Source organism: Schistocerca piceifrons, chromosome 4 (genome assembly GCF_021461385.2).
Source record: "Schistocerca piceifrons isolate TAMUIC-IGC-003096 chromosome 4, iqSchPice1.1, whole genome shotgun sequence".
Lineage (NCBI taxonomy): Eukaryota > Metazoa > Arthropoda > Insecta > Orthoptera > Acrididae > Schistocerca > Schistocerca piceifrons.
This window is the reverse complement of record NC_060141.1, coordinates 224,700,742-224,844,920: the sequence shown is the minus strand read 5'-3', so window position 1 is coordinate 224,844,920 and position 144,179 is coordinate 224,700,742.

Below are 144,179 nucleotides of genomic sequence, written 5' to 3'. Positions count from 1 at the left end.
CAACTGAGAACGTATGGAGCGTTATGGGCAAGGCCCTCCAACCAGCTCCAGACTTTGACGATCAAACGCACCGATTGAATGGAATTTGGCACCATATCCCACAGGAGGATATCAATAGCTCTGTCAATCAATGCTAAGCCGAATAACTGCTTGCTTAAGGACCCAACTGGATCGACGTGTCATTGACTTGATCAATTTGTGAAGCTCTTTCTGCTGAACACATCATCCAGTTTTTCTGAAACTACAATCATTGTTTGTGTCGACATGTAGATCAGATCTACGGATTTCAGTCCCATTCGGATAATTTAATGATTATGCATCGCTTTTTTAAAATGTAACATTCCATCGTAATTTCAAAATTTGACGGTGGAAATGGCAACCAAACTACTATTCACGATGGTGTGTGGAATCTGTGAAACTGGCGACTTACTATCAGGCTTTCGGCATAATTTCGCCCAACAATTTCGAATGTAGCAACGGCAGATAGGTGCTAAAACTATCTCACAGTCAGCTTAACAGCTCATGTATCCACACTGAAGACAAGAACGATATACGAAAGAATGGAAAAGTAATATGAGGATTGGTTAGATGTCGATCAGTTTGGCTTTAGGAAAGATAAAGGCACCAGAGACACAGTTCTGATTTTGAACTTGATAATGGAAGCAAGACTGAGGAAAAATCAAGATATAATCACAGGATTTGTCGAGCTAGATAAAGTTTTCGACAGTGTGAAATAGTGGAAGATTTTCTTAGATTCTGAAAAAAAGGAACAAGCTACAGGGAAAGACCGGTGACATACAGTATGTAAGTAAACTAAGAGGGAACAGTAAGACTGGTTGAACAAGAACGAATTGTTCAGATTAAAAATGGTGTAAGACAGGAGCGCAGTTTTTCGCTCCTACTTTCCAGTATAAGCGGTGACGGAAATAAAAGAATTGTTTAAAACAGGGATTAAAACTCAGGGTGAAAGGATACCAGTGATAGGTTTCGCTGATGACATTCCTACACTAGGTGAAAGTGAAGAAGAATTGCTGAATTTGTTGAACCGAATAAACAGCCTATTGAGTACAGGATATTGATTAAGAGTAATCCTGAAATAGAAGGAATGCGAATAGCGAGAAAGTTAACATGAAAAGGGGCGGTCCTGAAGAAGACGAAGTTAATGAGTTCTGCTACCTCGGAAGCTAAATAATCCATGACGGAAGAAGCAAGGAGGACATAAGAAGCAGATTAGCACAGACAAAGAGGGCATTTCTGGCAAAGAGAAGTTTACTGCTGCCAAATATATACATTAACTTGAGTAAGACATTTCTGAGAGTGTACATTAGGGCACAACATTGCATGAGTCATGGACAGTGAGAAAACCGGAACAGAACAGAAGAGAAATTCTGAAGATTTTGTGCTACAAAAGACTGTTGAAAATCTGGTAAGGAATGGGGAGATTCTCAACAGAACTGGTGAAGAAAGTAGCTAACAAACAGAAGGGACAGAACACAAGACATGTGTTAAGGCCTCCCCATGATACTAGAGGGAACTGTAGAAGGTAAAAACTATAGGGGAAACTGTACTCCACACGCCCAACAAATAACTGAGGAGGTATGGTGGAAGAACTATCCTGAGATGAAATGGTTGAACAGCACCAGAGGAATTCGTGGCAGACCACATTAAACGAGCCAAAAGGCTGATAACTCAAAAAACAAGCAGGAAATAATTTTAATGCTGATGTATATTAATACGTTTCAATATTCAGTTCAGACATACGGTACACTTTAGAAATGAATTTATATAATATATGAAATAAACAACTCAATCCTTAAGGTAGAAGGTAAATCCCATCGTCATTGACAATTACACAATACCAAAATAAAGCTGCTAACTAAAACTGTCATATTAATACACTGATTGACAGAAAGAATGAACCACCCAGAAGATATGGCCGATGTCAACGTAACTTCATACACGTACACACCATCGGTGAATATATAAGTGATGAAAAATTCAATTCCTTGATAATGGTAGAACAGCCACCTCAATGCATCATTGTCGTTCGTTTTCCATGTTGTTACCTGGGCTGGTAGGGTATACAGGGTGGTCCATTGATCGTGACCAGGCCAAATATCTCACAAAATAAGCGTCAAACAAAAAAGCTACAAGGAACGAAACTTGTCTAGCTTGAAGGGGGAAACTAGATGGCGCTATGGTTGGCCCTATAGATGGCGCTGCCATAGGTCAAACGGATATCAAGTGATTTTTTTTCAACTAGGAACCCCCATTTTTTATTACATATTCGTGTAGTACGTAAAGAAATATGAATGTTTTAGTTGGACCACTTTTTTCACTTTGTGATAGATGGCGCTGTAATAGTCACAAACGTATACGTACGTGGTATCACGTAATATTCCACCAGTGCGGACGGTATTTGCTTCGTGATACATTCATTACCCGTGTTAAAATGGCCCGTTTACCAATTGCGGAAAAGGTCGATATCGTGTTGATGTGTGGCTATTGTGATCAAAATCACCAACGGACGTGTGCTGTGTAGGCTGCTCGGTATCCTGCACGACATCATCCAAGTGTCCGGAACGTTCGCCCGATAGTTACGTCATTTAAGGACACAGGAAATGTTCAGCCACATGTGAAACGTCAACCATGACCTGCAACAAATGATGCCCAAGCAGGTGTTTTAGCTGCTGTCGCGGCTAATCCGCACATCTGTTGCAGACAAATTGCGCCAGAATCGGGAATCTCAGAAACGTCGATGTTGAGAATGCTACATCAACATCGATTGCACCCGTACCATATTTCTATGCACCAGGAATTGCGTGGCGACGACTTTGAAAGTCGTGTACAGTTCTGCCACTGGGCACAAGAGAAATTACGGGACGATGACAGATATTCTGCACGCGTTCTATTTAGCGACGAAGAGTTATTCACCAACAGCGGTAACCTAAACAGGCATAATATGCACTATTGGGCAACGGAAAATCCACGATGGCTGCGACAAGTGGAACATCAGCGACCTTGGCGGGTTAATGTATGGTGTGGCATTATGGGAGGAAGGATAATTGGCCCCCATTTTATCGATGACAATCTAAATGGTGTAATGTATGCTGATTTCCTATGTAATGTTCTACCAATGTTACTACAGGCTGTTTCACTGCATGGCGGAATGGCGATGTACTTCCAACATGATGGATGTTCGACACATAGCTCACGTGCGGTTGAAGCGGTATTGAATAGCATATTTCATGACAGGTGGATTGGTCGTCGAAGCACCATACCACGTCCTGCACGCTCACCGGATCTGACGTCTCCGGATTTCTTTCTGTGGGGAAAGTTGAAGGATATTTGCCATCGTGATCCACCGACAACGCCTGACAACATGCGTCAGCACATTGTCAATGCATGTTTGAACATTACGGAAGGCGAACTATTCGCTGTTGAGAGGAGTGTCGTTACGCCTATTGCCAAATGCATTGAGGTTGACGGACATCATTTCGAGCATTTATTGCATTAATGTGGTATTTACAGGTAGTCACGCTGTAACAGCATGCGTTCTCAGAAATGATAAGTTCACAATGGTACATGTATCACATTGGAATAACCGAAATAATATGTTCTGTATTTTAATTTAAAAAACCTACTTGTTACCAACTGTTCGTCTAAAATTGTGAGTCATATGTTTGTGACTATTACAGCGCCATTTATCACAAAGCAAAAAAAGTGGTCCAACTAAAACAATCATATTTCTTTACGTGCTACACGAATATGTAATAAAAATGGGGGTTCCTAGTTAAAAAAAGATCACTTGATATCCGATTGACCTATGGCAGCGCCATCTAGCGGGCAAACCATAGCGCCACCTGGTTTTTCCCTTCAAGCTAGACAAGTTTCGTTCTTTGTAGTTTTATCGTTTGATGCTTATTTCGTGAGGTATTTGGCCCGGTCACTATCAATGGACCAACCTGTGTAAGAGATGTGAAAAGGGTGAGATGCTGAATGAGCGCTTTGAAGGGCTCGGAGATGCTAGCCGTGTCAGACAGCGTCATCAGCACGAGCTGAGTGACAGTACCTGAAGGGGGCTCATTCAGAGGAGCCTTTTCGCCAACTGTTCGAATAGTCTCATGTCCAGCTTTGAGGAGCATTCAGTAGTCGTAGTGACCAGAGTTTGGACTGCATACGAAACCGAGGACAGGAATACCCGTCGTCCAGTTTTCGGTTGACCACGTCTGACCCGCACATAGGAGTATCGGCGTGTTGTTGACTTTCGTACAACTTTCATATCTGAATCTAGAAACCGAGAACAAGTAATGGATTCCCTGCAACATATTGTGTCATCCCACATTGCTGTTCAGAGATCAGAAACGATCCGACTACGAAATAATGATCATGTTGACGGCTGTGTCTTCACCTTTTTTATGTGGTGGTGGAGCCACATGTTTCTGCTACTCACCTTGTTCCTCTGTATTGTGTTCGTAGTAGTGGACCTAATACGTTTTGGTCATAAGAGGCTAAGGAAGTCATTTGGGTTGGCAAGTAGCTGCAGTCCTGTATCACTGGTTGAAAAGAAGAAACGGAAACCTGTGAATTTTGTGGCGGTGTTCGTGCGACAAACACTTGGCTGTAGAAATGGCTTACGAAGTCACCGCCACACTTTTAATAGCGGGCCGACCGGTCCGCTGGAACAGTAAACAGAAAGATGGAACCCCAAACACTCTGATTAAATAAAAGTCGGTACTTATCTTTATTGATGAAGATACAGAAACACAATAGTGAACTCGGTGTCTACAGAAATCTGTCTAGTTCGAGTCGGAGCGGCTAGGTCAGCGTCGGCTGACGACAAACAACAACTCTGCTGCGATGAACACACAACTGACTAGCAAGTACACAATTCGGTGGCGAGTATACAACTGAGCGGCGAATCCAGAACTGTCCTAGCGCTCGCGACTCCAGCGCTTAAGAAGCCAGAAGCCAGCGGTGGCGCGCGCAGACTTGCGGCGATTTGCAGTATCGCTGGCGCTGCTTATACGGACGGCGTCCGGACTTTGATGCTGCCAACCTTTTGGCAGCGGGCTCGGTTGGCATTACTGCCTAGGATATAACAGTGAACATGTCGGAAATTTGTAAAATTCGTTGGAGTTCCGCGGAAGCGCTTGGGGATGACGTCGGGTGGCATGTTTCCCCAACGTACAGAATTATCTTTCTTGCTAAAAGGGGAAAGGGGAGAGGGTGAGAGATTCAGACAATAATTTATTCATTTTTCTCCTGAGGTAGACGTTAATGACGTTGTTTACGTTTGTGTAAAGTAGTATTTTAATGAATTCGTACAAGGTTTTAAATTTTGATTTTTGCTCTGAACCTAAATTTTGAGGTATGTAAATCAAGTAGCTTTGATTTTGTGCTATTGATGCATTTCATTTCTTTTATTATGCGCAGAGTGTTTGAAATAGATGCGCACAAACTGAAGGAACTGATAAAGTCGAAATAAAACCACTTTAGAATAGGAACTTATGCTCCTGGAAATAATCCTGTGCAACTTAAAGTTTTGGAGTATCAGGAACAACAAGACCACACTCCTGCTGAAAGTTCAGCAAAGATGATGTGCCATTTCTTTATATATCGACGTTAATGATGTGATCCCATAAATTAGTGGGTTACTCCTATTGCCATTCTTGAATATTGGTGTGGCCTGTGAAACTTTCCAGTTTATGGGTACTGATTTTTCGTCGAGCGAGCGGTTGTATATGATTGTTAAGTATGGATCTATAGCATCGGCAGACTTTGAAAGGAGCATAATTGGTATGGAAGACTTGCTTTTATTAATTAAGTGATCTAAGTTGCTCACTACTCCGAGGATATCTACTCATGTGAGCAGTTCTTCGACTTCTTTGGTGAAGGAATTTCAGAAGGTTTGGTTTAGTAACTCTGCTTAAGCAGCGCTGTCATCGATAGCATTTATATTGCTATCGTGCAGAGAAGGCATTGCTAGTGTCTTGCCGCTAGCATACTTAACATATGAGCAGACTCTATTAGGATTTTTTGCTAGGTTTCGAGGCAAAGTTTCGTTGTGGAAACTATTATAACCATCTCGCGTTGAAGTCCACGCTAAATTTCGAGCTGCTGTATGAGATCGCTAATCTTGCAGCATTTCGGTGATGCCTGGTACACTTTGTAGAGTGCGCCACAATTTTCTATGAAGACGTTACCCAGTGCTGAAAGTGGTGGTTGCCCTTTTGAACACCTTCTGTAATGTAGAACATAGCTGAGTGGACAGTACATTATCTTTTCCGAACTTAAAGACATGTGTGTATTGCTTGTCCGAGTTGTTTTATAATCCAGTGTTGTTGTATTTCGACTGTTCTATATGCTCCCTGAGTTTGTATCCAGCCCTTTGAATCACACCGTGTAGAAAATTGAGACAGGAGCTGTATTTCACTGGATAGACCAGCCTGAAGCATGAATTTAGTTTTAAAACCTTTTCTTAACTATTTACTTTATTTACTAGCGATTCATCAAGAACATTAACACATTTAATCACACTATGTGAGCGTGAAAGTAGTTGCCAATGGTAACTGAAGAAACAATTAAAAAAATTTTTTTTCATAAATGGAAATTTTATTCCTAAAAGCCTTTTTTCTCGAAACAGATTTAAAATTATAATCAGAAAGCAAGCTGTAAATATCAAGTTACAATTTATTCAGAGGCAGAAATAATTTTTTTTTATTTATAGTATGAGCCTTCGAGCTGAGAACCTTGCCGCTCCCTTTTAACACGGCCGCAGTCACGACCGCTCACAACAACCTCTCAAAGACTACACTGGTGCAAATCTGCAACACACCAGATTACTTTAAAGTAAGAATTTTAACAGCTCACGCAAACACATAAACTATGCACCCTGTAAGAGGGATGGAAATGGTACAAATCACTCACGTTAAAAATTATTTGCCACCGAAAGTGTAACTTGTTTTTAAAAGAACTATTGCGGTGGATGGATGGCAAATTTATATACTAAAATGACTATTTAAATAAAATCCATGATATGCAGATTTACATCAAATGTACCAACATGCTCTAGATTACACATACACCACCTCGCAAGATGATAGGCAAGATAAAAACATATTTCAGAAATTCGGCCTTTACACCTTAAGCAACAAATTCGTTAACACCGAATCCGACAAACATGACAGAGGCAGCTATTAACGTATGGCAGACCGACAGAGAGACACTAACTGCCTAACAAATGCGGACGGGAGACAGACGAGCTAGCTGGGGACGAGAGACTGACCAAGAAAACAAGTAGAATTTAACAAGCAAATAAAACAACAAATGGTTCAAATGGCTCTGAGCACTATGGGACTTAACATCTATGGTCATCAGTCCCCTTGAACTTAGAACTACTTAAACCTAACTAACCTAAAGACAGCACACAACACCCAGCCATCACGAGGCAGAGAAAATCCCTGACCCCGCCGGGAATCGAACCCGGGAACCCGGGCGTGGGAAGCGAGAACGCTACCGCACGACCACGAGATGCGGGCAATTAAACAACATGTCACTATTCACTTAACTTCTAATAAACTGCTATGTCTGGCGAAGACCTGGTGCAGCACCCCCAAAACGCACTACCTAACCGCCCGCTGCCAGCCGCTTCAACGGACGCAGGAAGGCGTGCCGATCTCCCGTCTCACGGCGTCGCAGCTCGCACCGGCCAGACCGATGTCGTGGGTTGGCTCCCGTTGCTCTCGTGTCGGCCGCGAAGCAACTACCCCTCGCTATACGGCGCGGCCTACTGGACTGACGTGGCGATCTCACATGCGCCGACGCTCAAGACGGACAAGTCATCTTGTATTCCAGTGCGCGACCGACCAACCGATCGATCCAACCGCCAATGCCCATTGCCTGAACAAAGTCGAGCACACTGGCGGCCTAACACATACTAGCACTCCGGACGCCAGACACTGACTGCCACACACTGACCCGGCTGACCAATTCACCCAACTCGCCGAGACTGACAGACTGACCCCCAGAGTCACTTCGACTGACTGACTTAGATTTTTTTTTCTTTATTGTATTTCAATTCCCCATTGGGACGGGCTGGCAGCAGCATATGCGCTGCTCTTCAGCCGAAAGACATAGAACAAACAATAGAAGACATTGAAAAATATACAAAGGAGAGAATATGGTGAACATAGATATAAAAAAGGGGGAACAACATGGAAGGCAATAGACAAAAAAAGGGGCGACTGTAAAATGGAGATAAAAAACTGTTTAAAAGTAGCACACACAAAAAGCCACACACTGCGACAATTAAAAGAACACAAGGCACAGTATGACAGTATAACAAACACTGACAGCGAACCTCAAGGCAGTACACAATTAAAATCACACCTCTTGACACACGGGAGAAACAGCACTAAACACAACACTGACGTGGCACACTGACGATGATCAAAACGGAGGATCAGCCAGGCGCAAGGAGATAAGCGAGACTGGAAGAAGGGAGGGAGGGAGGGAGGGGAAGAGAGGGGGGAGATAAACGGGGGCGCGCTGAAGAGGGCCAGCTAGGGAGGGTGTGGGAAGGAAAGAGGCAAGCATGGGGTGCAGGGTCTCAGGGGGGTGGGGGGAGGAGGAAAATCCGCTCTGGGAGAAGGAGGGGAGAGGAAAAAGGGGGCCCTGGGGAGGGGGGGGGACAAGGCCAGGTTATAGTTGGAATGAAGGGTAGATGTCACGGCGAAGTTCGTCATCTGGGAGGGGGAGGCGCTGGAAATTGCCCTGATGGAGGGTGTGGAGGTGGAGAGAGGGAGGGATACAGCGATAGAAGCGTGGCAACGGGTGGGGGGTAGAGAGGAAGGAGGAAACCAGAGAGTGGGGGGGATCAAGCCTGTGGACAATGTAAAGGATGCGGAGATGTTGGAGGAACAGGAGGAGGTGGGGGAAGGGGATCAGTTCATACAGGAGCCATGTGGGGGAAGGAAGGCGGATACGTAAGGCAAGGCGGAGCGCATGGTGTTCAAGGATTTGGAGGGCCTTGTAAAAGCGGTTGGGGCAGAGATCCAGGCAACGCTGGCATAACAGGGGATAGGACAGATGAGGGATTTGTAGGTGTGGAGGATGGTAGAAGGATGCAATCCCCATGTCCGGCAAGACAGGAGTTTCAGAAGGTGGACACGGGAATGGGCTTTCTGCTGGATGGTCTGGAGATGAGTGGTCCAGGTGAGGTGTCGGTCGAGGGTGAAGCCAAGATATCTCAGGGTGGGGGTGAGCTGGATGGGATGACCATAGAGGGTGAGGTAGAAATCATGGTGACGAAAGGAATAAGTGGTGCGGCGTATGATGATCGCCTGGGTTTTGGACGGGTTGAGATGGAGGAACCACTGGTTACACCAAGTGGTGAACTGGTTAAGGTGGGTTTGGAGGGTATGTTAGGACCATTGAAGGGTAGGATAGAGAGCCAGGAAAGTGGTGTCATCAGCATACTGGAGAAGGTGGACTGGTGGGGGTGGCTTGGGCATATCAGCCATATACAAGAGATAAAGGAGAGGGGAGAGGACAGAACCCTGGGGGACACCAGGCGTGGGATAAAAGATACGGGAATTGGTGTTGTGGAGGGTGACATAGGAAGGACGGTGCGAGAGGAAGGAAGTGACCAGATGGACAAAATTGATAGGCAGGGCGTAGGTTTGGAGTTTAAAGAGGAGACTGGGATGCCATACACGGTCATAGGCATTTTGGAGGTCAAGGGAAACAAAAATGGCGGAGCAACGCGAGTTGAGCTGGAGGGACAGAAGGTGAACAAGGTTTAGGAGTTGGTCTTCAGCAGAGAAGGAGGGTCGGAAGCCACACTGGGTAAGGGGGGGCGGGGGGGGGGGGGAGGTGGTGTTGAGTAAGATGCTGATGGATACGGTGGGAGAGGATGGATTCAAGGACCTTACTGAAGACGGAGGTGAGGCAGATGGGACGATATGAAGAGGTGGCAGAAGGGGGTTTATTGGGTTTGAGGAATAAGAGGACGCGGGAGGTCTTCCACAGGTCAGGGTAGAGGCCAGTAGGGAGGATGACATTATAGAGATGGGCGAGGACAATCAGGAAGGAATAGGGGCTTTCTCAAAGGTGGCGGTAGGTGACACAGTCGTGACCAGGGGCCGTGTTGCGTTTGGACTGGAGGATAAGTTTAATGTCTTATGCTGTGATGGGAGTGTTTATGTCAGAGGGGTACTGGAGACTAGGAGCAAGTGGAGTGACCAAAGTATCAGCACGTTCCAAGACAGTGGGGAAAAGAGAATAATCAAAGTGGGGATCATCTGAGATGGAGAAGGCCTCGGAAAGGTGGGAAGCGAAGTGGTTGGCCTTACTGAGGTTGTCAGGAAGGGGGCGATCGTTATGGAGAAGGGGGTAGTGGGGAGTGGAATGGGAACCAGTAAGGCGATGGAAGGCGGACCAGTACTCGGAGGAGTTGATAGGGAGGGTGGCGTTTGTAGTGCTACAACGATGAAAATTAATATTACGACAATGTAAACTCTTATTTTCATGATTTAAAGAAGTATTCATCATATTAAAAATGTAATTATTATTTTATTATTTTCATTTTTGTGCTCAGTGTATCAAAGACTTTCTAGTGCACGGAATAAATTAGCATTGTTTGTACTATATATGATTGTTAAGGGTTAAGCATGTAATAATTCGATGTAAAAGGAAAAGTTCCTTTATCGATGTGAAGGTATAAAGGCTGTTAAAAGGAGAGAGAGAGAAGGTAAATACAAGTTATTCAAAACAAATATCTCTAAAGTGTAACGTCTTGTGATTTCCTGTAACTAAAAATTGCAAGGTCTAATCCGAGCCTGTCCTGAATAACAGCGAAGAACATTTATGTTATCATATATTTTCTTCGTTTGATCACGGTTCTGATTTGCATGTTTATTTTTGTTACGCAACGTGTTATGAATATTTTCATTATATGCGCAAAAGTGCACACAGCTTTAATCGAACCTGCATCTTTCGGAAACGATAACTTTTAATCAGTACAATTATGCGAATACTGTATAAATCGCAACCGTGATCGCAAAAGTGTTTCCTGGACCAAATAATTCCTATAAAATGTGTATTCTCCAAAGCGAGCAGCATTGCATTATCGCTGACTCGCAACAATCGAAAGAGAAAAAACAGTGCTTAAATAAAATTGCCACCTTTTAATAATTGTTATTATCCAATTAAATAAATAAATAGCAATTCAGTGGCTATCCAATCAATAAACAGAGAGGGCAATTCACGTTGAGTCGTGTGCAGGTCTGGAGCCAGTCTTGGCGTTTCGTTGCTGTAATAAGGTTCTGTACGTGTCACTGTATTTGCCGGTGGCGTTGGAGTGTATCCCTGTCACGAGAGTGCAGGAAGGAGCGATAGAGGCGGCGGGATTCACGGAGGAGGAGAACAGCCCGCGGAGGGAGAGTGGGATGGTGTGGGTGGATGGCTTTAGTAGGAGCATGGGCCTCCACAGCGTCTGTAATTACTGTCTCAAGGAAGGACGAGGTGTGGATGATGTCGTCAGGATGGCGATAGGTAAGAGGGTGGCTTTCGACCTGGGTGGAGATATAGTCCCAGTAGGCATCCCAGTTGGCACGGATATAGTCATGGACGACCTTGGGAGGGGGTGCAGGGTGCGAAGCCGGGGGGGGGGGGGGGGGGCGTGGCGAGCAGGTGTTATGGTGAGAAGGACGGGGAGGTGATCGCTACCTGTGGGGTCAAGGACGGCGACGGTGATACGCCCAAGGAGGTTTGTGGAGGCAATGACAACATCGGGGGTGGTGTCACTTTCAGGTCGGGTGTGCTGGGGAAGGGGAACAAGGTCACCTTGGATTGTGGAGAGGAACTGATGCCACCGCCAAAGGGCGGCAGGAGTGCGACTATAGATGTTGAGGTCGGCAGCAATCACATAGGTGGTGAAGGTGCGGTCAATGTGCGAGATGAAGTCATAAGGAAGAGGAGCAGACATAAATGGTCGCACAGGTAATGGTGAGGGAGGGGAAGAAGACGCTGAGGATAAGGTGTTCAGTGGAGTGATTGAGGAGAGGTTTTGGCTGGACGGGGATATGCTTAAGGTGGCCAATCGCGACTCCACCCTGCACACGAGGACCAGGAGCGTCAGTGAGGTGGAGAATATAGGGAGAGGTGCAGATAGAATGGTGGGGCTGGAGAAAGGTTTCATTCAAGTGGAATGTGTCGACCTGGTGGTGGGAGAGGGTGTGCATGAGGAGGTATTTGTTGGAGTGGAAGAAGCGAATGTTCTCGAAGAAGATGTGATACTCATGCCACGCCATGGTGGGAAGGAGGGGGAAAGAGAGGGAAGGGAAAAGGCCTAAACTAGGGTGTCGAGGCGGGTGAAGGTGAAGTGGTCTTGGTTGTGGGACTAAGTGGCGAAGGTGTTCAGGTGGAAAATGGAGCGAGCGGCAAGGGAGATTTGATGGAAGGTGTGGGGGCGCTGAAAAGGATGAATGTTTTGGAGTACAACGGTAAGGAACTGGATGATGTCGTCAGCTGTGCGGGTTGGACGGAGGGAATTGTTGGGATGGACAGGGGGATCAACAGGACAAACAAGGACTGTAAGCTGAGGGGTGGCTGGAGGGTATTTAGTTTTACACTTCTGAGAGTTGGTGGGATGGGGGCCATTGCAGGTGTTACAGGAAGGAGGAGCAGCGAGTTTGGGGCAGATCTTAAGAAATTGGGAGGCCTTGCAATGGGGACAGGTGGGGGGGGGGATTTACAGTTGGGAGTCAGGTGGTCATTGTACATCAGGCACCGCTGGCAACGGTAGGATTGAGGAGGGGATTTAGAGGATTCAACAGGGTGGTGACGGTGGTATATCAGGGCACCCTGGGTGAGGAGATGGTCAATGGAGGGGGCGGACTCGGAGAAGACCCGCATGAGGTAGGTGGGACCAGAGGCATTGTGGATACGGTGGGCAGAGCAGATTTCCAAGTCCGGGTGGGAGTTCAGTTCTGCCAGCACTTCATCCTCTGTGATCACCAGGCTGAGTTTGCTGATCACAGCGGTGTAGGTGGGGGGGGGGGCGACGGGGAGGCTGGGATTGACGAGGAGTGGAAGTGGAAAGGAAGGGTATCAGAGAGGCGTGGGTGCCAAACATGACTCGTGGGAGTTTATGAAGGAGGTCCGTGTGAAAGGATGGAGACGGGGACTTGATAAGGACTGAGTCCCTGAGAGGAATGAGTTGGGAGATGGGAGCACCAGGTAAGTACTTTCGTATCTCCTCGGTGAGAGTACGAGCACCTAGGAACTTAGGATTGGGAGTTGACAGGACAAAGGTGTGGAGGGTGGGGGCCGGGGTACGGGTGGCTGGAGGAGGGGTGGTGTCCATGGAGATGACAGGAGGAGCAGGAGGTGGTGTTGACTTTTTGTGGGAAGTGGCGGGAGCAGAGTCGGTAATGACGCGCTTTTGGGGTTTTTTGGGGACTGGAGGCTGGGAGGAGGGGAGAGGGACGGGGAGGAGAGGGAGGTGGCAGGTGGCAGATGTCTGTGGCGTAGTGGCGGTGGCGGGAGAAGCAGCCAGTTCAGTGTTGGCGACGGTGGCTCGGCACTCCGCGATGCGTGCGGGAGATGCAGGTGACGAAGCGACGAGGTGGGTGAGAGAGGGGAAGCCGACCACCTGAGGGGTGGCAGCAGAGGCGGCAACAGAGGTGTACATGAGGGCAGGGGTAGTAGTGGGAGCTGTTGAGGGTGTGGAGGCTGGAGGAAGGGTGTAGAGGTGTGGGTATACAGCAGGGGAGGAGATAGTGGGATGGGTAAGTGGGGGAAGGGGAGGGGAGGTGTAAGGAGCGAGGCCAGGGGCGGCACTCCAGGAAGTATCTGTCGGAGAGGGGGAAGGGGAGGTGTAGATGACAGTGGAGGTCGGAGTACTCATGGCAGACGGACAGACGGACGGGCAGCAGGCGGCGGCGGTGGCGGCGGCGGCAGCGATGGACGGCGACGAACAGACGGACAGACGGACGGACAGCAAGCAGCGGCGGCGGTGACGACGATGGACGGCGAGCAGGCAGGCGGACGGACGAACAGCTACAGCAGCAAGCGGCGAGCGGGCAGACAGACAGACTGACAGACAGGCACAATTTTCGAAGATGGAGATTCCACCCTAAGAGTAGCCCAGGCTTTGCAGTCTGACGCTTTCGAAGGAGGGGTCCAACCCTCTAGGCTGATTTAGACTCATAGCGCCCCTTGAATGCACGTGAACAGGCAAGTTTTCCCCTTCCCCAACAGAGGGAGATAACAACCCTGCGATTGCCACAGCGGCCCCACCGCCAGAAACGGCGGGCGACTGCTTCACAGTACGCGCAGCGGCGCGCTCTTCAAAACTGCATTTTTTTTTTACCACGGCCCACAGCCAATATAATAATAACAATAATAATAATAATAATAATAGGGCATTCAGCGAACGAATGAAAGAGTACTGTAAGAGCAGGAAGAACAAGTAGTCATAAAAGCTTCACCTGGTCTGATAAAGGCCTGTAACGTGGGTAATAATAATAATAATAACAAAACAATAATTAGAAGAAGTTTTGAAAATATTTCATTTTTATGTATAGGGTGTTTCATAGTTCCTATTACAAGCTTCTAGTGGTTGTAGAGGGGACTTAGAATTCGAAGAGGGACCAATACTTGAAATCGTACGGCTTCCATGCAAAACTAATTTGAAGAACGAATCACTTTAAGTTCTTCTGCTTCATGGTACGCACACAGGGGAGACAATGAGCTCTGACCTTGACATGTGAAATACTTCAAGTATCTTCGTTGGATTCTCTTATCCTTGGCGGTGAATGTCTTGTTCAAAGTCGAGAGCTCGGCGCGTACGTGGACCACCTGAGTCAGCCTTCCTAGCTACGAACATAACAGCCTCTTGCAGTCAGACGATAGCAGTATGTGATGTCATAATTACAATAGGGACTGAGAAAGCTGCACTCTTCTCAGTTTGTGTGTGTACCGTGAAGCGGAAGATTTGAAAGTGATTCGACCTGCAAACTAATTTTATATCCAAACGGTACATTTCTGGTTAAGAGTTCCTTACTAGACTTTATCTATAAAACCCCGTATACAACGTTTATAAGCCTTTATCACGAATTGTTTGCCCAGTTGATTACTTTTATTTATTTATTGGCGCACGTGCATTACTGAAGACAAAATGCCTTTCGAAATACATTTATCTTTAGTACACAGTGTTCTCCATTCCCTAATTTATTCGTTATTTTCTATAAAATTTGAGTGTTTTTTCATTTCCATGGTGTGGGACTAACGGATTGTGTTCATAAAAAGCAAACCACGACAGGAGCATACCACCAAAATCTCGTGCCGAAGATACTGGAGACTGTCACGATGAAACACACGTAGGTTTGTTTTCGCTCCGTGACAGCATCTCAGCTCATTCTGCACAGGACAGTCACAGATGCTGCTCCTTAGGAATATCAAATTTTGACCGTTCTGACAGCCACCCAGTGACTTCTTCCACTTTCTTCGGATGAAGAAACCTTTGTGTCGAGCATTTCCAGAATCAAGACAAAGTGATTTCGATGTAGGATGTTTCCTGAACAACCAAAACGCACTTTTATACAACCAAAACACACTTTTATTTCCAAGGTATCCCAAGTCATCCATCTATGCAAAAAATTTGTCTGACTGCATGATGAAGCTGTAAATCATAACTAAAACCATCACCAAATTTCATGTCGGCAGCTTAATTTCTTCGAACTGATAATTTGTAGTTTATGACTGCCCTTATATAATGTGCTAAGATACATTCAAAGATCAGTAATTCAGACTGAATGAAGTGAGTCCTAGTCCGAACAATTGAAATCTGAATTATAGGAACGACTTTTTAAAATAATTTTTGAACTTATATTTGGGATTATAGCCAACAGCGTAAATCGAGACTAAACAGAAACTAGATGAACTGTAATATTAAGTGAAATGCTGTGTAGTATAGCTGAAAAGCAACTAATGTTACATTAAACAAGTCTTGTCTATACACTATCCCATATGTACATTTTTTTTCTCAAAAATGAATGTCTGCACAATATAGGAACTTTTTTTCGATTTTTACTGTGTAGTGTTAGAGTATTAGTCAGTTATTTCCTGCTGTTTTTTGGATCTACAATGACATGGTCCATAGCAGCCAGAGATTTTTGATGACATGACAGTAATTTACAATATCTTTTGAAAATAGGTTAGAGAAGGAACTTACAGCGGGGACTTTTTTATGCACTGTCCGTTTACTATTATTTTATTAATTGTATTTCTTCTTTTGCTGTAAAGTAATACTTTTGGTAATTATGATTAATGTTAATAAAGTTGATAAATATGTCCAATGCTAAATTTCTGTCTTATAAAACAGTCTTTAATTTGTTATAATACGTAACATCTTCCCTTACGCTGTCAGCACATAGGCCCTACTTTTCTGCTGGAGACATTTGGCCGATTAAAGAATCTCAGTAGTTATCTAGTAGTAGCGTTGCTACATGCTCGGCTTAATGTATCTTTGTACTTTTCCCACTGCATCCCACAGCTCGACTCCTGTTACAGGAACTCCGATGGAGTTTTGGTGCAGTAGTTCGTTTCTGTTTACCGGTCAGCTCGTCTTGCTTTACTGCAAAGTACGATGTTTAATTACAGTTCGTCTTAATTCCGGAAAAAATCATTTAACAGCGCCAAACTCTGTCATAACAACCTGGGCAGAAGAACTGGCTGAGATTTTATCAAGCACTCCCATTTTACATTCCAAACGACACGATTTAAATTTACTTCCTGAGCTCATCTTGGTTACTGCACTTTAATACACTGTAGAGCACTTTAATGCACTTTAAAGTGATCACAAAGATTGGATTTAAGAGAACTCGTCATATGGCCTTCAGGAGGTGACCAACGATTTTACGCACACTGTGTTACCTGTAAATTGGATGATGCTAGAGGGGATGGGGGGGGGGGGGAGTGTCGGGGGTGGAGGGGGGTGGATTAACAAGCTGAGCGGAAGAATTAAGTTCAGTCCCCACAACAGACCTCCTAATGGTGAGAAGCCATGCGACGAACACACCCCACCTCCGTCTCGCAGTATAGGCAACTTAAACTCTGATTCATGCTTTTGCGGAAGCGGAATTCATGTACAGATATAAAGATGCTTAAATGTTGTTCGCAATCGAAATTGAAACCGTTTATGTATTGACGTGTTTAATGACTATCCTAACTGTAACAATTACGCTTACTTATCACCAGAAAAAGAAAGAGTACGAGACAGAGTGAAGTGCTACACAGTAGTATAGCAAGCAGCAATGGCTACCTCTCACGATACTATTTGCTAGCTAACTCAGTCTACCGACTGCTTCCGATATAGGAATGGGAGTTGATCGACTAACTTCACGTCAACAAACTTTACGTTACTCATATTTGGTCATGGCTGAATGGGAAGGGAGGGGAAGCGTTCAATATTTTATAATTCGTGATGTTAGCACGAATGATGTCCAATACGGTACAGTAAGGCGACGTTGCACTTCACCCGTGAAAATTATCGCAAAGTCCGAACTAGTGTGGGTTTATTGTAGTTTGCTTTTCGTCTCATGCTTGACATTGTCTAACGAATTGCTTGCAAAGATCACCTTTGTTCGGTTACTGTAAATAAATGGAGACTACGAGTACTTTCCTGAAAACGTGCTGGTGCTGTTAACATATATAAAAGTGGCTCGTTGTATTTCCTAATGTAAAAAGATCTCGTTCAGAATTAAATTACAGTACTGTTTCGGATGCATGGTGCTAAAACTTTTGTATTTACGCCTTTTTGACAAGCTGTACCTAGTTCTAAGTTCCATTCTTATTTCGCCCACTCGTTTCAAGATAGTTACTTGGCAATCATGCAAAGCAAAATACAACAACCCTTGAGCTTACTAAGTACCGTCCAACCAGTTTCCTATTCAGTCAGGACTGAGGCGGAATTACAGTTACTATTGTCAAACTCATTTAATTTACTATAGTGGCAAACACAACGTAATATCGTTGCTTTTCACCTGGACCACTAACACAGCGTCAGCTCGTGAGGGGAGAGTGATTGTTTGATGGATCGTTCTAGTAGGGAGATACGAAACGTGCGTGAAGCAGAATTATTAGTGAAAGTGGTAAATTTAGTAAACTGCAATGTATGCCTGCGGATCCTGCGTCGATAGGAATTCGGCGAAGTGGTTTCGTGAGGTATATGTAACATTCTGCACGCTTCACGAACCCTGTTCATTTCCAGTCAGCCGTCCCGCGAACGGTTTCGCGACACGTAGTAATGAATTTTGCTAGTGCGAAATGCCGTGGAATTAATACGTTTAATGGCCACAACACTTTAGAAATATATTCAGTCAGCTCAAAACGTAGTAACACCAGCCAACAGCGATGTTGCTACATAGTTTGAATGAAATAACTTTGCCATATAACTTTGTGGGGGAATGCAGTGGATGGAGGGGAAGGAGCGGAACAATGTTACCGGCGTGTAGCCAGTTATAAATAACAAGCCTCTGTACGTCGCTGCAAAACCAAACGGGCAACACGGAAAAGCGAGTATGTGGCGCTTGAGAAAGAATTGCCATTTACTGGGGGCTGGCCACTACTACACCACTCGCTCAAATTTCCATGACAATTTTGTTTCAGTTGACGTACAGATTTGTTACATCTGGACACAGTGGGGGAAGCAGCTTTCCAAACATTCACAGTGCAGCGAGAGCGGTGGATCACGTTCGATAGTCTATACCTGAACTTGGGAGTGTGATTCAGTAAGGTGAACGGTGTTGTACACAGCTAAGTGAGAGCGAACAGTCATGAAGAGAAACAACTGCAAAGTGAGACGTCATATGTCAGTCATCGGTTACGCAAATTGTTGCTCATTGAAACTGCAACTCAATGAAGACGATACTAACCGAAGGTCAATGCCATCTACATTCTGAAACTTCCTGGCAGATTAAAACTATCTGACGGACCGAGATTCGAACTCGGAACTTTTGCATTATGTGGGCAAGTGCTCTGCCGAATCTTCCCGAATTCATCGTCACCATATGTCTATGAAAGTCGTGGGATCCCGAATTACGCAAGCCGAAAGATCAGGAATGTTAAACTTGGAATCTCAACGGGTCATGTGTTTACCATGCTCGAACTCCGACACGATCTGGTAGACGGTTTTCCTTCTCACTCGAGGAATAACGCTGTTTTCTCATATGTATCAGACTTTCAGAAGTGATATACAAATTGGAAAGCTACTGCCTAGTCTTTCCTTATATACAGAATGTAGATGGTTCCAGAACGAAATTTTCAGTCTGAAGCGGAGTATGCACTGATATGAAACTTCCTGGCAGATTAGAACTGTGTGCTGGACCGAGAATCGAATTTGGGACCTTTGTCTTCCGCGGGAAAATGCTCTACCGACTGAGCTACCGAAGCACCAATTTGAACCCGTCCTCACAGCCTTCCTTCTGCCAATACCTCGTCTCCTACCTTCCAATCTTCACAGAAGCCTCCTGCGAAACTAGCAAGAGTAGCAAGTTGCACTCAAATAAAATAATATAGTGCCAAACATCTAACAAGTCTGGAATGTGCTCAATAAAAAAGTATATCAACCTCATATCTTTAACCTACACCGTGGCACGATGTCGATTATCAGGGTAGTAAGTGACGTCAGGATGGATCATTTAGGTGGTCTCTACGGACTGAAGGGTCTGTCGCAGCAACAGTGCCAACATGTGACGTTTTAAGAGCCAACAGTCGATAGCCGCATCACAAACGAAACAATCCATGTCTGTGTCGACAGCGGGGCATCTGGGGCAGAGAGGGTACTCGGAAAGATGTACAGTGTATAAACGTTGTCGGGTGGGGAAATTTTCAGTCGTTACCGCGGTGGAAACGAAAGGCATGTTACCCCACACCCACTTCCAGCCAACAGCCGGACATTGGCGGTCAATCGCATTAGCAGGCAGTGTCAGTTGAAAATAGCGGTAGAAATCCTTGATGCTAGGCTTCCGCATGGTCCGTAGGACATTCAACTGATATGTGCGAATATGACGTGGTGGCGGCGCGATATGTTCAACAGGAACTGGTGGCCAGAGGGATTGAAGCGCCGTCCCCTCAATCAGTGTGTCAGAGAGGGTGTCCTTGCCCAAAGCACGTAGGTGAAGCATCGATAGCAGAAGGAAAGTGCGCGTCCTATTTTGCACTTTTAACATTCCAATGCCGCCCCCATTTGTGGGCAACGTTAGTGTATCATAACGGGTACTCTTAACAGGTGCTGAACATCCTCCGTCGCTGATGAAACGGCCAAAGGCCGCCTGGAACTTGGCAACCACTATAGCGAGCAATGGGGGAACGTGAGTGTAATGAATGAGTTTCGGGGTGAGATACTTTCAAAATGTACTCGCATGATCAAGTCAATCTGTAAGTACGCTGTTTACGTTTTTCTATTGGTAACGCCACGTAGCGCTCTGTATGAAAATGACTGGCTGTGCTGTGTGCAGTCTGTGGCTAGTTGGCATTGTTGTCTGCCATTGTACTGTTGGGCAGCTGGATGTTAATAGCGCGTAGCGTTGCGCAGTTGGAGGTGAGCCGCCAGCACTGGTGGATGTGGGGAGAGAATGGCTGAATTTTGAGAGCAGATGATCTGGACGTGTGTCTATCAGAAACAGTACATTTGTAAGAATGGATGTCATTAACTGATGTATATATATTATGACCTTTGAACACTTTTAAGGTAAATACATAGTTTGTTCTCTATCAAAATCTTTCATTTGCCAACTATGCCTATCAGTAGTTAGTGCCTTCAGTAGTTTGAATCTTTTATTTAGCTGGCAGTATTGGTGCTCGCTGTATTGCAGTAGTTTGAGTAACGAAGATTTTTGTGAGATAAGTGATTTGTGAAACGTATAGGCTAATTTAGTCAGGGCCATCCTCTTGTAGGGATTGTTGAAAGTCAGATTGCGTTGCGCTAAAAAACTCTGTGTGTCAGTTTAAGCACAGTCATGTACAATTTTTCTAAGGGGACGTTTCATATGTCGATCCTTAGCCGACGATACCTCACTGGAATCTTCTGATTTTTTCTTGTAGTTTGTGTAATTAGTTTAGCTTTTGTTTATTGCTAGCGCGTAATTGTAGAGAGAATCTCCTTTGTAGTTGCAGTCTTTCAATGTTGTACAGTAAAACAGTTGTGGCATGCATGTAGATTTGCACCAAATATTTCGCAGCTGCGCTTGCAATTAACTAGATATTATTTTCAGTGCTATGTTAATGTGTTCTCTTATTTTTGCTCTTCAAATTGTGCGTTTCTGTGTTTTCGTGTGAAATATTGTGACAATAATGGCGTGTGAAAAACGTAACACTAGGCTCCAAAGTAAACTGAGAAATAATAGTGACGACGAGCGTGACTCACCAGCACCACTGTGTAATGAATTAACAGACATTCAAAGTAGTAATTTGGCAATTGTGCATAGGGAAATGCAGTGGGCGGCAAATAATGGTGTAGACAGTGAAACAAGTAGTGAACAGGGAACCATTATCGATCGATTGGTCGGTGACAGCTCGCCTCAGGAATCCGAAATGACAGAACACAATATTGCAAATACTGTAGACACAGGTTTTGGGTCCTCACCGTTTTCTCAAAGAAGTCAAGACACATTATCTGCTTGTCAAAATGTGAATGTTGCCGATGAAAATGCACTGCCAAAAAGCATAGAGAAACATTACAGACACTGATATATTATTATTGCAATTAATGCAACAAATGGAACAAAACCAGAGACAAACACAGCAAAAGTTTCAAAAGTTAGACACAGTGGAACAAAATCTTCGGAAGTAAGACACCATGCTTGAACAAACACGTGAATATTTAACTACTGAGTTACATAACATTGCATCTAAATGTCAAAAAGTCTGTAATGACATAAAAACACAAATTTGATAGCATTTTCAACCTTTTTCTTTGCGGCATGAATATGCATTACACAATCACGAAGCAGCCATAAAAGAACTGCAGACTATTGTTCATGAAAATCATGAGAACTTCCAAGCTAAAATTGACTCAGTTGCGTCTACCGATTCGGTTACGCAACTTGCAAAAACTCAGGATAACTTAAAGGACACAGTAGGTACTCTGAAAATTGGTTCAGAAAGACACATGGAGGAAATTACTTCATTATCAGAGAAAGTAGTTGAACTTTCGGATCAGCTAAATAATTTATCTACGAAGGTAGATGATAATCTGAATGACACAAAACCGGTAGTCTTTAATGACACAGAAGAGTGCGAACAAATTAGGAAATTCAAACAAAATCAGAATCAAATTAATACACAACACCAAAGAGAAATCCGGGAAGTACAATATCAGCTGACACAGGTAATACAAGAATTACGTATTTCAGAGGACACTCGCGCTTCAATACGGGAAGAGGGGCATAGAAATATGGAACGGCCACAAAATAATAACACGGGGTACTTCGGAAATTATGAAAGAAATTGGCAAGGTACACCGAATTTTGAGATGGAACCGCCGAAACGAAGTAACAATGACCGATATGCGACTCGCCGGCATGATAATTTTGACTATAAGCTGTTTATTATTACACGTAAATTCAAAACATTTAAGAATTCCGGCAACGACATTCATCCACAAGCGTGGCTTCATCAATTCTCTCATTGTTTTCCTCCCAACTGGTCAGTAGAGCACAGATTAGAATTTATGTGTGGCTATTTAGAGACTGAACCAGCTGTAAGAATGTGATCGGGCATTCACGATTGCCACAGTGAAGGAGAATTTTATCATGCCTTTCTCTCAGCATATTGGTCTCAAGTTACACAAGACCGAGTAAAACATAGCATCATAACGTTGAAACATTTCGAACAATCTGAATTCTCCAGTCTTATGAAATATTTTGAAGACATGTTGCACAAGAATCAGTACCTGTCAGACCCTTACAGCCCCTCAGAACTCATCCCCAATTGCTTAATCAAATTGCCTGAACATTTACGACATATTATTGTGGCAGGACGTTGCAAAGACGACATTGAAGCTTTTCAGGGACTCTTACAAGAATTAGAAATTGACACTGACAATCGCAGAACGCGAAAACAGGAACACAACAATTACAGGTCACATCCGTCGCAATTCCGCGATGAAAGAAGTGATAACTGGACACGACAAGCCTATTCTCACAACACAAATCGTGACCAAAACAGACACCACCCTTATGACAACCGTTGGCAGAGTAGTAATAATTACAGTGAAATATCACCTCTCCGCGGTAACGACTATCACAGAGACAATCAGAGAAACATACAATATGGGAACAAAAATGAATATTATCAAGGGAAACAGAATAACTTTAGACACAACGGTCCACCACGTAGTTACGTCTTAGAGAGTTCTCCATCACGTAACTGACAAGAAACAAGTTACGGAAATTACCGAAACGACGGACTATAAAATCGTAACGACAGACCGGAATTGTGTCAGAATTGGCGGGATTCAAACAGGGCAGGACACTCTTGGCAAGGTGAATTTGTAGAAGTTAAGTCTCCTAATCCAACTAAGGACGCGCGCCACCAAAGAGACAGACAATGACGCGCACCGCAGTCAGCCACGTGCGCCATCTGGCTCAGCGAAAAATAACATAGACGCTAACCTTGAGAAAAATTTTAGCATTCCTTACCAACGTATACAACGTGATAATTACTTAGAAGTTGAAACTCTGCGTACTAGGAAGAGTAGAGGTTTACACCATATTTCACATGTAAAACCATTTATTGAGAGATAATCTGCTTTTTAACTTTGTCTTTGCCATAAAACTTTTCACTTCACATTTCTAGTATGCTTTGTCAGACTTAAGAAACTGTTACCATGCAACAATGTTTGAAGTTAAATATCCAGTCAAGAACCAAGATAACTTATTTAAACAGAAATTACGAATGCATTGTTATAGTGAACAGACGACACAGTGTTATTATTTGTACATTCTTGCTTGTTAGTTGCACGATTACATAACGACTATCAGGCTTACATACCTAGAACATATACTGCTAATGAGATTTTAATGCAACATTTTGGTTTACTTGAAAAGAAACTCTTTATTTGAAGTACATTCGGTGAGATTAAAGATGACTTAGCATTTGGTTTCTTTGATAGCTACACGATTATATCACGACGCTACTAATATGTGACACAATTGACATTGTTGCTTTTGCAGTGTATCTGTTTTATATCTGCACAGTTTTTCTGTATTATTCTGGAAAGTAAAACATGTTTTAGTAGTAACTTTTGTGGTATAGCTACAATGAGACAGCCTTTTCCGTAGCACAACAATACATTACATTGTAGTACTTTCTTGATCACGGTAAGGTACGTAATAACTACGATATCTATAAGCAAAGCATTTCACTTTCGTTTTTGATGAGGTAAGTACATTGACTTCAGCAGAACTTTGCTTACTGAAGACGATAACTACGACACTTCCACAGAATTATCTTACAGCAAGACGCACATTTAGCGCTGCAGGACACGCATTTGAGTGATTAATTTTGTACTTAAACCATTTACTTTTCAAGATTTTTGAATCACAAAGAAAGTTTCCTGTGACACATTTCATTCGATTGCTGTAATCTGTAACACCTGAGGGTATAATTACATTAATCCTCAGGGGGGTACAGGCTTACTTTGTGTACCATGTGTCTGACAAGCACAAGGAGCCCTAGCTAATATGGTATTTGCTTATACAACTTTACACATCGGTACCATATTTCTCTAACACATAAATTAGACAGCTATCTGATCATTTAACTGAGAGAGACAAACATTTATTTTACTACATCAGTGACACATGTTTACACAATTACACAGTTGGATAACTTCACACTTATGAAACCATATTTTGTACGTACTTGGTGAACTCTTCATATTTTTTCAGAGCCATTGTGATACTATGAGAGCTTTGAATGATGTATTTGGTATGAGATCATGATTTTTAAAGTACGTTTGAGGTGGATGACACTATTGAAATGAGCAGAGAATACTTTTTAGGGTTTGAAATTATTGCAGAAAGCTACGACGTTTTTGAGATTTGGCTGAGTTTTTATGATGTTATTATTACGATGACAATGTGTATTATGCTGTTGAGGTATGTTTATGATCAATAATCTGATGCTATATGAGGCATCTGATTATGCTACGTATTTGTTATGATGAAATATTGAAGTGTCGACGCAAGATTGACGTGTCGACGAATATGTATATGTGTAATAAGGTAAGGAATAATGAGTAGTGGTTAGGGACTCTGATTTGCGAAAAAGGATGTTGGAAACCAAGAATCGTACTTTAAGAGATACGAAATGTGTGTAAATGCGTGAATGTATTACAATGCCGACGAAAATTTTTTGGACACTGTTATATTTGTAGGATTTTGTTTCTACACATTTGTAACGCAAATTCTCAACCTGTGAATTTTTTTTATATGAGACTGTCACTGCTGTCGTAAATATTTCGGTAAGAATTTTCAGTGACATTCACGCAATGCGTCGTGGGCGCCCAACTGTGCCACCTGCCTGGAGAAAAAGCCATTAGGTGGAGAAAAAAGAGGCTATTAACCTCGCTATTGACATTCCTTTCTAGAAAGCATCGCAAATACGACACGCTCATTACTTGGAAACATATGATTGCTCGTACTTTGTGCTACTTACTGAAATGCTTATGAATTGATGGGAAATATTCGTACATCTGCATGACTACTGAATGACATTTTTATGCTTTACTTTGTACATAGTTGCTTATTTTATTTGAAGTCTGTTTTCCAGGTGTGTTGCAGCATTGGTTTTATGAAATAAAATTAAATACATATGCTAATTTGAACACATTCTGTCAACAGATCTATTAAATAATTCTTTTATGATCCACATTCTGCGAAAAAGGAGCACTTGAAAAGGAAAGAACAATAAGAAGTGACTAATAGCAGTAACTGCATACATAATTTTCTTTTCAAGTACTTGGTAATTTTGTAGAATAAGTTGTGGTGCATCACTTTAATTAAATAGACATTAAGATATGAATAGACATTTCCCTTATCTGTATTGTTTACTTTAGTGTACTATCTTTTTCTGCTTGAGCTTTGTCATGTTTAGGTATAAGTTATTGCATTTGCTGCTGCTGTGTGCCAGGCATAGCACTACAGAATTTCACTTTGTATTATTCTGTTAAGCCAGTTTTACTACTGATTTATTTTTCTTGTTGCTGCACATTGGCTCATATTAGTTGTAATATTGCAATTGCTTTGTTAATTTATATATACTGCTCCTTGCTTTGCCAATTTCCATTTTTTTGTCATTGCTGTTTGTGTTAATTGTTTCATGCTGCTGCATTGCCTCATCGCTTAGTTTATGCATCTGAGCTCAGTAGATTTAAGTTAGCTTAAGATGGGGTACGCTATATAAGAGAACGAGTTGTGATGAGTCGAAAGAAATGCATTGAGAAGCTATAAGAAGATGGTTTGGCCAAAATAGTATTTTGAAAGAGGATCTGAACAAAAAAGTAAGGTTCAGGGACAACAGATTTAGGTAGGATTTTCTTGGAAATAAATGATGAGGTAAGATAATGGAAAATAAATAATGAGGTAAGAAATATGTGAACATATAAATACAGAAAGCATGCTTGGATAGGATTTTTTTGGTGGAAACAAATGTTGAAATAAGACGAAAGATCTATGGAATGAAATTTTGGGTTGGACTGCAGTACCAAATGTTACACTGAAAACAAACCCTGTCCTTTCCTCCTGTGTTATTCTGCTATGTGTATGTGTACTCTTGTATATTTGTGTTTTTCCTGTCTTTATGTGTTTAGCTGATATGAGTTATGTTGTAGTTTTTTTCTAGTACTAAGCTACATTCACTATGATGAGGAATACTGTTATCCACAAATATAATTTGCATTAATAATATGTTATTTACTATGTAAAGATTTTTAGACATTATTAATTCTGCTCTGTTTCAATGCTCATGTGTGAAATTAATGTTTCAAGAACTATTCTCATTATTTTATATATTTACTTATGTCATAATTCCTGTAACACTGATGTATATGTTTATTTCTATTCTTTTGTAAAGCCTGTGTTAGTACAAATGTTATATGTACTGTTATGTTCTTTAATGATGTATTTTGTACCTTTGTAATTGTATTCTTATGTTGTAAATTTATAATTGTAATGGACACCAGTTCAGCAAATTAAGTAACTTGTAAGCATTCATTTCAGTGCACACGTGTCTGTTGGTCATAGTATATGCACTATATGTGAGAAGTTGGGACTGTTCGTGTTTGCACATGTGTTAATAATTCAGCAAGGGACTGATTTACAGCATTGCTGGTTCTAAGGACATTTCAAAAAAAATTTTTGTAAGTGCACAAGTGGTGGTTCATGGACTTGCTATATTCTCTGCAAGAGTTTTTGATGGTGATTGTGCACCTGCACAGTCGCAACAGGTGGCTGCTGGCCATCTCTACAAGAACTACAGTGGGTCTGCATCTTTGATGGCCCACCAATACCATTATTTCTACAAGGACTAAAGTGGGTCTGCGTCTTTGATGGCCCACCAATACCATTATTTCTACAAGAACTGCAGTGGGTCTGCACCTCTGGTGGCCCACCAATACCATAATCTCTAACAAGACTACAGTGGTCTGCTCAGTGATGACCTACCTACCAATATTCTTCAAAACTTCGACTGACTCTGCGGTGGGTTTGCTCTGTTGTGGCCCATTACCAGTCTGCATGTCATGAGTCAGCATTATCTTCCCGTTGGAAGGACAACACTACTTCTTCAAGACTGCATGGAAATCCAGTACTTCCGTGTGCATTTTCTTCTACTGCTCAGATTTTGAGAAAGAAAAACACTGCAATTTTACTGTGATGAATAATCGGGACTATCATTATGGACTCTGAGAAAATTTTAGCTTTTGACCAACATTGTATCAAAAAGTGTGTGCATTTTATTTCTTTGTTATTGTAATTATGAAAATTTTTTTCAAATCTATATTGGCCACTGCCCAAAACAATTTGTAAAATTTTCTGTGGGGAGCATGGCGGCTATGAAAGTTGGCTGTTTACGTTTTTATATTGGTAACGCCACGTAGCGCTCTGTATGAAAATCACTGGCTGTGCTATGTGCAGTCTGTGGCTAGTTTGCATTGTTGTCTCCCAATGTAGTGTTGGGCACCTGGATGTTAATAGCATGTAGCGTTGCGAAGTTGGAGGTGAGCCGCCAGCAGTGGTGGATGTGGGGAGAGAAATGGCTGAATTTTGAGTGCAGATGATCTGGACGTGTGTCTATCAGAAACACAGAAACAGTACATTTGTAAGAATGGATGTCATGAACTGAGATATATATATATATATATATATATATATATATATATATATATATATATATATATATATAATGACTTTTGAACACTTTTAAGGTAAATACATAGTTTGTTCTCTATCAAAACCTTTCATTTGCTAACTATGCCTATCAGTAGTTAGTGCCTTCTGTAGTTTGAATCTTTTAAATAACAAGCAGTATTGGTGCTCGCTGTATTGCAGTAGTTTGAGTAACGAAGATTTTTGTGAGGTAAGTGATTCGTGAACCGTATAGGTTAATTTAGTCAAGGCCATTCTCTTGTAGGGATTATTGAAAGTCAGATTGCGTTGCGCTAAAAAATTCTGTGTGTCAGTTTAAGCACAGTCATGTACAATTTTTCTAAGGGGACGTTTCATATGTCGATCCTTAGCCGACGATACCTCACTGGAATCTTCTGATTTTTTCCCTGTAGTTTGTGTAATTAGTGTAGCTTTTGTTTATTGCTAGCGCGTAATTGTAGAGAGAATCTCCTTCGTAGTTGCAGTCTTTCATTGTTGTACAGTAAAACAGTTGTGGCATGCATGTAGATTTGCACCAAATATTTCGCAGCTGCGCTTGCAATTAACTAGATATTATTTTCAGTGCTATGTTAATGTGTTCTCTTATTTTTGCTCTTCAAATTGTGCGTTTCTGTGTTATCGTGTGAAATATTGTGACAATAATGGCGTGTGAAAAACGTGACACTAGGCTCCAAAGTAAACTGAGAAATAATAGTGACGACGAGCGTAGCTTACCAGCACCACTGTGTAATGAATTAACAGACATTCAAAGTAGTAATTTGGCAATTGTGCATAGGGAAATGCAGTGACCGGCAAATAATGGTGTAGACAGTGAAACAAGTAGTGAACAGGGAACCATTATCGATCGATTGGTCGGTGACAGCTCGCCTCAGGAATCCGAAATGACAGAACACAATATTACAAATACTGTAGACTCAGGTTTTGGGTCCTCACCGTTTTCTCAAATGAGTCAAGACACATCTTCCTCTCGTTAAAATGTGAATGTTGCTGATGAAAATGCACTGCCAAAAAGCATAGAGAAACAGATTACAGACACTAATACATTATTATTGCAATTAATGAAACAAATGGAACAAAATCAGAGACAAACACAGCAAAAGCTTCAAAAGTTAGACACAATGGAACGAAATCAGAGACAAAACACAGCAAAAGCTTCAAAAGTTAGACACAATGGAACAAAATCAGAGACAAACACAGCAAAAGTTTCAAAAGTTAGACACAGTGGAACAAAATCTTCGGAAGTTAGACACCGCGCTTGAACAAACACGTGAAGATTTAACTACTGAGTTACATAACATTGCATCTAAATGTCAAAAAGTCTGTAATGACGTAAAAACACAAATTTGTTAGCATTTTCAACCTTTTTTTTGCGGCATGAAAATGCATTACACAATCACGAAGCAGCCATAAAAGAACTGCAAACTATTGTTCATGAAAATCATGAGACCTTTCAAGCTAAAATTGACTCAGTTGCGTCTACCGATTCGGTTACGCAACTTGCAAAAACTCAGGATAACTTAAAGGACACAGTAGGTACTCTGAAAATTGGTTCAGAAAGACACATGGAGGAAATTACTTCATTATCAGAGAAAGTAGTTGAACTTTCGGATCAGCTAAATAATTTATCTACGAAGGTAGATGATAATCTGAATGACACAAAACCGGTAGTCTTTAATGACACAGAAGAGTGCGAACAAATTAGGAAATTCAAACAAAATCAGAATCAAATTAATACGCAACACCAAAGAGAAATCCGGGAAGTACAAGATCAGCTGACACAGGTAATACAAGAATTACGTATTTCAGAGGACACTCGCGCTCCAATACGGGAAGAGGGACATAGAAATACGGAACAGCCACAAAATAATAACACGGGGTACTTCGGAAATTATGAAAGAAATTGGCAAGGTACACCGAATTTTGAGATGGAACCGCCGAAACGAAGTAACAATGACCGATATGCGACTCGCTGACATGATGAATTGACTATAAGCTTTTGAACTCTTTTAAGGTAAATACATTGTTTGTTCTCTATCAAAATCTTTCATTTGCTAACTATGCCTATCAGTGGTTAGTGCCTTCAGTAGTTTGAATCTTTTATTTAGTTTGCATTATTGACGCTCGCTATATTGCGGTAGTTTGGGTAACGAAGATTTTTGTGAGGTAATGTGTGCCCCCCCCCATGAACCATGGACCTTGCCGTTGGTGGGGAGGCTTGCGTGCCTCAGCGATACAGATAGCCGTACCGTAGGTGCAACCACAACGGAGGGGTATCTGTTGAGAGGCCAGACAAACGTGTGGTTCCTGAAGAGGGGCAGCAGCCTTTTCAGTAGTTGCAAGGGCAACAGTCTGGATGATTGACTGATCTGGCCTTGTAACAATAACCAAAACGGCCTTGCTGTGCTGGTACTGCGAACGGCTGAAAGCAAGGGGAAACTACAGCCGTAATTTTTCCCGAGGGCATGCAGCTTTACTGTATGATTACATGATGATGGCGTCCTCTTGGGTAAAATATTCCGGAGGTAAAATAGTCCCCCATTCGGATCTCCGGGCGGGGACTACTCAAGAGGATGTCGTTATCAGGAGAAAGAAAACTGGCGTTCTACGGATCGGAGCGTGGAATGTCAGATCCCTTAATCGGGCAGCTAGGTTAGAAAATTTAAAAAGGGAAATGGATAGGTTGAAGTTAGATATAGTGGGAATTAGTGAAGTTCGGTGGCAGGAGGAACAAGACTTCTGGTCAGGTGACTACAGGGTTATAAACACAAAATCAAATAGGGGTAATGCAGGAGTAGGTTTAATAATGAATAGGAAAATAGGAATGCGGGTAAGCTACTACAAACAGCATAGTGAACGCATTATTGTGGCCAAGATAGATACGAAGCCCACGCCTACTACAGTAGTACAAGTTTATATGCCAACTAGCTCTGCAGATGACGAAGAAATTGAAGAAATGTATGATGAAATAAAAGAAATTATTCAGATTGTGAAGGGAGACGAAAATTTAATAGTCATGGGTGACTGGAATTCGAGTGTAGGAAAAGGGAGAGAAGGAAACATAGTAGGTGAATATGGATTGGGGGACAGAAATGAAAGAGGAAGCCGCCTGGTCGAATTTTGCACAGAGCACAACATAATCATAACTAACACTTGGTTTAAGAATCATGAAAGAAGGTTGTATACATGGAAGAACCCTGGAGATACTAAAAGGTATCAGATAGATTATATAATGGTAAGACAGAGATTTAGGAACCAGGTTTTAAATTGTAAGACATTTCCAGGGGCAGATGTGGACTCTGACCACAATCTATTGGTTATGACCTGTAGATTAAAACTGAAGAAACTGCAAAAAGGTGGGAATTTAAGGAGATGGGACCTGGATAAACTAAAAGAACCAGAGGTTGTACAGAGATTCAGGGAGAGCATAAGGGAGCAATTGACAGGAATGGGGGAAATAAATACAGTAGAAGAAGAATGGGTAGCTTTGAGGGATGAAGTAGTGAAGGCAGCAGAGGATCAAGTAGGTAAAAAGACGAGGGCTAGTAGAAATCCTTGGGTAACAGAAGAAATATTGAATTTAATTGATGAAAGGAGAAAATATAAAAATGCAGTAAGTGAAACAGGCAAAAAGGAATACAAACGTCTCAAAAATGAGATCGACAGGAAGTGCAAAATGGCTAAGCAGGGATGGCTAGAGGACAAATGTAAGGATGTAGAGGCCTATCTCACTAGGGGTAAGATAGATACCGCCTACAGGAAAATTAAAGAGACCTTTGGAGATAAGAGAACGACTTGTATTAATATCAAGAGCTCAGATGGAAACCCAGTTCTAAGCAAAGAAGGGAAAGCAGAAAGGTGGAAGGAGTATATAGAGGGTCTATACAAGGGCGATGTACTTGAGGACAATATTATGGAAATGGAAGAGGATGTAGATGAAGATGAAATGGGAGATATGATACTGCGTGAAGAGTTTGACAGAGCACTGAAAGACCTGAGTCGAAACAAGGCTCCCGGAGTAGACAATATTCCATTGGAACTACTGACGGCCGTGGGAGAGCCAGTCCTGACAAAACTCTACCATCTGGTGAGCAAGATGTATGAAACAGGCGAAATACCCTCAGACTTCAAGAAGAATATAATAATTCCAATCCCAAAGAAAGCAGGTGTTGACAAATGTGAAAATTACCGAACTATCAGCTTAATAAGTCACAGCTGCAAAATACTAACACGAATTCTTTACAGACGAATGGAAAAACTAGTAGAAGCCAACCTCGGGGAAGATCAGTTTGGATTCCGTAGAAACACTGGAACACGTGAGGCAATACTGACCTTACGACTAATCTTAGAAGAAAGATTAAGGAAAGGCAAACCTACGTTTCTAGCATTTGTAGACTTAGAGAAAGCTTTTGACAATGTTGACTGGAATACTCTCTTTCAAATTCTAAAGGTGGCAGGGGTAAAATACAGGGAGCGAAAGGCTATTTACAATTTGTACAGACACCAGATGGCAGTTATAAGAGTCGAGGGACATGAAAGGGAAGCAGTGGTTGGGAAGGGAGTAAGACAGGGTTGTAGCCTCTCCCCGATGTTGTTCAATCTGTATATTGAGCAAGCAGTAAAGGAAACAAAAGAAAAATTCGGAGTAGGTATTAAAATTCATGGAGAAGAAATAAAAACTTTGAGGTTCGCCGATGACATTGTAATTCTGTCAGAGACAGCAAAGGACTTGGAAGAGCAGTTGAATGGAATGGACAGTGTCTTGAAAGGAGGATGTAAGATGAACATCAACAAAAGCAAAACAAGGATAATGGAATGTAGTCTAATTAAGTCGGGTGATGCTGAGGGAATTAGATTAGGAAATGAGGCACTTAAAATAGTAAAGGAGTTTTGCTATTTGGGGAGCAAAATAACTGATGATGGTCGAAGTAGAGAGGATATAAAATGTAGGCTGGCAATGGCAAGGAAAGCGTTTCTGAAGAAGAGAAATTTGTTAACATCCAGTGTAGATTTAAGTGTCAGGAAGTCATTTCTGAAAGTATTCGTATGGAGTGTAGCCATGTATGGAAGTGAAACATGGACGATAAATAGTTTGGACAAGAAGAGAATAGAAGCTTTCGAAATGTGGTGCTACAGAAGAATGCTGAAGATTAGATGGGTAGATCACATAACTAATGAGGAAGTATTGAACAGGATTGGGGAGAAGAGAAGTTTGTGGCACAACTTGACCAGAAGAAGGGATCGGTTGGTAGGACATATTCTGAGGCATCAAGGGATCACCAATTTAGTATTGGAGGGCAGCGTGGAGGGTAAAAATCGTAGAGGGAGACCAAGAGATGAATACACTAAGCAGATTCAGAAGGATGTAGGTTGCAGTAGGTACTGGGAGATGAAAAAGCTTGCACAGGATAGAGTAGCATGGAGAGCTGCATCAAACCAGTCTCAGGACTGAAGACCACAACAACAACAACAAGTGATTTGTGAAACGTATAGGTTAATTTTGTCAGAGCCATTCTTTTGTAGGGATTATTGAAAGTCAGATTGCGTTGCGCTAAAAAATACTGTGTCAGTTTCAGCACAGCCATGTATAATTTTTCCAAGGGGACGTTTCAAATCGTACGAAAGGTATTTAGACGAACTTGCCTGCGGATCATAATAAAGCAGCCTGCAATACGTAGATGCCTCAGTACGCTGCACGTTCCCTTGGACGGTCACTTCTGGAACCTCGGTAACAGACACCGTGGTACTGACAGTCAGTCCTCTGTACACATCCATGCAGTGCGACTTTCGCAGATTGGTACGGCTATCGGCCATCGCGCCGGAGTGCTGAAGGCATGTGATACATCTTGTGCCCACCTCACTAAGAACACTACATCGTCCGCGTGGGCACAGCATCTGAAATGTATATTTGAGCCGTGAATGCCCTCCAAACGTTAACGTAGACCTAGAAGTGCAGGCTCGACGGTGACAGCGAAAAGAAAGGTTGACAGAGTGCAGCGGTTTCCCACGCAGTGCTCAAAAGTGAATAGTGACGAGCGGTAGGTATTGACCAGATCAGTGGAAGAGGTCCGCGAATGAAAAACTACACCAGTAGACAGTGGGGCAGACCCATCTTCTCTATGACAGCCTTCTACAAACCGTGCTCAACTCGGTCGAACGTGTATCCTAGGTCAATCGCCACGAGCGCATCTTCTAAACGATACGCCAGCACGAGCACCAACACAGCTCTATAAGAGCTTATCGTCATGTATATATTACTGCCACCTCCCAGTCATGTTTGGACGGCGTGAACGGCGTCGTCGTTCACGTTTGTGTCAGGCTTCTTCCCGTAGAATTTTGATGTTAAGAGTCCATGGTCCTCTACTAAGGCTCGACTGTTGTCGTCACAGGGTCGTAGTACAATGATGGCCTGATGATCAATGACTGTCACAGGTAGACAAAAGACAAGAACAGGACACTTCATGCAATCTATTAAACGTATTTCTGGGAAAGACCAGACCCCAGGAACAACAACGAAATTCCAGAGAATTCTCCAGATCACTTTTCCAAACGTCCACTGCTTGGAGAACAGACCGCTCACCTCCCACGCCGACCACAGACTCCAGAGCAGCCTCCCGCCATTCTGATGGCGGAGTCTTCAGTACAATGTGTCCACACTGAGCACTTGGAAGGGCGGTCAGCGCTATGATGCTGTCAGATGCTACACATATAATAGACCGCGACGCCGCCGTCCCTCAGAACAAAACGGGGCAGCTGCGATACCCCATGGAACGCGATCACTCCCAGGTCCATCCCATACTGATGCGGACAACACTTAACTGTAACAGTTGTATAACAGTTTGTCCACTTTATTTGGACTGTTGAGCTCCGTGGCTGTGGATAATGGTATTTTACTATAAAAAATACAGCGACCAGCCACTTCTTTTATTGCGTTTTATTTATACCAATATGCATTTCGGGTTTGCACCCATCTTCAGCTGGCAAATTACATGTATCTTCAGTTCCTACAGTGGTAAAATATCGACAGCAGTTTGGATGCTGCAGCTGGCCTGCGCAAAAGCAACGATTCCAGTCATTTACTTCAATTACGGGAGTATAAACTTACGCACTATCAGTTGTTCATTTTACTTACATTCTCCTCTACTTGCTTTATCTTGCCCTTTCTTCTTTTTTGTAACAGCACAAACACTTTTTGTCACGTATTTTACACAGGTGCACTGCGTTATCCGCCATCTTGCCGATTGACAGTTTTGTTTACATACAAGCAGTTTATCTATGGACAGAGTTATATTTTACGAAAGTTTTGAGGTTCCAGCTAAGCTACTGTTTACTAAACATTGACTTGGGTGATAGAAGAATTCTAAGTACGATTTATACTAAGTTTTTTTTTACTTAGGCAGTATTGACGATAATAAACTAACGTAACACAATTATACATAGCAGTAATTCACACATTTACAAATTACAAAGATATTTTATGCTGTATATTATTACATGCATTTGTTGGGTTTATATTAGATTATGTTATTTCTTAATTGTGTTTAGTAAGTGGTTTGATAAGTAGAGTGTTGAAGTTTTTCAGAAATATTCGGTTTGGTCGTTAAGTATGTCAGATGGGGATGCATGTTTATGTGAATAAATTTCGATTTCTTCTAGGAGGTTAATTCTTTTTTCTTTGTTGGCTAGGTGGAGAACTTATAGGTTATGGGATATGTCTGCTACTTGATGTTCTTCTTCTGCTACATGTTAGGCAAATGTGGATTTATTTAAGTTTTTTAAACGAACAGCATCCATGTGTTCTCGAAAACGTATGTTGAAGTTTCTACCTGTTTGGCCTATGTATGTTTTGGACATGAGTTGCAGTTAAGTTTTATATTCCTGATTCATTGTACGGTTTGGTATTATTTTTAATGATATGGATAGCATTGTCCTTTATTTTGTTATTTGTATAGTAGCTGATTCTGATATCTGTTCCTCGTAACAGGTTTGCTATTTTATATGACAGTTTTCCTACAAATGGCAAGCTTACATATTTTTCTTTTGGCTTTGCTGTGGTATTCTTTAATGCTGTTTTGTTATTGTATTTGGTTATGTGGGGATTTATCCTAGAGTTTAGTTCATCTATTAATTTTGGATTGTAGCCATCACTGTAAGCAATTGCTTTGATGGTGTTTAGTTCTTCTCTTTGGTCAGCTGAATCTAGTGGTATTTTGTGCATTCTGTTTAGCATTGCTCTGTATGAAGCCATCTTATGTTTATCTGGATGGCAGGATGATTTATTGATTGTGTTATCTGTGTATGTTGGTTTCCTGTGTACTTGAAATTTGTGTTTGTTGTTGGAGCTGCTTATGCAGAGATCCAGAAAATTTAAACCTACTTCTGTTTGGTGTTCTGCAGTGAAGATGATGTTCTGATGCATTTTATTCATTTCTTTTGCAGGGTTATCAATTTCTTCTACTGTGCCATCAAATAAGATTATTATATCATCAACATACCTTTTGTAATAAATTATCTTGTTTACTATGTGGGGGTTTTCTTTAAAAAATTTACATTCTAAGTTATTGATGAAAATATCAGAAAGCAAAGTGGCAAGGCAGCTACCCATAGCCAGGCCCTCTTTCTGCTGGTACATTTTGTTATTAAAAGAAAAGCAGTTGTGTGATAGTACTAGCGTTAATAGAGCAATGAATTCATATATTTCTGGTAATGCCAAATTTTTATGTTTAAGTAAATTGTTTTTATTTATTTCTATTGTTTCTTTGACCGGTATGTTTGTGTAGAGGTTTGTGATGTCAAGTGATGCAAACTTAGCAGTATCAGGAATCTGAATTTCCTTTAGACAATTAATAATTTCCTAACTGTTCTTTACTGAGTATGTCTGTTCGAATTTAAATGTGTTGCTAAGGATCTCATTCAGTTTCTTGCTGATTTTATAAGTTGGGCTGCTCTGAGAATTAACAATTGGACGTATGGGACAGTTGGCTTTATGGGTCTTAGGTTGTGCTCGTAGGTATGGTGCATAAGGGTTCATAACAGTGCAGTCATGCATATCTTTTGCATTTAAGAGGAAATCACTTTTTTTCATCATATTTTTAAGTTTATTCTGTAACTTAAGAGTGGGATCAGACTGAATTTCTACTATATTAATGTTACTGAAAAATTCAGTGGTTTTGTTTACATATTCACTTTCATACATTACAACAGTAGCATTGCTTTTATCTGCTTTTACTACTAATCCATTATTGTCACTTAGTTTCTTGTAAACACTTTTTAAATATTGTGCTGTCATGAGAGTGAAAAGTTTAAAAATTATGCTCTGGCTGTATTCAGTTTTAACCCAACCCTTCCTCTATAAATTACGTACGTTTTCACGTTTTCATAACACTTACTTCGACAGAGCAATGGAAGTATAACACAGAGAATATTATAGCAGGCAAAATATATGTATCCCAATCTATAACAGTGTTCTTACACATTCAGTCGACTATAGATATTACTGAATTATGGATGGTTCTCACAAGCAATGTTGTTCCTTAAATATCAAGGAGAAAAATCAACACTTTTATCAGACTTCATACTGATCTGGAGGAGAGCTGGGCTGATGCCACATTATTACCTTTAATAGTGCGAGGATGGTGTACTAGAGAGATGTGGTATTAGTACGAAATTGATATAGTATCCTACACATGAGCAAAACTACCTAACATTAGACCTGGACTAGCATGATGTGAATATTGATGATGTTCAGAAGACTGTTACTGGTTGTATAAATAAAGTGTTTTACCAGCACCTCAAGGCAGTAATATGACATGTTTTAAATTTTTCCTCCCTACACCTCTGTGCTCAGCCATATCCATCCACAGTTTTAGTCCTTCCAACGTGTCTCAATACTATTCCCTCAATATGACTTCTCTATTCTATCTTTCTTTCCGTATCCCGCTCCCCCCTGTCTGTCCATAACCTCTCCTACTCATCTCTATCCCGCTCTGTGTTTTTCTCATCCCTCTGCCCCTACCCATCCCCTTCTCACACCTCTTTACGTCTACCCCTCCTAAATCTATCACAATCTCAAGGCCATCCACGTATGTAGCAACCGCAGAACACGTCGATAAAGCAGGCTGACACTACTGCCACAACACGCCTTTAGTGCAGGGCAACCTACACTTCACATTCCTGAAAACTGGTTTCTGCCCGTGATGTATAGGCTGCCAAGCAAAGCAGGTCGATCAGGCAGGCCAGTTTTACTCCCACACCACACACCTATCATACAGCCTAAATGACAAGTTCTGCAAAACCGTTTAGTGCCTGTTTCTCTGCTTCTGTGGGAGCTAGGAAATTCTAAGGCCCACAGTGCTGATACTTGCGAAGTCTGCTGCTTGAAACAAAAAGTGTAGTAAACATGGGCTCTAAACTGCATACCGGAACCGCTATGAGCACTTCTTTGTCTTTGAAACTCTGAGACAAACCTCTTCATTGGCAAACCTCTTTGCTTCCTATACTACAGTGTTGGAAAAAATCACAACACCTAATTGTAACATGTTTAAGGTAACATGTTTAAGTGATTAACATAGCGAGACCACAGGTTAATGTAAGCGCGGGATAATCCATTGCAAGTGTGAGACACTAGTACACTAATAACTGGAGTAGCCGACAGAAAGTCGATGGCAAGCATGCAACTTGCAAGCATTGCGCTATACAGGTTCTGGATGTCAGTTTGTATGATGGAGTTCCGTGCCCGTTGCACTGGGCCGGTCAACACAAGGACGGGTCCGCCCCCGATAGCTGAGTGGTCAGCGCGACAGAATGTCAATCCTAAGGGCCCAGGTTCGATTTCTGGCTGGGTGTTGTGTTTAATCTCCATCGACGAGCAAGTCGCCGACGTGCCGTCAAATCGAAAGACTTGCACCTGGCGAACGGTCTACCTGATCGGAGGCCCTAGTCACACGACGTCAGTCATCCAACACAAGGACGGTTAACGCTGTTTATGGATGGCGCTGGAGTTGTCGTCTGACGACGTCACACATGTGCTCGAGTGGAGACAGATCTGGTGATCTCGTAGGTCAAGACAAGACGTCGACACTCTGTAGAGCAAGTTGGGTTACAACAGCGTTGTGTAGGCGAGCGTTATCATGTTGGAGAACGACCCCCTGGAATGCTGTTCATGAATGGCAGTACAGCTGCTCAGAGTGAAAGGCCACGAACTCCACTATCGGAAGTTCACCTCATGAGAAGCGGGGTGAGGGCTGGAATTTAGTCGTGCTGCAGGCAGGAAAGAAGGAACTATTGCTCCTCCACCTCTGCTCCCCTTGCCGACCATATGCAAGCAGCGAAAACTTTCCATCACAAGATTCGAAGCGGCGTACATTCGAGAATTAGTAGTAGGTCATTGTACTTAGAGTTGCGATGACAAAAATATCTCTTTGGTCTAATTCATGCTGTGCGCTTCACATGTTCGTTCGGAAACTGATTGGATGGACCTGCATTCACTGACAGCAGCAATTTGTATCGGATTTTGGACAGATTTTAATTAACAAGGCATGACATTCGTCCCTCGTCCGTGTCGTTCAGTACTGAAAGTTATCTGTTTAAATTTATTTCAGTGAAAGTGGATCTGTACTGTTGGTGATGTTTCTAATATTGTCTATTATACGCTAAAACTGGGCTTCCTCTTCTGAATGATGCGCCTACGAAGGCTTACAGCTGATGGCTTGCGTAACGCTAACTGTTGGTGACAAAATTGAACAGCGAGAATGCGTTGAGAAATCTAACTACGAAAATTCTAAGAAAATCATGGCCTGTTTGAACGTTATTGTTATCATAATTTCTGACTGTAAACTTTTATGAGAAACTGATTGCTATGAAACTGAAGTTGGTCCCAGCGAAATTTAATTAAAGAAATAATCTGTTTTCTATACTGTTTGGCTTACATTAGTCGCACTGGATAACTCCGTGCAAAACTGCTCTCGTTGTTACAGCGCGTCTCGATGAGAGAGCTGCAAAATCTAACTACTGAGATACTCAAAGGTACAATGCGTACCCTAAAATCATTGGCTTCATTATTGGTTCATAGTTTTTGATAATCATTTTAAATACTTGAAACTTAATTGACGTTGGGATGTTCACAATGACTCTGGGTTAACTGAAGTCAATAGCAGTCCCACATCATTTCACTTAATAACATTTAATGAAACTTCAATAATAGTTAAGTTTTCTCTGAAAGCACGTAGCTATAATCCAAGAACTACAGAAATTAAACTTCACGCATATAAACTTTCCTTAAATAAAAATCCAAAATCTATTTCTGAAATCCATTTCTCTCACAGTGATTGATAATCCTAACAAAAAATGCAAACCAAAAATATTCTTGATATGGCTGTGTGACAATCCAAGAATGCTGCATTCAAACTTCTGCAGTAGATAAAACAGATGTGATCCATTCTTTGCAACGAGTATAACGCAAAAATTAATTCTTTTTCTGTCCTCAATAAATTATCCATTAACGAATAATACAATTCCCACAATTGTCCACTGTTTGCTGCTTCCTGCTGCTAAACCAAAACTTGACTTTAAATCTAACACCAAAGCTCAGTTGTCTCCTCTTCTCTCCTCGCGATCAACAGATAAATGCGGCGCGGACCTTCGCAGAGCAAAGATCACCTCTAACTCATCTCTATCCAGCGCAGAATCTATGCCGAGGCTGCCCGCGCATGTCTAAGCAAGTCAAATGTTAGAAGCGCGATTCCGAGCGCCCAAAACAAGAAAAATTTCTACAAAAATTTACACCGACACCTTTCAGTATGTCATTACGACCACCTTTCTAAGGCATCGTTACGTGCACGCAAGTGGTACACCGTCCTTTGTAGGCAGTTGGACACTTCACGTTCATAAACCAACGAATCTGACCACTTCGTTCTCGGTGTGGTCATGGACGCGTCCAAGCACGGTGTCAAGTGTCCAAGACAACTCGTCTTACTGAAATTATCTGATACTACGAACGGAGACATGCACACTTACTTGAGAGGTGAATAATCACGTAACAGCTTGGTATCTTTTCTACACTGTCTACCCTCCTCCAAAGCGACGTGTGTATTCATTTGGGGAGATGGGGAGGACTACAGTTTTGCCCAGAGAGCTTTTTTTCCTGAAAAGACAGAATCGAAACTTATAGAAAAGAAATCTACAGAAACCGAAGTAGCATAGTTACCCTTATTATGACACTGAGGATTCCGTTTGTGAATAGCATGTATTTTGGTATGGTCGGTGTTTCTTAATGGCTTGCTGATTTCCTTGATTGTTTTCTTTATTCCGGCGGTTTATGACCTAATGCGTCATTATCCAAATTTGTTCCACACTGCGTCAGTAGTGTTTCACAGTCGATCTAATCAACGTATGTTCCGAATTGGTTTCACAGATACCAATTTAGCAACCGCGCGCCAAGCGGAACCGATTAATTTCTTGCGGAGGATCGAATTAACGGCAAGTCGGGACAGTACATTTCGAAACAGAACGGAAACTACTTCTCAAAGTGCATCGTCGGACTGACTTGCGGATAACATTCCTGCACGAAACGTAATTTTTTTTGCAAAGAAGTTCTAATTAACTGCTGACCACCGCAGCGTGCGCAAAAAGCACTTACGTGCACCGCTCAAAACGGACTCTAGATACAAAAGTTTTAAATTAAAAAGCTGTGAAATATTGTTTTCCACGAGTGCGAAAAAAACACGAGTAATTAAAATTGTCGGTGTGGTGGGTCACTGACGTGGAGCAAAAAACCGCTGTCACTGAAATTTCCTGTCGCGTGAATAAAATTTCATTTGACTCCTGCGAACGTTACTGGCGAGACATTCTCGCCACACACACATCCCAAGAGCCTTTTTTTTTCTTTTTCTGCTTCTCCCTTCGCCCCCCCCCCCCTCCCACCTACCGTTCTTCACCCATTCACCGCTCGCTCCCTCCATCTTTCTCTCTCTCCCTCTTCGGTGTGTGTATTTTAGCTGTTACGAACAGTTGGCTACTGTCTCTGGCATTGCTGAAACAATGAGGACTTGTGCGCATCAACTGTGGAAAGCGAGAAGTATTGGTTCCAGTTTAAGAAAGCATAATTAATCACCGCCAGCCTACAAATAATTATTGCTTGCTTTATTTCAGAAAGAAAGTTCACTCACAGGGCATACGAGTAAGACGATTTCTGAGGGACAGGTAACAAATTTCAATGAAAACGCAAGTGTGCAGTGCCTGTTATTCAAGGAATTAGGGCTTTCTAACTGAAAAAACTAAGCTAATCGAATACAACTTACAAGGTATATTCCAAAACAGCCACAAGAAAGATCGACAAAATTGCTGGTGGCGTCTCTAAAGAAGAGCAGTCACGATTCAGGAGAGGAGGGTGCTGTGTTAATAATTATTGATCCACAGAAGATTTATTTATTTATTTATTTATATTTACAGAAATCAGAGTAGATGGCCTTTAGGTATTTCGAAGAACTGCGCATGAATATCACGATTAAAGTTGTCCCCTGGCTCAGGGTTACAAGTAATGTTGAACTTAACGTCCGAATCATATTGCTACAGTAATCAGTAAGGTATTTACATTAACTGAACTTGTCAGCTTGATTCGCATTTTTTTGCCTTTCTCCTTCCGGGTTGAATGTGGAGCATTTCCCTGTAGCATCCAGCAGAAAGCAGCCAACATTAGATTTTGCACCGTCCTGTGTACCGCCATTCCATGAGAGAACTGTCCTGGTGAACCCGCTCTCCGTGCTCATCACTGACTGCACCACAGTTCTCTGGGAACACATCGGGATCGAACTAAAGAAAGTGCGTCTTCAGAGCCATGTTGCAACCAATGACCTTATAAGCGTGAATGAGTTCTTCCACAACTTCCCTGTTTTTTGGTTCTCCTACTCCTCAAGAACAATGTCATTACGTTATGAAAATAACGCCAAGCATTTAGCTGATCAGAGCTTAGAGTGGACCCAGTGTTTCTGTGTCCACCAATAACTGGTGAATCTTTCGACCAGTGAATATCACCTTTAGTGATATTCTCTGCTCTGAGTCGCAGAAATTTCTTGCACAAGTACTGAAATGCGGCTTCATTCCTGTGCACGGCCTTAAACAGTGCTATCATGAGTCCCTACTTAATGTGCACTGGTAGAAGAACAATTTGGTTCAGATTTACTATAGATTTTTGGCAATACTTTTTTGACTCAGACACCAGAGTTGTTCGTAGAGGCCATTCTCCCTGTATGTAGCGTTCTTCTCCTGTGCGACTGTCCCACTCACACAGGCAGCAGCAATACATAAGGTAACCTGCTTGCAAACCCAGTAGCATCTCAATAGCTTTGAAATCTCCACATCCCAGCCATTCACACTTACTATAATTAACACAGATTACAGGGGATTTTTATTTTGTATAACTTTGTTTAGCTAAGGCAGGAGATGCAAAAGGGATGGATGGCCTTTCATTGCTGCTGTGTAACAGTACTGCCGTCAGGTTTATTTTTGAGCCATATATAATGAGTCTCCACTAGTGTGGTATGTATGTAATATTCAGGTCTTCCAACAAACCGTTAATGTGACGGAGAACATAATGTCGCCTTAAGTAATGAAATGACACACAACGTTCTTCCACTAGTCCCAAAATGCAGACGGACATACGTAATGTGTCAGCGAGCAGATTACAAACATACAGTTGTGAAGCCAGTAGTTCGGCTTTATACTTTGGAAGATCTGTATCTCTAATCAGATTACTGAGTCCACACTGTGTGATGTTGTGTGGTTCTCCAGATGACGATGTTGGTGTCAACGTAGAGTAAGTGTCATTGGCAGATGATTGCACTTCTTTGGCTGTGTGTGTTGGTTCAGCATCACTGGCAGTCCTGGCAGTCTGCAAATGGCAGATAGGATGTCAGGGTATTGAATATTCCTCTTCCTGTTGGTACTGACCCTTTCCTCCAAGGAAGGTACCATACAACAGTAGCAATCCAATGTATGATGTATGGGTCTACGCCAAATAGCTGCCACACTAAATTTCATGGAGATATTTTCACTACGCTTCCAAGCATTCAGTGTAGAAATAAACGACGAACAACACAAGTGTGGTGCCCATGATTTATCTTGGTCCCCAAGTCGACACCCCAAACATAAGTGACACTTTTCTTTCACTACTTTAGTCAATTGTTGACTTCTTGAACCACAGTAATAACAACTGCACAAAAGTAATAAAAGTTGTTAATTTGTTACTGCAGGCGATGGGACTTCTGTGAAAACATACACATGTACCATAACAGAATTCTTCAATTTCAACACTTCATCTCACATATTTCACTTCCAACCACCACGACTTGCATTCCAGTAATAAGTGAGCTAACGCAGCACGAGAGCTTGCAGTTGTGACAAACGACAATTAAAATCACGTCTGATTTCTACATTCGAAATGTTCGTGTGATTGTATGGTACGCCCATTAGTTATGTTGTGAAAAAGTGTTGCCAAAGTGTACTGGAAGCATCCACCTAACTCGCGTATGGAATTATTTAATTGCAATCCTGGGCTTGGAGACGATTTTAACCTAGATAATCGCGTTCAGCGAATCTAAATCTGTAACGCTTGTGGACCAGTGTAGTACAACTAGCTTGAATCGTATTATTGAAAAACAGGGGCAGTACAATAAAGTCCTCTTAGTTAAAGGGTGGTTCAAAAAGAGCGCCGATTTTGAAACGACTGGTAAATTTTTATTCGTCGATGGTGACATTGTTTTGATTCGTTTCTATTTCCAGGAACATTTCCATTGTTGTCCCTGTCTGAATTTCTCGCATTCGATGTCTAACCATGGAGCAGTTCACTTGCGCGTAAAGTGTGCTAATCGTTTCATCAGAATTCAGAAAGTTATGCAGCAACTGTCAGGTGACTTTGCAAGATTCATGGGCGTAATGGGGAACCGAATGAATCGACAGTTCTAGAGCTATGAAGAAGTTCTTTGAGATGGGTTCAACTGTAAACCTTGTCACTCCCTGGCGTGGTCGCTCTGGCTGAAGTGAGCAGAACACGACTGCAAAGGCCGGTGTTCGCTTCTAGAAAAATCATTGAGCACTTTTCCTGCTGGTCTGCAAGGGTAATCCTTTGTTGTCACTGGTAACAAAACATAGTTCCGGGCTTATTCTGAGCCCATGTAGATGAGTGAAGTGCTCCTTTGTCCTTCCCTTCGAATAATAAGAAACGACGTTCCATTTCCGTCCATTCCGAGACCTTCGTGGTTCCATAGCCCCGATTGGTAGATATTCTGAGCAGCTTCTTTTCCCCATGGTTGTGCTGGGGGCTTGCAGATGTTCAGAGTCTCTGTGTCGGCGACTTTCTGCTTGATGGCTACACTAGATCGCAAATTATACTGCGCACAATACTTCCATTCTCTACGTTTGACGTCTACGCTTATCTTCACAGAGCCGGTGCGGTAGTGGTTTTGGAAGGTAGGGGGGGGGGGGGGGGAGGGGGTGATGCACATTCCTCTGTAAATTCTGATCCACTGCACTGTGTGGCAGTGTTGCCATCTTCTCATTTTCATACATGTGTTTTGAAAATGCACCCGATATGATTTTGCTAGATGAAATTTTGTCTTGAATCTGGATTAGTAATCTCAGGACGACCTCGAAGTGCGTCATGCTTTCTTCATCTTGTATACTTCTCTTATATGTCATGCGTTCGCACCGCCAGCAGACGGATTCTTCCTCATAGTAAGTGGTCGTCACAGGTAGAGCTCCATTGTAACAGACTGAATCGTCTGCCGTTTTTTCTCCAACTCTGAGGATTCGGCAATTTGTACCTTATGGGTGGTTAACCTATTCACGCAGCTTTTTACAATGTTTCTTATAAAATGTTTCATATTGCATGTATGGAGCGTACTGAACAGTAATTAGAGTGCATAGAGATATTGAGAATGCCGGGTTTCGAGAAAGTTTCGACTTAAAACACTGCCCAGAGGCCAGCCATTGGCTAAAATTTTGCGATGTGCGACAATAATTCCCATGCACACAATGTCTGGAGGGATGACAGGGGATTGGTGGAAATTTTGTTGCAAGAGGACGATTGGGTAGCTGCTGGTGCAGTGTAGGAGAAACTGACGGTAGAGTCTAACTGAAAAGCGAGGTTCATGTTCTCACTGCCTTAGTGAGCAGTCATATTACTCTGTATCCTCCGCTACAGAGTACTGTGACAGTAGAATTACTTCTCCGGCTGCCCGGATAGGAGGAACACGTTGGTTTGCGCGATCCCGCATCGTCGGAGTTGCAGCTGTGTGGCCCATCGGGCGCTGCAGGCAGTCGACGACAACACCGTGTACAACTGCAGTTACTGTTGGTAATACGTGTAGCACCTGCATACTTTGGTCAGCCTCGTGATTTCCAGTTAGAGCCTTGCTCCATCTTGATACAGTGATGGAATCGCGACATTTGATTACCACTTCTGACCTTTCTTGATCACCACTTCATATAATTTAGTATAAGTTATTTCGATAATCTTGTGACAAAATACACATCATTAGAATTCTGTGGAGGACATCTGAGTAGTGAAAGTGCCAGTCACCACAGAGGCTAAATCCAACTTCACTGTGCAGATATTAACTATTCTCTTCTCATTACTTAAGGAAAACTTTTGATAGCAATCTATTAAATTTGTCATGTCACTTCTCTGTGGAAGTGAATAAATTCAATGATTATTCTCGTACTCACAGCACTTACCTGTTCAGAAGATCACATCACTGGTTCCCTCTAATGATTATTTCCTGAGGATTGTAGATGAATTACAGATTTACATAATCTTATATGAAGAAATTGGTCACACTGAAGTTAGTTGTATAGCAGGATGAACATAGTAATGTCAGATGTTTTGCAACAAAATATACACCTCTATTGGGTTAATTCTTTGAATTTTGAGTCTAAATTTTAACCATTTTGACAGTAAATTGTAATTTACTTGAGACGACTCTGTGGCCAGTTCCCAAGGTGTGCTTGCTTCTGTGTATGAATTGTGTGTGCTTCTCTTTTGCTGATGAAGGCTGTGCCGGAAGCTTTGTATTAGTGTGTTTCAATTCCGTCTGTTTCAATCTTAATGTGTCTTCTTTACGGTAAGTAGCAATACACCTTTTCCTAAATCATGTTATCATATACTGGGTGTTTCAGAATTCCAGAGCTTGCAGAAGGGGATTAGTAGAACACGTTCCACATAGGAACCCATGTCCGGAAACTTCATCCAACGATGCTATAGAGCATCAGAGTTATTAGCGTCGGCGCCTGTAAATGTACGTATATATACAGGCTGATTCCGTGACGATGTTACAAACGTTCTAGGGTGATGGAGAAGCATAAATGTATCCACTTGAGATAAGGGCCCCTGTGCTGGAAGCAAACGAATCGGAACTTATCGGAGAAAACCGTTCTGGTACCTCTGACAGTGGAACACATGTACTGGTACCGTAGCTACAAAAATGTAAAGTTGGCAACTTTCAGAGGTGATACTATGGACAAAAAGTCTATTAAATATGGGCAATAAATGCATGCCTAAAGAGCTAAGAGCACTAGTTAAACAGAGGATATGTGCTTCACACTAGCGAAGGTGAACGATTGCTCATAGCTCCTCGGGTATGCATTTTACAGCCTGTATCCACTAGACATTTCTTTCTTGTTTTGGTCCATACCAACACCTCTGAAAGCTGCCTACCCTACAGTGCCAGTGACTACAGTACCAATACATGTATTCCACTGTCAGAGCTTTTAGAACGGTTTTCGCTTATAACATTCGGTTCATTCCGGCACAAGGACCCTTACCTCACAGTGATACATTTATCCTTCTCCATCATCCTAGAAAGTCTGTAACATCGTCACGAAATCACACTGTATATACACTACTGGCCATTAAAATTGCTACACCACGAAGATGATGTGCTACAGACGCGAAATTTAACCGACAGGAAGAAGATGCTGCGATATGCAAATGATTAGCTTTTCAGAGCATTCACACAAGGTTGCCGCCCGTGACGACACCTAAAAGTGCTGAAATGAGGGAAGTTTCCAACCGATTTAACACATACAAACAGCAGTTGACCGGCGTTACCTGGTGAAAGGTTGTTGTGATGCCTCGTGTAAGGAGGAGGGATGCGTACCATCACGTTTCCGACTTTGATAAAGGTCAGAGTGTAGCCTATCGCGATTGTGGTTTATCGTATCGCGACATTGCTGCTCGCGTTGATGGAGATCCAATGACTGTTAGCAGAATATGGAATCGGTGGGTTCAGGAGGGTAACACGGAACGCCGTGCTGGATCCCAACGGCCTCGTATCACTAGCAGTCGAGATGACAGGCATCTTATCCGCATGGCTGTAACGGATCGTGCAGCCACGTCTCGATCCCTGAGTCAGCAGATGGGGACGTTTGCAAGACAACAACCATCTGCACGAACAGTTCGCCGACGTTTCCAGCAGCATGGACTATCAGCTCGGAGACCATTGCTGCGGTTACCCTTGACGCTGCATCACAGACAGGAGCGCCTGCGATGGTGTATTCAACGACGGACCTGGGTGCATGGCAAAACGTCATTTTTTCGCATGAATTCAGGTTCTGATTACATCATCATGATGGTCACATCCGTGTTTGGCGATATCCGGTGAACGCACATTGGAAGCGTGTATTCGTCATCGCCATACTGGCGTACCACCCGGCGTGATGGTATGGGATGCCATTGGTTACACGTCTCGGTCACCTCTTGTTCGCATTGACGGCACTTTGTACAGTGGACGTTACATTCAGATGTGTTACGACCCGTGGCTCTACCCTTCATTCGATCCCTGCGAAAGCCTACATTTCAGCAGGATAATGCACGACCGCATGTTGCAGGTCCTGTACGGGCCTTTCTGGATACAGAAAATGTTCGACTGCTGCCCTAGCCAGCACATTCTCCAGATCACTCACCAATTGAAAACGTCTGTTCAATGGTGGCCGAGCAACTGGCTCGTCACAATACGCCAGTCACTACTCTTGATGAACTGTGGTATCCTGTTGAAGCTACATGGGCAGCTGTACCTGTACACGCCATCCAAGCTCTGTTTGAGTCGATGCACAGGCGTATCAAGGCCGTTATTACGGCCAGAGGTGGTTGTTCTCGGTACTGATTTCTCAGGATCTATGCACCCAAACTGCGTGAAAATGTGATCACATGTCAGTTCTAGTATAATATATTTGTCCAATGAATACCCGTTTATCATCTACATTTCTTCTTGGTGCAGAAATTTTAATGGCCAGTAGTGTACATTCATTTACATGTTCTGCTGCCTATAACTTTGACGTTCTGTAGCATCGTTAGATGACGTTTCTGGACATGGATTCCTATGTAAAATTTGATCTACTGAGTCCCTATAGAAGTGTGTAACATTAATTGTGATACACACTGTATGTAGCACTGTACTGCAAAGTAGCGTATACTTTTAACATTTTTTTTTAGTTTCTAGCCGTGCTATTAAAAATATAAGATGGTCTATCGGCATCTTAGTAATGTTGTGTTCAGTACATGCCAAAGATATTTGTTGATATGATGTAATTATGTAGCTATATGATCGTGCTAATCAGCATGCCCATTTTGATGTTATGTAATTGGGAAGGTTGATGTATTTTACATATAAGGAATATGTTTACGAAACTGGTGGAATTAGGTTCGCGTCTATAACGTCCCAAAGAAGGAACTAACGTTAAAAGTCTGCCAGCCTGTAAATTGCAGGGGGTAGGCTACTGTCTGCTGAATGCCCGCCTTCCATATAAATCAGACGGCGACCGCTGGCGCCGTATCTCTAAAAGGAACGACGACCTTTTATCTGAGCGCGATTCGGCCGGAATTAATTGGCCATCACAGATTACTCGGCCCAAGAGTAATGTGGCGGCTCTGTAGCAGCATGGATCCTCGCCAGCGACGAGTCGTAGCGATAAGCCGAAAGCAGCCAGTAGTACCTGGTACCCGGTGTACGTCGTCCGCTACCCGACGTCTGCTGCAGTACGAGTAAGTGGGCGCCTGACTGTGGCTTCCAGTCGTGTTCGGTTGAGGATCTCTTTTTCTCGTGAACTCTGCCGGAAACATACACTGCAAACGTACATTTGGAGAAATCATGTGATGACGTGGACTGGACTTTTTTTCTTAAACTGTTTTTATCAGCTATTGAGATAGAAGGGTAATCAGTTTTCTGTGAGCTAAGCAGACAGTAATGGCAGTAGTGACGGGATGATACAAGAGTAGAAGGTCAGGAAAGTTGTAGGGTGGGATTGCCGGTAACCAGCTGTAACTAACGAACTCTCCCTCCATGAAGGCCCAACGGTACCGACTGGCTGCTGTGTCATCCCCATCCTACAGGCGTCATTGGATACGGATATGGGGGGAGGCGGAGGGGCAAGTAGTCACGCACCGCCTCCCGGCCATATGTCAGTTTACGAGACCGTATGACAACCTCACCTGACGGAATACTACTCATCCCTTAATAAAGCTCACTCACTGGTCGCTTTAGAGCGCTGCACCACCAACCTACGTCATGGTAATAAAGCGATGATTATGTTCGAATCGATACCACGGAATCATCGGAGATATGAGGGTCGACGTGAAGACGTAGCAGGATGGCAGAAAGTGAACCCAAGTAACGCGGCGCAAGAACTGTGGTCGTAACTGAGTGGGACAGAAGACGACTGTCATGTATCGTCGACGACAACAGGTTTGAAAACCGACAGGCTTTACTGCTGTGAGCGAATGCAGGTCCATCTCGAGACAGCCTCCGAACGATCACGTCGAAGGGACCTGCATACAATTGACCTTTGATGAGTGGTATCCTCCAAAGGCCGCTGTAAAAAAACAGCACATAAAGCTGTACGTCTTCACCTGGTCAACCAGCATAGAATCTGGACAACAACTGATTGGAAGCCTGTAGTGTCGGTGGTATTATTTGTTGCCTCACCAATTATTACATGATAGTTTTGTCTTTGGCGGCCGCTTGCTTAAGGTTGTATCGGTCCATTGTTGTTAAATCGTTCGTTAAATATTCTTGGCTTTATTGTTTCACCTCGTATCAGTTTTTTTCCACCAATTTTCAGCTCATTGATGCCGTTGTTGTCATCTATAATGAAGCAATTTTTATATTGTCATTTTGTGTTGCCACATTGAAGTGAAAAGATGGGCCAGTCAGCAGAATTAACGGCAGAGGAGAAAGCTGCTATATATGCTTACGTGTCAGTTGGTCTCAACACAAAACTGATTTCAGGTGTTCCGCAGGGAAGTGGTGTAGGACCGTTCCTATTCACAATATATATAAATGGCCTTGTGGATAACATCGAAAGTTCACTGAGGCTTTTTGCGGATGATGCTTTAGTATATCGATAGGTTGTAACAATGAAAACTGTATTGAAATGCAGGAGGATCTGCAACGAATTGACGCATGGTGCAGGGAATGCCAATTGAATATCAATGTAGACGAGTGTAACGTGCTGCTAATACATAGAAAGAAAGATCCTTTATGATTAAAAGCAGGTCAGCAACTGGAAGCAGTTAATTCCATAAATTATCTGGGAGTAGGAGTCAGGAGTGATTTAAAATGGAATGACCATATAAAATTAATCGTCGGTAAATCAGGTGCCGGACTGAGATTCATTAGAAGAATCTTAAGGAAATGCAGTCCGAAAACAAAGGAAGTAGGTTACAGTACACTTTTTCGCCCACTGCTTGAATACTGGTCACTGGTGTGGGATCCGTACCAGATAGAGTTGATAGAAGAGATACAGAAGATCCAACGGAGAGCAGCGCGCTTCGTTAGAGGATCATTTAGTAATTGCGAAAGCGTTACGGAGATGATAGTTAAACTCCATGGAAGACTCTGCAAGAGAGACGCTCGGTAGCTCGGTACGGGCTTTTCTTGAAGTTTCGAGAACATACATTCACCGAGGAGTCAAGCAGTATATTGCTCCCTCCTACGTATATCTCGCGAAGAGACCACGAGGATAAAATCAGAGAGATTAGAGCCCACACAGAGGCATACCGACAATCTTTCTTTCCACGAACAATACGAGAGTGGAATAGAAGGGAGAACCGATACAGGTCACAATGTCAGGTGGCTTGCGGAGTATGGATGCAGATGTACATGTAGATGTAGATATCCTCTAATAGAGGTTGTAATCAGCCTACAACTTAGAGGTTACTGAAAAAAGGCAGTTTTGATTGTAAGAAAGAAAGATGTAGAAAAAGGGAGTCTACCGTCAAACAAGATAGGATACTGAAAAGACTTTCCCTCATGGATCGTCGTCTGTTATCAACTGAACTACAGTAATACTGGGAACAAATTCGTGAAACCTGAGTAATCAGCCGAACTGCTAGAAACAGACTGCTGGAAGCTGAAGCCGCTGCCTATAGACCAAGACAGAAGCCTTTATTGACAGTAAAAATGCTAAAAAAGCCGCCAAAATGGGCAAAAGCACATGTGATATGGATGCCGGAGATATGAGTCTGATTAATGATTTCAGATGAGTCTCAATGTAAAATGTAGGGCATCGATGATAAAGCGTTCATGCAACGGAGAGTAGGTAAGGAATTTTTGCCTTAGTGTATAACGCAAACCGTCTGGAGACCAGTTTGGAGACGTTTCCAGTTTCATTTCGCAGGATGATTCTGCTGCTTGCCTCAGAGTTATGAGGTAAGTCCTGTGATTAGCTTTTGTATAATACATGAATCAAATGATGTTCCAACTTAATTGTTAGGCATCTCTGTATTTCCGGTAAAAATTTCCCTTAGAGAAACTAGGCTTTAAACGTAACTATGTCCTGTAAATAGGCCTGATTTCAATTCCATTAACAACTGTCGGAAGGATATGAGAAATCCTGTTGCAAAAAGAAGCCACGGAATAGACAGGAACTGCTGGAGACTCTTGTACAAGTGTGGTTTTATTAACGGAGAGAGAAACACATTGAAAAGCTAACTCCCACAATGCGTACATGCTAAAAAGCGGTGATTAAGGCACATGGAGGACTGACCATATATTAAATGGCAGCAGTGGATACATGTCAGATAAATGTGTATGTACAAACACTAAAAGTTATCAGTGTTACGTCGCAAAATTCATATTCAATGTTTCTTCGGAGATGAACACTCATAGTTCAAAAGAAAAATGAAATTAGATAACATATACTCTTCCACCCGGTTCCTTTAGTGATTGTTAAAATGCACGTAACAACTCATTTTATTGAAATAAATCAAGAGTATAAATGTTAAAATGTAATTGACAACTCATTTTATGGAAATAAATGAAGAGACTAAAGTAAAATTGACACAGATTATTGCATATATTTGCTTTCTATAGAAACATTGGGAAGTTAATTTTGCTAAGATATGATTATAACAAAAGTATTGAACGATAGAAGTTGATGCAATGAATTATTCCACCACTATATGTAGAGGGTTCACTGCAGGTCACAGGTGGTACTGTAACTTTCTGGGTTTGTTTTCTGTACCATGACTTGGGCTCGCTCATTCGATTTACAAACACATAAACCAGGATGTTTACTTCAGCCTTTTTTATGGTCAAGTTTTGTCCTTTCTTTTGAATAGTCGTGATGAACAAGCTATGAACATTCCCGACTACCTCGCAGCTTGGTGGCTCTACGGGACCTGATCCTCAAGAATGGCTCCACTTAGACGTGTATCACATGAAGAAACTTGTGAATCTCCACCTCGATGAATTGTGTCTATTATCAAGGCTAAAGGTGGTGTTACACGGAATTAGCGAAATGTCTCCTATGGACAACTAACTTTTGCTCTGGATTGCTTATTTATTCAACGAAAGAGCAATGAGTTACGTGAAGGACTGCCTGGGTTCGGAAGTTGCTGGTCACGGGCAGAAAATACGTATTTACTGGTGACGTAGTATCAGTCACCAGGAGATATCATGAGTGTGTTTAGCCATAAGCTAGTGCTCACTCAATTTCATTGCTATGCACACAAGAAAAGCGAAAAGTTAATGGTGGACGCCACAGGCGGTCGAACAGAATGGCCTATGGGTACTCCTTAAGCTCAAGCTTAGCTGAGTCACTGTACTTTATCTTCAGTTGATGGTTCTCTTTCAGCAACCGCAAGACTAGCGAGTGTTTGGACATTGTGGACACTGTACTAACTGTGAGGTTATTTTGTGGAGCACTGTCGATGTATACAAGAATCGCGGAAAACGTAGCGATTATTGTGGTAGTAATTAACTCTAGACTGGGCCCTTGGTGTATATCGGTCATCCAGCGGTTTTAGATTGCAATTATTTCCGTTATGCTCAATGTTGAAGCTTTCCTGCACTCGGTACCTTTCAGATTGGTTCACTGTTGAATATTCGTCTAAATGTAACGTCAGTTGAACAACTAAACTGATAGCAGCAGGCTGCTGAAGTGAGTTGGCGTACAAATATCCGCCATGCCCCTATCTATGTAACTATTTCTTAAGGTAGGTCTTCTCTGTTCTTAAGCCTGTTTCGTATTAAATTCGTTGAAAGTAGAAAATCTGAATTTTTTATTAACATGATGAATATTAACCACACTAACTAAAGTGATTACTTATACAGACTTCAGTACATACTATAATTTACCGAAAGTAATACAAACTTTGTTTTTGTTTTACTGATGTTAGATCCGAAGAAAAGGAGAGTGGAAAAGATTTCCAGTCCTGATGTGCAGGTGAGGTGCTTCGAAGAAAATGTAGCGAGTGATGAAAGTGACATATTTCATTTCAAAAAATCTGATTCAGATGATGGTTACTAATTAATGGAAAGCGATCATGATACTGTAGCTGAACAATGTATAAATGAATATCATAATAACGACGTCGAGTGTAGTGGTTTTTCTTAACTTTGGAAGTACAGGTAAACAAAATTATGTAAGTCTGTTCCTAATGGAAACGTGAGAACAATGTCAGAGAATATAATAACTCAAGTTCCTGACCCCAAAATTCAAGTGTCAGCAATAGTTTCGGAAGATAAGTTATTGGATCTTTCTTAAAGTAAAGTGTTTACAAACTTTATGTTAACTGCATAAATACAAATATACAAAATTTGAAAAGCGTATCTCAGAGATATATTGACTGAAATAAGAGCACTTTACGCAGAACTCTACCTAATAGAATCAATAAGAAGTTCTAGAAAAAAATACTAGCATGCTCTGAGATACCTCCAGAGAACAAGACCTAGCAACCTCATACCCTTGTTCCAAGTAACGTCTATTACTTCAGAAGTCTTCGAACCACTCACATACCTGAGAACCTATGGCGTATGCTCATACTTTCGTTAACACTCTGAAGGGGGGGTGGGGGGGGGCATAGCGTTAAATAATTTTCGGAAATCGAACAATATAGATTTGGCCTATTGCCCCACATTCATGGTTCACAGGATATCATGGGCGAAAAGAGCAAGCTGAGTTTCGCAAGAGCGATGCTTTCTATAACCATGTTGATTTGTGGACCACAGCTTTTCGATCTCAATGAAATTTATTATATTCGAGCTGAGATTATGTTCAAGAATTCTGCAGCTAACCGTTCTTTTATCCTTCTTAAATACAGGAGTCATCTACGCTTTCTTCCAGTCGCTTGGTGCTATGTGCTGTGTGATACTCGTAGAATCGCGATGAATGCAAGCTAAGGGACTAATGCTGTAGAATAGTCTTTGTAGAACCGAATTGGGATTCCATCCGGACCTGGTGAGTTAACTGCTTTCAGCCGTTTCCGTTGCTTCTCTACGCCACGGATACCTATTACTGTTTGATGGCGAAACGCTTCTGCATCCAATATCCGTTGCAGTAATGTTGAATATTGTGGAACAATAACTGCTCTATGCTAGTACGATCGTTCTGTGCTGTTACTTGCTTATCGAGAGAATTTATTATGATGATGTCATTTGTTCAAAAAAATTAGATTTTTTGCTGTTAACACTCTAAAATGACTGCCAGGAAAGTGTAGCAGGTGCCATTTTAGGCTTAATTCAGTAGTACTTATTATTTCCTTGGGAAGCCAAGAAGTTGGTCGCGAAATGTCGCGTTGGGTTCTGTTCAGCAGTAACCTGCTGTTTCATAGCTCTAGCTGCCCTTCCCGCCTTCTCTGTCCTTGCTCGTAGCAGTTAGGAACAGTAATGATTGCATCACACATTGAGCACATCCATTGTGGTCCTACTTTCTGTCAGTTTGGTTACTTTACAACGATATCCCGTGGGCTCCTCTACGCGTTTGTCACTCTAGAAATAGCACTATTTCACGTGGGCTAGTGACCGTTCAGATTTCAGACAACCTGCTATCCCTGACATCAGCATCCTCTTTCACTGTCATTAGTCCATGATTTTTTTTTTTTTTTTTGGTCTGATGTAAACAATAAAATTTCTTTTGTTGTAACTTGCACGTTTTCCCCACAATACTCCATTCTACCGGATATGGATGTATTTTTTAACATCACACCTTCTAATAGTATTTCCATGGGTAACTGTACAAGTTTATGGAATAGGGCGCTTTCAGTGCTTATTCCCACAGTAGCAGATGGTAGTGCAATGTCAATAGGAGTTCTTCTGGTGGCATAATTAATTCAGACAGAGCGGATAGCTCAACTCCTGACTGGCTCAGGCAGGCTAGGAATTTCCCGACTGGAGTACCATGGGAGACAGCTACTCTCGAGCCACACCGTGTGAGTTGTCTGCAGACTGTCAATCTGCGTACCCAAAAGTCTTGCCAAAGCTGTGTATTCAATAGGTCCATTCATTTTTGTTTGATTCAAAAGTTGTAGATTACTGTATTTCAAATAATTGTTTGATTCAAAAATTGTAGATTACTGTATTTCAAATAACTTGTCATTTCTCACAGTAACATTGTGTTTACACACCTTGCTCTATATTTGACAGCTGATTAGTACGCCCCTTCACCAGAACTCCGCTGCTCTCCACTTCCACTTGGACGCTGTGCTGCTAGAGGCCCTGAAAACAGATTTTAGTAATCATCCTCCTGCGTCTGTGCATCCTTGATACAGCCTTCTCATTATATGGGACACTGTTTCTGACTTGCTACAAGTGCTCCTCTAAAGACTCTTGTGAAGTGTGTAAAACCTGGTATTCACCACAGACTTTACTCAGAACCATTTTCTGTCCGGCCTCCTGCCTACAAAGGCTTTGTTGAACCTCTGAACCTTATTTCTTAATGCCCTGGCATTATATGTTAACTTCAACGCTCATTCGTGATCCTTCATAATGACATCTTCTTGCCAGGTCAACATAACTCCACCCACGAGTGACGAATGGTCATAGTGGACTGTTCACACTTCTGTGACCGTAGGGGTGTAGTAGAGCTAACAGTATATCGTCTCTTCTGTTGACAACACATACAGTATGAAAAGTGTAATCGCCCTTCCCTCTTCCTTATATCCTCTTGTGAGACTTAATCTTTGTCACGAAGTACACATAGACTGTGTGGGATTGTCTTGCTCAACCTGCTGCACGATTATAACTTTCTTAACGACTCCTTGCATTTAGGGACCGATACCTGTAATGCTGGAAAAGACTCCAGTCATGTCCAATATTTGGTACAGACCCTGATAATTCATGTAAAATTTTGTAGTCTTCCTCTTTGGAGTATGACGATTAGTCAAGCGTCATTCATCGTCCTACATGTTATTTAAGTAACTCGACACTTCACTGTCCCAATTACTTTTGCTCTTCTAAGACGTTCATGTTTCTTTTTTGCTCCTGTTGCAACACCATTTATAATATTTTCGTAAACTCTTGCATTGATGACCATCCTTCCCTCTTTGATTTTCAATTTTTCTAATTGTGACGACATCTTCTGACCATACAGCACTTCATACAGTAGTAGACACATACTCTTATAGGTTTTCCAATGGTATGTTGCATTTTACCTTCAACAACCCAAGATAATACTGTATCCCAGTTGTTGACATAGTGACTCAACGTCTTTCCTATGTCCTGTGCGCCCATTCTGTTCTGCCATTTGCTTGCAGGTGTAGTGCGTTTGATCCTAAGTTAAGACCTTGCAGTATATGACACAGTTTTACCTACAGGAAGTTAGTTGGTCTATAATTAATGTCTCTTTAAATTCGAATTTTAGCTACCAGCTATTGACCATTGCCTGTGTCACTGCATTGGCTTGTTGATTCCTGATATCTGTCTTCTCCAAACAGTCTGAGAAATTATCTATTGTTTTAATACAGAACGATTTCCTGTTGGTGTCTGCTCAAGATATCCAACACTATCATCTCAGACGGTTTTTCGGCTTGTGGTAATCTCTGTAACAGAATAAGCTAATGACTCTATTCAGCTCATTCCATACATGGTACACAGTTCCGTACACACTGTTTCACATCTTGTATCTGTCATCAGCACCAATATTATTCTGCTACTTTGATGCAAACATTGTAATTCAGAGATATTAAAGACTTGATTATGTCATGTAATATTAACTTTTTGCTGGATAAGGATCTATGCTCCCTTAATGCATCTAACTGCCTGTGCAATTGTGTTATGTCTGCCTGTATTTATGCCATCTGATTCAGCAAGGTCGTAACCATGTCGGAAGTGATAGACCTCTCTATCCATGGTTCGATAATGCAAAGCTTTAGCCTGTTATGCAAGGACACATTCACCAGGAAAGACGCCAACATCCAAACCACTGATGTGGAAAAAGTCAACTGCATTCACCACGCTGAAGTTTCACCACACATTAGTGCACCATAATGTCGCTAACTGATTTCTGGTAGCATTTTTGACACTATAAAGTAGTGTTCTACCTTCTACCATAATGCCGTTAAACTGGTGGCTTGTTTATGCTTAGGGTCTGAATTTATTCTGTTCCTCTAAAATCTCCTAATTGGCGGATATCAGTCGATTAGACAACAATATGTTTTCAGTCCCAAAATTACATGTTATGTTGGGCAATATGTGTTCACTGCCCACCTCCTGAAAATGTACCATACTTATGCGTATGAAACACTGAACCTTATCTATCATCATCCTCCATTAGTGGCTCAGTTCAAGCAAACACAACACATTTATTGGCAAATCAGTTCCTTCCCTTACTTATAGTAGTTGTGCCAGGCCTCACGGTATTTTACCACGTCAGTTAATCCTCAGTGGCTTTCAGTGCAGTCTAATGGTTCCCCTTTCTCGAGGGACAAAGTCAGCTTTCCACTGCGTAATCACCCAAGGATAGCTGGATGACCATCAAGCTGTCCGAATGTCGAATAGGGGTGACTACAGCCAAAGGATAAAGCTAGCTCTATGGTAATATTGTGTCCAGAGAATAGTTCCAGACGTTAAACAGCTTTACTGACAGTTAATTTTACACAGTACTGTCGATAAATGCCCATAGCTGGAAACTGTTGAGGTGGCAGTATGCAGTGTCAGCAGTTCTGGGAGCAGCTGGCTGGGGCAGCCTTGCAGAGAAATGCCATGTCAGCACAACCTGCAGCAGAGTATCAGCCAGCAGCACTGTTGACAGACCAGGTGGAGGCAGCCCATGCTTGGTGTTACCTGAGGCAAATGCAGAATCTCTGGAGACGAAGGAGTGCTACGTGCTAGCATGCACTGAGTCGCTAAACGATCAAGAACATTAAGAGAACACGTAGGCAGTCTATAACTGTTTCTTTTAGCTGGTATGGATGGAGGAGGCTGCTGACTGGCACTAAAGCTACACCAGAGAATAGGGTGGAGTTGAGGGCACAGTGAAGTTGAGCTCAGCACACTGCTGGCAGTGGTCACATCAAAACCCCAGTCTGACATCAGGACAAGACAGGACTGGTGTAACATCGGCTGTAGAGAGACACGTCCCAAGTCCACGTTACACTGCAACCTACAGGTGTAGATACAACTCTTCTGGTGCTGTTGTTGTGGCAGGAAAGCCCATTTGTTGTCAAGTCCATATGCTATGCATGCACTAGGTTGTGTCGAACAGGCCACAAGGCCATGCAACACACTAAGGTAGCAGCATTCTAGTGCCTGTCACCGTGTTTTTGTAACTAGCAGCCCACTTGGAGCATGCTCAAAATTATGCCACAGTAGTAAATAGGCTGCAACTATTCATCCTTTACTGCAGTCGAACGTACTTGAAAGTATCAAATACGCAGGCAGCCAAACAATAGCTCTGTACAATACACCACAGATTGGTAAATTCTCCTCATGTCCATTCTGAAAATCCTTCAACAAAAATAAATAATTGCACTTTACATTGGGTAATACAGGATGGGGCAAATTCGTAAAAGCGGCAGAGACGAGTGGATACGGTTGGGCATGAATGTATGTATGTGACCGCACTCTGTGACACGCTCAGTACGTGTACGCCACATGATTAGAGCGTAGTGTGGGCTGTGTCATTGTGAGCAGAGCAATGTAAAGTGGGCGCTGGTACTCATCGTGAAGCTGCGGGTGTTTGTTGTGGGAAGCTGTGTGACAACAAAGCTGTGGAAACGTTGTGGTCAGTTGTTTGCTGAGACATTTAACGATGTCACAGCATCGGCAAAGAGTGTCATGCAACGCTTAGTCCGAAAATGATATCAGACAGGATCTCTTTTGGACAAGTCAAAATCATTCCGAAACGTGTCCGCACACGAGCAAAAGTGGCTGCAGTTCGCCAGGAAATGTTTCAGAGTCCTACTAAATCAACTCGAAGCCGGTCGCAAGAGACCGACGTATCACGTCAATATGTAGACAAATACTCTACCTACACTTGCACATGCAACCCTACCGATTGTTCATACATTAAATCCACCACACGCTCCAAAGGGCCTCCAGTTTTTTAAGTTGCTGTTCACTGAGATAACAATGAATGGCTTGGAAATGGAACTGTTTTTTTTGTTTTTTTTTTTTTTTTTTTTTTTTTTTTTTTTTTTTTTTGATAAAGCCTGGTTCCACCTGAGTGATTATGTCAACCCACAGATCACCGTTGCATGATCAGAAGGTTGGTTTTTGGCGTGCAGTGTCTGCACGCCGCATTATTGGCATCTTCTTTCATCAGACGCTGACTTCGCTGTATCGCATGGCCAACATTTTGAAACCATTTGTGGCAGCAATTACGGACGATGGAAATGTGTAGTTATTTCCAACAAGGTGGAGGAGTAGTCCATACAGCCAGCCAATCCTTGCAGCACATTTACAAAATAGGAATACCACGCGAGTGCATTTGCTAACAGCACGACATCATAGAATGAACATCGCTTGCAGCTCCTCTCTTAGGCTCATGACCATATCGGCTGGACCCTAGACTACTGGAAATCCTTGGTCTTGTCATATGAGTCCCGATTTCAACTGGTAAGAGCTGGGGGCAAGATTCGAGTGTGGGGACAAGTTGTCAATAAGGCACTGTGCTACTTGGTGGTGGCTCCACAATGGTATGGGCTGTGTTCCTCTGGTCCAACTTAACCAATCATTGAGTGGAAATGGTTGTGTTCGGCTACCTGGAGACCATTTGCAGCCATTCATGGACTTCATGTACCCAAACAACGTTGGAATTTTTATGAATGACAATGCTTCGTGTCACTGGGCCACAGTTATTCTCGATTGGTTTGAAGAATATTATGAACAGCTGGAGCTAATGATTTGACCACCCAGATCGCCTGACATGAGCCCCATCAAACATTTATGGGACATAATCCTCCACCGGTAACACTCAAGCTATTATGGATGGCTTTAAAGGGAGCATGGCTCAATACTCCTGCAGGAGACTTCCAGTGTCTTGCTGACTCCATTCGTTGAACCAGGTTGAAACGAGGGCAGAAGAGCTAACGAAAAAAAATAGAATGCAGTGTAATTGAGATGCAAATGGATCCATGTATTATGATTCACGGAATTGAGATCTGAAATCAGATGCAGTGGAAACAACGGAAAGTAGCCGATGTTTTTTTCCTGATGTATTAATGTATTCAAATTAATTAAAATATTGTCATCCAGGAGAAACTTGCTGTCTTACTTGAGAAATTTTGGCTTCCTGCTTCGACGGAGACTGCCGAGTTGTTTCAAAACACTCCTTCTTACTAATTAGTTTTCTAAAATTAAGTGGCCCAATTTGTACAGTCGGCGAAATAAAACTGTTCGCAGGGAAAATAGTTAACTCCCACAGCGGGTATTCTCAGCATGTTAAAGCCACGTTACCGACTGTGGCAATACTTTTTCCCTGTTTTGCTTTAGCGGCAGTATACTATCATAACTATTTTATCTTTGATGAGGCTCGTATTTTGAATGTTAGAGAGACTAACTAATCGAATAACTATTCAACACTGTGGCAAGAATTTCCAAATTACTCATATGCAAGTGCAAAGCTCAGCGGTATCCTTTGGCCCATTCATTCTGGAACACTGAAATTCACTGCCGATCTAAGTTTCTAACACAGACAGGTACAAATTAAGTTGCCGAAGAGAAACTTTGGTCGCCATACGTAAAATTATTCACAGAAGTAACAGACCGAAAGAGGAAAGCAGATGTAGCAGAAAAAATCATTAAGATAAGTTTGGGTGAAAGAGAATAAATGTTTAACGATGAACTTATGGAGATTGTATCGAAGTAAAGTTACAAATATTGTGGGAAAAACCAACTATTCAGCGTAAAGGATCTGAATAAGACATTGAAATTCTATCAGTCAACATTTATTAAAATCTTGTTGGACGTGTAAACGATTCGAAAGAGGTGAGTAGGTACGAAACTGCACGACCTCCAAACTGATAGGACAAGCGTAGAATACGGTTTACCAGTTGAAATTATGGTTCGTTTCTCCCTAATTTTCAAGGAAAATAGAACTCATAATTTCGGTTGTCTGCCGGTATGAAACTACAGGCACCACATGACGAAATGCTCGCTCTGCGCTTTGCCTTACTGCAATTAGAATTTAATTTGAGTAAATGATTGTTTACGTTCTAATTTGAAATTGTTTTTAATTTACCCACAAGATAATTTCATTACTGAAAATGATTCGGAATATAAAAGAAAGGTGCCTGTTGTAGACTTCGTTAATATAGGACACCGAGATTCTGCGTAAAGTAACTGTTGAGCTCTGTTGGGAAGTACTGGAGTTCTCACAGCACCTGACACGTATAGCAGAGAAAATATGATCATTATGGAGGTAGACATTTTCTAGAAGCGTTGGTTTTAAAAGAGTTTGATTGAAGTTTTTGAGTGTATGTGCTTCTAGGGCTCTAATATCTGAAGTTGAGTAATTGTTGCAGTAGTATTTATACGATAATGTTCATCAGAAGGTACCCTTTCATTCGCTTTAATGAACTGTCCTTGAAACCGAGCAGCGTTTCTAGTACAAGATGGCTTATTCCTAATATGCGATACATTGGTTATCCTAATATGCGGCAGGGTAGCATATTAGGACATAGTTTCTCACACTAGGGTAACTCCATCTTGTCATACTAGTAGTTGGAATCAGACTCATGTTTTTTCTTGGTGGTTTAACAATTTTGTAAATTTTACGAAGTCATCTGCTGAAGAACCTGTTGTGCTAATAGTTGAAGCGAATCATATCAAATTGTGATAGACAACGCAAGAGAAAACCACGTGCCTAGCATGTTTTCCACCCACAAAATGTAGCCACTTGAGTGCAATTCATGGGACCGTTTATATACGTAGCGGGATAATAACCCAGGCCAAGTAGTAACCTCATTTTTTATCACGAGATTACTTGGACCGGACTACTTGACGGTAATAACAATGGAAAACTCTGTAAATGGGCTCTGGAAAACAGGACTATTCCCATGTAACAAGCGTATACTTAGAGACAATGACTTTGCAATACACCGGCAGTTTGACATACAAGATGCAAACAACGGAGTAAGTACGAGACCATATGGTATCCGGCCACCCCCAACATCAGCAAGCCACATCAAAGGTCACCAGCTCTAGTAAAATCAGCATGTTGCGAATCTGTTACGTACTTAACAGCATCTCCATAAAGGACTGTTTCAATTCAATGAGAAGAAAACTATAGCGGAATCAATTGACAGCAGTGAGAGTTACATTATTGAAAAAGAAAAAGAGAAAAACACAGGAAATCTAGTCTTCCAGTCATTCGGAGTCTGACGCAAATTTAACTAGCGACAGTGCCCCACTGTCAGACGTGCAGTCTGAAGAAGAATACAGAATATGCAAATTCTGCAGTGAGCGTTTCTCTGAAGACTAAGAGGGAGAAACGAACTCAGTACATGGAATGCTATCTTTGGGATCTCTGAGAATGTTAACTTCAAAAAGAGCTTTTGTATACCTTGACTGCACTGCTGTTGCCCATTAGAGGCTGAAAATGTTGGAGAGACATTAGGAAAGAGATTATTATTATTTTACAGTTTACCTGTTCACATATTTGTTGATGTTAAGTGTTTTCTCTGACTGTCTCATATGGGACACAATGCCTAGTTCGTTTCCAACTAACTGGTTTAGAGCTTTTCTCAAATTTTCGTTTATTAAGTGTTAAGTAGCACGAATTATATGAATCAATTATAGAGTACAATGAGTGCGCCATAATTTGCCATTAACATAGTTATATCAAATGTTGCAGTATAATCGAGTGAAGTAAAACGAGGGAAGTTTCACGTCAGCAATGAGGATAGTATGAGGCCCATCCACAATTGCCATCACTTACCTGCCTCATCCGACGAGGCATGGAGACTGTTAGCCTCTGGAAGTATGTCACATCACCCACGAGTCTGTCCCACGTAACCAGCACGACGTCCCACAGTTGGCCAGATGTGTGGGAGGCCTGTATCGGCCAGAGTAAGTTCATGAGATGCTTCATTTTGGCCCATAAATTTTCATGTGCGTTTAAGTCTGGCGCTCGAACAGGGCAGTCAGTTTAGATCGAAGTCAGCCTGCTAAGTTACTCGACTAGTGTGAACTGGTGAGACGTCCTTCTGGAATTGGATCACTCCATTTTGACGATGCATTCTCACACTCGTCAACACAGCATGTTTTATGGTGTAAACATACTAATCCACATCGAGATAACCATAGAATCGGTGAAGTGTACCTGCGCCATATGATGAATCCACCCCCAGAACGAGACTGTGATGCAGCCAACACGCTGGTGTTGCACAACGAACTATGAGCTTTATCGTTCTCCATTTGGTCTGTAGACGACCACTGGACCCTCATTCACTGAGCTAAATACAGACACATATAAAAAGATGAAGTGGTGCCAATCGCTGTCTGCATCAGTTCACCAAAGGCAAGCGTAAACAGTCTGTGATCATCAGAGAGGGCCTCTTTATAAGATGCCTTATGGACTCTAAGGCCAGAATTCCATAAGCATCAATGGATAGGTCTCATTTTGAGATGGGAGGCGTTTCCAAAAGGGACTTTCCATACAGGCGTGAACTGTCTTCCTGAGGCTTTGATACCTTTCAGGCCATCCCCCGAAGGCTGTCAGTAACGCCTTTATCGTGCTACAGCTTTATTCACTTGAGTGGCCTGAGCTCCCAGTTGGTGCACATCGACAGCGCAGAAAGATACGTATATAGCTTCTTTTCTGTGTTTACTTCGTAGATTCTTACTTAAATTGCGTGTGGGTTTCGTATAGGAGGTGTAATTTCGAGTTTTAGTTACTGTAATCGTAAATTCAGTCAGATTGTAGCGCAGTCGTTAGGCATTTGTTTTGTTTTGGTACGTCAGTGGCACTTGACTCTATAGTAGGCTCTCAGAGACCAGTGTGGCCTGACCTCCCAGTTGGTGCACATCGACAGCGCAGAAAGATACGTATATAGCTTCTTTTCTGTGTTTACTTCGTAGATTCTTACTTAAATTGCGTGTGGGTTTCGTATAGGAGGTGTAATTTCGAGTTTTAGTTACTGTAATCGTAAATTCAGTCAGATTGTAGCGCAGTCGTTAGGCATTTGTTTTGTTTTGGTACGTCAGTGGCACTTGACTCTATAGTAGGCTCTCAGAGACCAGTGTGGCCTGACCTCCCAGTTGGTGCACATCGACAGCGCAGAAAGATACGTATATAGCTTCTTTTCTGTGTTTACTTCGTAGATTCTTACTTAAATTGCGTGTGGGTTTCGTATAGGAGGTGTAATTTCGAGTTTTAGTTACTGTAATCGTAAATTCAGTCAGATTGTAGCGCAGTCGTTAGGCATTTGTTTTGTTTTGGTACGTCAGTGGCACTTGACTCTATAGTAGGCTCTCAGAGACCAGTGTGGCCTGACCTCCCAGTTGGTGCACATCGACAGCGCAGAAAGATACGTATATAGCTTCTTTTCTGTGTTTACTTCGTAGATTCTTACTTAAATTGCGTGTGGGTTTCGTATAGGAGGTGTAATTTCGAGTTTTAGTTACTGTAATCGTAAATTCAGTCAGATTGTAGCGCAGTCGTTAGGCATTTGTTTTGTTTTGGTACGTCAGTGGCACTTGACTCTATAGTAGGCTCTCAGAGACCAGTGTGGCCTGACCTCCCAGTTGGTGCACATCGACAGCGCAGAAAGATACGTATATAGCTTCTTTTCTGTGTTTACTTCGTAGATTCTTACTTAAATTGCGTGTGGGTTTCGTATAGGAGGTGTAATTTCGAGTTTTAGTTACTGTAATCGTAAATTCAGTCAGATTGTAGCGCAGTCGTTAGGCATTTGTTTTGTTTTGGTACGTCAGTGGCACTTGACTCTATAGTAGGCTCTCAGAGACCAGTGTGGCCTGACCTCCCAGTTGGTGCACATCGACAGCGCAGAAAGATACGTATATAGCTTCTTTTCTGTGTTTACTTCGTAGATTCTTACTTAAATTGCGTGTGGGTTTCGTATAGGAGGTGTAATTTCGAGTTTTAGTTACTGTAATCGTAAATTCAGTCAGATTGTAGCGCAGTCGTTAGGCATTTGTTTTGTTTTGGTACGTCAGTGGCACTTGACTCTATAGTAGGCTCTCAGAGACCAGTGTGGCCTGACCTCCCAGTTGGTGCACATCGACAGCGCAGAAAGATACGTATATAGCTTCTTTTCTGTGTTTACTTCGTAGATTCTTACTTAAATTGCGTGTGGGTTTCGTATAGGAGGTGTAATTTCGAGTTTTAGTTACTGTAATCGTAAATTCAGTCAGATTGTAGCGCAGTCGTTAGGCATTTGTTTTGTTTTGGTACGTCAGTGGCACTTGACTCTATAGTAGGCTCTCAGAGACCAGTGTGGCCTGACCTCCCAGTTGGTGCACATCGACAGCGCAGAAAGATACGTATATAGCTTCTTTTCTGTGTTTACTTCGTAGATTCCTTACTTAAATTGCGTGTGAGTTTCGTATAGGAGGTGTAATTTCGAGTTTTAGTTACTGTAATCGTAAATTCAGGCAGATTGTAGCGCAGTCGTTAGGCATTTGTACAGGTTAGTTCATACATTCTTTGCGTGTTCCCCTTGCGTTATCTAGGCACGGATTCCTGTTTCAATAATTGTTGTTCAACATCGATTAGAATGGACAGGGACTGTGATTGCTGTGTTCAGATGAGGGCTGAGTTGGCATCCCTTCGCTCACAGGTGCAGGCGGCGCTGACTTCGGTCGCGCAGCTTCAGGCTGTTGCCAATGGGCACCTCTGTGGGGAGCCGGACTTGGTTATCACGGGGATGTCAACCTCGTCGCGTCTGTCCCCAGATCGGTCTGCCGCTGTGGTTGCCCCGGTTGCTGCCCGCAGTGGGGCTGAGCCCTCGCCTGTGGTTGATTGGGAGGTCGTTCCAAGGCGTGGCAGGCAGCGAAAGACGTCCCCGGAGGCAGATCAGAAAGCCTCCTTGATGCGTCTGACAAACAGGTTTCAGGTACTGTCTATGGCTGAGCCAGATGCAGCTGCCTGGCCTGTTTCAGAGGATGATTCTCAGCCTTCAAGGTCCGGGCAATCGCAGAGGGTGGGCTTATTGGTAGTCGGGACTCCAATGTTAGGCGCGTAATGTGGCCCCTTAGGGATTTGGCGGCTAAGGAGGGGAAGAAATCCAATGTGCACTCCGTGTGCATTCCGGGTGGAGTCATTCCTAATGTGGAAAGGGTCCTTCCGGATGCCATGAAGAGCACAGGGAGCAGCTAGCTGCTCTGGATTCCAGCAGCTATCTGATTTGGTGAAGGCTGCCAGTCTTGCTTACGAGATGCAGAGATCACCATCTGCAGCATCGTTGACAGAACCGACTGCGAACCTTTGGTGCAGAGCCGGGTCTGAATCAGAGGCTCAGACGGTTTTGCGACCGTGTTGGCTGCAGATTCCTTGACTTGCGCCATAGGGTGGTGGGGTTTCGGGTTCCACTGGTCAGGAGTGCACTACACTCAGCTGACGGCTACACGGGTAGCGGAGGCTGTGTGGCGTGGACTGGGCGATTTTTTTAGGCTAGAAGGCCTCGGGAAAGTATGGGGTGGGCTGCAATCTCAAAGGATGCATGGCAAATACAGGACGTGCTTGGATCAAAGAACAGTCGGAACTGTAGTTGTAAATTGTTATAGTTGTGCTGGGAAAGTCCCTGAGCTTAAAGCGCTAATAGAAAGCACAGAAGCGGAAATCGTTATAGGTACAGAAAGCTGGCTAAAGCCTGAAATAAGTTCTGCAGAAATTTTTACGAAGTCTCAGACGGTGTTCAGGAAAGATAGATTAGGCAGAATTGGTGGTGGAGTGCTTGTGTCTGTCAGTAGTGGTTGGTCATATAGTGTATATTTTTTCTTGTCGGCAACTTGGATGCATGAACTTTTAAGCTGATTGTGCGATAGTTCTCACACTTGTCGTCTCTTGTTCTCATCATAATTGAATCGACAATGTTTCTCCGGAAGTCTGATGGTGTAACACTAGTCTCACATATTCCACACACCAACGTGAATAGTCGTTCTCTTACCACATACCTCTATTCCTTCTACCTTATTTATTCTTAAGTCTTCCAAAGTTTCTTAAATCCTGATTCAAATACCGGACTCCCTATCTCTTCCCTATCGACTCCTGTTTCTCCCTCTGCCAATCATCAGACAAGTCGTCCCTCCCATGGAGGTCTTCAGTGTACCCCTTCCAGCTATCCACTCTCTCCTCTGCATTTAAGAGTTGAATTAGTTGAATTCCTACTGCAGTCTCAATGTTACCGCCATTGCTTTTAAATTCTGAAGACAGCAAGGATACAATACAGTTAGCAAAATGTTATGTACAGCGTCCACAGGTACTAGAAGGCAGTTACAACTTTCAAAGGGCATGAAAGGGGGCATATGTTGGGAACGGAATGGGACCGATTGGCAACCTACCACCATATTATTTAGTGACTACAGTGCGTTAGCATTAAAGGAAACCAAAGAGAAAGGGAATTAAAGGTCAGGGAGAAAATATATACTCATCAGTGTTTGCCGATGACATTGTAACTCTACCAGGCGCTGGAAAGAACTTGTACCGTCAGTTGAAGGGCACATAAAGTGCCTTGAAAGGTGGCCATAAGATGAAATCAACAAATTAACATGAGGATAAAGAAATTCCGTCGAATTAAGTGATGCAGTGCTCAAGAGATTAATTTAACGATTATATTAACGGTTAACGATTAAATGTATTAGATGAGTTTTGCTGTTTGGTCAGAAAAATATCTCACCACGATTGAAGGAGTGACGATGTAAAATGCACACTAGCAACGGCAAAAAATCTTTTCTTAAAAAGAAACATTGTAAACTCGAATATAAGTTTAAGTGTCAGGAGGTGTTTTCTAATCATATTTGTCTGGAGTGAAGTGTTTTATGAAAGTGAAGCGTGGACGATAAACGGTTTAGAAGAGAGTAGAATGTTTTCAAATATGGTGCGACAGAAGAATAGTTAGGATAACAAATTAAAAGTTGCTACATCGGACGGGGGAGAAAATAAATTCATAGCGCAACTTCAGAAAAAAAAGGAAATCTGCCTGATAGAACTCATCACGAGACATCAAGGAAACATCAGTTTCAGAATACAGGAAAGCGTGGAGCGTAAAAACAGTAGAGGGAGGCCAGATCATGAGTTCTGTAAGCAGGTTCAAATGGATGTGGGTTCATGCAGATAGGCAGATGTGAAGAAGCTTGAACAGGACTGGCTATCATGGAGGGCCTTCAGATGGAATCTTAAAACAACACCATAAGTTCCTTTTTGGTTGACTGTAGCGTGTCAGTCAACATCTTCAGGCCCGAGTTCGGAGTACAAAGTGAGTTTACATTCTTATAAATTGAAAATTACTTAATGGTTCCTTTACTAAGATCGCGAGACGTTTTGTTTCCTACTATAGTTCGCATTTTGACTCCTTTGGCGTCACGATCGAATTCCTCTGACATCGACAGAAGAATGGTGACTTTGTACCCTACTGCGGCTGGTGCCCATGGTCAAACCTGACGACAAGATTCCATTCATATCAGATTAAATTTGTTTACCTGATACCACCGCAAGAAATGAACGACGATAAAGAGCTTTCGAGGTCTGGAGCGGTTTACTGTGGCTGACCTTTTGTTATACTGATTAGGGAAGGACGTCTCCTTACAGCAAATATTGGGTGAGAGATACTAATTGAGTGATTTCACATAATGATAAATGGATGCAGAACAATTCTGGGAACGCTGCGTGAGAAACACAATTTAACAGATTTTAGATAAGATGTTAAAACGTTATAGTGGTTTCAAAAGATAGAACAGCTGATTATTTCGAGGGTAAACACAACCAGAGGTTATCTGGTACGCAAGAACTTGTCGAATCAGGTCATCGTCCAAAACAGCATACGAATGTTATTTACATTCTTATGAGGTCTTCGAAACGCATACCATTTTTCTGGATTAGCTAATAAGAAAGAGCGACTTACGTAAGTACATTTCAGCTCTTTGAGAAGTCCCTACTCTTTCAGGTGAGCTTAAATTACAACAAATAATTCGGAAACGAAACAGTTCTGTGTTATGTACGGACTGTAACTATTCGGAGCTATTTTTAGTTTCTTTTTTAGTCCTAGTATCATAATTAAACACGATTCGTTATTCGCTTACCTGTCTTCGTAGACTTTACTTTTATTGCTATTATTCTACTTACATAGCTGAACAATAATTAGCACAGAAGCGGACTTTCCTAAATTCATTTATTTAATTAAGACCAACATGTTTCATTACAGATCAATGTTGAATTCACAACTCTTTTTTTTTTTTTTTGGTATCTGATCGAGCGTGAAAGGGCTAATTCGTGAGAGCAACAATCCGTAACCATCGTTCAGCTTGTTCCATCATCTTTCGGGCGTGCACTCGGGACAGCGACAATTCTTCTTGCGATATTTCGGCTAGAAACCTCCCAGCCATCTTGAAGGCGAGTCGGAGACTGAGTTCATAGCGTTTCTGCGTGCCTATTTATACGGAGAGTCACGTGATACAAAGCTGCTGAGGATTGAAAGCGCATGCATCAAAGATATCAAAGTCGCCACTACCGCGCTAGTCATAGATAAGATGTACATAGCAAAGATAAAGATATAAGCGCAGAGTGCTTATATGTTTATCTGGTTACTTCGGAAATTATTATTATAATTATTACTACCAGTGTTAATACTGATTGCTGAAATCCTTGTAAAGTATTCGTTTCCTTTGCTGTAGTAGCAGTTTCCTTTGCTTTTCCACTCACAGATAGAGCGAGGAAGAAACTCCTATCTATATGCCTCCATATTAGCCCTAATCTTGTTTCTTATCTTTGTCGTTCTTGTGCAAAACGTATGTTGGCAGCAGTGGGATCGTTCCGAAGCCACCATCGAATGCCTGTTCTCTAAATTTTCTCAATAGTTTCTCTCCAAAATAACATATTCTTCCCTCCGGGAATTCCGATTAGATTTCCTGAAACATATCCGTAACACTTGTGTGTTGTTCGAACCTGCCGGTAACAAATCTAGCAGCTCGTCTTTGAATTGCATCGATGACTTCCTGTAATCCGACCTGCTGCGGATCCCAGTCATTCGACTAGTACTCAAGAAAAGGTCGCACTAGCGTCCTATGTGAGATCTCCTTTACAGGGGAACCACACTTCCCTAAAATTCTCCCAATTGACCGAAGTCGACCATTCGTCTTCCCAACAACAATCCTCAGAAGCTCGTTCAATTTCATATCCCTTTGCAAAGTCACACACAGATATATAAACGACGTGACTGTGTCAAGAAGGACACTACTAATGCTGTATCCGAGCAGTATGGGTTTGTTGCTCCTACTCATCTACATTAACTTAATTTTTTTTTCTATAGGGCTACCTGCTATTCATCACATCAGCTAGAAATTTCGTCTAAGTCGTCTTGCATCATCCTATATTCACTCATCATCGATAGTCTCCGGTATACCACAGTATCATCAGCTAACAACAGCTGACTGCTGCCCTCCCTGACTGCCAGATCATTTGTATATACATAGAGTAAGCGCGACCCTATCATACTTCCCTGGGGCACTCCTGACGATACCATTGTCTTTGATGAACACTCGCCGTCGAGGACAACATACTGGGTTCTATCACATAAGAAGTCTTCTGTTCACTCACACTTCTAGGAATCTATTTCGTAACTCGTACCTTCGATAACAGTCTGTGAGAGAAGAGCAAGATGAATTTCACACGAGCGAAGCTTTCTTAAACCGAACTGATTTGTGGACATGTTTTTCGATCTCAAGAAAATGTATTAAACTCCTACTCAGAATGTGTTCTAGTACTCTCAGCAAACCTGTGTCAAGGATATTGATCAGTAATTTTGAGGGTTCGTTCTTTTACCCTTATTATATACAGGAGTCACCTGAAGTTTCTTACATTCGTTTGGGACTTCCCGCTGGGTGAGAGTTTCGCGATAAATGAAAGCTAAGGAAGCAGCCAATACCGTAGAGCACTCTTTTTAAAATCGAACTGGGATTCCATCCGGATCTGGAGGCTTATTTCTTTTCGACTCTTTCAGTTATTTGGCTTCGCCAGGGATGCTTATTACTATGTCGTCCATTAGGGACTCTATGCGATGGTCAAACGACGGTATGTTTGTACGATCCTCCAGCGTGAACGATTTCTTAAATGCGGAATTTAAAACTTCGGCTTTTTGTTTTGCTGTCAGTCGCCACCCCAGACTGATCAATGAGTGACTGGATAGAAGCCTTAGACCCGCTTAGCGACTTTCCATAGTCCCAGAATATCTCGGGTCCTCGGACAGACCTTTTGCTAAATTACGACTGTGGTTGTTCTTGTATGCTTTGCGCATAGACCTTTTCACATACACATCAGTCTCTATTAACTTTTGCCTGTCTTCGTTTGCTCGTTCTCTTTTGAACCGAGAGTGCAACAGTTTTTACTTCCTTATCACTTCTCGAATTTCGTTGCTAAACCACAATGGGTCTTTTTCCTCCATAATCCACTTATTAGTCACGTATTTGCCCAGAGCTCGATTTACTGTCTGTTTAAGCTTTGTGTACAATCCCTATAGGCCTATAATATATAACTAAATGATTTCAATTCATTGTTTAAGTGAGATGCTAACAACTGCTTATCTGCCCTCTCTAGTAGAAATATTCTCCTAGCTTTCTTGACTGATCTGTTAACTTTCGTAACCATAGTTGCTACAATGATATCATCATCGCTAATCCCCGTCTCCATAAGGACGCCATCTTATGAGGGCCCGGTCTATTTGTAGGTGCAAAATCTGCACAGAGGCGACTAGAGTCACAGGACAGCGATATGCGAGTGTACAGATTACGGTGGTATCACACACACAAGGTATAAAAACAGTGCATTGGCAGAGCTGCCATTTGTCCTCAGGTGATGCTTGTGAAAAGGTTTCCGACGTGATTATGCCCTAACGACTGTGGTTAACAGACTTGTAACACAGAATAGTAGTTGGACCTAGACGCATGGGACATTCTATTTCGGAAATTGTTAAGGAGTTCAGTATACCGACATCCATAGCGTCAAGAGTGTGCCGAGAATACCAAATTTCGGGAATTACCTCTCACCACGGCCAACCCAGTGGCCGACGGCCTTCATATAACGACCGAGAGCATTGCCGTTTACGTAGAGTTGTCAGTGCTAACATCAAGCAACACTGCATGAAATAACCGAAAAAATCAATGTAGGACGTACGACGAAAGCATCCCTTAGCACAGTGCGCCGAAATTTAGCGTTAATAGGCAATTGCAGCAGACGACCGACGCGAGTACATTTTGTAACAGCACCTGCAGCGCCTCTCCTGGCCTCGTGACCATATCGGCTGGACCCTAGGCAACTGGAAAACAATGGCTTTGTCATATGAGTACCGATTTCATCTGGTAAGGGCTGATGGTAGGTTTCGAATGTGGCGCAGACCCCACGATGCCAACAAGGCACTGCACAAGCTGGTGACGGCTTCATGATGATGTGTGCTGTTTACTTGTAATGGACTGGAAATGGTTATACTCGACTACCTGAAAACCATTTGCAGCTGCAGCTGCTCATGGACTTCCTGTTCCCAAATTAATTTGGAATTTTTATAGGTGACAATGCGCCATGTCACTGAGCCACAATTGTTCGCGATTTGCTTGGAGAACATTTTGGACAATTCGGGTGAATGATTGGGCACCCCTCGAACATTTCTGGGACATATTCGAGAGATTAGTTTGTGCACAAATTTATGCACCGGCGACACCTCAGTGAAAGATATTTCCATTGTGTCTGGGCTGCTGAACAGTTGCTCAAAACATTTTCCGTAAAACGTGTTCAAAAGTACTTTGAAAGACCGTCTGTCCGCATCCCCTGTAATGGATCCAAAGATGTCCCATTCTAGACTCGATAGGTTTAAGTCGCCACCAATTGGTATTTCATGGTGTATGTATTTACGCACTGCTGGCTTTAGAGTTTCTTTGAATGACTCTAGAAATGTCACGGCGGAGTCCGGTGGTCAGTGAAAACACCCATCAATGAACTTGACCTGTTATAGGCGACCAGACAACTCCGCTGTTACACTCAGGTACAACCACAAAAGAGACAAAACAATGAAGACACCAACAATGACTAGGAACTTACGAATATTAATAGAGCAATTATGAAACCTTTAAATACTGCACCACTTTATTTATTTTTTAGTTTTAACTTTATATGTGACACAAATTAGTAAAAATGGCCATGGTAACTATGGTTCATTAGTCTGAACAATGAAAGAAAGAAATATACTATTTCGTGTCATCCAGCAATCTATTATTAAATACAGCAGAAAGATTATCGCAGTCCTTGAACCTCTCTGTGGATGTAAAGTTTTCAAACTGTATTACACAATCAGCTGAGATCAGCAGAAGGAGCAGACATGATTCTCTAAAATTTGTGACTGAAATTAATGTTGAGATTGTGTCAGGAAATCCGAAAATGGAGAGTGATAGTGGTGAGGGAGAAAATAAAAACTAATATTTTGAAGTATAGAAGTTAACAATAAACAGAAACAGAAGTGAAGTTAACTTTCAGATCATTCATGCCAAAATCTAAAACGTAGACAAGAACAGGGAATAGCTGCAATTCGATTTGTTGGTTAAAAATAATGCTGTAGGTAATGTTGAAAACTTTATTGTGACTGATGTAGTTAGTAAAGAGAAGAATGTAGGTAATTCATGTCATGATAAAGAAGTTGTTTCGAATGAAGAAGATGTTGATGAGGAAATAAACTGTTTTCTTCTGTTCAAAGATGACTATGTGTATCACGAAAGTGAAACCGAGATATATGAGTTGCCAGTAGCACATCATTTTTAAACATCGAGAGCAGAAAGTTATTCACAAACTGTCATGTGTAAAGAATTAGTGTGACAAGGCTAACTAAATTTTGTGATATGTGTTTAAAATTAATAGGATAGAGTTTAATGGTAACATAGTAAATGCCAACTTGTCTGAAATTTTTGACTGTCGTGTGGTAACAATTTGGATCATCATTTAAATTAATGGAAAGAGTAACTCAAGTATGTGAACGCAGAGTCCTGTTATTTTCTGTTCAAATGTTACATAGTTTTCGTGTGAATGTCGGATTAATACCCACGTCCGGCCATCCAGGTCTAGGTTTTCCGTGATTTCCCTAGATCGCTCCAGCAAATGCTGAAATGGTTCCTCTGAAAGGGCATGCCCGATTTCCTTCCCTATCGTTGACACACTCTAAGCTTGTGCTCCATCTCTAATGACCTCAGTGTCGATGAAATGTTAAACCCAACCTATCTTCCTTTCTTCTTCCTTCGAACTGATATATGAGATTGGCTGAAAATGCGGAAGTAGAATGGTGTTTAGTTTTGGAACTAACAAGTGAAAGGTTATATAGGATATACTAGTTTAGAGGTTTAAATAACGACCAGATAGATTAATGTACATTTTAGAAAAACAACGCTGAATACGCACAAATTCGTCTTTTACAGAAAATTAACGAATTTTCCATACTTTGGTAACTGAACCTTTAGTCTTCCTATGTTGTACTTTAAGTATCTATTTACGCTCTGCTACTACTACACGAAGATTATAGGATGCTTCTGTTATGTGCCAAGATTGATATATTATGATTATATGAAACTATTGTCTATGTTATGCTTGGTGCTAGGCATTACGTTCCGTTATTATGACATTATGATGTGCAGACTGTACAATGTTTCACATTATTATAGGATGTGAACTGAAATATTTTGTACTTATCGTGTAGTTTTACGTCAGCTGATTATGCTAAACTTATAGTAGGCTATACAGCGACATACACTCTCTGTATACTCTGCTGAGCACAGGGTGCAAAACCACCTGGCATTACGTTTCATTTTCGTTCCTTGTGCTATATCTTTCTCCATCTGACATGTCAATCTATTAGAACTACCACTTACCGTCATTTGCATCCTCTCCTTGCTGGTGGTGGTAGTAGTAGCAATAGCAGTAGTAGTAGAAATGCAATGAATTTCTTTTAATTTAACTATGACTTCAGGTTTCTTAAACTATGGACACAATTTTTGCTCATCATATTTTCTGCACTTCCTGATAGTGAAACTGGGTTTTATGGTTTTGGAACTATTAGCTTCGTGGCTCAGTTGCATTTTTCATGGTAGCACTGAACAAAGAATGTTTATCTGTATTTATTTTACTATGCAGTTTGAACATTTTCACATTTTTGAGTTATTGTTGAATTTTATGATGATGCTATGATATTTGATGATCATAATGATGATAATGATCCAATGAGAGTTAACACTAAGTATAAATTAAAGATAATCTTAAAGTAATTTTACCTGTTGCATTTGTTGAAGAATGTCATTGCTGAAACTAAAAGTTGTAAGGAACTGTAATGAGCTAATCTCATGACCAGAACATGATGTAATAGTATTAATACTGTGTTCATGTTTATATTCGAAAATTAAATTAAAGTATACTGAACATATGCAGACACCACTATTTGATCATTCATGAGGTACACAGTTAAGTGCTCATTGATGTTGTACCTGTCATTGCAATGTGTTGTTCTACTGTTGGGGAGTTAGCTCCCATGTACAGATCACCATAACTTATTGAAACATCCTACTAAGGATTATTCTTCAGCATTATATTTTATCCAGGCATAATTAATATTGTCTTTTGTATGTTTGTGACAGGAATAATTTTCTTCCATTATGAATAATATTTCATTAATTTAAATTTTTTACATAATTTATATTTAATGTAGATATTTTGAACTCTTGGTATGTTCATATTTCGCTTGAGATGTTCAGGATCAGAATTATCAGATAAATATTATTGGACCACAAAACACATGCATTTACAAGGAACTTATTGCATTTGTAACTAAGAATTACACTGGAGTCAGAATTTGCTCACATCTGATACAGGCAAAATTCTTCTGGGACTATTGTAATAAAACTGAACAGTAATACACTCCCACTCTCTATTGAAGAACATGATATGATGCACTCATAAGCATTATCATCTAATATAAATTTTCTTTCAATAACATTTTTACATCTATATTTATATTACATTTGCATATGTGTCAATGAAAAGTCCATATACAAACTTTAATTTCACTCAAATGATTAATTTAGAATTCTTGTACATATTTTATGTCTATATCCATAACTATTCACTGTAGCGTATATTATTGTAATAAAAAGTAATATTATAAGTGTTAACATTGTTTATTCTGAACAATTCAGAAATGTTAAATTACAGGTGAGCTGTATGTTGTACATGTCCTCTGTCACAATCATAATGTTGAAGTTATTGGAGTCACTTATATATTTGGCAAGAAAAAGTTTTGTAATGGCAAATGTATGTTTCTGAAGTGAATGGTTATAATTTGTGTGGAACTATAGAGGGATAGGTTAATAAAATGTGATAAGTTCAAGTCAAAGCCAGCAGTGTTTTATTTAAATGTTGTATATAAAAAATTCTTAAAGCATAAAAACAATTTTGCAAGCAACACGTCTGAGACATCTGTCTGACACATCTGTGGACATTAGAACGCCTCGACTTTATTAGTTGACAATGTTTGACAACATCACACGTGTGTGAATGAACTTCACGAGCTCACAGTTTATTAGCAGATAAAGTAAGACGTCGCTTAGAAGTTGCATGGTGGCAATTTTCTCTTAGCTAACGACGAGATTTCTAATGGTGAACTTTTCTGCAATGTGGGAACCACAATTTTGTATTTGGTACTGTAGTTCAGAAGAGGTTTTGCCTTTTATCAATACATTTGTGTCATCTGCAAATTTTGTACGTTTATGTTTGTTGGCGTATGACTATAATTCAAATATCAAGAGCATTACTAGGCGTGCAGCTGTGTCCTAGGGGTAGCGTTTTTGACTAAAAGTCCTTGGTTTTGGTTTCGAAACCCTTAACAGCTTCATTATTTGATTCGTAATCAGCATTGGTGGTTGAAGACTTCCGGCATAAGAAGTCACCCTCATACTGCCAACGACCTTCTCAAAGAGGGTGAAGGAGCGGATAGAGATTCAGAGCTGCCCCTAAAGAGTCGGAAACTGCCCCTAAAGGCGGAAGAATCAGCAATGATCAACGACATGGGGATGCAGACGGCAATGGAAACCGTTGCACTAAAGACACATAAGGTGTACTCACAGGACGTGTGGCCTGTAGGTGAAGAAGTGTCTTGACGGCCTCTCCATTGGCAAAAGATTCTGGAATAGTCCCCATTCGGATCTCTGGGAGGAAACTACCAGGGAAGAGGAGAGCTCTCGAAAAAGATTGAATAACGCTCTGCGAGTCGCTCCGCGGAATGTCAGAAATTCCGACGTGGTAGAGAAGCTAGATAATCTGAAAAGGGAAATGCAAAGGCTCAGTCGAGATTTATTTGGGGTCACTGAAGTGAAGTCGTAAGAAGACAAGGATTTCTGGTCAGATGAGTGCATGGTAATATCAACTGCAGCAGAAAACGATATAACAGAAGTTGGATTCGTTATGAATGGGAAGATAAGGCAGAGAGTGTGTTACTGTGAACAGTCCAGTGATAGAGTTGTTCTTATCAGGATCGACAGCAAACAGCACCGACAACGGTAGTTTAAATATACATGTCGACGTCGCAAGTTGAAGAGATAGAGAAAGCATAATATGAGGATATTTAAAGGATAATACAGTACGTAAATTGAGATGACAATTTAATAGTCATGGGGACTGGAATGCAGTTATAGGGAAGGAATAGAAGAAAAGAATACAAGAGATCAAGGGCTTGGGACAAGGAACAATAGATGAGGAAGACTAATTGAATTCTGTATTAAATTTCAGCTAGTACAAGCGAATAATCTGTAGAAGAATCACGAGAGGAGGAGATATACACAAATGGAAAAAAAAGTTTTTCATCGCCTCGGTTCCGAGAGTTCCGGAACCTGTGAAGAAAATTGGAATAGAGATCAACATAAACATCATTTCCGCCCTTTTCATTGATCATGAAAACCACACCATACAGCGAGACCTTCAGAGGTGGTGGTCCAGATTGTTGTACATGCCTGCATTCGTCGTGGCGCACTATCCACAAGTTCATCAAGGCACTGTTGATCCAGATTTTCCCACTCCTCAAAGCCGATTCGGCGTACATCCCTCAGAGTGGTTGGTGGGTCATGTCGTCCATGGACAGCGCTTTTCAATCTATCCCAGTATGCTGCCGATATGGCTGCACCATCGGTCGAAGGAAGGCATTCACGTATCGTACAGGCGTTACGGCGCCTTGCATGACCACCAGCGGCGTACGTCGGCCCCACATAATGCCACCCCAAAACAGCAGGGAAATTCCACCTCACTGCACTTGTTGAACAGTGTATCTAAGGCGTTCGGCCTGACCGGGTTGCCTCCAACAACGCCTCCGACGATTGTCTGGTTGAAGGTATATGCGACAGTAATTGATGAAAAGAACATTATGCCAATCCTGAGCGGCCAATTCGGCATGTTGTTGCACCCATCTGTATCGCACTGCATGGTGTCGTGGTTGCAAAGATGGACCTCGCCATGGACGTCAGGAGTGAAGTTGCGCATCCTGCAGCCTACTGTGCGCAATTTGAGTCGTAACACGACGTCCTGTGGCTGCACGAAAAGTATTATTCAACATGGTGTCGTAGGTGTCTGTGTTCCTCCGACAAATAAACCATAAGTAGCGGTCATCCACTGTAGTAGTAGCCCTTGGGCGGCCTGAGCGAGGCGTCATCGACGGTTCGTGTCTCTCTGTATCTCCTCCAAATCCGACCAACATCGCTTTGGTTCACTCCGAGGCGCCTGGACACTTCCCTTGCTGAGAGCCCTTTCTGACACATAGTAACAATGCAGACGCGATCAAATCGCGGTATTCGCCGTCTAGGCATGGTTGAGCTACAGAAAATACGAGCCGTGTACCACCTTCCTTGTGGAATGACTTTAACTGATCGGCTGTCGGACCCCCTCCGTCTAATAGGCGCTGCTCATATGTGACTGTTTACATCTTTGGGCGAGTTTATTGACATTTTTGAACAGTCAAAGGAACTGTGTCTGTGATACAGTATCCACAGTCAACGTCTGTCTTCAGGAGTTCTGGTAACGGGGGTGATGAAAAACATTTTTGATGTGTGTACTTGGAAATTGCCTGTCGATACGGAAAGATTTCAGTTAGATTACATCACGGTCAGACAGAGATTCCGAAATCCGATACTGAATTGTAAGGTGTATCCAGGAACAGATTCAGACTCAAATGACAATTTACTAGTGATAAAAAATAGGCTGAAGTTCAAGAGATTAGTTAGGAGGAACCAATAAGCAAAGGAGTGGGATACAGAAGTACTAAGGAATGACGAGATATGCTTGAAGTTCTCTAAGGCTATAGATACAGCAATAAGGAGTAGCTCAGTAGGCAGTACAGTTGAAGAGGAATGGACATCCCTAAAACTTACAGAAGCTGGAAAGAAAAACATAGGTACAACGAAGGTAACTGCAAAGAAAGCTTGGGAAACAGAAGAAATACTTCAGTTGATCGATGAAAGAAGGAAGTACAAAACTGTTGAGGGTAATTCAGGAATACAGAAGTACAAGTCGCTGAGAATGAAATAAACAGGAAGTACAGGGAAGCTAAGACGCAACGGCTGCATGAAATTTGCAAATACATCGAAAAATAAATGACAGTCGGAAGGACCGACTCAGCATATAGGGAAGTCAAAACAAGCTTCGGTGAAAAGTGAAAGCAAGGGTGGTAACATTAAGAGTGCGACGGTAACATTAAGAGTGCAACGGGAATTACAGTGTTAAATGCAGAGGAGAGAGGGGATAGTTGGAAAGAGTACATTGAAGGCCTCTATGAGGGCGGCGTGGATTTGTCTGATATGGTAGTCGAAGGAACGGAAGTCGGCTTAGAAGAGATAGGGGGTCCAGTGTTAGAATCAGAATTTAAGCAAGTTTTGGGGGAGTTAAGATCAAATAAGGCAAAAGGGATAGATAACATTCAATCCGGATTTCTGAAATCATTCGGGGAAGTGGCAACAAGACGACTATTCACGTTGGTGTGTAGAATGTATCAGTCTGGCGACATACCATCTGACTTTCGAGAAAATATCATCCACACATTCCGAAGACTGCAAGGGGTGCCAAGTGCGAGAATTATCCCACAATCAGCTTAAAAGCACATGCATCCAAGTTGCAGACAAGAATAATAAACAGAAGAACGGAAAAGAGAACTGAGGATGTGTTGATGACGATCAATTAGGTTTTAGGAAAGGTAAAGCCACCGGAGAAGCAATTCTGACGTTGCAGTTAATAATGTAAGCAATACTAAAGAAAAATCAAGACACGTTCATAGGATTTGACGACCTGGAAAAAGATGGAAGATATATGAAATTCTGAGAAAAACAGGGTAAGTTATAGGTAGAGATGGGTAATGCACAGCATGTGCAAGAGCCAAAAGGGAATAATAAGAATGGACGATCAATAACGAAGTCCTCGTATTAAAATGTATGTAAGACAAGGACGTTGTCTTTCGCCCCTGCTGTTCAATCTGTACATCGAATGAGCAATGATGGAAATAAAAGATTCAGCAGTGGAATTAAAATCCAGGTTGAAAGGGTATCAATGATAAGGTTCGCAGATGACTTTGCTATACTGAGTGAAACTGAAGAAGAATTACATGACCTGCTGAATGAAATGAACAGTGTGATTTGAACAGAATATGGACTGAGAGTAAATTGAAGAAAGACGAAAATAATGAGAAGTAGCAGAAATGAGAGCAGCGATAAACTTTATATCAGGATTGATGGTCACGAAGTAGATGAAGTTAAGGAATTCTGCTACCTAGGGAGCAAAAGAACCAATGTCGGACGCAACAAGGAGGACATCAAAGGTAGACTAGCACAAACAGGGCATCTGTTACGACATCGGGGAAGGACTTCCGTCGTAGTAGAGGAAGCTGTGGAGTGGGAAACTGTAGCGGAAGACAGAGATTGGATTACATCCAGCAAATAATTCAGGATGTGGGTTGCAAGTGCTACTCTGAGTTGAAGAGGTTGGCACAGGAGAGTAATTCGTGACGGACCTCAGCAAACCAGTCAGAAATTTGATAACTTAAAAAGAAAAAGGAGCACCAGGCCCAAAACGGAGCCTTGGCGCACACTGTACGTTTAGTTTCGAACGGCAGGTATACATAATGTTCTATGACTGGTTTGTGACTTCTGTTATTTGCTCTCTGCTTTTAAGGTATGATTTCATACATTCATGTTCTATCCTCATAATACATATTCCTTTTACGAAAACATAGTCTGAAAGCGTTTCCGTGAAATGTTCCACATACAGTGTGGAATGTTAGTTATCGTCGGTAGCTGGCGTTCTGCAGGTAGCCATTTCAAATCAGATCACCTGCAAATATTTGATATTTAGTATCTATCATCTTAAGGTTTACATAAAGCAAAGAGAGCTTCACTCCAAGTTTAAACGCAGCCAAAACCTCTCAGACAAATAGAAGCTAAACGATGTCAAAGTTAGCGTAAGGAGGGCTATGCATGAAGCGTTCAGTGAATTCGAAAGTAAAATTCTATGTACCGACTTGACAGAATATCCTAGGAAGTTCTGGTCTTACGTTAAATCAGTAAGTGGATCGAAACAGCATATCCAGACACTCCGGGATGATGATGGCATTGAAACAGAGGATGACACGCGTAAAGCTGAAATACTAAACACCTTTTTCCAAAGCTGTTTCACAAAGGAAGACCGCACTGCAGTTCCTTCTCTAAATCCTCGCACAAACGAAAAAATGGCTGACATCGAAATAAGTGTCCAAGGAATAGAAAAGTAACTGGAATCACTCAACAGAGGAAAGTCCAATGGACCTGACGGGATACCAATTCGATTCTACACAGAGTACGCGAAAGAACTTGCCCCCCTTCTAACAGCCGTGTACCGCAAGTCTCTAGAGGAACGGAAGGCTCCAAATGATTGGAAAAGAGCACAGGTAGTCCCAGTATTCAAGAAGGGTCGTCGAGCAGATGCGCAAAACTATAGACCTATATCTGTGACGTCGATCTGTTGCAGAATTTTAGAACATGTTTTTTGCTCGAGTATCATGTCGTTTTTGGAAACCCAGAATCTACTATGTAGGAATCAACATGGATTCCGGAAACAGCGATCGTGTGAGACCCAACTCGCTTTATTTGTCCATGAGACCCAGGAAATATTAGATACAGGCTCCCAGGTAGATACTATTTTTCTTGACTTCCGGAAGGCGTTCGATACAGTTCCGCACTGTCGCCTGATAAACAAAGTAAGAGCCTACGGAATATCATACCAGCTGTGTGGCTGTATTGAAGAGTTTTTAGCAAACAGAACACAGCATGTTGTTATCAATGGAGAGACGTCTACAAGACGTTAAAGTAACGTCTGGCGTGCCACAGGGGAGTGTTATGGGACCATTGCTTTTCACAATATGTATAAATGGCCTGGTAGATAGTGTCGGAAGTTCCATGCGGCTTTTCGCGGATGATGCTCTAGTATACAGAGAAGTTGCAGCATTAGAAAATTGTAGCGAAATGCAGGAAGATCTGCAGCGGATAGGTACTTGGTGCAGGGAGTGGCAACTGACCCTTAACATAGACAAATGTAATGTATTGCGAATACATAGAAAGAAGGAGCCTTTATTGTATGATTATATGATAGCGGAACAAACACTGGTAGCAGTTACTTCTGTAAAATATCTGGGAGTATGCGTGCGGAACGATTTGAAGTGGAATGATCATATAAAATTAATTGTTGGTAAGGCGGGTACCAGGTTGAGATTCATTGGGAGAGTCCTTAGAAAATGTAGTCCATCAACAAAGGAGGTGGCTTACAAAACACTAGTTCGACCTATACTTGAGAGTTGCTCGTCAGTGTGGGATCCGTACCAGATCGGGTTGACGGAGGAGATTGAGAAGATCCAAAGAAGAGCGGCGCGTTTCGTCACAGAGTTATTTGGTAACCGTGACAGCGTTACGGAGATGTTTAACAAACTCAAGTGGCAGACTCTGCAAGAGAGGCGCTCTGCATCGCGGTGTAGCCTGCTCGTCAGGTTTCGAGAGAGTGCGTTTCTGGATGAGGTATCGAATATATTGCTTCCCCCTACTTATACCACCCGAGGAGATCACGAATGTAAAATTAGAGAAATTAGAGCGCGCACAGAGGCTTTCAGACAGTCGTTCTTCCCGCGAACCATACGCGACTGGAACAGGAAAGGGAGGTAATGACAGTGGCACGTAAAGTGCCCTCCGCCACACACCGTTGGGTGGCTTGCGGAGTATAAATGTAGATGTAGATGTAGATAATCAGGAATATTCTATGTCTGTACTGTGGGTCCAAGAGGCTGTTCCATCTGTATGTTGGTGTCCATAACAAAAGTGCTTTTAATGCTATGTATTCTATTTCTTCAACTAACCTCTTTTTTATATATGGACCTGATAATGATTACAGCGTGACACTCTCTAAAGCTTCTGCACGTTCAGAAACACTGCCGATACGTGTTTCTTCTGCGCTATTGTGTTCGGGGCTTCTGTCATAAAATCGTGCACGGCAGTTTCTGTGGGCATGTGTTTTCTGAAGCTATGTTGGGTAATTGATACAAAATTATTTATCTTTATGAGTATAATAAGTCATGTGTCAAATACTTTTTTACAATATTTTCGAAATATTCATTTGTCTTGTCTCTCTTCATTCGCCATTTCTTTTTTTATGGTAATACACTACTACACAATGAGGACTTGTAAAGATGAGACAAGGGGCTTAGTCACCAGTGATACATATTTTTAAATCTCTAAACAGGAATATTGTTTATCTTTAGGCCGATCCCTGTTGGGTTGCAAATCTATTCCCTGGAAATATGAAAAATTGCTAGCAATTTCTCTGACATCGTATCAGTATCGCGTGAACACCTGGTCACATCAAAAACGCTTCATTACCAGGAAAAGACTGGGTATTTTGTAATGTGCAGCATCTTTATAGCATATAGTAGCAAGTATTAAGTGATATTTGGGCGCACAGTATTATTTGAGCGAACTGGTCGCACGTATGAAATTACTAAATGTTTCTACTAAATTAGTGCAGTAAATCCACTACTGTAGTTTTTAAACAGCAAGACTCCTCCCTTCAGCTGGTATTTCAAGCATTGAGTCAGTCGGCAAGACTCACCGGAGGAGAAACACCCCTCTGAAGATGTCCAGCGTAGCTCTGGACGAAACGTTAGGAGCTGAAGAGTTTCATGGACCACGACCTTACATCCCGGAAGGTTTACCAGAAAATATGTCATCCGGTCGTGAAAGCCTTCATACTATCATTAGGAAAGTGCTGAGAATTGGATCCCAGCAAGATTAACTTTATGATCGCCTTGCACACTATCGGCGCAGGCCACGGTTGAGGTAATGAACACCTGCTTTGATAATCTGCTAGCTGCGCATACCACCCTCGGACGAAAGATCGCATACAATTTTCCAGGTAGATACTGGATCTCATTTCTGCACAACGTTTTGTAGCTGGGGCAGTTGCCTTCTTCAGCTGTTCTGGTTCTTAATGTTGAACGTACTCTCTGAGTGGATGTTAATGACATTGGACAGATTCAGAACGCATGCAACGTTATCGATCGAGGCCGATAGCGAAATGTTAGGAGAACTGAAGCTGACGACTTGGCTAGACACTTTAAAATGTTTTTCATGTTTATCACTTCAGCAGTCTTGAAAGATTGCAAAGGTATTTACATCCAGTCGAGCCTGTCAGTCATTTAAGTGTGCCATGCTCAAAATCCGTTGGCACAATCAAATGGGAGACATTTCTACGACCTTAAAGCATTTTGTCTGCTCTTTCGTACATTCGCTACGCAGTTTGATGTAACACGAGGCAGCTTCAGAGTTACACTGAGTGTTTTCGACCAGCACCCTTCACTGTAAACTTTATGGTTCAGTTTGTATTTTATAGGTACAGTTTCTAATAGGATAAGTAACGTTTTGAAGGCGAAAGATTTCTCTGTGTTTTCCTAAATTCACATACATTATAGAGATATTTTTCAAATGATACACAGCGAGCCACCATGGAAAGTTGGATTTACAGACCATATGCCAAATAGGGCAGTCCTGCTAAATAGGACCGACAGGGCGATTAAGCTGCAGATGACTCAGGGAACATCATAGAAGTTGAAGTGTAATGAAGCCAGATTCACAACCTTTTCCGAACATTGTTGAGGTCAGAAGCACAGATTTGTAATAACAGTAGAAGCCCTGCACATGAAGATAAAAAGTGCGAAGGTGACACCATAAGAAAAATTAGAAACTACAGAAGTGTGTATGCGGGCATTTACTACTGAATTATTTGAATCAATTCAACTATTAACCACTTTCAAGTACTGTAACTTCCATGAAGGGGTGAAGCTGATAATAGTTTTGGGATCATGAGGTGATTATTCATGATTGGGTAATCACACATATACCTATTTACATTCCGACATTATGATTCCTCTGCCCATAGCTCTTTCCCAGTGCACGCTCGTTAATAGTTGAAGTGAATGTTATACTAAAATTCAGATGTAACTCTTTCATAATTAAAATAGTCAACGAAGATCATCTTTATAGTTCAAGGAATTTACACACGTTCATCTCTGCTTACAGTTACTTTCGAGAACAGATGTATACTGAAAAATTGGTGTAGAACCAAAACAACGTACTCCACAAGAAAACTAAGTTTTTGTAAACAAGGCAAGCGGTATTTCATTTAGTTTGTATTACAATGTTAACCTTGTGCCAAGCTCTTAACTGAAATATACAGAAATATGGTATTCACTGTAAAACTTTTTATGTTCTTTCAAAAGTAGTTGCAATGACACAAAACAGAAACTTAATAAAACTTTCGTGTGGCTATTTACAACCAAATACCCTTGAAACTACTTCTAAATTTAAAAATGTTAGCTCTCCTGATTCTTTTTCGTATCTTTGAGGACCATCTCACTTAGCATCTGTGTAAAACAAAAAGAAATCTTAGTTTCGTATGAAATATTTACAGTTTATTTTTAATTTAATGAGATAAATCAAATGACTGTGAGAACTATGGGACTTAACTTCTGTGGTCATCAGTCCCCTAGAACTTAGAACTACTTAAACCTAACTAACCTAAGGATATGACACACACCCATGCCCGAGGCAGGATTCAAACCTGCAACCGTAGCGGTCGCGCGGTTCTAGACCGTAGCGCCTAGAACTTCCTCGATCTAGCACGACAATGTATCAAATGTAATCTCTTCATCATGGCCAGGTGTCTTTACTATCTTCATGCCTCTGCCGAACAGAGTGGCCGGAGGTTCGAGTCCTCCCTTGGGCATGGACGTGTGTGTGTTGTTCTTAGCATAAGTTAGTTTAGGTATTGTGTAAGTCTAGGAACCGATGACCTCATCAGTTTGATCCCTTAGGAATTCACACACATTTCTACATCTTTCATGCCTCAGATAACTTCACACAATGTAACACTACCTCTTGCAAGTCCTTATTTTAATAATTGTTGTCTGTGTTTGTGACTTACCTGTTGAACTATAAAAGCATTTAAAAATAATTTAGTATGTTCTTCTTCAAGTAAAACTAAAGAAACTAGTTAACATAACCATAGGTCCGCAAATGAATAGCCACGGAGTTACGGCTAATAAAAAATTTTGCCTGAAATTTTGCAACTTCGTTAATATGAAGCCATTGCAAAACAGTACAAGGTTAAAGTAAAGCACGATTTCCATTTATTTTGTTGTTATTGGTCTGGCGAACTAATAAAAAATTTCCCAGTGTGTATCTGCAGTAGTTTTCCCGAAAATCCAGAGAAGCAATGATTATTATACAAGTAAATTTGTTTACTTTCCATTAAGAATGTAGAAACGTTTATGGCATTGTTGGTAACCGTTAGTGAGTTGTTCAGTCGTTTCCTAACTCTGAAACGAGTTAGTCTTCTGTAGCCTACTGTTCAGTGATGAATATAATAACAGTGTATTTACGTGAAACCACATAGTAGCTGTTGTAGTTTGTACACTCCTGGAAATGGAAAAAAGAACACATTGACACCGGTGTGTCAGACCCACCATACTTGCTCCGGACACTGCGAGAGGGCTGTACAAGCAATGATCACACGCACGGCACAGCGGACACACCAGGAACTGCGGTGTTGGCCGTCGAATGGCGCTAGCTGCGCAGCATTTGTGCACCGCCGCCGTCAGTGCCAGCCAGTTTGCCGTGGCATACGGAGCTCCATCGCAGTCTTTAACACTGGTAGCATGCCGCGACAGCGTGGACGTGAACCGTATGTGCAGTTGACGGACTTTGAGCGAGGGCGTATAGTGGGCATGCGGGAGGCCGGGTGGACGTACCGCCGAATTGCTCAACACGTGGGGCGTGAGGTCTCCACAGTACATCGATGTTGTCGCCAGTGGTCGGCGGAAGGTGCACGTGCCCGTCGACCTGGGACCGGACCGCAGCGACGCACGGATGCACGCCAAGACCGTAGGATCCTACGCAGTGCCGTAGGGGACCGCACCGCCACTTCCCAGCAAATTAGGGACACTGTTGCTCCTGGGGTATCGGCGAGGACCATTCGCAACCGTCTCCATGAAGCTGGGCTACGGTCCCGCACACCGTTAGGCCGTCTTCCGCTCACGCCCCAACATCGTGCAGCCCGCCTCCAGTGGTGTCGCGACAGGCGTGAATGGAGGGACGAATGGAGACGCGTCGTCTTCAGCGATGAGAGTCGCTTCTCTCGTGGTGCCAATGATGGTCGTATGCGTGTTTGGCGCCGTGCAGGTGAGCGCCACAATCAGGACTGCATACGACCGAGGCACACAGGGCCAACACCCGGCATCATGGTGTGGGGAGCGATCTCCTACACTGGCCGTACACCACTGGTGATCGTCGAGGGGACACTGAATAGTGCACTGTACATCCAAACCGTCATCGAACCCATCGTTCTACCATTCCTAGACCGGCAAGGGAACTTGCTGTTCCAACAGGACAATGCACGTCTGCATGTATCCCGTGCCACTCAACGTGCTCTAGAAGGTGTAAGTCAACTACCCTGGCCAGCAAGATCTCCGGATCTGTCCCCCATTGAGCATGTTTGGGACTGGATGAAGCGTCGTCTCACGCGGCCTGCACGTCCAGCACGAACGCTGGTCCAACTGAGGCGCCAGGTGGAAATGGCATGGCAAGCCATTCCACAGGACTACATCCAGTATCCCTACGATCGTCTCCATGGGAGAATAGCAGCCTGCATTGCTGCGAAAGGTGGATATACACTGTACTAGTGCCGACATTGTGCATGCTCTGTTGCCTGTGTCTATGTGCCTGTGGTTCTGTCAGTGTGATCATGTGATGTATCTGACCCCAGGAATGTGTCAATAAAGTTTCCCCTTCCTGGGACAATGAATTCACGGTGTTCTTATTTCAATTTCCAGGAGTGTATATTATCTATGAAATAGGGATGCCTTTCAAATTTACGACAGAGGAATACGCCGATATGGTGTTTACTTGTGGCAAATGTGATGGTAATGCTACAGCTGCAGTTAAAGAATATCACGTGCGTTATCCCACTCGGAGGATTCCGTCCGAATGCTCAAACCACTAGTGGAGTATTTCCAATGTTACGGGAGACAGGTTCTCTGACTTCGGTTCATAATCAGTACTAGCGCTCGATACGTGAATTCAATGATGGGGATATTATGGATGCTATTCAACGTAGCCTGGGTATCAGTACACGACGTATCTCTCAACGATTAGGCATTTTACAATCTAAGGTATGGCGTTCACCACGTATAATAATCTGTGCACTTACCATAAACAAAAAGTGCATCAATTACATCCCGGAGATTCTACCCTTCGCTTGGAATTGTGCAACTGGTTAAATACTAATCGGCAGTTACACAAATACATTTTATTTACTGATGAGACACAGATTACTCTAGATGGTATAAACAATTTGCATAACGAGCACGTATGGTCTGAAGCAAACCCACATGCAACAGTGCAACGCAATTTCCAGCAGCGATTTAGCATAAATGTGTGGTGTTGTATAATCGACACACATATTATTGGACCATTCATTTTCCCAGGACGTCTAACTGGCGAGACGTACTTACACTTCCTTCAAGAAGAAATGCCCCGCTTGCTCGAAGATGTTCCACTTGTTAAGCGATTGTAAATGTATTTTCCAAATGACGGTGCGCCTCCACGTTCCACCAAAGTCGTTACTACACATTTAAATGAACATTTTCCCCTTAAATGGATTGGTCGTGGTGCTACACGTCTGTGACAACACCAATGGATTTCTTTGTTTGGGGATGGATGAAAGACATAGTTTATGAGGTCAAGGTCAATGCACGTGAGGCATTGCTTGCTCGCAATATGAAGGCAATAGACGAAATCAATAACAACCCTGTGAAACTGAAACGAGCATCAAAATCAGTTCATACAGGTGTAACTAGATGCATTGAACTCGATGGAGACTTTTTGAAGATTTATTTCGAATGTATTGTTAAATTGTATGTACACTGTACAACTTCCTCAACAATGAGCTTTGTTTTTCCCGGTTTAATGAATTCACGCGAGCTATGGTATTAATAATAGCAGATTGTCTGACACATTCATACAGTTTCAGTTAACGTTATTACCATCATTTTTCCAAAATTAAATTATCTGCAACTTCTGTTGTAAGCTTTGTGCAACTGTCTGGAATTTAACAAACAAACTGGGCCAAGTAGTTAATAAATCAAAAATTTTACGAAATTACTTTTTTGCTTCTCTGGATGTTCTGGAAAGCTACTGCAGATACACATCTGGGACATGTTTTATTAGTTCACCAGACTAATAACAACAAAATAAAGGAAAATCGTGCTTTACTTTAACCTCGTACAGTTTTGGGATGGCTTCATGTAAGCGGAGTTGCTAAATTTCAGGCAAAACCTTTTATTAGGCGTACCTCCATAACCAAACATTTGCGGACCTATGTTTTTTCTTTAGTTTTACTTGTACAATAACATATTAAAGTATTTGTATATCTTCTTGAATCACCCCGTATTTATCAGTATAGCGTAATGTATGTAAATTCTTAGTACCTGCGGAAAAATTACCTTTTTGATAATCTGCTACTTATGTAGTCAAAAAGGCACGCAAACTAAACGTCGCTTTAAGAAGGGCTCCGTTTTACAATTTCATTTGCATGTCCTAAGTGACTGACGACTTGTTTTCATCATACAGGGACTTTTGAAACATAATTCCTGCGAATTTTTTATGTGAAATTCTTAAAGCTTCTTGAATAAATCAATGTTAATAACATTCTACATCTTTACTCTTCACATCTACATATTTGCAGTCCTCTGCCTCTAGAGGATTCCAAATTGTTGTGTTAACATTGCGGTATGCAAAGTAAATGTGTTGATGCGTGAGAAATATCGTCCTGTAATCGAGTATCGTATTGAAAGTGTTCATCCGCACATGGAACAACCTTTCCTTCAGTATAACAATGCGAGGCAACACATGAGCGATGCGGCATCTGCAGCCTCCAGACAGTCACGACTTGGTCGCATCCCATTTCCATTTGTTCCCAAACATTAAAACACCTTCGTGGACTTCAGTTCCATATTGATGAAGCGGTGCGAGCAGAGGTGAAGCTGTGGCTCCGTCAACAAAATCAAACATTCTACAGTGATGGTATCAACAAACCGGTCTCTCGTTAGGAGAAAAGTGTTCGTCGCTAGGGTAACTATGTTAAGAAATAAAGACATGAGGATAAAGATGTGTAATTTTAATAAAGTTTGTTTTATTTTAAAAGTGTTAAGATTTTTCGCATAAAAATCCTTATGCATAGGATACTGCAGTTACATTATTATCACACCCAATAATTCGGAATTTTCCATCCTGTTTATTATATTTTGTTGTTGCACTAAACTAATAGGAGTTGACGAATTTTGTACAGTACAAAACTGTACGAATTGTCTGTCCTATTTTCTTTTTTTTTTTCAGTAGCGTTGAGTAGGATTTCAGGTAGACTGATTCCTGAGAGATGATGAAACGTAAATGCACAAATATGAATTAACATTGTACATTTCATTCAATTAAATAAATAAAGTCCTTAGTACATTTCCATGGTCTTAGAGCTACGTATGTGCCCTACTAGAGATTGTCCACTTTCGACCAGAGAAACGGATGTTGTTATTACAAAACCAACAAAAAATAGGGTACAGAACATAACATTATCCGAAACGTACAGCTGAAGTTGGCAAGCCACGTAGAATTAAAGTTATCTATGTTATTTAGCCACTTGCAGTATTAGTTTATGTACTTTCCTCCACACAACATCACACACCACGTTCGTGGAGTCAACCACCATGTAAACCTCTGCGCCTTACTATTTGTCAACGCTACTCTGGCGGAACTCTCTTTGGTTCGCATACAAAATTGACAATATTTTTTTGCGAGATGTTTCTGCACACATTACACTGATAACGTCACTGACTAACAAAAATGCAATAAAACGCTTGTAGAAACTTGAACATTTGCCTTACAATGAGTATGACAAAATACAGAATGACATTTGCTAAGTTCACTTGCATACTTTCTTAAAACATTCATGTACGGAAAGTGTCGCAGTGTTTACTCTCCTCTTTCGCATTCGAGAGGAGTACATACTACATACTGATTTAGGTTTCCCCGTGGATTCCCTAAGTCACTTATAGACATATGCCGAGATGGTTCGTTTGAAAAAAAAACATGGCTAATGTTCTTCCCCAGACTTCTTCATTCCTAGCTCCAGACCGAGCGAGGTGGCGCAGAGGGTAGCACATTCGACTTGCATTCAGGACGACGGTTCAATCTCGCGTCCGGCCATCCTGATTTAGGTTTTCCGTGATTTCCTTAAGTCGCTCAAGGCAAATATCGGGATGGTTTCTTTGAAAGGGCACGGCCGACTTCCTTCCCCGTTCTTCCCTAATCCGATGAGACAAATGACCTCACTGTCTGGTCTCCTTCCCCATACAACCCAATCCCAGCTCCAGTTCCCTTGCAAATGATGTCATTGTCAAATGTCACGAAAGTCTGATTCAAGACTACAGTGTTTTAGTAAACTTGACCCTACTATAGACGAAAAGTCTTTTCTTCACTCTGTCATCTGATCTGATTTACCCAGTCAGTTTAGGGGGACACACAATTTAATGAAGACTTCGAGCAGTGGTGTTACCCTGGCATTTTTCACACTTGACATTCATTACCAGAGACTAATGAAGCGGTGTGTGACAAAAAAAGATCCTAGGATGGAGCCAGCAACCATTACTATTGTTGTCACTAAACCACTGAGCTACACAAGAAATGGTCGAAGAGACCCTAATTTAGTTGTATTTTCATTACTACAATTTTTGTTGCACGCCAAGTCTTTGTACGGAAAAAAGAACTTACGCGTCTATTTTCATTTTTAAAAAGTTACATGTGAATTCAGTCTTAGTGTAATAGTCTCTGACGTTAGAGCGTAACACATCTGACGAATTATGACATCGATCTGCATAAGACGAACAGCAAGCACCTCAGTCGTGGAAATTTCAAGTTGGATGATAAACTGCATTTAGAAGATCCATAAAATAATTACAGATAACAATCAGGAAGGGAAGACTACAATATTATTGTCACTTACGCAGAATGAATAACAACAGCGTCACAAAGACAACGAGCGTAATAATTGAAGAATGAAACGATTAGGTAAAAGTAATACTGTATATGAACATCTGAAAGAAATCTTTCAATATAGAACAGGGATGTAAGACCATTGATAACAATCAGTTTCTCTGAGAAACTTATTCGTCGTGCCACTGGAGATGCAGAATTGTACAAGAAGATTGATGATGAACGGACGATGAAATGCTGGAGAAAAAGAAGAGTTACATTTGTTACGATACCCTCCTGCGTTTCACAACGAATCAGTGTTATTCGTTCACTGTTGTATGGCACAGTAGTGCAGCATTACTGTGTCCTGCAATGTCATGCAACAAAGGACGTGCCGCAAATTGAACCCTCCGGAAAGTATCAAGGACGCGATACGACGATCACCTGTACTTAAGCCATCGTTCCGGTGTTTGGCGTTGCTGTGAACATGGTCAGTTGCACTAGACAGTGTCAGTCTCACGGTAGTTCCAAAGCAGGCTGTTGTACTTCATTTCATGACTGAATCTGATATGTTCACACAATTTCGACATCGACACGAGGAAGATCTTACCAACAAACAATTGTGATACCATGGATCGAGACATCGGCCTTCCACATGACGAACATAAGGTAGATGTACAGGTGCTACTTTACCAAAACTTGGTTTCTCTCAAAAGACGCACTGCGCTTATCAGAGTTGGTGGCGGTCGAGCCGTCCAACCTCGCGGTGATCGCTCTCCTGTCGGCGACCTTCAGGAAGTAACGACGGACACCTTGAGCATCTGTTACTATCACAGTGCCATCAGATATACACTGGAAGGTTCTGCGCGTCGCTGCAGCTGGAACACTGCGCATCGTATTCCAACTTCAGCTCGCTAGAAGAAAGTGGAGAGGCTGTCGTGTTGTCCAGACTGTCTTTTCAGCGCCCGCAGCAAGTGCAGAACTCTGGGAACCTCGCTCTGAGACTGTCTCCAGTTTGGTGAGGTACCGGAAACTGGCGCATCTGTTTGCGAGAGAGATATCAACTAGATATGATTAATTTTGTACTACTACCGCAAGAAGGATTTTGACAATCCGTAATGTATATTTTTATGTTTGGTCGCACTTTACTACTTGGTGGATCGATCAGTTTAAATGATTATGGGTGCATCTGATAGCGAGTGGATGTAAGCTGGCCCTATAGTGTAGTGAGCTAGTGCAAGACTGTAACAAACAAAGTAACTCATTTCCGCGGTTGATGCCGCTAGATACGAGGGACGTTCAATAAATAATACATTTTTTTTCTGAAACCACGTTATCTTAGAAAATAGACTAAGGAAAGGCAAACCTACGTTTCTCGCATTTGTAGACTTAGAGAAAGCTTTTGACAATGTTGACTGGAATACTCTCTTTCAAATTCTGAAGGTGGCAGGGGTAAAATACAGGGAGCGTAAGGCTATTTACAATTTGTACAGAAACCAGATGGCAGTTATATGAGTCGAGGGATATGAAAGGGAAGCAGTGGTTGGGAAGGGAGTGAGACAGGGTTGTAGCCTATCCCCGACGTTATTCAATCTGTATACTGAGCAAGCAGTAAAGGAAACAAAAGAAAAATTTGGAGTAGGAATTAAAATCCATGGAGAAGAAATAAAAACTTTGAGGTTCGCCGATGACGTTGTAATTCTGTCAGAGACAGCAAACGACTTGGAAGAGCAGCTGAACGGAATGGACAGTGTCTTGAAAGGAGGATATAAGATGAACATCAACAAAAGCAAAATGAGGATAATGGACGGTAGTCGAATTAAATCGGGTGATGCTGCGGGAATTAAATTAGGAAATGTGACATTTAAAGTAGTAAATGAGTTTTGCTATTTGGGGAGCAAAATAACTGACGATGGTCGAAGTAGAGAGGATATAAAACGTAGACTGGCAATGGCAAGGAAAGCGTTTCTAAAGAAGAGAAATTTGTTAACATCGAGTATAGATTTAAGTGTCAGGAAGTCGTTTCTGAAAGTATTTGTATGGAGTGTAGCCATGTAAGGAAGTGAAACGTGGATGATAAATAGTTTAGGCAAGAAGAGAATACAAGCTTTTGAAATGTGGTGCTACAGAAGAATGCTGAAGATTAGATGGGTAGATCACATAACTAATGAGGAGGTACTGAATAGAATTGGAGAGAAGAGAAATTTGTGACGCATCTTGACTAGAAGAAGGGATCGGTTGGTAGGACATATTCTGAGGCATCAAGGGATCACCAATTTAGTATTGGAGGTCAGTGTGGAGGGTAAAAATCGTAGAGGGAGACCATGAGATGAATACACTAAACAGATTCAGAAGGATGTAGGTTGCAGTAGGTACTGCGAGATGAAGAAGCTTGCACAGGATAGAGTAGCATGGAGAGCTGCATCAAACCAGTCTCTGGACTGAAGACCACAACAACAACATCCCCCACTCCTTTCGCTACAAAAAACTGTTTCTCAACATAATCTCCCTTCAATACAAAGGCCTTATGCCCCCTTCCTTGGTGGACTTGTACGCCCCAATGGTACCGCTCTACTGTTCGATCTCAGAGCCAATATGTTGCTGCATCAATAACCTTCTCGTAATCTACGTACTGCTTTCCGCGGAGTGCATCCTTCATTGGGCTAAACAGATGTAAAAAGGAAGGTGGGGTATCAGCGGCTGCAGGTTGGATGAGGAAGACCAGTCCAATGAAATTTTGTGAGCTCCTTTCGTGTGCTTTGCATTGTCTTGGAGTTAGTTTGCATGTTTTGTGGCGACTAACACATTGAAGACGGTTCTTCAGTTTCCTGAGGGTTGCTCAATACACTTCAGAGTTGATAGATGCACCATGAGGGAGTACATCAATCAGACTTACCCTTTCAGGGTCCCAGAAGTCTGTTGCCATGAATTTACGGCAGAGGGTGCGGCTTTGAACTTTTTCTGCCGAGGACAGGTGGTATGATGCCACTCAACGGATTATTTTTCCGCCAAAAGAAACTCAGTGACATCTCTGTGCTTGGAACGCACCTCCATTACTGACACCATTTTGAAGGCTGCGCATAGCGCCGCCACCTATCGCAAGTTCATGAAGCTGTAGGGGCTTACGTGGGAATATTCTACGATGTCCCACGACAAACTGAACGCTTTTTCAACCGAAACTGGTCGAGGGCAAAAAGTGTTCATTACTTATTGAACGACCCTCGTAGATTCGCTACGCGGTTTGTCGCCTTGACTCTTTTGAAACGCACGTATTCGCCGATACTGGACCTATGTACGTAGGGAGAGGTCGGGCAGCCGCAATCCCTTAAGATTTATTCTATTATTACTAAGCCATAAATCGATCATACCAAACACTTCATACATGTAGTACTAACAGCCGTACGACTAAACACAATTCCATTACTTCAAACGTTCAACAGTTGAACAAACCAGCGAAATAAACAAAGTGATTTCTCATGAAAAACCGCGCGACTGCTACGGTCGCAGGTTCGAATCCTGCCTCGGGCATGGATGTGTGTGATGTCCTTAGGTTAGTTAGGTTTAAGTAGTTCTAAGTTCTAGGGGACTGATGACCACAGTAGTTAAGTCCCATAGTGCTCAGAGCCATTTGAACCATTTTTTCTCATGAAAAATGTTCATACACAAAATGGAGGGAAGTAGCGGTCGGTTCTTCAACGTAGTCAAAAGTGCCTTTCATTGGAAACAAAAGTCTTCTAAATGTACTACTCCATAAAAAAATATGAAGCAGCTGCTGGAATACATGATAGGACGTTAATGTAACTTCATGGACACACACATACCATTGACGGGAGCACGAATTATTAGTTCGCGGATTTTTAGGAAGTAATAAGCGCAATTTAGGCGCCCAAAATAGGCTCTTTCAGTACCATATTTAGGCTGTATAAAACCTGAAATAGGCCCTAAAAAGTATTAGACGGAAAAACCAAAAATAATGTAAAATAAAGGGTGTCAACGTATGGGCATTTTATTACTCATTAAAATCAAAGATAATGAAAGTATGCACAGTTTCACAACACAGCAAACGTTATGTTATTTGAATGTTTGAACTCATCCTTTTTAATTTTTTCCAAATTAAAAATAAAGTATATGAGGGTGAGTCAATTGAAAACCTTAAATACTTTTTTTAAATATTATTTACTGTGCAGAAGTGGTACAAAGCTGTATCACTTTTCAACATAATCTCCCCCATGCTCAATGTAAGTCCTCCAGCGCTTACAAAGTGCATAAATTCATTTAGAAAAAAATTCTTTTGGTTGTCCGCGCAACCACTCATGCACTGTGTGGCATACCTATTTATCAGAACGGAACTTCTTTCCTCCCATTGTGTCTTTGAGTGGTCCAGACACATGGAAATCACTTGGGGCAAGGTCTGGTGAGTATGGTGGATGAGTAATACACTCAAAATGCAGGTCGGTGATTGTAGCAACTGTTGTACGGGCGATGTCAAGCTGCAAAAGGACACCTGCTGACAACAATCCACGTCGCTTTGATTTGATTGCAGGTCGCAAATGATGTTTTAGGAAATCTGTATATGATGCAATGGTGACAGTGGTCCTTCTAGACGTGTAATGCTCCAAAATGACGCCTTTTTCGTCCCAAAATAGAGTCAGCATAACCTTCCGTGCTGATGGTTCTGTTCGAAACTTCTTTGGTCTTGGTGATGAGGAATGGCGCCATTCCTCGCTCGCTCTCTTCGTTTCCGGTTGGTGGAAGTGAACCCAGGTGTCGTCCCCAGTAACGATTCTTGCAAGGAACCCATTACCTTCTCGTTGAAAGCGCCGAAGAAGTTCTTCACAAGCATCAACACGTCGTTCTCTCATTTCAGGAGTCAGCTGCCGTGGCACCCATCTTGCAGACACTTTGTGAAACTGGAGCACATCATGCACAATGTGGTGTGCTGACCCATGACTAATCTGTAAACATGCTGCAATGTCATTCAGTGTCACTCGGCGGCTTTCCTTCACTATGGCTTTAACTACTGCAATGTTCTGTGGAGTCACAACTCGTTGTGCCTGACCTCGACGAGGAGCATCTTCAACTGAAGTCGCACCATCTGCTAACTACCTACTCCATTCGTAGAGTTGCTGCTGTAACAAACATGCGTCACGGTAGTGAACCTTCATTCGTCGATGAATTTCAATAGGTTTCACACCTTCATTACGCAAAAACCGAATGACAGAACGCTGTTCTTCCCTGGTGCAAGTCGCAAGTGGGGCAGCCATCTTTATACTGATTCTGCGACGGTATGTGTGCATCTGCACTATGCTGCCACCTAAAGGCCATTCTGTAAGCTGTTTGTAGCACGCTTACCAACTTACAGGATAACGGCGCGAAATTTCGATTTGATGTTACAAATTTAAGGTTTTCATTTGACTCACCCTCGTAAAATACATATAGCCATTATGTTGAAATACATACAATATGTAATTTAATAAAAGCCGGATAAACCAGTCGTTTCAAACATTCAGATCATAGTTGGCTCCACAGTAAATAATTAAAATATCTTCTAGGTTTTGCAGAGAAAAACTATAGCTCCTGTCTGTCAGTATTAATTAATGTGTCGGAGAAAAGTGTGCCAGATAAACGGATGTGACTTGGGCGTGCTTCACTCTCGGCACGTGTTGGACAGGAATGCTGCTATCAGGGGAGATGGATTTCCCGCTAAGTATGAATGCTGCTGCGCCGCGGAGCTTCAGGCTGGTGTTTTTCTGCAAAATCTTTTGAACTTTTCCCCATTCTTTTTCCTCCACTTAACCTGGAGCTTCATTGTCTTCCTTTTTAACTTCATCCGGTAAAGAAATGTACTCGTAGACAGACCTCCCTGAGTCTTCTAATTTGGAAATAATTCTTGCCATAAATGTGCAGTTGGCTCTAATATAAGCCAAGTCCCGTCGGATTGAGAGATCTTTGACTAATATTATTTTGCTGAAGTTATGGAGGCGGTATCGACCGGTAAATTTTCAGTTACCTTCTGGACGCTGGGAAATACTTATTGTAGCATTACGCTGCTGCTAACCATGTCCCCCAGAGGATAACAACAAGTTCAGATGGCAGAGTGTAAGGTGTCAGGCAAATCCAACACCTTGCATGAAAACCCTGACATGATAAGCAAATCCAGTAGTATGTCTCATAGCTCCGAATAAATCGTGACATTAAATTAACAAAAGTAATACGAGTAATGAGTGAGCAAATGGAATACCACAGACTAACACAAGAATGCCTAAATGCATGTCATACCTTCCCACCGTGAGACAGACGCAGTTCCGAGGGGAGAAACGAGAACAGAAGCCGAGAGCAGAACCGTGTTAAGCTAGAAGGCCCTACGATAAGGGACGGACACCCACGTCGCCAGCTAACCGCTAGGACAACCCCACAGCCCATGTTAAAAGCTCGAGCCCTCCAGAAGAACAGTATAGATCTTACGATAACACAAAAAGGGCCACAAGTTTTAGCGTGAAACTTTTTCGCGTCTCTTTTACGTTGCAAACGTTAAAGAACATTGCCCCATCACGAAAAGTATAACGTTTCTCATTGGATAGACAGAATTTTTGTAGGCGGAGCTTAAGGTTGACATTGAGACCCTGATTGGTCAGGTGAAAACACAGCCAGAAAGTTTTTTTTAAACCAACTTCGGTAAATTGTAGTAAGGAGAAGTTAGAGAAAGGAAGTTGCTTCCGAGACGGCGAGCTGGATGGAGCTGCGTCGCCCGACGCCCCCTGACACTGCCTAACCAACGACAAGGTAATGAACCCACGCGATGCCGCATAAAAGCGCATAAAGCTTCACTCAGAACTGCAGAAGTCTCATCTGTTACACTCCCGTTTCGCGTAATACTAGTGTCGATCGTCAATTAAAGCTCATGGTATTCACATTTGCTATGTAAGTTAAAATCTGAAACGCGATGATTTTTCTGTTATATAATTACTGAGAAGCCACATCAGCCACTGTAATTTACGACAAGTTAGATAAGTAATTAAAGATAACTGAGGGTCACTGTAGACCATTTTGACAGTTTTCTCTTTTGTGAAACTTATTTTAAACCTAGATAATAGATGTGATATGGCATAGGTCATCCTTCGATCCATTGTAGAATTTGGAAACCCATTCAGGGAATATTCGTTCATATTTTTGTTGAACGCAGTTGGTTTTTATCATCCTGTATTAAAACATTTCCTTTTATCAATAGTGCAATTTAGAGTAGAATAAAATTTCCAATGGTAAACTTAACTGCTTTTTCGATGTTATTTTACCAGCTAACTAAAAACAGGAAAGCCTTGAACCCCTTCCACTAAATTTAGTTAGTATTAAGATTCTTTTACAGGGAGTGCAGTGGAGCTGACACTGAAATCATTAAGTATTTGGTTATTCACCGCTAGTCTCACTGAACTCTTCTGAACTCTACATGTCATGTGTGGTCTCGCATCTCCTTACCAGCAACAAGTCCCAGGTTCAAACTAGTCAATTCCCTAAAAAACACGCTCAGAGTGTCGTTGCGCGAAAGTGGTAGGGAGACACGACTTAGAACACACAGACACCACACAGAATGTTTGAGAATGGCGACCCTGCCAGGATGGTAAAATACCATTATTGAAGGTCGACGACATGCCTAACTAGGTCAGAAAAACATCCTGTTAAAAATTTTCGTAATAAAAATTTTTTTTTGAAAGGCTTAAGTAGTCGAAAACAGTAGATGCAGCGATAGATAGTAATAAAGTATTCAATAGATAGTGAGACATTCTAGCAGAGACAATAGGATAATTAAGTTATGAATTTTAATATTGTTAGAATTAAGTTTTCTCTCCAATGCAAGTGCACAGGTGGCGGATACATTGTTGACAAGTGGGTTTTGACCTAACAAGTAAGTGAATTGATTGTCCAGTCGTGTGTGCAAAATGTTTATGAAACGCGTGAGATCGTATGAGCGCATGTTGACCCGAAGTAGGGCGCATGAATTGCTTTTAAAAGAGAAAACAAGGGATTCGGAAAGATTAGCAATTGTAGATCGAGACCTTGACCGAATTGAGGTAGAGACCCAACATGAAGATGGACAGAGACTAGAGGACAGTACAACAGACGATGTAGTACGAGAGAAATAGTACAGATAACGCACCATAACGAGGATAATGTACGTCAAGGCATAGAAAACATAAGTCAGCATACGACAGAGGAGCAGGAAAGTAGAGAGACAGTCGATGAGGATTCTAACTTGCGTCTTGAATACGTAGAACCCATAGTACAAGTAATCAGAGCTCCCTCACCACAGAGTACAAGGAATGCGAGCAGAAACGTGTCACAGCACAGTTCAATGCAATCGGTTGCGAACCAACACTTGGGCGAAAACACATAGCGTAGGACGTCGGAAGAAAAGGCAATAGGACCCACCAATCTGGCAGAATTATTACAACAATTTATGGAAACCATGACAAGGCAAAATAAAGACATAGCGAACCAAATTCAAATTCAGAATGCAGAAACCACGAGACAAAAGCGTGAGATTAAAGAACAAAACAAAAATATTCAGTTACACCTAAGTCATATTGAAGACGAGGCAAAAGAATCTCGAGAAGTGATAGGAAACTTAATAACAGGTCACAATCAATTGAGAACAGACACTGACAAGGTACAAGTGGACGTACAAACATTGCGTAATGACATTCAGGACGAGATCAAAACATTACGTAACAACACCCAGGGAGAAGACAAGAAACTAGAGAAACAGATAAACGAAATTACTAGACAAGCAGCAGGTACAGAGCGTAAAATTGTTGAAAACAGTGTGTTACACAAACGTATCACAAAAGCAGCGCTGAAAAGATATGATAACCCCATAGTCAAAATAGAAGCGCAAACGAAGCGACAATTTCAGAAATTGCGAACAGAGTTGTTGCAAACCACTGAAGAGCATAGTGAACAGGATCGAACAAGCACTGAGTCTGCAACCACATACGTATCTGTAACAGCACCGGAAAAACAATTAACGAAGATATCATGCATTTGCGATTCCAGTCACAGGCGGAAAGTAACATACGTGAAATCAGACCGCCTGCACCACGGGTACGCGAAAGATACAGTGGACAATATCCAATGGATCTACCACAACCGGAAAGAACGACGGAAGAAATGATCAGAAACAAATATGGCGAAGAATCGCGAATTTCATATGGAACTATGACGAAGTACGACAACGATCATTTCCTCACAGTCAGAAAATTTCAACAATTTCGAGAAGGAAACTCATTACATCCACGAACTTTTATTGATCAATTCCGAGTAGGATTACCAGAACACGGGACGCTAGCACACAAATTAGACTTTATATGTGCACACATGTCAGGAACAGTCGCAGAAACCATGCAGAATGTTGCAGCGACATGCCGATCGTACGAAGACTTCAGAGAGAAGTTTCTCTCACGACATTGGTCCAGCGAAGCACACAACAGAGTGAAGTACGAATTATTACAGAAACCATATTTTAAAAATTCAGGAGAGAAGATGGTTCAAATGGTTCAAATGGCTCCGAGCACTATGGGACTTAACATCTGTGGTCATCAGTCCCCTAGAACTTAGAACTACTTAAACCTAACTAACCTAAGGACATCACACACATCCATGCCCGAGGCAGGATTCGAACCTGCGACCGTAGCAGTCGTGCGGTTCCGGACTGAGCGCCTGAACCGCTAGACCACCGCGGCCGGCAGGAGAGAAGAGTCCCGTGAAATTTTTCGAAGTAATGACAAACAAAAATCAATGCTTAGTTGTACCACACAGTGACGGAGAGTTGATTAAATTATGAGCGATGAAGTTACCATTGAAATACCAGCAATCATTAGTAGGTCGCGGAGGCAATGACGTCGAAGCATTTAAAGGGATTCTAAGGGAACTAGAGTTCATATTTTCGGAATATGACGCAAGAAAAAGACGAAGCGCACGGGAAAACGAAAGCAAAAAGCAGTGGAATCCACAAGACACAGTACGAAGAAACAATAATTACGAACCACGTGCTAACTTTGCACCAAGAAACGACAACAGATTTCAACAAAGAACCGGTTATGGATTTAAAAGAGAATATGGCAATAACTATAATTCACCCAGGAACGGCAACAACTATTACAGAGGGAATAACGACAACCGGAACGGGTACTGGAGAACCAACAGACCGACAAATTATCAACTAAGAAACCACTATCAACAAGGTGAGCAAGAAAAGAGAATACAGATAGAAGAGGTGAAGGTAAGACCACCAAACCCCGATAAACGTTCGAATTGACAGCTAAGCGCCCATGCCAAAGAGAATGACGCACCAACCCAGGACAATTGCAGCACGTTGAACAGAGAAGTAAATATCTTATCACGAGAAAAGAAGAAGGAAGAAACAAATCCACAGGGACCAGATGAAAACGAAGACAGGAAAATAACAATATCGTGTTGGGATGAAATTAATTGGGAGAATACTGACGAGGAAGATGAATTACCGGAGGCATGCACAACGAATGTAGGAGGAAAGGACAAAGTAATGGGTATTGCAGAGCTATTTGAGATGGAAAACAGGGAAAGTGAATTCAATTAGGATAATGCGCAGTCGACAGAAGTTGAAAATAAGTTACTAGTGGGCACGCAACCCAACGTATATAATGAAGGAAGTTAAGAAGCGATAATTAGAGCATTTAGATGCGATTATGTGGAAGTAGCGACGAAGAAGGAGAAGACAGACGAGGATGAGGAAAAGTAGAGGATGTTGAAGAAACTGTAAATGAAGGAAGAAATAGAGAAGAGGAAATAAAAGAGAGAGAAGTAGCAGTCGAAGCTTATCCTACAGAAAGTTCGAATTCACAAGGGAAATTCCTGAAAAGACTCATGTATGATTCAGTGGAGGATTCGTTGATGCAAGAAGAAGAAGAACAGAACCAACCCTTTCAAATTCAACCAATTGTGAAGGCCATGGTTAAGTATATTCCAGTCAATGTTGTAATTCATAGCGCAAGTGAACTGACTGCGATCTCAGAAAACTTATTCATGCAGTGTAATGCCAATCAGGTATTGCCAGTTCTGAAAACACATAAGATTAAAGTAAGAGGTCATATTAGAAACAATGCTGTGGAAGTTACGAGACAAACAAGGTTAACTCTTTCATGTCAAGGTCAAAAGATCGAAGCCAACTTCGTGATTATACCTAAACTAACTGTAGATTTGATTATAGGTGCAGATCTTTTAAATGAGAGACGACCGATAATAGATATGGGGAAAGGTAGCGTAACATTCAGGAAGGTCACACTTCTCTTTGAGCAAAAGCTAAAATTAGAAGAAATACCAGTTATAAACAAACAATTAAGAATGATGCGAGATAAAGAGGATGAAGAATTAGAATGGTATGCACTAAAGGGGGAATCGCCTCAACTCATGTTGAGAAGTCCATAAAGAAATCGACGAAAAAATGCAAGAAATTCAAGGTATTTCTTAACACATTAAAAGAGTTAGAGGGTATTTTATAAGATAAAGCAGAGGTATTTTTACCTAAGACTGGCAGTATTAAACACTTTCAGTACAAGTTTGAAGATTAATTTTATTACTGGTAAATAATCAGCACAATATTTCAAGATCATGTTGCAGAAAGATCGTCAGGAGAAAGAAGAATGAAGAGAGAGGAAGGTGGGAAAAAGAAAGTAGTTTCAATAAAAACAAAAACAAAAATAACACCAATCGTACCATAGATTAAGGTGAAGGGATAAAGCATAGATAGTCTAACAGCATGAAATACTAAAACGCTATACACCACGACACTACACAAAAATAAAAAACGCATTTGAGGATTCTTGTAGAAGTTAAGACTCAAAATATCTTAGAATTGTAACATGGAAAGGGTGCCACAATTTGTAAAGCTTTTTAAAAAGGTGTAAAACAATGTAGGTACTACACATATGTTACATGAGTATAAGTAAAACTTTTTGTAAGAACCATTGTAAAAACTCCAGCAAGGACCAAATGCAACGACCCACAAGTTGCAACGTGAGAAGTATCAAGAAAGAAAAGGACGTAATTAGCAAGACACGATTCCTACAAGGCAGAAGCATCGAGAGAAGGGAAAGGACAGAGACTGGTGGAGGGACGGATAAGCAAACACTAGACTTTCACCGCTCGTAAAACCTGGGACGCCCCCACTCGGTGGAGCGTGCAAAAAACGGCATGACGAGAAGACCACTTGGGCAAACCACCACTGGCAAAAAAAAATGCGTAAAAGTCACACTACTGCTATTAAACAGCACACTGATGCACGAAACTGAAGAAAACTTCCACAGAGTAAAACTGACATGCCCAAACAATTTATCAAACTGTTACTAAGAGGAGAACTTCAAAGCGACTAGTTATCATTAAATATTTCCGTATCCTGCCCAGAGAAGAACCAAGAATCAAGTAAGAAGCAGAGAAAAAGCAGGAAGAACAGAAGTTGAAGATTCACAAGATTGAGACCAAGAAAGAAGATGGGTGAAGAATAGACGACATGCCTCCCCAAATCCCTATCCTATTGTAAACAAGTCGTCTGCGAAGTATTACAACGAAAAACGACCGCTTTCAGCGACACATAATGATGACTTTCACACATACAAAGCCAGTAAACCACGAGATTCTGCACCCACAGCTCCATTCCATTATGGGACCTCTACAACAGCAACACACTGTTACAAAGCCAACAAGGATTGATGAACGAAGCTGTACATCAAATACTTGCCCACATCCATCTCGCTCAAGTCCATCACCTTCGTGCAAAAACATTCGCCAACCTCATGCCTAAACATTCATAGGATTGTGTGAATGTGTGAAATCAAATTATGTGTTGTAGGAATTGTGCAAAAGAAATGTGTGAAAAACTAAATAAGTTAAGCACACCAGACAGTTAATAAAATACAAAATAACAGTCATCAACTATGGACTTAAGTAAAAAATAGACTGTCGATAAAAATAAGTCATTAGTTCTGAAATGGACAGTATATAAAGAACAAAAGTAAGGCATAATAAACACTAAAACTATATGCCACTTATTTTCTCCTCATAAAAATAAAAGAATAACTATATTTTACTTATTTGCTCCTTATAAAAACAAAGAATAAAAAATTATCTTGTTGGATGTTTTCCCTTTTTTTTACATTTGTACCATTTGTTAGGATAATATCTCAATACTTGTGTATGTATATTTCTTTGCCAAAACAATTCTTTGAAATAATTCTTATTTGTTAGTGTAACAATGTTGAAATGAGTGTCTAGAAACAAAAACATTTTAATTGTACGTGATATTTAGAAAATGTGTTAGGAATAGATTTTAGTTAATTACTACATTTATAAAAAAAATATTTCTAAGAAAATTGATGTGAAAGACTCCTCACTTTCGATAACAAACTAACTAAAAACAAACTTCACATTTAAATAAAGAAAGAAAATAATTAAAAATTAATAATAATAATAATAATATAAAAATATTCTTCTCTTGTCAATATAAACGTATTCTTGAGAATAATGTGGAAGAATATAAAAATATAAATTAGTAATACAAACTAGCATAGAACCAGAATAACGTGACTGAACAGTAGGCATCAAAATTTAGATAAAGGAATAATTTTTGACTGGCTTAGCCAACGATTCAATCATTGCCTAACTTCAGTGCAAAAATTAAGTTCGAAGAGTGGTGACATGTAAGGTGTCAGGCAAATCCAACACCTTCCATGAAAACCCTGACTAGATAAGCAAATCCAGTAGTATGTCACATAGCTCCGAATAAATCGTGACATTAAATTAACCAAAGTAATACGAGTAATGAGTGAGCAAATGGAATACCACAGACTAACACAAGAATGTCTAAATGCATGTCATACCTTCCCACCGTGAGACAGACGCAGTTCCGAGGGGAGAAACGAGAACAGAAGCCGAGAGCAGAACCGTGTTAAGCTAGAAGGCCCTACGATAAGGGACGGACACCCACGTCGCCAGCTAACCGCTAGGACCACCCTGCAGCCCATGTTAAAAGCTAGATCCCTCCAGAAGAACAGTATAGATCTTACGATAACACAAAAAGGGCCACACCAGCTGCAAGTTTTAGCGTGAGACTTTTTCGCGTCTCTGTTACGTTGCAAACGTTAAAAAACATTGCCCCACCACGAAAAGTAACCGCCAGGACTATCCCCCAGCCCATGTTAAAAGATAGAGCCCTCCAGAAGAACAGTATAGATCTTACAATAACACTAAAAGGGCCACACCAGCTGCTAGTTTCAGTGTGAGACTTTTTCGCGTCTCTGTTACGTTGCAAACGTTAAAAACATTGCCCCACCACAAAAAGTATAACGTTTCTCATTGGATAGACAGAATTTTTGTAGGCGGAACTTATGATTAACCTTGAGACCCTGATTGGTCAGATGAAAACACAGCCAGATAGTTATTTTTAAACCAACTTCGGTAAATTGTAGTAAGGAGAAGTTAGAGAAAGGAAGTTGCTTCCGAGACGGCAAGCTGGATGGAGCTGCGTCGCCCGACGCCTCCCTGACACTGCCTAACCAACGACAAGGTAATGAACGTACGCTATGCCGCGTAACAGCGAATAAAGCTTCACTCAGAACTGCAGAAGTCTCATCTGTTACACTCCCGTTTTGCGTAATACTAGCGTCGATCGTCATTTAAAGCTCATGGTATTCACATTTGCTATGTAAGTTAAAATCTGAAACGTGATGATTTTTCTGTTATATAATTACTGAGAAGCCACATCAGCCACTGTAATTTACGACATGTCAGATAAGTAATTAAAGATAACTGAGGGTCACTGTAGACCATTTTGACAGTTTTCTCTTTTGTGAAATTTATTTTAAACCTAGATTATAGATGTGATATGGCATAGGTCAGCCTTCGATCCATTGTAGAACTCGGAAACCCATTCAGGGAATATTCGTTCACATTTTTGTTGAACGCAGTTGGATTTTATCATCCTGTATTAAAACATTTCCTTTTTATCATTAGTGCAATTTATAAACAATGTTTAGTGAGTAGAATAAAATTTCCAATGGTAAACTTAACTGCTTTTTCGACGTTATTTTACCAGCTAACTAAAAATAGGAAAGCCTTGAACTCCTTCCACTGAATTTAGTTAGTATTACGATTCTTTTACAGGGAGTGCAGTGGAGCTGACGCTGAAATCATTAAGTATTTGGTTATATCATCGCTAGTCCCTGAACTCTTCTGAACTCTACATGTCATGTGTGGTCTGGCGCCTCCTTACCAGCAACAGGTCCCAGGTTCAAACTAGTCAATTCCCTAAAAAACACGTTCAGAGCGTCGTTGCGTGAAAGTGGTAGGGAGACACGACTTAGAACAAACAGACGCCACGCAGAATGTTAGAAGAGGGACCAGTAGTTCCTTGAATACCTGTGTCCTTGATGGTGTCTTAACATGCAGCATCAAAGGCTAGAATACTTGAAGTAATGTAAATGCTGTAACCATACATGCAGCGGTATTTGTGAAGGCCAGAAGCACCTTGTTTCCATCCACGCCATCTTAATATAGCCCACTCAGACCATTTTGACAAAGTGTGCAACTGTTTGCTGGTTAGTCTTTGAGGGCTGTTTTCAACAAATCAGCTAAGTCATGGATGGCACATCTGGGTGCAGCTTGCCAACGCTCAGATTTGCAGAGTACTGGCCAAGACTGTCAGTGGTTTCATCAGCAGAGATCCATATTCAAGATTCCGCTATACCTTCTCGGATTCCGCGCAGTTAGTCAGCGTCAGTGTAAGCTGAATCCAGATAATTTTTATGAAGTGTTGACTGCAGGAACAGACTGATGGCAGTACTTCTCAAGAAAACTTTTGAAAACAACACTTTCTAGTTTTCGAAAAGGGATGTTTGCTGGCACAATAGTGCGACACAAGTCACTGCAGCAATGATTCTTTCCGGTGAATTCATAAGATGTCTTTGATTTAATCGTTTGCTTCAATTTTGGTTTTCGTTCAATATTTGCCTTATGTAACGTTCTAGCTCCATACCGAGTTAAGTGGGACTTTTCATCACTCGAAACGTAATACAAGGAAAAACAAGATGCTATACAGAACTACGTATAAAAAGTATTTGGTGTTGTCATGGGACGCTGGTACTTAATTTTTGCAAAATAAAAATGATAAGAAACATACAATACAGTTCAGCAGTTTTAGTTTTCCAACTGTCCTCTCACTGAATCGATTTTTGTTACGACTGAAAACTTCAAGAAAATCAAAATTTGGCACATCATTTTAAAAATATTTATGCTTTCCTGTATAGCCGGGACATTTTCGCATTGCTTCCAGATCCTTTACATCAAAATTGAAGTCGACAACTTAAAATTTGTAGTAAAAGTAAACAGTTGAGTCCCAGGTTCTCTTAGTATAATTTTAAACAAAGTTTATGAAATAAGCTGTTTGACAAATGCTCTGCTGTCAAAAGATGGGAGAAAAAATTCGCGATTTCCAAATAGCAGGGAAAACTAATGTCCATAGAAACATAACAACGAACGTCTGTTGCATACTTGACAGAATATAATATTTCCATCTGACGTATAGTCCGGAAACCCGACCAGCCATATTCTAACGCGAGCAGACTCCGGTTGACGTATTGGCACACTGTAACTAGAATAGATTTTGAACAGTGAATATGTTACTACTCTTTTTTTCATGTTCTCTGAGGTCTCCGCATATCGCTATTTGTGGAAAGGCTGTTGGTCAGCATTCTATGAGCTACAGATTTTTTTTTTCAACCATCGCCTTCAGTCCTCCCACCTTCGACTTTTGTAAGCAATTCTAATCTTTCGAAAACTCAAGAATGGTACCATTTAGTATTTTAAAGCTAAAATAGGTGAAAATAGATGTTAAGTCGAAACAGGCTGTTTTAAGTGCTATAAAATTGACGGTCACAACTTTAATTAGTCATGATACGCGTAAGTACAAGTTTATTTGCCACTGGGAACTCAGGAGAGGACCAGGTTTTAGCCTAAAGGTCAGGGGTCTATAAATAATTAAAGTTGGTAGTCCCTGTAAAAAGTTGAAAAAGCATCAAAGCGCAGAAGTCCTGTACATGTTTAACGCTGTTACTGCGTAAGAAGTTCAGTGATCACAGTGAAGGTGGTGGAGATGCCGAGAACTCGTGCCAGGCAGCGTTATCAGCACCTGACAAGAGTTTGACAGACGCCTCACGGTAGATCTTTATTTTACCAGCTGGTGGAATAGTGCCATACCGATATTTCTGGTCCTTCGGATGTGACAGAGCGAGGGCAGGCAAACACGCCATTGAGGTTCCAGTCGATCACGTTTAACCACCACAAGAGAGGGCGCCATACTGTGCACCATGCACGTCACAAACTCTTCATACAGGATGCAATTATTGAACTATATGAAATAAAATCATCAAAACTTCAGAACTGTTTGAGTTAGCACGTCCAAACTACATGGTTGGCCGCAGGGCATTGTGGGAATCAGTATGCGGGTTTAGCGACGAAACCCACTTATATTTGGATGGGTTCGTCAGTAAGCAAAATTGGACCATTTGGGGGACTGAGAACCCCCGGTTTGCGGTCGAGAAGTTCCTTCACCCCTACTGGAGGACTGTTTGGTGTGCAATCTCCAGTCACAGAATAATCTGTGTGATATTGCTTGATGGCACGGTGACTACCGAACGGTGCGTGAAGTTCTTGGGAGATGATTTCATGCCCAGTATACAAAGTGACCCTGATTTCGAGATGATGTCGATCATGCAAGACGCAGCTCGACCCCATCGAAGCAGGAGAGTGTTTGATGTGCTGGAGGAGCTCTTTTGGGGACCGCATCCTGGCTCTGTGGTACCCAGAGGCCATTGGCATGGGTCTCGATTGGCCATCATATTCTCCGGATCGGAACACATCAGATTTCTTTTTTTGTGGGGCTATATTCAAGACAACGTGTACAGAAATAATCCCCAAAACCATTGTTGAGCTGAAAACGTCTATTCAGGAGGTCACCGACAGCATCGATGTTCTGACACTTGAACAGGTCAAGCAGAATTTCGCTATTCGTCTCCACATCATCGCCAATGATGACAGGCATATCGAACATGTCATAACCTACATCCGAGTATCTGTTGAATAAAGTGTGTGTACGCCGTAGTTTGTAGCTAATTCAGGTTTTTTCATATAGTTCGATAGTTATTACACTGTATAGGGGTCTGTTAACCTGGCGTTAACATCACGACGCAAACGGCTGCTACTAGTGTGGTGCCCTGAATTGAATGGCATCACATTGTTTCCAACGATGTGTCAAGGGTCTGCACCGTCTACAAGTATAACGGCGACATGGCCAGAGATCCCATTCTTCCATTGTTTCGGAGACGCACAGCGCTGTAAACCCTTGCGTCATCGTGTGAGGACCATCGTATATGATTTCAGGTCACGACTTGTAGTGGTTTGGGGTACCCCAATTGCACAACGATGGGTCATGGGCATCCTGTATTCTCATGTGTTACCTCTCATGCGACAGTTTTGTGCTGCCATTCTTCCACAAGGCTACGTTTGGCCATAGATGGCACGTGTCTGTATGAACTGTGGGGGGAGGGGGGAGAGGGGGTGATGACGTACTCCTGTTGCCAGCAAGATCCACATACCTGTCTGCGATAGAACATGTGTGTAACCAACTCTTATGTTAAGTCTGTTACATTGTATTCAGAATATCAAAGAGTAGTTAAAACAGTTGTGGACCAGGTTACATCAGGAAGGGAACAAAAGCCTTGCGACACCGTTCCTAATCGAATTAGTGCAAGCATTGAGTCCAGAGGGACTCTAAGGTCATGCTGATAACCAGGCTCATACTGGCAAGTCCTACGTACATTTGACTCGATTTTCTAATTACTGAAATAACGTCACGTGCCATCTCAGCCCGTTAGCTGTTATATGTTCAATGGATCATATGAACGATTCTTGTATTTAAATGATTTGCAATGAGTTAGTTTACAGGATATGTGCACCTGATTACTGTTAACATTAATGAACATACTGTCTCTTTGTTTTACTCGTGCATCCTCATTTAAAAACGAGTTACTTGTAAACAGAATGCCAGTTTTTAAGTGAAAATTAGTCCATCGAATAGGAAATGATATGGAAAACGATTTTCGGTTAGATATGATCTTGCTCTGCCACCCATTAGAGATTTTATGTTATTGGGCAAATGACAAAAAATTTTTGTGCCTGCATATTGAACTCCATTCCGAGACATTGGCAGTTTTAATAATGGTTAATAAGGTTTATTTTTCCTTCGCGTCTTTTAATAATGCCTATCACCATTCTTCTCTGATTGTGATGTATTATTTATAGCGAATTTCATGATCAATACATGTTTTGTCAAGCTGTGGTTAAAATGCCTATCTCCTTGAAGAGATACCTGCTTAACAACTACAAGTGCGTTCCACATATTATTCTTACTTTTTTTTTCAATCAATATTTTCCTTCTAACCGGTGAGATACCCATAAGACAGAGATGTCCATTAGACATTACTGAGTGGAAATTCACAAGTTGTCTCAGGGGGGAGATTCGTTTGTTTCCAAGGCTACCAATTAGGCGTAGAGTAAAAGTAGGTGAACTAATAATATGCTTCTTCGAGTACTAGTTGTCATCAGTATGTACACCGAAATATTTCGAGCGTTTTACCCTATTTACTGACTCGCGTTCATTTGCTACACCAATTGTTCGAATGACTGCCGTACAGAATTGAACACATCTTGTTCTCTTTTCAAGATTTAGGTATGGTCCTTTTTTAGAGAACGACTTAACAGTTATTTGTAAGGCTAATTAACAGTTTCTTCTATGGCTTTCTCTGTTATGGGATTTATTATAACACTAGTGTCGTCTGCGAAAAGTACCAACTCTGGTATTTGAATATTACGAGAATGATCAGACACACACACATTTAAGTAATAGGAGTGGATCCAAAACGAACCCTATGGGAGTGTTTTTGGTGATTTCTCTTCACTCTTTAAACCTTTTTTCTTTTCCAAATTGGTCTGAAATATTCAACACAACTTCTCCATTCGGTTTCTTAAGCGTGATTCGAACTAGTTATGTGTAAAGCCATCTATTGCATAAAACGTACGTTTGTATAAGAATATACACTCCTGGAAATGGAAAAAAGAACACATTGACACCGGTGTGTCAGACCCACCATACTTGCTCCGGACACTGCGAGAGGGCTGTACAAGCAATGATCACACGCACGGCACAGCGGACACACCAGGAACCGCGGTGTTGGCCGTCGAATGGCGCTAGCTGCGCAGCATTTGTGCACCGCCGCCGTCAGTGTCAGCCAGTTTGCCGTGGCATACGGAGCTCCATCGCAGTCTTTAACACTGGTAGCATGCCGCGACAGCGTGGACGTGAACCGTATGTGCAGTTGACGGACTTTGAGCGAGGGCGTATAGTGGGCATGCGGGAGGCCGGGTGGACGTACCGCCGAATTGCTCAACACGTGGGGCGTGAGGTCTCCACAGTACATCGATGTTGTCGCCAGTGGTCGGCGGAAGGTGCACGTGCCCGTCGACCTGGGACCGGACCGCAGCGACGCACGGATGCACGCCAAGACCGTAGGATCCTACGCAGTGCCGTAGGGGACCGCACCGCCACTTCCCAGCAAATTAGGGACACTGTTGCTCCTGGGGTATCGGCGAGGACCATTCGCAACCGTCTCCATGAAGCTGGGCTACGGTCCCGCACACCGTTAGGCCGTCTTCCGCTCACGCCCCAACATCGTGCAGCCCGCCTCCAGTGGTGTCGCGACAGGCGTGAATGGAGGGACGAATGGAGACGTGTCGTCTTCAGCGATGAGAGTCGCTTCTGCCTTGGTGCCAATGATAGTCGTATGCGTGTTTGGCGCCGTGCAGGTGAGCGCCACAATCAGGACTGCATACGACCGAGGCACACAGGGCCAACACCCGGCATCATGGTGTGGGGAGCGATCTCCTATACTGGCTGTACACCACTGGTGATCGTCGAGGGGACACTGAATAGTGCACGGTACATCCAAACCGTCATCGAACCCATCGTTCTACCATTCCTAGACCGGCAAGGGAACTTGCTGTTCCAACAGGACAATGCACGTCCGCATGTATCCCGTGCCACCCAACGTGCTCTAGAAGGTGTAAGTCAACTACCCTGGGCAGCAAGATCTCCGGATCTGTACCCCATTGAGCATGTTTGGGACTGGATGAAGCGTCGTCTCACGCGGTCTGCACGTCCAGCACGAACGCTGGTCCAACTGAGGCGCCAGGTGGAAATTGCATGGCAAGCCGTTCCACAGGACTACATCCAGCATCTCTACGATCGTCTCCATGGGAGAATAGCAGCCTGCATTGCTGCGAAAGGTGGATATACACTGTACTAGTGCCGACATTGTGCATGCTCTGTTGCCTGTGTCTATGTGCCTGTGGTTCTGTCAGTGTGATCATGTGATGTATCTGACCCCAGGAATGTGTCAATAAAGTTTCCCCTTCCTGGGACAATGAATTCACGGTGTTCTTATTTCAATTTCCAGGAGTGTAATATGATCTACACAATCGAACGGCTTGGACAGATGAGAAAAAACACCAACTGGCGTTATATTGTAATACAAGGCCTGTAACGTTTTTACGAAATCCAAACTGTGATAAGCCAATTAAATAATTTCTACTTGAGTATGAAACTAATGTTGAGTACATTATTTTTTTCGAATATTTCGGAAAAAGATCTCAGCAAGGAAACTGCACGATAATTACTTACGTCTTTGTTGTACCTTTCGTTTAAACAGCCTTAATAGGTGCATATTTTACCCTGTCTGGAAAAATTCGCTGCGCCAGGGATGCATCACGTATATCACTAAGAATATTATTTATGAAACCAGAACAACTTTTCTGATTTCTGTTTGAAATACCGTCAACACCATATGAGCTTTTGTTCTATTTTTTTAAATCTATTAATTTCAGAGAGGGACGTTGTTGCTACATCTAATTGCTTAGTTAAAGTTTTGTGTAATGACATTCTTTGATATATTCTCTTACCATTTAATCCTATTCTTGCTGTTACGTTTGGAAAGTGCCTGTTAAAAATACTTGCAGCTTACCGTCAGAACGTCGTCATTCCGTTTAATTGTATGGTATCTTGTGTATTATCTAGCCGTGCTGTTTGCTGTTCACAATATCCCAAAATTATAGTTTTAATCTTATTATCAGCGTTATTAATTTCTGTCAGAACGTGCATATATCTAGTCATTTTAATGACTTTCACGTAAAATATTACGCTAGTTTTAGTAGAATGTAAGTAATGTCGTATCTTCACTTAGTCTGACTTCTGTACAAATTTTTTCTCCTTACATGAGATTTTAATCCCTTTAGTTGTTTTTCAATGGGCTTTCTGGGTGCGTTTCCATGAAACAGACTTTCAAATAGTGAGACAAATTTACTATGAAGTTTCACTTCGTTTCCTCCTTGTCTTCTCGTGACGTGAATATGTCTAGAGGGCGAGGGTATTTGTTACTACAGGAAATTTGTTTGACTTCAGGTAGTCTGTTCTTTCTTGTAGTTTTCTTTGTAGGAAAAGTTTCAGGTTGTTCTTCATTAGACCCATTGCCATGTCTGTCACATTTAACGGAAAGAAATCCAGATCCGTGAAAACATCAGGATTAAGCGCTTGGATTCCTGTATAGTGAAAGCCACGGTCAGCAATCTCAGCCCGAGAAATACCAGGAATGGTAGAACAAATTATTGGTCACTGTCCACTATTGGAACTATCGGTACAAACAGGTGCGAGAAGACGCAATTCATGCAAGGAATTCCACTATCATCCCTTGATCAACAGGTTCGAAAATGTTCTAAAGGGAACATGTCAGCTGAGACATGATTGAACCACTGGGGCTAAAAGAGAAGATAACCAAAAGTACAAAGAAGTATTTAGAACAGATACAGCAAGAACTATATTATGAATAGGGTAAACTGCAACATTATTACATAGTTCTTAAACCAAAAGCACTTCCTGCTTCTAAAAACATGATAACTACTGGAAGAACTACAGTAAAAACAAAGAACATCAAAAAACAAGATACCAAATTTCGAAGATAAGTCTTAGGACTCAAGATGAAACAACAGGTTTTTGATTAAAATGAAATTAAACGAAGTCTATCAATTTAAAATGACAGAAGTGATGATTACTTTATAAGCATTTGTATGGAATGAACAACAGCCGACTCATAAAGAAATTCTCGACTTAACTTTATCGATGAAGATTTGAAACAATATGGCTAACAGAAATTCATGAAGGCTGAAAGAAAATTGGTAGACACCAAGAAATATTTTACAATGGAACAAAGAACGAAAACTGACATTGATGATCAAAAATTTACTGAGAAGCCTCCTCGACAAGCTATAGAATAGACAGAAGAGCAGAAGAAACTGCGAATGGATGAAAGTATAAGGCGTTGCTGGGTTTACTTTCGTGGATTTTGCATTTCGTATCCAGAGCACTAGGTTCAGCAACAACTTGTCATCATCAGTGCTTACTTTTCCTTTCTAAACCACATAAAATTTAGATTGTTGAGCTGTGGAAAAAGTTAATTTTAAATCTTTTGATTAGTTTCATGCTTGTCTTCAGTACAGTAACTTTGAGCTTTCCATTCCTTACGTGACACTATTTAGAAAAAGCTGTTGTGTTTCATCAGACAGCATGTCATGTGCAAGACGAGCACCTGTTGTTTAAGACATTTATTTTTGAGATTTAAGGAAGCATGTATTACAAAACCATAAACTTACGTCTGCGTTGTTGAGCTAATCAGAAAATGATTTGTAGGATTTACCTTTGTGCTTAAAAGTCCAGGTACTTAGTCGACAGAAACTATATAGCAGCATAGCGGTCGGCCTGGCAATCGCCTGTTTGCAAGTTCTACGAGTTTTTTAGTTTCATATTATAATAGACAAATTAACCAGGGTTAGCTTGAAATTAGTTTTAAGTACCTGTTCACATCTGCTGGTAGGATCGCATAACACGTGGTTTCCGCTAACACACTATGTTCCACTGACAACCACCTTGATTCTTGACAGATTTTCAACTATTATGTCATCTTCTTCGTGATATATGGGCAGCGTAAGTCAAACCTTCTCGGTTTTTAAGCGGTGTGCATTGAGATAGTAGTTTTTAGACTGCGATAGCATTTAATGACACTGTTCTAAGAAGCGAAGACTATTGATTGTCAGAATCGGCAACATGTCTGAATTACATATGCGAAGCAGCAGCGTCCAGAACGATCCGGACGTGTGCCGAATTAACGCGTGTGCAGGAAGCTGGTTTAAGAAAGCTGTCACGGAGCGTACTTTAATTGGCCCCATCTCTAGAAGGTTTGCTACCTCGTTGACATCTTGCCTCCTGTGCCTGTCGAAAGTCTCAACTTCTGAAGGCAGTGGCGGTGACAGCTGTTTTATCTCAATTGATTTGGCTTAAAAACATGAAAAATTTTATCCAGGTATGCCACCACAGAAGACGCAGAGGACATATAATGTTATAACTTGTACGGAGTAGATAAAACAGGTACAAGCATCAATCTAGCCATGTTAGTTATGAAAATTGTCGTTTTTTCATAGTGTAACATTTTACTTTACGTGTGCTCCAGAATATAAAAAATGACACTTTCAAAGGCGAGTTATTACCGGAGCGAGTTCGGTGATAACTCGGTGTTGCTTAAGACAGATCCACAAACTCCAGCCGCGCGGGGTAGCCGTGTGGTCTCAGGCGTCTTGTCACGCTCCGCTCGGCTCCCCACGTCGGAGGTTCGAGTCCTCCCTCGAGCATGGGTGTCTGTGTGTTGTCCTTAGCGTAAGTTAGTTTAAGTTAGATTAAGTAGTGCGTAAGCCTAGGGACCGATGACCTCAGCAGTTTGGTTCCATAGTCCTTACCAAAAATTTCCACTTTTTCCACAAACTCCATATTATTTTCTCCTTACAGGGACCAACCAGGAGAAGAGCTTGTTGTCTGTACGATAGTAGGATCAAGAGAGATTAGTACAAAAAGAAGAAACGAAGTACCATATAAATGTAAACTATACACCAAGTAAAAATAATTAACACTGTTGTAAGTACCGTAACCTACCATTCACCATTTTTCTCTTATGTTGTTGTTTGAGTGCACAAGTTCAGTCCAACCTCAAGTGCACAAACTGCTGTGCGAGTCGCTAGTCGCCATCTGTTGGCAATGGCAGCACTGGGAGTTCCCCTAGATCTGAAGATGTTCCAGATGCAGGCTGGCCAACCCTGGAGCACCCCTGGCTTCTTCTGGCATGCTGCGAATGTAATACGTCCAGTTGTAGCTGTCTCTATAGTCTTCCAGTGTGTTTTGAGACACTAGCAGACTCTTCAAGAATGTCGACAGGGCCGGTGTCAGCGCGTTGTGTGAAGGGTCAACCGCGAACAGCCCCATCATGCCGATAACCACAGTGGGTCAAACGTGCGATGTCTGGCTGTGGTCCAGAAGCACCTCTTGCGACAGTCGCACTTTCGTCATACAGAAAGCTGAGGCCTCGTTCAACGCTATTCTGTTGTTTGACAATATGATCTTTCTCGTGTCGGTATCGAAAGCGCTTGTTCAGAAAGAATACAGTCTTGGACAGCAAGAGTCGGCATTGGAAAGACCATGACACTGGCACCATCTAGCACAATTGATCATGTATGCAGCAACGCCAAGCTCCGGCACGATGGTTTAAGTACAGCTGGTCGTCATATCACGTCCTTGCTACCTTTACGAGAAGTCAATTTACGGCGCGTCCTTTGTTATACGAAATTTCAGAACACAGTAATACTACACTACTGTGCCATACAACAGTGATTTATGTATTGATCGAAGCTGTCTGCCGTATTTACACCTAAACGGGTATTCGCCTCATCATACAGCGATTTCTGGATTCTCTTTAGTAAAGACTTCGCTATCGGAAGATAAACGCCGTCTCCAGATAGTGCTTTTCTTTGTTATTTCGCCTTTGATACCTGTCACACATTGGGCATCCACAAATATCATCATGAGTTTCATTAAATGGCATTTGCACGTGCAGCTGGAGCTGCCATTGAGTAAAAATTATGTTCATTGCTCCATTTTACTCGTTGTGATCCAAGAGCTCTACAAGGATGCCAGTAAGTACATTCCGCTCGTGACATTAGACGTACATGGAGGTTCATAGAAGGATAAATAGAAATTTGAAGTCAAGTTATATAAAATGGGTGTGAGGGAAAACCTGTGAGACTATTTTACTAACATGGCGGCCATTTTGGAAGCCGCTGTCGTGGATGTAACTCTTCATTTTCAAGTGAAAAGGGGGATCACGTGATAAAACAGATCTAGATTTGCATTACAAAAATTTTTGAATAAAGCCTTATTCATTCTCGATTTATGGTATATTTTGCGTAGAGCAAAGGAAATGCTGTTGACAACACAAAAAGGGCATGTTTACGTGACGTAGCTCTTTACAAGAGCTGTTGTATTAAGAATGAAACATTTTAAGAGTTTCATTGTATTGTAGTTGTGCAATAAATAGCTGAATACCTTTTCGTGACTCAAGGGCGCTGCTTTTATTCTTTAGTAAAGCTGTCCAGCACCACCTACACAAAAAACGTTGGATAAACGTCCCGTCTTCACGCACCAGCGACGGCAGCGAAGAACTTGAGTTATTGGGTTGATGTTAGTGTACCTTGAAAGAAGACTGAGAAACGAGAGCCCTACACCAAATCATTACTTTTGATGCGGCAACAACATGCGATTGATAAATCCAGAGGCAGCTGATATATAACCAGTACGTGTGATACTATTTATTTACCTCTCCGTTTGTACAGAAATTAGCTTCATCTGTAAACAGTACTCCATCGGGAAAACGGTGGTTTTCATTCGGCTCACGTGTCACCCATTCTACAAACTGGAGGTGTGGCCAAAGCTCTCTATATTGATGTACGACTGTTCACAGTTTCCTGCGAGTCGTTGAAGTGTGTCTCCTACCAGAATGTGTCAATGGTGGCATTGTGAAGGGGATGTTTGCATGAATTCTGGAGCTCAATAGCTCGGGATACTGACCAAAGAAGTTTCAGATGACAAGTACGTGGTCATGTAGCTTGTAAACGTTTTTGTATGAAACACCACTGTTAGAGAATAGAAAAATTAAAAATAGGCCTCTATAATATTACTAACATTTATTTTAAAAAATAGTACCATAAAACTCTTTAATCACTTCTGCAGGTGGCAAAGATTCTGAAATTGTAAAATGGTACATAGAAAATTTTTACTTGCTTAGAATGATCATTCCGCCATCCAGCACCAGATTCCCAACAGATCCACGAGAACGTCTACCGACGACGTTGTTTAGAGACCAGTGACTGATCTCAAAATTACGCAGTCTGTGTAATTACCTTGCCCGGATACTGATAGAAAAGATCGGTAAAAGAGATCTCAGGAACGCTGAAATAATAGTTGACGTTCAGTCAAGGTATTCTTTATTTGAGACGTCAGTGACACATCTCTCTCAGCAAGAGTAGTGTTGACCTGCCTAGAGTTTTCATAAAAGGTTGCTTAATCATCTCAGCAATTTTATTGAATAATACAAAAAAGGTATCTACGACAGCAGGATGTATATGCTGGGCACTTTCATTTTCCTTGTGCCTGCGTATTAACTTCTGTCTCCACATTTTAAGCAGCGGATTCCGCCACAGTCGCATCGGTACTATTGTTACCGCCATCGTCGTTATTTTCAGAAACACTACCATTTGCAAAATCCTTATTTTCAAATTTACCTATCTTCGTCATAACACAAATGGAAAATACACTCCGGAATAAAATCTCTTGACAACACACAGAATAATTAGCGTAAAGTGACAAGAAGATAATTGATGCATCACTAGAATGACAAGATGGATGCTTCAAACTAAAACAATCCACTATCACACGTTTTCATCTGCCTTGCGACGAAGCGCAGTTGTAGCCATCTTAGTGTAGCATTTAGCAACAATGCCTACTGCAATTACTAAGTTGCAAACTAAGCAATGTGTAGAAAATCCTAAACTGACCAAACTCTGTGGTTTGCTTGGACAGAACAGCCTGGGGGGAAACCGAACATAGTTCGTTTGGAACATTTTTAAATTTATTTGGCCACAAAATTATTGTTACTGAAAATGAAAATTGAACACCAGGTAATTATTAAGAATTAAAGTGATTTTTGCAAGGAAATCACTATTTCATTAAAAGGAATATAAACAGAACCATTAAAACTTACAGGATAAGCAATAGATTTGGGTGCTCTTTCAAAATTCGTTTACGTTTTATCCAAATGTCCTAATGAAGAGCTTTACGATTATTTAGTTAAGGAAAAATAAACACACATACAACAGCAAACTTTAAAAACAGTCAAAGATAAAAATGTCAAACATAACGGGCAGCAAACAGACAGAAGTCTTGCGTATAAGCCGTGATCACCAATTAAGACCGGTCAATGCTCACAGCCGACGAGTCAACCAAAACAGGCACGCACAAGGTCCACCCTGGCTACGCAGTCACACGACGAAGCTGACGGGAGGGATCGGATTATAACTGACTTCTATGACACACAAAAACTAATTAAGACAAGTGAGAAAACGCGTACTACAAAGCCCCTTCTTAACTCAATTTAAAAAAATACGGGTGTCTCGAGAGAGGTTGCAGTTGCTAACAAATTCAGACATGAAATACCAAAACATGGCTCAAATAGCCACACATGCTTCAAATAAATTTACAACACGTTGCATGGGGGCTCAATTATTTATAATGCAAATATTTTTAATTTTTGTCGCTGTATGTCCGGCTACGAAGTCTCGTAACTGGTGGGCCCTGACTAGTATTAGTACGCAATCTGACTGCATAGAATAACAACAAAGAATGAAAGGAAATTTCCGTTAACACAATTAATTAATTAAGTCCCCAGCAACTATGAAAGCTACGAAACAACAAGGCACAAGTGTAACTGTTCTGTGTGTGGAAGTGTGATTCAACGTACACATCTGGCACGGTTCTTCCTCAATAAGACAAGATATTTTAAAATCCATCTACAGTGAATTAACTAAATAAAACTGAAATACTATAATTGCACATAAAAACCCGAATTACAGTCTAATACATGAACAAAAACCAGATGCTTTGTTGACTGAACCTGTGACCAAGAGGCATTGTTAGTTAGGAAATTTAAAAAAAATAAAAAAAATGTTTTTTACCTTCATATATATTGACTAAAAATACACTCTGATCATTACAACATCTTCATTCGAACAACATCTGCTGTCTAGCCCATTAAAACAACTGCACACGACATGGCCTCAAATAATACAGCTATCAACATCCTCTCAGCAAAGCACTAACCACCACAACTTCTGAACAAGCACTGCCAGTGGAGGCGGCGGAATAAAACTCTTTGGCGCGATCTCTGGCGCTGTGACTCAGTGTAGCCACCTTTCATATGCCCCTCCTCCACGGGCTAGAATTTGATGGTATTTTTGTCAGCATTGGTGGTGAAAATACCACCAAATTCGTCAAAAAAATACAGACAAAAATAAAAGATAATATTAATAAGTAAATATCACATAACTAGATAAATTTTGGCTTTGCACTGACCCTTCAATAACCTAATATATAAAACACAGTAAGGAATACATGTGATTTTACATAATAGTTTACACAAGTATCATTCAATCAATGGCACCAGCAATGACGAATAGGTGTAGGTAAGAGTATCATAACATTTCATAAACAGTAAATACACAAAAAATCAGTTTACACAAATATCCACATAAAATCCTTTCAGTAGTTCAATAAATAAGTAGCACTCCTTAGAGTAGTTTACAGTTCCAGCAGTAGCACCCAGCAATGGTCAACAGGTGCAAATAACAGTCCCATAACATTTCATCTGCAGTATTTAAACAGCTCCAACAGTGGCACCCAGCAATGTTGGACAGGTGCAGACAGCAACAACTGACATCATTTCAGTAGAAGCAGTTCTATCAGTGGCACCCAGTAATGTTGAACAGGTGCAGACACCAACAAGTGACATCATTTCAGTAGAAGCAGTTCCATTAATGACACCCAGCGATGTTGAACAGGTGCAGACACCAACAAGTGACATTGTGTCAGTAGAAGCAGTTCCATCAGTGGCACCCAGCAATGTTGAACAGGTGCAGACAGCAACAAGTGACATTATGTCAGTAGAAGCAGTTCCATCAGTGGCACCCAGCAATGTTGAACAGGTGCAGACACCAAAAAGTGACATCATTTCATTAGAAGCAGTTCCATCAGTGGCACCCAGTAATGTTGAACAGGTGCAGACACCAACAAGTGACATCATTTCAGTAGAAGCAGTTCCATCAGTGGCACCCAGTAATGTTGAACAGGTGCAGACAGCAACAAGTGACATCATTTCAGTAGAAGCAGTTCCATTAGTAACACCCAGCAATGTTGAACAGGTGCAGACACCAACAAGTGACATTATGTCAGTAGAAGCAGTTCCATCAGTGGCACCCAGCAATGTTGAACAGGTGCAGACAGCAACAAGTGACAGTATGTCAGTAGAAGCAGTTCCATCAGTGGCACCCAGCAATGTTGAACAGGTGCAGACACCAAAAAGTGACATCATTTCAGTAGAAGCAGTTGCATCAGTGGCATCCAGTAATGTTGAACAGGTGCAGACACCAACAAGTGACATCATTTCAGTAGAAGCAGTTCCATCAGTGGCACCCAGTCATGTTGAACAGGTGCAGACACCAACAAGTGACATCATTTCAGTAGAAGCAGTTCCATCAGTGGCACCCAGCAATGTTGAACAGGCGCAGGTAACAGTCCATAACATTCACTATCACTAATTAGTTCATCAGAGTTCATCAGCAGAAATGAAACATTTCCAAGTGGCACCCATCATTTTGAACAAGTGCAGGTAACAGTCCATAATATTGACTATCACTAATCAGACAGTTCATCAGAGTTCATCAGCAGAAATTAAACATCTCCTAGTGGCACACATCATGTTGAACAAGTGCAGGTAACAGTCCATAATATTGACTATCACTAATTAGACAGTTCATCAGAGTTCATTAGCATAAATTAAACATTTGTAAGTGGCACCCATCAATGTTGAACAGGTGCAAGCACAAACAACAGTTTGAATGCACACACAATTGCTTTTACAAAATTATCATCAATGCTCTTACACTAAACATAAAAATAGTAATAAACACACAAATGATATCAGATAATTGTCATATTAAATATTACAAATACACAAATATCAGTAAACCTATAATATTTATGGGTGTCAGTGCAAGCCACAACAAACAAGTAAAATAATATTTAGGAGATAGGTCGGTACGAATTATTTGGGATTAGGAAAGGAAAACACACAAAACACTCTCACTCATCTTTCATCCACATTAAGTGCTACTGTGTAATTGAATAGTGTTAACTGTGTAAATGCAATTCTGTCAAATATTTGATGTTCGACATGTGTATCAAGTAGTAGTGGCAGCAATGTATAACAGTCAATAATAGTTAGTCAACGTCATAGTCATCATGTCAAGACCAATGTTTGCCAAGCCAAATCAAAATGTACGGCGTCTGAACAACTGTCAGTGTGCCAAGATATGCAAATGCTTCCTCTCTCCAAAAAAAATTATATACTGCTTAGTGATTTAACAAAGTGTGTGTGTAGACAATCTTCCTTCCATTTGAGTGTTCTAGTCTGCCATCTTCATCCTCCTTGTTCCATATAAACCAACAACAAAAAAAATATGCTCCTCACTTACTTTACCTCTTATCCACCAAAACTCCAATAATCATCAGCATCACATAATCTTAATACTTCAATAATACCTCTTACGTCGATACGTATAAACCTTATCATCAATATCAATTACCTTACCTCTTGTCCACCAAAACTCCAATAATCATCAACTTCACACAATCTCAATACCTCAATAATACCTCTTCAATACGTCGATACATATAAACCTTATCACTAATATCATTTCACTTCCATAACAACTCTTTCCTCTAGTCAGTCTCCTCGAACAAGTACAGATAAAATCCTAGTGCAAACCTCAATTCATCATCCCATACAATCCGAAGACACAATGTCTACACACAACCTCTGTGTAATCCATCTGACCCAAATCTTCTACTCATTATGAACCATAAAATACATTTTGGTTACCTTGTCCATCATTAAATAAAAGAAATGCCTACATGACCTCTAACAGCCTTTAGTTTGAATAACTTTCAGTAAGTAAGTACGAGTACGGAGTGTGAATGATAGTAATAATTCACAGTGTGTACACCACTTCAAGAATCACGGCAAAACAGAAGCAAACATGTGGAGTATTTCTTTTTTCAAGTGTTACTTGCTATTTCAATTGCTCACGAAGAATGCAGTGTAATAACTGTCAATGGTCTAAACCCAGTGTTGGTATGTAATGTCGCTAGCTTAGTTCCTATTAGCATACATTTATACAGCTTCCATAAAACCTCCAGCTCATGTGACTTCAATGAAGTTTCTTGTACCAATGTCGTTCGTAGCATTATAGCAGTTCATTTTCTTATCTTAAAATATAAGGCACTGAGCGTAAGCAAAACATGCAATAGCGAGTAAATATACCAGTAGAGAACAGAATGTCAACAAGTGGATACAGCACAATCCCTACAACGAGGCTCTGCCAAGCGAACAATCTACAATTAACACCATACTGTGGCCTAAACTCCATGTTCGTACACCGTATATCAGCATTTCTGTATACCAAATTAAAGAGTAGTTATGACAACAAACAGAAATGTGTAAATATGCAATCCATGCGCAAGCAGCAATTATGTATCTTACATAATAAACGTCATTAGCATCATATCAGCATAAGCAAATAAATGTTCGTATGTACCCTTAATAAGTAAACATGAAGGCGCAAGCAGATAAATCACAAAGTGTCACCTACATACATAACCACATCAGCACAATTAATGAGGTGACAATTATTATTTAAATAAATAAGCACAGCAGGCACATAATAGAAAAATATGACATCAGTGAAAAAGCAGTGGAGCCAAGCGATGCATAATATACACAAGTAACAACCCTGTTCATTAATCAATCATTGTCAATATCAGTTAACACGAAGTATGAATCACGTAATCGCGAGCAGCAAATTACGTCTAAAGTACGTAGCAAGTGGAAATATGTTACCTGAAAAATAAACTCAGTTAATAGTTACCTTTTTAGTTTATTACTTTCTTCTTCGAAATTACATTTAGTGGTCATTCCCATGCTGGAACACAACCAAACGAACCTAGTGAAAGCGCCGACGGACACTAGACTGTATCTGTACCTGGCCTTAGGCCGCGGTAACGGGACATACGCAGTCAATGAAAATTCTTTCTATTGGCCGTTCTACCCGGCATGACTGCAGTAGTCCCTTCCGGTTGCCTTAACTGGACTTCGCTAACTTACAAGCCTGGCAGTGGTCGACTAGCCGCCTAATGCTCTGCACAGAGACGGCCAAGTTACGACTTATCAAACCTTGTGTATGGTCTTGCGTATGCCATGATATCCTCCTAAAAGAGACTAATTATACTATTTAAAGACTGCCAGCACCAAGACGTGGGGCAAACAAACCATCAACCGACCTCCGACTCAAGGCCTGAAACACAAGATTCCTTTTTGATCTGATACCCCAGCACCCCCTCGCCCGACGATACCAGAATGGTGCAATTACTTAAGTGAGTAACATGCGGCTGAAGTCAATAGATTTGAGACCGAGAAGGAGAACTGCCTTCAAAAAAATTATATTCTTTTCCAGATGGCAGAGAGAGACCGAACAGTATTCCATGGTGGCACTTTCTTAACCAATACGCCCCAGAGTAATTTGCACTGGGAGCGAAAGCACAAAAAAAATTCTGAAAGTCACCGTCTTCGGACTGGCTACGAGTCTTGAGCTCGTACCTGAGCTGCACCTTGCCCTAAACATCAGCCCGATCGCCTGGCACAGTTCCATATCGGTTAGAAAAAAGCTGCGAACATCAACAACTGGTAGTCTCTGAACCAAGGACAGAATTAACCTGCCGGCCGCGGTGGTCTAGCGGTTCTGGCGCTGCAGTCCGGAACCGCGGGACTGCTACGGTCGCAGGTTCGAATCCTGCCTCGGGCATGGGTGTGTGTGATGTCCTTAGGTTAGTTAGGTTTAAGTAGTTCTAAGTTCTAGGGGACTTTTGACCTAAGATGTTTAGTCCCATAGTGCTCAGAGCCATTTTTTTGACAGAATTAACCAAAACCTAAAAACAACAAATACAGAAACGAACAATGCTCAATCGACCGGAAATCCCAGAAGGTAAACAACAAAACCACGCTCTTGCTACAATAATGATGCGTGGCACTACAGTACCACAGCGTATGCTCGACTTAACACATTAGCAATGGTGGGACCATGGTGGAGGGAGGGGGGGTTTGACCATTGTTTGTTTAGAACATTTTTTAAATTTATTGGCAAACAAAATTAGACAAGTAACAGATTTCGGCGCTTCACCAAAATTCGTTTAAGTTTTCTCCAAACGACCTAATGGACGGGTTTAAGTATTTGAGTTAAGAAAAAATAAACCCACACCCAACAGTAAACTTTACAAACGGTAGAAGATAAAAAGTACACCAGCAGTCAGATCTGGAAAACGGATGTTGCCACCGCACGCACGTCTTCTGGTCGCAGGGTTACCCCGTTGCAGAGATGTCCTCCTTGGCGTGTTTACGCTGTTTCTCCTTCCCCGCGAGCTCCAAAACATAGTCCGTCCGTACCGAGCGTCTTGTAGATAAAACAGACCGCTGGGGAACTCTTTCAAGGGCAACCACCAGAAACCTCCCACTTCTTGCTGCCCCAGCCTGCACTGTCTAACCAAGCCAAAGAGAGCCTCACATCGCAGCATCACTGATGTACTTGCAAGTGCGGCGCGAGCTATCAACTTTGCATCTAAACACATAGCGTACGTTACCCAAAACCTAGCGGAATATCCATCTTTTTCGTTTTGAGTGCTTTCAGTTGTTTGTCAGAAAAGTGAATGCTTATTTTAATATAAGAATTGGTGGGTTTATGCTGCACTAAAACGGTGGCTGCAGGAGTGTCATCGTCAGGTACAAATGCTGATGCTATTCAGTATTTTCTTATTTCAAACAAAATTAACAACAACCTTAATATCAAAGTTGAGGATAATGTGTTTGGCGAAAAAAAAAGATTGTGTCACTTCCAAAGCAAACAACTCATGATGGATGTAGTAATGAAGACATGAGAAACAGATAACCGCAGACACAGAGAATACTTTTCTGCAAACGAATTCCACTAGTGGCCTTTGTTTGGGAAGAAAGTTTTTCTGCTAATGAACGACTACAGCGCAGATTTGTACGAAAGTTTATCTTTTTTCCGTGTCAGAAGCATTCATCCATCAAATATCTGTACAGCAGCTTAGTTACACGTATCATAATAACTGAAACAGAAATATAAATAAGTTATATATATGTGCAATAATAATTAAAACTGAGGGAGCTGTTATTCAGTCTGGAACCTCGCGACCGCTACGGCCGCAGGTTCGAATCCTGCCTCGGGCATGGATGTGTGTGATGTCCTTAGGTTAGTTAGGTTTAAGTAGTTCTAAGTTCTAGGGGACTGATGACCTCAGATATTAAGTCCCATAGTGCTCTGAGCCATTTGAGCCATTTGAGGGAGCTGTTATGTGTGTATAAAAATTGGTCACGACCGATATTTGGCTATTGAGAGATCTTTCGCCAGTTCTTCGCCAGTGCTTGTATTTGGGCACTGACTCCATTGCAACCGCTGGTCTGTAGTCTATTGAACACCACATTTGCAGAGCGTTGCCTGCACTGTGTAGCCGAATCTTCGTAGGTTGAGTGTCTTACAGATGGCCCAGTCTTCTGTGTGGCCAGTCTATCGCGTGCTGGCTGCTGTTGCGCCACTCGTGAAGTCTTGTTTAGGTGGTAGCAGGCGCCACGGTTATTCTCAGGAACCTCTTTCTTGAGTTGGTTTTACTGACTGCATCTGAACAGGGGACGCGGTACAGATGTTGTGGCTTTTGGTCCTTCTTTCCTGCCTGCTTAAGCCTTTGTATAGCTGGCGGTGTATGAAAGTGAATCACTGACTGTGTGAAATCGGAAAAGAAGGGAACTGAAAATTAAAGAAACTAATAAGCTAAAAATGGGCAGATTCTCCACAGAATACAAGAGAGAAGGTACCAGAGGCGTTCGAAAACTAATGTAACACTTTTTTTTCTGAAAGCAAGTTGGTTTTATTCTAATTTCTGTATACCACATTCTTAATTATCTTTTTGGCTGCAAAGCCCTATTTTTCAACATAATCTCCGATCAATGTGGCGGCCTCGCGCCACCTTACTTGGAGGGTGTGTATGCCCACATGGTACCACTCTATTTGGCGACGCCGGAGCCAACGCTTGCTGCATTAGTAAACTCCGCATCATCCACATACTGGTTGACATGGAGTGCATCCTTTATTGGACCGAAAAGATGGAAGTCGGAGGGTCGGACATCCGGTCTGTAGGGTGGATGAGGAAGAACAGTCCAATGAAGTCTTTTGACCTAATTTCGGGTGCGCAGACTTGTGTGAGCCCTTGCCTTGTCTTGGAGAGGGAGGAATTCGATTGTATTTTTGTGACGGTGAACATGCTGAAGTAGTTTCTTTAATTTTCTTGTTGTAGCACAATACGCTTGACAGGGCCAAACAAAACATAATAATCGTTTTAAAAACAAGGCCAAGAGAATGTGTAACGGCTGGGCAAAGTTCAGGGAAGGCACCTTTCACCCTTTAGTTTGCACACTTTATTTAAACAAGAGGCAGGGTTCTCAGTTAAAATATTGTGAGTGTGTGGGTTTCATTTGATCAAGTTGCACAAGTACCCTTTGGCTCCTGCAAGAAACAATTTCCACCTCACACTACTACAAAATTCAGACAGACACTCCTAATGTACCAACATGAACTGCTCGAAAAACACTCGCTCTCGTTATGTGTTCCCGCTCCAAGAGCGACAATGGAACGGCCCCTTTTTCTCTAAAAATTGCAAGGGTATATCATTCACTGTCTTCCCTCACTCCTATGGCTCTTTGTGTCAGAAATATTCGGTCAATCAGCGTTGCTCTTTTAAATGGGAGAGTAACATTTCGTTTAAGTCGACCAATGCAGAAATATGTAGCATCTCCATTAGGCGTACACTGTCCTCCTGTGAGAAATTTGTAACTACTCAGTCGGTCTGTAAAAAAAATGCGTCTTCCGGGCGCTCCCAGACAATGTAGCGGAATTTGCTTTTAAGTCGAACATGAGGGTCGTTATCCCTTCGCTCTGGCAAAGTTGGACGGTCGCTCCGGGCGAAGTAGGTGTGTGTTTTCTCACCTCTCTGAAGGGACGGGCCTCCCAGCGAGCTGGTTGGCTCTTTAGAACGAAAATTCCTGTGGCCGTCATGTTATGTACACCAGCCTCGACTTTTTCAACCTTGGTGCGCACTTGCAATTTACTTATTAGATTTGAATATTACTTACTTGAATTCATACAAAATTGACTATCTTATCGAGTTTAGGTTCAAATGAAGCATCTTGATGTGCAGAATACGATTGTGAGGATGGATTATGTAAGAAATGAAGGTCAGGAGACAATGCGACCCTACAAAATTTCCCAGTATTTTAAAAAATGTAATTTAAATAAACACATGTAACATTACCCACTCCACAACTTTGGTACACGAGGAAGGTCCATATTTACTCAATTCTTCAGAGAAATGTTAACCTTAAAATTTACAACTTTCTGTCATCTAAAAGCAACAACTTAAAAAAAAAAAGATGGCAACCATTTAAGAGAAAACAACCATTTTCAGGACATCGGCCACATATATGTACTTTCAAGGCAAGCTCCAAATTATGTGAGACTGCTTTAAAATATTAATGTTTACATAATCTCACCATACTGAATAAAGTCCTAATTTCTTTCGGTTAAGCAACCAAAATACTGTTAAAATCTTAAACAATTGAAAAAAACGTCATCAATTTCTACAAGGCGTGGCCCTCACGTCGGCAAAACTATAACTCATGAACGCGTGTGTTAACGGCCAGTTCCATACCACTAGTCAAGAAGTGGTTTCAATAAACACACACAAGAGAGAGAAATGTAAATCCGGTGCGAAATAGTACAGTGCCTGTGTAAAATCACAGTCAAAATGGAAACGCAGAGCTACCAGGGGCTCAAGCGCAACGGGCAGAAACCAATGGCTGAAACAAGACGCGGCCGTATCAAATTGAAACGCCAGAGAGATGTTACAGAGACCCAGAACGACTCAAGAGGTGGCCGCTAGATGTAAAGGTTAAACCAAATAGTCACCCAACTCGGAGGAGGTAGCACCTTATACAGTTTACGGTTGAAATTAATGATACAACTCCATTACCTAAAGATGTTGGAAAATATTCAGATAGAAGACCGGGTGAGTCTTCAGGGTAAATGCATAAATATAGCACAATCGCCAGCAAGGCTACACTATTCAGGCGTATTCTTTCAGGGATACGTGTAAGCAAATAGCTAAGCCATCAATCAGAGTTTGTAACTAGGATCAGAATTCGTGTCCGGGATCACAGCATTTCAGCCGCTCCACCAGATAAAGGAAGTTACAGAAGGAACTAAGTAGTGGAAAGGCGACCAGGGCGGGCGGTGATCCGCTTCTACCGGACGCCAACACCTGTGGCTCTCTCGTTCTGAAGAACTAGTGGCCGTCTGCTGTCCGTTCTGGACTCCCCTTCCTACGCCCGTTGTTCCAGAACTGCTCCACGTGAGAGCCTCGAGTCAATCGCTCCGTCCGCCTTACTGCCGATCGCGCCCTATCGCTGCCACCGTCGCTGAAATCGAGCTGTCACCGCGAGGCGACCGCCTCCACTAGAACAAGAACATGTCAGAAGCGAACGAAGGACACACTAGTTTCAGGAATTTGAAGGAGGCTGTACCGCACGGCTCAAAACTTCAGAGTTGATCATTGCAGTGTGAGGGATGACATGAAACAGAATTTCTCCTTTAGAGTCTTACAAAGGGAAGGTCTCAGACACGGCCAACCGATTCGGCTCAGATTTTGCAGGTCGCTTGTGTACAACTTCAAACGAAGGAATCTAAGATATTTTGGGTCAACACCCCCGCGTTTTTGAGAAAATCACCCCTAAAGGTTACGAGGAGCAATCGACTCAAAATTGGAGGGATCGATAGATAATAGTAAATAGAGCATTTTTCATCATCAGTAATGTGTCCGCAACCGCATACTTTTCCAGAAATCGAGGTAAGAAACTTTTACAACTGCCGTTCTGTAACCACATGGTAAACGCTTGTCAGCGACAGCATCGATATTGCCGGCACGGTAGCTCAGCGTGTTCGGTCACAGGGTTAGCTGGCCTCTGTAATAAAAAAAACTGAGTTAATCGATCAACAACGAACTTAAACGGATGTCTTACGACGTCCGCCCCGAGCAGATGCAACGAACGAAAGCGAACAACTCGAGATTAAAAAAAAAAAAAAAAAATAGCGCAACGGCCAAGGTAAGTGGCTGGGAATCGCAGAACCCGTGATCGAATCTCGAAAAAACCTAGCGGATGTTCTTCTTTTCGTTTGTATTTTTCCGTATCTCAATTAATAAGGATAGGAGGGTTAATAAGGTAAGCAAATCAATAAAGAATGATAATAATAAGGTAGGCAAACAAATTTCTCAAACCTCTTGGGATAGTCAACAACTAAAATGTTACTATAGGTCACTTTACAATGGCTCTTCCAGTCACTTTTACCTGTCCTCACTTTTCTTCGAACAACTAGATGGATGGTACTTGTCATATAAACATTCGAAACAAATTTACTCACGGCACCAAGAACATGCAATGAATGCAATCTTTCGACAGCTACACTGCTTCCGAAGAGTCGGCGAAAAGCGTTTACCATGTGGGTACAGAAGCGGCAGTTGTAGAAGTTTCTTTCCTCGATTTCTGGAAAAGTTTGCGTTTGCGGACCCCATACCTGATGATGAAAAATGCTCTATTTACAATTATATACCTATCCCTCCAATTTTGAGTCGATTGCTCGTCATAACCTTTAGGGACGATTTTCTCAAATTTGCGGGGGTGTTGATCCAAAATATCTAAGAGTCCTTCGTTTTAGGTTGTACACAAGAGACCTGCCAAATTCGAGCGGAATCGGTTGGCCGTGTCTGAGGTCTTCCCCTTGTTAGAAGGCATGGCAGTCGCCATGACCTTATCGGCTGACGGTGCGGCTTTGAACTTTTTCTTCAGAGGAGACGTGGTGTGGCACCACTCCATGGATTACCGTTTTGTTTCCAGATCGAAGTGATGAGCTTATGTTTCATCGACTGTGACAGTGTCCGACAAAAAACTGTCGTAATGAGCCTCGCAAAGCGCAAGCAGTTCCACGCTTATGGTCCTCCTTTGCACCACTGAGTACCCCAACTGGCAGACGAGTGTATCAGCTCTACCAACAGAGGCGTAGGATTGAGCGGCGATGTATTGATCAAAATCCGTAGATAACCTCTAATGAGAGTGTCCGCACGTTCCAACAACATTGCAGGAGTCACAGCTTTGTGCGGCCGACTAGCACGCTGGAGACCTGACATGTTTGCATGACCTTGTCGCGATGATGACTGACGCCTCACCCAATGACTCGCCGTACTGTTGTTCACTGCCAGGTCCCCGTACACATATTCTCGTTTTCCGCCAAAAGAAACTCAATGACAGCTCTCTGCTTGGAACGCACCTTCCGTTTAAGTTCCCATTTTGAAGGTCACGTATAGCGTCGCCACCTATCGGGGCTAAAGCTGAGATATTCTACGATGTCCCGCAACAAAATCTCCACCTTTTTCAGCCTAAATCGGCCAAGAAGACATGTGTTGCATTACGTATCGAACGCCCCTCGTATATGTCACAATACTGATAAGAAAAACGTGTGTGGACTTACATTTACTAACAACAGTAACCAACTAGGTTTTCGTATCAGTTGTCTACCATTGCAGCCTCTTGATAACATCACATTGATGCCTCATAACGAAATACATTTCTGTGGGATATTAAACAGATTTTTGAGTAGGAGGACATAGCACATTATTCTAGACGGAGAATCACCTTCAGAGACTGAAATAATGTCTGACATACCCCAAGGGAATGTGACAGAATCGTTCCTGTTCTTCTTACACGCTTTGCTAACGTACAGTTTTATCTCTACAAATATCAGAGTGGGGAGGAGATTGGCAACGCAGCTTTAATAAAGAGCATTTCATGCAACATAAAGGCGTCATATTCCTTGACATATAAATAAAATATGAAGTTTAAGATGAGTTATAGATAGATCTAAAGGAAGGTTGCGATTCATTGATGAAATAGTGGAAAACCTCAGTTAATCTACAAAAGAGATAGAACATTTTCGTGACGTATCTTTGTATACAGTTCAGGAGTGTAGGATCCATATTAAGTGTGGTTAATGTACATAAACAAGGCGATGAATACAGACATGGAATTGTATCACGGGCAAGAGAGTGACGGAAAAACGTTGAACACACTTTTGTGAAGACCATAGGAGGTGGAGTTTTCATTGCAAAAAATGGTTCAAATGGCTCTGAGCACTATGGGACTTAACTGCTGAGGTCGTCAGTCCCATAGAACTTAGAACTACTTAAACCTAATTAACCTAAGGGCATCACATACATCCATGCTCGAGGAAGGATTCGAACCTGCTACCGCAGCGGTCACGCGATTACAGACTGTAGAACGGCTCGGCCACCGTGGCCGGCTTTTCATAGCAGTTGACAAAAATAATGTCTCTATTGAGGTCGAAGTTGAGTGCGACAGTGAAGTCGTCTGGTCGAGTATAATACGTGTAGGTGAAGCTAAGTTAATTGCTTGATATTTTTACCGTCACCTGATTCCGCTGTGGCAGTTCTAAAGTCGTTCAGAGAAAGTCTACGATCAATAGCGCACAAATACTCTGATAATCCAATACAAGTTGGAGGCGACTTTAATCTGCCGAGTGTAGACTGGTATGTCTATGTATTCATTGCATGGAGTACAGACAGACAGTGATGCGAAACACTATTGAACGCGTTTTCTGAAAATTGTCTTGAGCAGCCAGCTCGGGAGCCCACACTCAATGGGAATGTCTTAGGCCATGTACCTACAAATAGGCCGGACCTTATCGACAATGTGAGTACAGAAACGGGAATTATCGTTCCTGATGTCGTTGTAGCAACTGTGATTACAAAAGTTAATAAATCAGTCAAGAAGGATAGGAGAATGTTTCTGCTAGACAGAGGAGATAAGCAGTTATTAACATCTGATTTAGACAGTGAATTGGTGTCATTTAGTACCAGTAAGATGGCTGTAGAGGGATTATGGGCAATGTTTAAGCAGATATATTGTGGCCCAGTAAGTGGATAAAGGATGGAAAATACTCACCATGGTTTAATAACGATATTCGTAAGATGCTGAGGAAGCAGAGGCTGTGGCAATCTAGGTTCAAAACGGAACGCACAAACGACAACAAACGAAGATTAGCAGAGATTTGTGCATCTGTGAAAAGGTCTGTTCGCGAAGCATACAGCTACCACCGTCACACCACAGCAAAAGATCTGGCAGAGAACCCGAGAATATTCTGGTGCTATGTAAAATCGCTACGAGGGTCTAAGGCTTCCGTTCAGTCCCATGTTGACAATTCTGGTGTGGCAGTTGAAGACAGCGAAACGAAAGCCGAAGTTTTAAATTCCGTTTCAAGAAACCGTTCACGCAGGAGAACCGCACATTCCCGTATGAACGACACAGAAATAAGCATACCTTGATTAGAAAAGCTACTTCAAAATTTTAAAACAAATAAATCACCTGGTCCTGATGGAATCTCAGATCGATTTTACAAAGAGCACTCTACGGCATTGGTCCCTTAGCATTTATCGTGATTCTCTCGCCCAGCACCAATTCCCAAGCGACTGGAAAAAAGAGCAGGCAACTCTAGTATATAAGAATGGTAAAATTACAGACCAACGTCTCCAACTTCTGTTTGCTGCAGAATCCTTGAACACATACTCAGTTCGAATACAACAAACTTTCTTGACGCTAAGCAGTTTATGTTCACGAATCAGCATAGTTCTGAAAAACATGTAGATGAAGGGTAACAGGCAGATTCTGTATTTCTAGATTTCAGGAAAGCATTTGACACGATGCCCAATTGCAGGCTGTTAACGAAGGTACAACCACAGGGAATAACTTCATCGATATATGAGTGGCTCGAAGACTTCTTAAATAATAGAACCCAGTATGTTTTCCTCGACGGTGAGTGTTCATCAGAGACACGTGTATCGTCAGGAGTGCCCCAGGGGAAGTGTGATAGGACCGCTGTTGTTCTCTGTATACATAAATGATTTGGCGGACAGTGTGGGCAGCAGTCTGCGGTTGTTTGCTGATGATGTAAGGTGTCGAAATTGAGTGTCTGTAAGAAGAAAAAAGACGACTTAGGCAACATTTCCCGTTGGTGTGATGAATATCAACTAGCCCCAAATGTGGAAAATGTAAGTTAATGCGGATAAGTAAGAAGAACAAACCTGTAATGTTCAGATGCAGTATTACTAGTGTCCAACTTGACACAGACAAGTCGTTTTAAAATCTGGGCGTAATGTTTCAAAGCGATTTGAGGTGGAATGAGCATGTGAAAACTGTGGTAGGGAAGGCAAATGGTCGGTTTATTGGGAGAATTTTAGGAAAGAGTGGTTTACCTGTAAAGGAGACACCATATAGGACGCTGGTGCAACCTATTCTTGGGTGCTGCTCGATTATTGAGGATCCTTACCAGGTCGGACGGAAGGAAAATATCGAAGCAATTCAGAGGAGGGCTGTTATATTACTGAGATGCTTTGTGGACTCAAATGGGAATCCCTGGAGAGAAGGCTGCTTTCTTTTCGAGAAACGCTATTGAGAAAATTTAGAGAATCGTCATTTGAAGCTAACTGCCGAAAGATTCTGCTCCCGTCAATATACATCGCCTGTAAGGACCACGAAGATAAAATACGAGAAATCACGGCTCATGCGAAGACATACAGACTGTCCTTTTTCTATCGCTCTATTTGCGAGTAGAACAAGAAGTGAAATGACGAGTAGTGTTATAGGGTACCCTCCGCCACTCACCTTACGGTGGCTTGCGGAATATCTAAGAAAATGTAGAAAAGAGGTCAAAAGCTTTCCTAAATTACTTAGAGAACCATGTGAAGTGCTCCCGAATGGTTCTCGAAATCATCTACTGCAGATGAGACTGTAAGGTCTACATAATGACCAGACAGAACACTTTAAAATTCTAAGAATCTACATTAATTATTGAACTTTAAATTCTCAATCGACATCTCGTTTGCTGCACATCATCTCGAGCATCATCTGAAGGCTCGCCAAACGCTTTTCTAATATGTTCAATTTGTTGGTTTTAAAGAAATCGTTTTATAAAACATTTCATTTTTTATAACACCAATTTAATTTTTTATTCAAAAAAGTATCTTGGCCTTAAAGAGATAAACTTGTTGACGCTGAATTTACGTAGTTGAAAGTTAAACACTTCGATTTTTCCACAAAGCACTAATTAAGCATGTATTAATCACCCTGATAACTTTCAAGCAATTAAAACTCTTTTTGCAAAGCCAGACCTCTCGCTGATCAATTTGATATCTCATTTGTCTATTTGTTGCCCTTTGTTGGGCTATGAAAATCTGGACAAGAGTCAGTTGTCTTATTTCTAGTGAGCCTTCTTTTGGTCCGGTCAAACAGTTGACCAAATATGATACACGACAGAGAATCTCAGAAAGTCGTCATACAATTCGCGAGAACGTGCTTAGAAAAGTTTAAGAATCAGTTCACCATACAGAAACTGCGGGTATTCCCAGGTTAATATGTAGGTATCCCGTTGAGACCGGCAAATAACAGCTCGCACAGAGGTAACAGAAATACACTTTCTTCCTATACTCTGCCCGAGAATGAACATTTAAGTACATTACAGAAAGGTACTCTCAGCCACGTACTTTCTATTGATTCGAGGAGTACAGACATAGATGCAGAACAGTCGACTCAGGTCCGCATGGGCACCTGTCAGTATTACAATCATCCACCTCGACAAGAGACACAACAAAAACCGAAATCAACATAACACATACTGGCAAAAATCTTACAATTTCGAACGCGGCTGAGATACAGAAACCGTACAAGAACATGTTTGTTAATACAGCCAACCGAGTGCTACAAGATTTTTTTGTAACCTGGTTTCGACACCGTCTATCGGTGTCTTCATCAAAAAATCCTAACAGTTGCATGTAGTAGCAGATTTTGTTCGTAAATCTGTTCATCTGTTTCTGCATGTTATTGTTTGTATTTTCGATGAAGACACCAATAGTCGATGTTGAAACCAGGTTAAAGAATCTTGTTGCAACAGGTTGGCTGTTTTATACAAATCAACATACATGCATATGTTTTTTATACCTGCGGAATTTTCATAATGCCACATAAATATCAGCAACACGTATTCCTAACAAAGAAATTCCGAACACAGAAGAACGTAGTCCGGCAGTGTACTTTGTCAGTACTTATGACTCTGTCGATAAGATAACCTCACAAACTGCCCGATACCGGCCAACGCCTCGTTGCGCCGGTTTGGAAAGTAACGTTATCCAAGAGACACGGATCATTCGGTTTCTTCGTGTCTGCATCCCCAACAGATCACCCTAGGATTTTCTGAAAAATCCATCTGTAGATGTCATTACTTACATAAAATATTCTTGCGAAGGCGCAGGTTACTGTGGAGTTGCTCACATCCGTTTCTCTGCATTGTTATACAAACTGAACACTAGCGAGGGTATGCAGTGGTTAAAAAGCTGGACTGGTATTCGGCGGGACGGGGGTTCTCTTCTCCACGCAGAAATACAGACTTGTTTTTCCCTGAATTGGCTGAGACAAATGCCGATGGTTCCTTTGAACAAGAACACTGTCTGTTTTTTCCCTAATCTGAAGTTATACTCCTTCACTAATGACCTAGTCGTCCAAGAGACGTTAAACCCTAATCTTCCTTCCTGGGAGCAAGAGATAACGGTCTGTATTTTCACAACATCCTTCGAATCACACCACGAAATTAGGTGTACGTTCTTGCCGACTTTCGGTACCTATCTCTCTCCAGAGCTCGAACTTCCCTGTCTCACGTGCTTCCTTTCATTCCAACATCTGACGTCGGATTTATTATTTTCTTGGCAAGTACATATCAAGTCAGCACAGTCTCTTGCGACCACTTGTATCATAGACATGGAATTCCACATACAAGCTTTCAAAGTTGGTAGTACGAACCAAGATAAAAAGCAAGTGCCTAGTTTACATGGATTGACAAATGCTTAGGCTTACCTTACGAGCTATGAGCACTTTTTCATCTCCGATACTGTGAAACACGTATCTTCTACAGCAATTTCTCTGCTCTCCGTATTTTTGGAGAAGGTAGTATGGCCCAAAATAAGAAAAAAATATTCAGTAAACATGGGTTCAAAAACGCATACCGGAAGATCTAAGATCACTTGTTCAGTAGGTGAATTTTACAATAGCGAAGGTGAATAGCTCCCATGGTATGGATCTTACGGCTGATATTTAGCAGACTTTTTTTCTTGTTGTAGTTCATACTACGATCTCTGAAACTTTATCGGTGTAGTTCTGATTCATCATATATAAAGCATTCATTGAAACCAAGTTTGTTAGAGAAGTGTGCTGGATTTCGTGTTTCGCACGAACGTTGACGTACCTTATCCGATAACCCTACACAACGACCATATCAGATTTTTTTCATTCTCGTAATAACCTCTGTGTGTCAGTAGCAAACATTAACAGTTGATTGCCGAACAGTATAACATGCTTGACGAAGAAAAAGTATTGTTGATAGAGTTTTATTTCATTCTAAAACGGTGCTAAGAGTTATATCAAGTGTATAATATTTAATTCACTGGTTCTCTGTAACTACATTCCACACATCTTAGGCAGCCGATAGTCGAGACTATGGTCTCATAGTATATTCGTAGTTACTACATGTCTTTGTTGTTAGGACCGTACGTCTCCTTTAACAGCTGTCACATAATTTATTGGTTTTCCAAAACTTTGGGTCTCTTCAGAAGAATGATAACACGCTTTCATTTCACCACTGTTGAATCATGCCTTGAGGATAAGAGTACTGTACTTAAAGAAAAGGGCATGTTTGTAACGTGTTTTAGTTGTAATGCAATTTTTAATTCTTAAGTCTTACATCTTTGTCTCGAAATCTTTTCTTCATTCGCTATCTATCCGACATCTTCATGGTTCCAGAATGAGATTTTCACTCTGCAGCGGAGTGTGCGCTGGTATGAAACTTCCTGGCAGATTAAAACTGTGTGCCGGAACGAAACTCGAACTCGGGACCTTTGCCTTTCGCGGGCAAGTGCTCTACCAACTGAGCTACCCAAGCACGACTCACGCTCCCTCCTCACAGTTTTACTTCTGCCAGTACCTAGTCTCTTGTAAAGTTTGGAAGGTAGGAGACGAGGTACTGGCAGAAGTAAAGTTGTGAGGACGGGGCGCGACTCGTGCTTGGGTATCTCAGTTGGTAGAGCACTTGCCCATGAAAGGCAAAGGTACCGAATTCGAGTCTCGGTCCGGTAAACAGTTTTAATCTTCCAGGAAATTTCATATCAGGGCACACTCCGCTGCAGAGTGAAAATCTCATTCTGGAAACATCCCCCAGGCTGTGGCTAAGCCATGTCACCGCAATATCCGTTCTTTCATGAGTGCTAGTTCTGCAAGGATCACAGGAGAACTGTAAAGTTTGGAAGGTAGGAGACGATGTACTGGCTGAAGTACAGCTGTGAGGACGAGGCGTGAGTCGTGCTTGGGTAGTTCAGTTGGTAGAGCACTTGCCCGCGAAAGGCAAAGGTCCCGAATTCGAGTCTTAGTCCACCACACTGTTTTAATCTGCCAGGAAATTTCATCTCACGGTTACCTTTCTGAAGACATTCTGGTGTCCCCGTTCAACTACACGCTGTGGGAGTCCAGAGTCGCTTTCACTTATATAAGAGAGTTTTCCGGTGCTTATTCTCCTGAAGTAGAGTCACTGGTTGAAATTTCTAAGACTGTTATCCGGTGGCCATCTCCATGGAGTCGGAAGCGATTGTAGGCAGTTAAAGAGAAGATTAAATGTTTAAGGGCGAGTGTTTACAAAAATATTAGTGTGATGCAGCGTAAAGTTGTTTGTATTACTGCCGCAACGTCGCAAATGTCTCGACGTCGAGAAGTGACGGGAGTGGAAGCCTCTAGCCATCTATCTATTGACATTACCTTCGTTCACTGATATTTCAACTGTTTCTGGCACTCTCATTCTATAAATGTTACATTTCTTGGCTAGCACTTGTACGTTGTCGAAATCTGTCTCGGTTGTAATCGAGTGTGGCTTCGTGCTCTTAAATTAGTTCCTTTATTGTCCTCCCAGTTTCATATAATACACACTTTGCCACCGTCCCAAGACACTCGACGGGCTCCTGAAGTGTACAAGTGACAGGTGCAACCGTTTCGCATCAGAAGAAGTCTTTTATCTTGTACTGGCTGAAAAACGCGGTCTTAATGTCATTTTTCTCAAGAATTTTGCTTATGCGTTTAGTGAACCTAGAAATAGAATGACAAGCCTACTCTCTAGCGTAATTAACACTTCTTCGTTAGAAGTTCCATAATAACCGTTGGTCATTTGTGTCTCCCCTACGAAACTCTGCTGTTCTTCCAAGCTTTTATTCTCACTCACACGAAAAGCAAGCGAAGACGAGCACTGACTGCTTCTGGGCTGGGTGGCGATGCGAAGTGGCATCTAAATACCCGTTTTGCGTTTGTAGGCTTTCGATGCATTCCGTGACTTAGAATATTGCCAGATATTCTATAGACCTACACATCTAAGGGCGCGAGACCGATCTCACACTCTACCTCAAAAATAGGTTGATTTTGGGATGAATATTATTTAAAAAATTATGCAATATATGTAACTATTCTTTACTGTGTGG